The sequence below is a fragment of the Leuresthes tenuis genome, unplaced genomic scaffold, assembly GCF_036924035.1.
Source record: "Leuresthes tenuis unplaced genomic scaffold, fLeuTen1.0.hap1 SCAF_14, whole genome shotgun sequence".
NCBI lineage: Eukaryota > Metazoa > Chordata > Actinopteri > Atheriniformes > Atherinopsidae > Leuresthes > Leuresthes tenuis.
The window spans coordinates 483,507-624,525 of NW_027325368.1; the positions used below are offsets into that span (position 1 = coordinate 483,507).

At 48.1% G+C, this 141,019-nt stretch overlaps 9 protein-coding genes, 1 long non-coding RNA gene and 1 other non-coding gene across 14 annotated transcripts in view; 10 read left to right on the forward strand and 1 right to left on the reverse strand.

Moving 5' to 3' along the window:
• LOC140268291 (uncharacterized) overlaps nt 1-2,360 on the forward strand; it is a 224,728-nt gene extending 222,368 nt beyond the window's left edge. The window contains exons 1-4 of one of the 2 annotated variants that reach the window (XR_011907525.1): nt 404-777; nt 1,698-1,745; nt 1,961-2,010; nt 2,241-2,360. This is a non-coding gene — a long non-coding RNA (uncharacterized lncRNA). The other variant, XR_011907526.1, reaches the window with a different exon arrangement.
• LOC140269560 (small nucleolar RNA SNORD89) lies at nt 2,060-2,171 on the forward strand. Its single transcript, XR_011907656.1, has one exon. It is a non-coding gene; the product is annotated as a small nucleolar RNA SNORD89 (small nucleolar RNA).
• Nucleotides 2,361-5,175: 2,815 nt separating the features above from the next.
• On the forward strand, nt 5,176-9,017 carry LOC140268611 (uncharacterized). The gene is made up of 3 exons (XM_072363544.1): nt 5,176-5,293; nt 6,984-7,122; nt 7,665-9,017. The coding sequence occupies exons 1-3, from the start codon at nt 5,270-5,272 to the stop codon at nt 8,996-8,998; spliced, it is 1,497 nt and encodes a 498-aa protein (XP_072219645.1). The 5' UTR covers nt 5,176-5,269; the 3' UTR covers nt 8,999-9,017.
• A 2,707-nt stretch (nt 9,018-11,724) lies between these two features.
• ttc19 (tetratricopeptide repeat domain 19) lies at nt 11,725-19,631 on the forward strand. The gene is made up of 11 exons (XM_072364205.1): nt 11,725-11,832; nt 12,314-12,465; nt 12,552-12,643; nt 14,975-15,085; nt 15,165-15,203; nt 15,434-15,490; nt 15,562-15,623; nt 15,703-15,797; nt 15,874-16,037; nt 19,088-19,250; nt 19,320-19,631. The coding sequence occupies exons 1-11, from the start codon at nt 11,759-11,761 to the stop codon at nt 19,469-19,471; spliced, it is 1,161 nt and encodes a 386-aa protein (XP_072220306.1). The 5' UTR covers nt 11,725-11,758; the 3' UTR covers nt 19,472-19,631.
• A 5,291-nt stretch (nt 19,632-24,922) lies between these two features.
• Nucleotides 24,923-61,053, forward strand: slc4a2a (solute carrier family 4 member 2a). Of its 2 annotated transcripts, XM_072363658.1 has the most exons (22): nt 24,923-24,946; nt 28,275-28,372; nt 29,679-29,823; nt 30,501-30,699; nt 30,802-30,896; nt 36,267-36,406; nt 37,366-37,546; nt 38,314-38,449; nt 50,463-50,604; nt 50,743-50,839; nt 51,996-52,180; nt 52,254-52,473; nt 52,920-53,123; nt 53,193-53,341; nt 53,441-53,635; nt 53,815-54,024; nt 54,901-54,990; nt 55,081-55,247; nt 56,290-56,543; nt 56,622-56,791; nt 57,115-57,288; nt 60,739-61,053. In XM_072363658.1, exons 2-22 carry the CDS (start codon nt 28,295-28,297, stop codon nt 60,817-60,819), a joined length of 3,312 nt encoding a protein of 1,103 aa, XP_072219759.1. In that variant the 5' UTR covers nt 24,923-24,946; nt 28,275-28,294; the 3' UTR covers nt 60,820-61,053. The 2 variants fall into 2 exon arrangements, with proteins under 2 accessions (XP_072219759.1, XP_072219760.1); XM_072363659.1 differs by lacking the exons at nt 24,923-24,946; nt 28,275-28,372; nt 29,679-29,823; ... (1 more) ...; nt 30,802-30,896; nt 36,267-36,406 and adding an exon at nt 36,729-37,026 and having other exon boundaries at nt 60,739-61,051.
• Nucleotides 61,054-66,010: 4,957 nt separating this feature from the next.
• On the forward strand, nt 66,011-67,657 carry dnajc5b (DnaJ (Hsp40) homolog, subfamily C, member 5 beta). Of its 2 annotated transcripts, none has more exons than XM_072364075.1 (4): nt 66,011-66,129; nt 66,831-67,044; nt 67,123-67,297; nt 67,447-67,657. In XM_072364075.1, exons 1-4 carry the CDS (start codon nt 66,023-66,025, stop codon nt 67,539-67,541), a joined length of 591 nt encoding a protein of 196 aa, XP_072220176.1. In that variant the 5' UTR covers nt 66,011-66,022; the 3' UTR covers nt 67,542-67,657. The 2 variants fall into 2 exon arrangements, with proteins under 2 accessions (XP_072220176.1, XP_072220177.1); XM_072364076.1 differs by having other exon boundaries at nt 67,450-67,656.
• A 637-nt stretch (nt 67,658-68,294) lies between these two features.
• Nucleotides 68,295-79,953, forward strand: LOC140269051 (E3 ubiquitin-protein ligase TRIM63-like). Its single transcript, XM_072364078.1, has 9 exons — nt 68,295-68,514; nt 69,166-69,338; nt 74,260-74,434; nt 74,533-74,628; nt 78,082-78,315; nt 78,822-78,844; nt 78,970-79,094; nt 79,303-79,562; nt 79,657-79,953. The coding sequence occupies exons 1-9, from the start codon at nt 68,395-68,397 to the stop codon at nt 79,732-79,734; spliced, it is 1,284 nt and encodes a 427-aa protein (XP_072220179.1). The 5' UTR covers nt 68,295-68,394; the 3' UTR covers nt 79,735-79,953.
• Nucleotides 79,954-82,474: 2,521 nt separating this feature from the next.
• Nucleotides 82,475-82,858, reverse strand: LOC140269050 (corticoliberin-1-like). Its single transcript, XM_072364077.1, has one exon. The coding sequence runs from the start codon at nt 82,856-82,858 to the stop codon at nt 82,475-82,477; it is 384 nt and encodes a 127-aa protein (XP_072220178.1).
• A 5,364-nt stretch (nt 82,859-88,222) lies between these two features.
• adhfe1 (alcohol dehydrogenase iron containing 1) lies at nt 88,223-101,126 on the forward strand. Its single transcript, XM_072364085.1, has 14 exons — nt 88,223-88,330; nt 88,828-88,865; nt 88,968-89,017; nt 94,357-94,410; nt 94,650-94,804; nt 95,103-95,299; nt 95,375-95,452; nt 96,240-96,345; nt 96,479-96,631; nt 97,148-97,246; nt 97,349-97,427; nt 97,618-97,714; nt 100,517-100,674; nt 100,748-101,126. Exons 1-14 carry the CDS (start codon nt 88,278-88,280, stop codon nt 100,829-100,831), a joined length of 1,401 nt encoding a protein of 466 aa, XP_072220186.1. The 5' UTR covers nt 88,223-88,277; the 3' UTR covers nt 100,832-101,126.
• Nucleotides 101,127-103,415: 2,289 nt separating this feature from the next.
• On the forward strand, nt 103,416-119,157 carry LOC140269081 (uncharacterized). The gene is made up of 5 exons (XM_072364102.1): nt 103,416-103,482; nt 112,441-112,478; nt 113,618-113,785; nt 114,738-114,832; nt 118,492-119,157. The coding sequence occupies exons 1-5, from the start codon at nt 103,416-103,418 to the stop codon at nt 118,712-118,714; spliced, it is 591 nt and encodes a 196-aa protein (XP_072220203.1). The 3' UTR covers nt 118,715-119,157.
• Nucleotides 119,158-140,074: 20,917 nt separating this feature from the next.
• Nucleotides 140,075-141,019, forward strand: part of wdr33 (WD repeat domain 33) — a 23,697-nt gene continuing 22,752 nt past the window's right edge. The window contains 1 exon segment of the mRNA XM_072364618.1: nt 140,075-140,262. The gene's annotated coding sequence lies outside the window, so the exon portion shown is untranslated.

Here is a 141,019-nt window from a genome sequence, read left to right on the forward strand (position 1 = left end):
AACCACTGGAAGAAAGTTATTAGAAGAAACAAAGAAACAGTAATATCATCACTCAGGTGTGGATTTACAGGACTAAATGGTTCATAGTTCAGAACAAACGTGTTACAGGCAGATGGGACTGTGGTGGAATAGAAAAATACTTTATTCATCCAAATTCTAATTTGTCAAGTAGCTCAAAAAAAACTTTCAGAAGAACATGTCGTGACTAGAAGAAACGCGAGAGTATGTTGTATTACAACATCTTTAAGTATGAGGGAGAATGAAAATAGATTATTCCAAATCTAGCAAAGACAACAGTTAATTTGGATTTAACTGACACTCCATACCGGTTGGTGGCAGTATGGCGCCATTTTGTTTTCTGCCAACCGCCAATTCAATAAAAAAAAAAAAAGCGACGCGATGATTGGTCGGCAGGTTTGCAGGATGGTGGCTGCCTGTTGTTTCCGGACGGAATCGAATAAAGGTGCCGTTTTCGGAATGAAACGTTCTCTTTGGTGGAAGTATGCTGCCGGTAGGATGCCGGTGGATTCATGTCAGCGGGTGGCGGATTGTCTCTACCTGACGTTGCTTGTCTGCTTACCGGAGACGCTGCATGCAACCGCCGCTGCATGCTAACATGCTAGCTGATGCTACACCCGGGAACCGCCGCACCCCTGAACGCACGGCCGGCCGTGATGGCGGTTTGGGGGGAACACCAGGCTCCGAGCCACGAGCTCAGGTAGTCTGAGGTCTAAATCGATACTGGGACTTTGGATCAGACACAGAAAGTGGTTCCTGGTAAGTTCCACACATGGAAAATGCGGAAACATTCAAAGTAAAGGGATGATGAGGCCTCGCTGTGTTGGACTTTAATGTCTGTAATGCTTTAACAGCTTATTTTGCACAGATTACCTTTTTTTAATGCTGAAAAGATCAAGGAGGCTGCTTGCTAAAGAAAGGTCGACCCGGGGGTCCAGAGAAGTTCTGCTCTGGTTCTTTACTCGGTTTTAATGGCGGCTGGCATGTTGCATCTGCCGCCATCTACTGGACTAGATTTCTTTTTCTAGTTCTTCTTTTCTATATTCTTTTAATTATTCCAGTAGTTACAGGAATCCTTTTGTTGTTCTCCTCCCTTTAGCAGATTACATTCTGTTATTCCTGCCCTCTTCATGCTTTCCCTCCCATATCTGGGCCCCCCCCACAGCCACACCGCCCAGTTGGAGTTCCCCTTATCTTAAGTGTATTGTTCAGTTTGTAATGGGCTGTTCTTATCCTGCTCATAATGACCTGTTCTGTTCTAATCTTTAATACTTAAGAGTGATGGAAATGAATCTCTTCATAGAACTACCCCCCCCCATCCATTCTACAGCATGTAATATTTCACATAACTCCACTGCTTTATGCTTGAATGATCTGTTCTTCTGGTTCTGTTATAAACAGGAACCACCGCTGCTGTTGCTCCTGTTGTCTGTTCTTTGGACCCATCTGTATATAAACACATATTCTCCATGTTCTTCCTCCATAGATTCCTGCTCTGGATCTGCTGTTTCATTTCTTTCCTTGATGCTCCACATGTTTAAGTCGACATTTGTTTCCATTTTGGTTTTGCTGTCCCAGAACTGTTGGGCTGACTTCCATATGTTGTATTTTTAGTTCTGCTAAACCCTCACTGACCCGGTTTTATCCTTCTTTACTCAGTCCTTTGACCTCTGTTTCAGACCTCCTGCCTGGCTCCGCCCCCTCCGCTGGCTCCGCCCCCTTCTCAGGTAGGTCCAGTTCAGCCTAAGTTGGCAGGTTTCACCTGTGCTCTGCTTGGAGATGATGTCACAAAAGGCCGACTGAAGCCCCGCCCCCAGCAGTCTGTTCGCAGCGGTGGGGCCGTGACATAAACGGACCGAAGCGTGTTCTGATCCGGCGGCTCGCAGGTGGACCGACCCTCTGAGGGTTTCACCCTTAACCCGTGATGTCATTCTGTCCCCAGGTGGACGCCTGCTGACCTGTGACCTCAGCTAAGGCCCCCTGCCAGCACAGGTGAGTGTGTGATGTCACAGTGTGGGCAGGGCCAGCAGCTGCAGAGCATGCTGGGAGATGATGTGAACAAAAGGCCGAATTGTAGCGCCGCCGCCCAGCAGTGTGTTCTCAGAGCGCGGCGTGCTGACAAAAACGGACCGAAGCGTTCATCTGATCCCAGAGCAGCGGCTGCAGCAGCCAATCAGAGCAGGGCTGCAGCCATCTGACGGTTCTGTTTGGTTCCTCTGCAGGACGCAGCCATCGGAACATCTGGGTCCAGCTGTCTGGGTATTTCTGAGGGAAGATGGCGGCTTCGGACCAGTGAACCAGCGTGATGAGCGGCGCTCAAAGGTGTCGGATGAAATGAAATAAAGGAGTTCAACAAAGAATTGTTGTTTTTATCTTTTCTAAAGTAAAACTTTGATGTGTAACAGCTGAGCTGGGACCGGTTCTGATGTTCTGTGCAGGTCAAACAGCAGCTGGTGCTGACCCCAGCCTTCCTTTAACCTCTGACCCCAGCCTTCCTTTAACCTCTGACCCTCAGCAGCTGATCCCAGCCTTCCTTTAACCTCTGACCCCAGCCTTCCTTTAACCTCTGACCCTCAGCAGCTGACCCCAGCCTTCCTTTAACCTCTGACCCTCAGCAGCTGATCCCAGCCTTCCTTTAACCTCTGACCCTCAGCAGCTGACCCCAGCCTTCCTTTAACCTCTGACCCTCAGCAGCTGATCCCAGCCTTCCTTTAACCTCTGACCCTCAGCAGCTGACCCCAGCCTTCCTTTAACCTCTGACCCCAGCCTTCCTTTAACCTCTGACCCCAGCCTTCCTTTAACCTCTGACCCTCAGCAGCTGATCCCAGCCTTCCTTTAACCTCTGACCCTCAGCAGCTGATCCCAGCCTTCCTTTAACCTCTGACCCTCAGCAGCTGATCCCTTCTTCCTGTTTCCATGACGCTGATCACAGATCAGTCCATCATCAGCTGTGGAACAGACGCCGTCTTTATGTGGAAGTGACACATCGGGGGTGTTGTAGGTTTATAACAGAACCGTTCAGCGCTCAGCTTTATGGACCGTGGCGTGCGTTTCTGCAGCTTTATGGACCGTGGCGTGCGTTTCTGCAGCTTTATGGACCGTGGCGTGCGTTTCTGCAGCTTTATGGACCGTGGCGTGCGTTTCTGCAGCTTTATGGACCGTGGCGTGCGTTTCTGCAGCTTTATGGACCGTGGCGTGCGTTTCTGCAGCTTTGTGGACCGTGGCGTGCGTTTCTGCAGCTTCGTGGACCGTGGCGTGCGTTTCTGCAGCTTCGTGGACCGTGGCGTGCGTTTCTGCAGCTTTATGGACCGTGGCGTGCGTTTCTGCAGCTTTATGGACCGTGGCGTGCGTTTCTGCAGCTTTATGGACCGTGGCGTGCGTTTCTGCAGCTTTATGGACCGTGGCGTGCGTTTCTGCAGCTTTATGGACCGTGGCGTGCGTTTCTGCAGCTTTATGGACCGTGGCGTGCGTTTCTGCAGCTTTGTGGACCGTGGCGTGCGTTTCTGCAGCTTTGTGGACCGTGGCGTGCGTTTCTGCAGCTTCGTGGACCGTGGCGTGCGTTTCTGCATCTTTATGGACCGTGGCGTGCGTTTCTGCAGCTTTATGGACCGTGGCGTGCGTTTCTGCATCTTTATGGACCGTGGCGTGCGTTTCTGCATCTTTATGGACCGTGGCGTGCGTTTCTGCAGCTTCGTGGACCGTGGCGTGCGTTTCTGCATCTTTATGGACCGTGGCGTGCGTTTCTGCAGCTTCGTGGACCGTGGCGTGCGTTTCTGCAGCTTTGTGGACCGTGGCGTGCGTTTCTGCAGCTTTGTGGACCGTGGCGTGCGTTTCTGCAGCTTTATGGACCGTGGCGTGCGTTTCTGCAGCTTTATGGACCGTGGCGTGCGTTTCTGCAGCTTTGTGGACCGTGGCGTGCGTTTCTGCCACCGTTCAGCGCTCGGCTTCCTGTCGCTCTGACAGGAGAAACCTGGTTGTTCTAAATGTTCTGGACCTTTAGATGATCCCAGACAGTGCAGCAGCCGTCAGATTCTCTCTGCTCTCTCCTCACAATCCTCTGCATCCAGTCTTCTTCTTCTGGAAGCTCTCGGAGCTCTTTGGACGTCACCGTGGTAACAAAGCTCCCAGAATCCTCCCTGGTCCTGATCATTTGGACCAGATGTTGTGGAACTGATTATTGGTTCTTTCTGTGATCAATGTGGGGCGTCTAACCCGACTCTGTCCTCCATCACTGTTTTATAACCAGCTTTAGTTTCGGTTCTGATCAGCCGCTGGATGTTCATCAGAACAAAAAGTAACCACGGTAACAGCTTTTGGTTAAAAGTGCCGTTCAAAAGTTTGGGCTCACCCAGATAAAGTTGTTTTCTATGAAAACTCACTTTTATTTACCAAATGAGTTCATTGATAAGATTAGAAATAATTAGTTTTATTTGAAATATTACTTTTGTTCTCCAAACTTTGCTTTCTTCAAAGAACGCTCCATCTGCTGACCTTTGACCTTTAGCTGTTTCAGGAACCTCAGACTGAGCGATGGCTGCTCAGCGCAGATGTTTCATTAAAACCAGGCGTTAACTAGGCTTAGAGTATCTGATTCATGTTCTCTTCATAAAAAAACGGCTTTTCTTTGGAAAATAAGGACATTTCCAAGTGACCCCAGACTTTTGAACGTAGTGCATGTTCACAGAAATGTGTTTTAGGGGCTCAGACTTGTCTCCAGAACCAGAAGAGGTTCAGAGGGACGGCTGTTCTGAGCTCACAAGTTAAACAGATAAATGTATATTATAGGGTCATCCTGCCGGGCCAGCAGCCCCACATGTACTGTGGTTTAAAGGTGGAGCGGTCCAATCAGAGGGTCCACAGCTCCTCAGGTGAGTTCTGAGGCCCATGATGTGCTGCAAATGTGGTTCTGTGCAGTTAAAGGTTGAGTTTTAATGGCTTTAAGGTCACAGGGTCATGGCTTTAGCCTCTAGGTTTGATCTGGACCTCCATGAAGATTTAAAAGTAGTTTTAAAGTTTAAAAACTCAGAGTCAACATTCTTCAAAAATAAAACCACAGAAGTTACAAGTTCTGAACCGTTTTATTGAGACTTTCTGGTCGGTTCTGGTCACTGAGCTCTCGTACCGGCCGGACCTGGGGCGACAGGTTGAACTTTTACCCGGAAGTGTAAAGCAGCAGCACAACTGGCTCCGTTTGCGGTGCCGGACTCTGTCGGACGGCTTTACCGGCAGAACCAGCGGCAGAACCGGAGAGATGCAGACCCACACCACTTCACCGGTAAACGCACCGATCGAACCGAGCCGCTCCCACCTGGACACGGCCAGAGCTGTTAGCGGGATTAAGCTAACCCAGTTAGCCTCTTCTGCCAAACTCCATTCAGAAAAAGCCACATTTTACAGGAATGGTCGTTTCCGTCCTGTGGTCCGAAGACGCTCAGCCGAACTGGAGCAGTCCGTTAGAGGCTCGGTTAGTTTGGATCGGAGTGAGGCAGAACTTTAGTAGAAGTAGAGCTGGTATAGAGTGAGCCGAACCCAAACCCGCTGCTGTCTTGTGGGAGAGGCTGAGCACAGACACTAAAACGGCCGGATTAGGAATGGAGTTTGGATCAGTTCTAATCATTCTCAGGATTATTTATTACTGGGTTTATTGATCCTAATGAGCAGGTAAAACTAGACCAATAACATCTGTGGGACTCAGAAAATCACCTGATTGATTGATTTCAGTATTGATGGATCATTGATAGCTTCCTCCATGATCTACCTGCTGGTTCATGTGGAGTTCTGATCCAAACAGGCCCGGGTCCTGACACTGGGAGCAGTCCCTGTCGTTCTGCTCTAATCAATAAGCAGAACGACATGAACACCAGACAGGATCCGGACCCAAATCACTTTTTTCTCTCCTTTATTGAAGAATTTCAATGAAACAAACAGCACTGTCGTGGTTCTGATCCAGAGTCTGAGCTGTGGATCACCACAGCTGGGAATGGGACTTGTTCATTTTGCAGTTCCACTTATCCATGCGGTTATTATCGGTTCTCAGCCAGTTATTGAACACTTGGCTTCGGTTGCAGTAACTCTGCAACAGACACCCCCAAAAAACTTTGGAGCACCTCAGCCTCGACGCCATGTTTGAGCCAAAATGTCAAGCGGGGGCTGGGGGCCACTTGGGTGAAGCCTATAAACGGATCCTGAGGCTTACTTAATGATTCCATCGAACTGCTGGGGGCCACTGGCTTCCCATCGCGGTTGGGGGGTAACCCTGAGTCAGTGGGGCGTTGGGGGGGGTGACCCTGAGTCAGTGGGGCGTTGGGGGGGGGTAACCCTGAGTCAGTGGGGCGTTGGGGTGATATGCTGGTGGGGCGTTGGGGGGGTGATATGCTGGTGGGGCGTTGGGGGGGTGATATGCTGGTGGGGCGTTGGGGGGGTGATATGCTGGTGGGGCGTTGGGGGGGTGATATGCTGGTGGGGCGTTGGGAGGGTGATATGTTGGGGGGGTGATATGCTGGTGGGGCGTTGGGGGGGTGATATGCTGGTGGGGCGTTGGGGGGGTGATATGTTGGGGGGTGATATGCTGGTGGGGCGTTGGGGGGGTGATGTGCTGGTGGGGCGTTGGGGGGGTGATGTGCTGGTGGGGCGTTGGGGGGGTGATGTGCTGGTGGGGCGTTGGGGGGGTGATATGCTGGTGGGGCGTTGGGGGGGTGATATGCTGGTGGGGCGTTGGGGGGGTGATATGTTGGGGGGGTGATATGCTGGTGGGGCGTTGGGGGGGGGGGGGGTGATATGCTGGTGGGGCGTTGGGGGGGTGATATGCTGGTGGGGCGTTGGGGGGGTGATATGTTGGGGGGGTGATATGCTGGTGGGGCGTTGGGGGGGGGTGATATGCTGGTGGGGCGTTGGGGGGGGGTGATATGCTGGTGGGGAGTCACCATGAACCATCCCGACCTGATGAGGGAAACGTGTCGTTTCAGGATGCAGCCGACAGCGTTCGGATCAAAGCTGAGCCAGACGAGGACGTGGAGATCCGGTCCTACCCGGTTCTGAGGAAGTTGTCGGTTGAACTGACGGACTGCAGGGCGTGGCTGGAGGGGCGGGACTTCCTGTGTCTGGGTAAGCTTGATCCAAATGGCCCGGTCCAAACGTGTGTTCAGAACCTTCCTGACTGAGTGAGATGAGCTGCATGAGAGCAGCAGCCAGGATCAGAGCTGCCTGAATCCTCAGGAGAGGAGGTCCGACGACCCGCATCACAGCTTTCCTCCATCTGACTCCTGGTGGTTTCCAGGAGGTCATTTTTTGGACTACTGGACCAGAGGAGGAGGAGTATATATTGAGCAGAGTTGTACTGCAGATGTTTTCGCGCTCTGGGTCTCATTTGAAACCCAAACGTGTGCTTTACACACTAACTGCAGGTTCTGATGTGTTTTGCTGCTCCAGATGTTGCTTTACTCTGAACATCAGGTCTCCTCATGAACATAGCAGATTTATTTGGCTGTTTGGTTTATCAGTTTTATAACCTGCAGGTTTCTGTCTCATGCATCCTTCTAATCTGTGTGAATCAGAACCGAACAGAACCCTGCAACTCCCAGTAAAGGTTCTGGCTGTTTCTGTTGAATCACCTGTGTCCTCTAATGGGATTTAATGCTTCTCTGCAGACCTCCACCCTCATCTCTGCGGGCCGCCACCGCAGCACTCCACCAACAGCGGCAGGAAGATGGTGTACTGTCCAGAATGCGACAGGGGCTTCTACAAGAGGTCTCACCTGGAGGCCCACCTGCGGACCCACCGAGGACAGAGACCCAATGAGTGCTGGCAGTGCGGGAAGACCTACCCGACCCTGATGAGCCTGGTGGTCCACCAGCAGATTCACGACCGCAATGAGCCGTACCGCTGCTCCTACTGCGACAGAACCTTCGCTCTGAAGCGGGACTGGAAGACGCACCACCGCACGCACTCTGGGACCAAACCCTTTAAGTGCTGGTTCTGTGGAGACGGCTTCAGCGGCCAGGACCAGCTCAACGAGCACCTGGAGGCGCACAAGGGGGAGAAGTGCTACCGCTGCACGGTCTGCAACAAGATGTTTGTGTCCTACCAGGGCTTCAACTTCCACCGCAAGTCGCATAAGAACCCCAAACTGCTGCCGTGCCCCAGGTGCAGCAAGACCTTCAGCAACCCCCAGAGTCTGAAGCTGCACCAGGTGACCCACTCCAGCAGGAAGCCGCACACCTGCCCCACCTGCGGGAAAGGCTTCAAGCTGCTGAGCGGCCTGCGCTGCCACCAGCGCACCCACGAGGACCTGAAGGCGTACCACTGCAGCGAGTGCGGCAAGTGCTTCTCCAGCCTGCAGGGCCTGAAGCTGCACGACCGCACCCACACCGGCCTCAAGCCCTACAGGTGCGCTGAGTGCGGCAAGAGGTTCACGCAGTCGCCCCACCTCAAGGCGCACATGGTGACCCACACCGGGGAGCGGCCCTTCCTCTGCACCACCTGTGGGAAGAGGTTCACGCAGTCGTCCCACCTGCGGTCCCACATCACGCTGTTCCACGTGGGCGAGAAGCCGTTCAGCTGCGACGACTGCGGCAAGAGCTTCACCATCGCCCACTACCTGAAGATGCACCGGCTCAGCCACACCAAGGAGAAGCACTACCAGTGCTCCTACTGCCAGAAGACCTTCTCCTATCACAACTCGTGGAGGGCGCACGAGAGGATCCACACCGGCGAGCGGCCCTTCAGCTGCCAGGACTGTGGCCAGAGCTTCATCACGTCCGGCTCGCTGCTGAGCCACCAGAGAGCCAAACACACCGGGGAGAAGAGCCACTACTGCATCACCTGCGGCGAGTTCTTCTTCACCAGCTCCCTGCTGCGCATCCACCAGCTGGACCACACCGGGGAGCGGCCGCACGCCTGCAGCTGCGGCAAGACCTTCAAGACCAAAGGAGTGCTGCGCCACCACCTCAAGAGGTTCACAGAGCACCTGCCTGCCCAGTGAGGGGGCGGGGCCACATAGACAGGGGCGGGGCCACAGAGACAGGGGTGGGGCCACAGAGACAGGGGTGGGGCCACAGAAACAGGTGAATCCAGCAACAGGAAGGAGGTTCCTGTCATCAGCAGATGACTCCCAGAGGAACAAAACCCCGAGCCTGTGCTCAAAGTCATTCCCACCATGTTCTGTGCTTGCAGTTGGAGCTTTTTAAAGGGCTCATCTCTTCTTCTGTGGTGGTTTTATGAGCGGCACCTGCTGATGGTTCAGGTAAAACATGACGTGGTGATGGAAGCAGAAGCTGCCTGTTTTTTTTTTTCAGTGATGGTTTGTTTCTGAATTCTGCTGCTTCCAGTGTCGGGACGTTTTACTCCCGGAGCAAAGTCTGCGTGTTCTGTATGGAACGTGCTCCCGTGCACGCCGTGGAACAACTTGAAGAAGCAACACCACGACGCAAAAAGCTGCTGCTGTCATGTTGCCTTGGTTACGGCTGGAGTCACCCAATCGCAGCCTGATTCACTGATGGTCTCTCCAAACGGCTTTTATCACAGCATCCAAACGGCTTTTAGCGCAGCATCCAAACGGCTTTTATCGCAGCATCCAAACGGCTTTCAGCGCAGCGTCCAAACGGCTTTTATCACAGCATCCAAACGGCTTTTAGCGCAGCATCCAAACGGCTTTCAGCGCAGCGTCCAAACGGCTTTTATCACAGCATCCAAACGGCTTTTATCACAGCATCCAAACGGCTTTTAGCGCAGCATCCAAACGGCTTTTAGCGCAGCGTCCAAACGGCTTTTAGCGCAGCATCCAAACGGCTTTCAGCGCAGCGTCCAAACGGCTTTTATCACAGCATCCAAACGGCTTTTAGCGCAGCATCCAAACGGCTTTCAGCGCAGCGTCCAAACGGCTTTTATCACAGCATCCAAACGGCTTTTAGCGCAGCATCCAAACGGCTTTTAGCGCAGCATCCAAACGGCTTTTAGCGCAGCATCCAAACGGCTTTTATCACAGCATCCAAACGGCTTTCAGCGCAGCATCCAAACGGCTTTTAGCGCAGCATCCAAACGGCTTTCAGCGCAGCGTCCAAACGGCTTTTATCACAGCATCCAAACGGCTTTCAGCGCAGCGTCCAAACGGCTTTTATCACAGCATCCAAACGGCTTTTAGCGCAGCGTCCAAACGGCTTTTATCACAGCGTCCAATCGGCTTTTAGCGCAGCATCCAATCGGCTTTTAGCGCAGCGTCCAAACGGCTTTTAGCGCAGCGTCCAAACGGCTTTCAGCGCAGCATCCAAACGGCTTTTAGCGCAGCATCCAAACGGCTTTTAGCGCAGCGTCCAATCGGCTTTTAGCGCAGCGTCCAAACGGCTTTTAGCGCAGCGTCCAAACGGCTTTCAGCGCAGCGTCCAAACGGCTTTTAGCGCAGCATCCAAACGGCTTTCAACGCAGCATCCAAACGGCTTTTAGCGCAGCATCCAAACGGCTTTTAGCGCAGCATCCAAACGGCTTTTAGCGCAGCATCCAAACGGCTTTTAGCGCAGCATCCAAACGGCTTTTAGCGCAGCATCCAAACGGCTTTTAGCGCAGCATCCAAACGGCTTTTAGCGCAGCATCCAAACGGCTTTTAGCGCAGCATCCAAACGGCTTTTAGCGCAGCATCCAAACGGCTTTTAGCGCAGCATCCAAACGGCTTTTAGCGCAGCATCCAAACGGCTTTTAGCGCAGCATCCAAACGGCTTTTAGCGCAGCATCCAAACGGCTTTTAGCGCAGCATCCAAACGGCTTTTAGCGCAGCATCCAAACGGCTTTTAGCGCAGCATCCAATCGGCTTTCAGCGCAGCATCCAATCGGCTTTTAGCGCAGCATCTGCCTCTGTTGTCATGTTGAAATGACTGGAAACGGCTCTTCTCTGAGGCTGGGTGCTCGTGGTCGCCTTCAGAGACGCCGGCTGTAAGATTCTGACTTTAACCTCACAGAGAACGCCTCTGCTGCTCCTAAGGAACTCCCACTTTAAAACTCATCCAGTTCAGAGTGTTCCTCCGAGTGGTTTCACTTGTTTTTGAAGTGCTGACTCAGCTGACCTGCGGCAGCTCAGACTGAACCTCCTGCTGATGTCGCCTGTTTCACACCTGGAACATCAGATTAAAGACTTGTAGTGTGACCGTGGCTGAACGGGGTCACATGACCAGCCCAGTACCGGCTGTTTAGAGATGGAAAATGTTTTTTAAATGTCAAACCAATCACCACTCAGTCTGAGCTTTATTTGGGAGTCCAGCCCTGAATCAGAACCTGGACCTGGACTGTAGTCTGAAAGATCTTTTAGAAACTTGTTAATGCTGCTGTTGTACAATTAAAAATGGAATCCTGTGCTTATTTCTGGTTGTTTCTGTGTCTCTGTGACAGCTGAGCCTGGATCAGTTCTTCAGCTCAGTTGGTCTTAAACTCTCTCTTTACTTCTGCGATCATCAGGTTTGATTTCTTCGTTCCTCTCAGGACATTCAGCATGTTTTAGTGAATGAACACAGTCTGAAAAATAAAGTTAAAACTAAAACTCAGTTACATTTAAAAGCATCAAGTCAAATAGATCTTTATTTTCACAGCGTGTGGTTTGTAATATTAACTCAGAATTTACACAGATGAGGGAAACTCAATATATCCAAACAGATGGCTGAAATCTAAATTAGAAAATAAAATTAGAAAATTACGCTGTTTTATTGTGAAGGGGTGATATCCCGCAGCACGACTTCCGGTCGTTGTGTAAACATTAAAGATGGCGGCGTCCTGTGCGTCTCGCGCCGTGCTCAGGCGGACTCTGAGCAGTTTCAGATGGTCTGGAGGACACAGGTCAGTTACCCCTCGCACCAGCCTCCGTTCAGAAATCGTCTGATTTTACTCCGCGTTACCCGGCTGTGGTTTGTGTTTATCAGCTGTTTACTGACGCTACACTGCACCAAACTCCATTCAGAAAACTGAGGCTTTTGACGTCCTTTACACCGAATTCTTACGTTTTCACGCAAATCAGGGTAGAAAGCACACCTGTACAGGGTTTTATTGTATCGTTCTGCTGCTGAGATAAAAGAATATTTCATGATCCCGTCAGTGATCAGTAACTGATCATCATGAAACGGAAACACTCTGAAAGTGTAACATTCAATGTGATTTGGTTGGTAACGCTGATATTTAGGACACGGATCTCTAATTTATGGCGTTTACCTGCTGACATCACCAGCAGCAGTCACGTGACTGACCATGCTGAGTCGATTTAATGCAGCAAGAGGAGTTGATCCTGAAAAGGGCAGAAGTGAAGGTTATGTCACCTCCTCAGGTACCATTACACCACGGGTCAGCGTGTCCCTGTGACATCAGAGGCAGGAGACCGCTGGGCATGCTGGGTAACTGCCAACAGACATGATGCCTCAAGCAGAGGCTTTCAGAGCGAAGGAAGAGGAGGAAAACCACTCCTGTGGGCAGCTGTCGGTAAGTCAGTCCCACCAAACTCCATTCAGAAATCAGTGGATTTAACAGCCACGTGCCTGTACACCTGTGTGCTCGTGTGCCTGCAGCCTTCTCCCTGTTCGGCAGCTCTGAGGAAGACAAGCGAGATGAAGCTCAGAAGAAGGAGGATGAGATGGTCCTGCTGCTGAAAAAGGCCAAGGTACCAAAACCCAGACTAAGCCAGAACCAGTGATACAAGCCCCTGTGGAAAGAGCTGCAGCAGTAAAATGGTGTGGTGGCACTGATGTTCATTTCTGGTTCAGTACTGGTTCAGTGCAGGTTTAGTACTGGTTTAGGCCTCTTTCAGCTCTGGTTCAGCTCTGGTTTAGTGCTGGTTTAGGCCTCTTTCAGCTCTGGTTCAGTACTGGTTCAGTACTGGTTTAGTGCTGGTTTAGGCCTCTCTTTCAGCTCTGGTTTAGTGCAGGTTTAGGCCTCTTTCAGCTCTGGTTTAGGCCTCTTTCAGCTCTGGTTCAGCTCTGGTTTAGGCCTCTTTCAGCTCTGGTTTAGTGCAGGTTTAGGCCTCTTTCAGCTCTGGTTCAGTACTGGTTTAGTGCTGGTTTAGGCCTCTTTCAGCTCTGGTTTAGTGCAGGTTTAGGCCTCTTTCAGCTCTGGTTCAGCTCTGGTTTAGGCCTCTTTCAGCTCTGGTTCAGTACTGGTTCAGTACTGGTTCAGTACTGGTTTAGTGCTGGTTTAGGCCTCTTTCAGCTCTGGTTCAGCTCTGGTTTAGTGCAGGTTTAGTGCAGGTTTAGGCCTTTTTCAGCTCTGGTTTAGTGCAGGTTTAGGCCTCTTTCAGCTCTGGTTCAGCTCTGGTTTAGGCCTCTTTCAGCTCTGGTTCAGTACTGGTTTAGTGCTGGTTTAGGCCTCTTTCAGCTCTGGTTCAGTGCAGGTTTAGGCCTCTTTCAGCTCTGGTTCAGTACTGGTTTAGTGCTGGTTTAGGCCTCTTTCAGCTCTGGTTTAGTGCTGGTTTAGGCCTCTTTCAGCTCTGGTTCAGTGCAGGTTTAGGCCTCTTTCAGCTCTGGTTTAGTGCTGGTTTAGGCCTCTCTTTCAGCTCTGGTTCAGCTCTGGTTTAGTGCAGGTTTAGGCCTCTTTCAGCTCTGGTTTAGTGCAGGTTTAGGCCTCTTTCAGCTCTGGTTTAGTGCTGGTTTAGTGCAGGTTTAGGCCTCTTTCAGCTCTGGTTCAGTACTGGTTTAGTGCAGGTTTAGTGCTGGTTTAGGCCTCTTTCAGCTCTGGTTCAGTACTGGTTCAGTACTGGTTTAGTGCTGGTTTAGGCCTCTTTCAGCTCTGGTTCAGCTCTGGTTTAGTGCAGGTTTAGTGCAGGTTTAGGCCTTTTTCAGCTCTGGTTTAGTGCAGGTTTAGGCCTCTTTCAGCTCTGGTTCAGTACTGGTTTAGTGCAGGTTTAGGCCTCTCTTTCAGCTCTGGTTCAGCTCTGGTTTAGTGCTGGTTTAGGCCTCTTTCAGCTCTGGTTCAGCTCTGGTTTAGTGCAGGTTTAGGCCTCTTTCAGCTCTGGTTTAGTGCAGGTTTAGGCCTCTTTCAGCTCTGGTTCAGTACTGGTTTAGTGCAGGTTTAGGCCTCTTTCAGCTCTGGTTTAGTGCAGGTTTAGGCCTCTTTCAGCTCTGGTTTAGTGCAGGTTTAGGCCTCTTTCAGCTCTGGTTTAGTGCTGGTTTAGGCCTCTCTTTCAGCTCTGGTTCAGCTCTGGTTTAGTGCTGGTTTAGGCCTCTTTCAGCTCTGGTTTAGTGCAGGTTTAGGCCTCTTTCAGCTCTGGTTTAGTGCAGGTTTAGGCCTCTTTCAGCTCTGGTTTAGTGCTGGTTTAGGCCTCTTTCAGCTCTGGTTCAGCTCTGGTTTAGTGCAGGTTTAGGCCTCTTTCAGCTCTGGTTTAGTGCAGGTTTAGGCCTCTTTCAGCTCTGGTTCAGTACTGGTTTAGTGCTGGTTTAGGCCTCTCTTTCAGCTCTGGTTCAGCTCTGGTTTAGTGCTGGTTTAGGCCTCTCTTTCAGCTCTGGTTCAGCTCTGGTTTAGTGCAGGTTTAGGCCTCTTTCAGCTCTGGTTTAGTGCAGGTTTAGGCCTCTTTCAGCTCTGGTTTAGTGCTGGTTTAGGCCTCTCTTTCAGCTCTGGTTCAGCTCTGGTTTAGTGCTGGTTTAGGCCTCTTTCAGCTCTGGTTTAGTGCAGGTTTAGGCCTCTTTCAGCTCTGGTTTAGTGCAGGTTTAGGCCTCTTTCAGCTCTGGTTTAGTGCTGGTTTAGGCCTCTTTCAGCTCTGGTTCAGCTCTGGTTTAGTGCAGGTTTAGGCCTCTTTCAGCTCTGGTTTAGTGCAGGTTTAGGCCTCTTTCAGCTCTGGTTCAGTACTGGTTTAGTGCAGGTTTAGGCCTCTTTCAGCTCTGGTTCAGTACTGGTTTAGTGCAGGTTTAGGCCTCTCTTTCAGCTCTGGTTCAGCTCTGGTTTAATCATGGTGTAGTTTTGTGTCTTAGCTAACTGGTACTGACAGCTGTGTTTGTTATAGCTCAGCATGTATCGCGGGCAGCTGCAGGCGGCCTCATCCTTCCTCCATCAGGCAGTCGCTCTCGCTCATCAGACCCACAACAACCAAGCCATCATCTACACCTACAGTCAGGTAAACGCTCACTAAAGCTCTTGAACACCAACAATAAAGCTTTTCCTCCCCGCTTATTTCTCATCCTCTTCCTCTTCAGATGGCGAACCTGGCCTACGTTCGGGGGCAGCTGGACAGTGTGAGTATTGTCCAATCACAGCTCAGATGTAACAATGTAAACAGTGAGATGACAATTTCATTTAAGGTTTTGCTTTTTTTATTGTTAATAATCAAAGTTTTCACCCATCAGTTTGTGACTTTGCTGCTGCCTTTCTTCTTCTGTGGTTTCCGTTCAGACGGCTCATGTTGCATATGTTTGTCTGGTCTCTGCTATCAGCTGATATCACCCTCTGTTCCTCTTCCTCTCAGGCAGAGAAACTCTTCAAAGCAGCCATGAGCTTCATGTTAGCAGGAGGAACCCCACAGGTAAGCTTTAGCCCACCTGGATATAAACAAATAAACCCTGCAGCATCACCTGTCTTCTTGTTTGTTTCAAGGACGACAATGCTGTCATCGAGATGTCTCTGAAACTGGCCACCATCTATGTTGAGCAGAACAAGTAAGAGGCAGGGCTAACTGATGAACTTACAGGAAGGCCCGGGGTCACTGAGTTCACTCTGTTTGTTTGTTTGTTTGAGGGTGGAGCTTGCAGAGCATGGTTACAAGTTCTGTACAGAGTCTCTGGAGGCAAAGCTAGAGAAACACAAGGAGCTGCAAGAAGAGGAGAAGACAGGTGAGACAGACAGGTGAGATTCACAGAAGCAGGTGGTTTAAATGCTGTTCATAACTTGTTTTGTTGTCTTTGTCAGAGGATCAGGAGTCTCTGAGGAAAGAGACCCGCCTCCTGCTCGGGCTCTGTTTGGACTCACGAGCTCGATATCGAGCATCAACGCAACACCTGAACCTGGCTGGACAGGATTACCAGAGTGCCCTGAACATTTGCCGCCAGGAACAGGGAGAGACACACCCACAGGTAAAGAAAACACCCACAGGTACAGGCACACCCACAGGTACAGGCACACCCACAGGTACAGGCACACCCACAGGTACAGGCACACCCACAGGTACAGGCACACCCGCAGGTACAGGCACACCCACAGGTACAGGCACACCCACAGGTACAGACACACCCACAGGTACAGGCACACCCACAGGTATAGACACACCCACAGGTACAGGCACACCCACAGGTACAGACACACCCACAGGTACAGGCACACCCACAGGTACAGACACACCCACAGGTACAGACACACCCACAGGTACAGGCACACCCACAGGTACAGGCACACCCGCAGGTACAGGCACACCCGCAGGTACAGACACACCCGCAGGTACAGACACACCCACAGGTACAGACACACCCACAGGTACAGGCACACCCACAGGTACAGGCACACCCACAGGTACAGGCACACCCACAGGTACAGACACACCCACAGGTACAGGCACACCCACAGGTACAGGCACACCCACAGGTACAGGCACACCCACAGGTACAGGCACACCCACAGGTACAGGCACACCCACAGGTACAGACACACCCACAGGTACAGACACACCCACAGGTACAGACACACCCACAGGTACAGACACACCCACAGGTACAGGCACACCCACAGGTACAGGCACACCCACAGGTACAGACACACCCACAGGTACAGGCACACCCACAGGTACAGGCACACCCACAGGTACAGACACACCCACAGGTACAGGCACACCCACAGGTACAGGCACACCCACAGGTACAGGCACACCCACAGGTACAGACACACCCACAGGTACAGACACACCCACAGGTACAGGCACACCCACAGGTACAGGCACACCCACAGGTAAAGAAAACGCATCCGCAGGTACAGACAGGTACAGACACACCCACAGGTACAGGCACACCCACAAGTACAGACACACCCGCAGGTACAGGCACACCCGCAGGTACAGACACACCCACAGGTAAAGAAAACGCATCCGCAGGTACAGACACACCCACAGGTACAGGCACACCCACAAGTACAGACACACCCACAGGTACAGACACACCCACAGGTACAGACACACCCACAGGTACAGGCACACCCACAGGTACAGACACACCCGCAGGTACAGGCACACCCACAGGTACAGGCACACCCACAGGTACAGGCACACCCACAGGTACAGGCACACCCACAGGTACAGACACACCCACAGGTACAGACACACCCACAGGTACAGACACACCCACAGGTACAGGCACACCCACAGGTACAGACACACCCACAGGTACAGACACACCCGCAGGTACAGGCACACCCGCAGGTACAGGCACACCCACAGGTACAGGCACACCCACAGGTACAGGCACACCCACAGGTACAGGCACACCCACAGGTACAGACACACCCACAGGTACAGACACACCCACAGGTACAGGCACACCCGCAGGTACAGGCACACCCGCAGGTACAGGCACACCCACAGGTACAGGCACACCCACAGGTACAGACACACCCACAGGTACAGGCACACCCACAGGTACAGGCACACCCACAGGTACAGGCACACCCACAGGTACAGGCACACCCACAGGTACAGACACACCCGCAGGTACAGGCACACCCACAGGTACAGACACACCCACAGGTACAGGCACACCCACAGGTACAGACACACCCACAGGTACAGGCACACCCACAGGTACAGGCACACCCACAGGTACAGACACACCCGCAGGTACAGGCACACCCACAGGTACAGACACACCCACAGGTACAGGCACACCCACAGGTACAGGCACACCCACAGGTACAGGCACACCCACAGGTACAGACGGGTACGGACACACCCACAGGTACAGGCACACCCACAGGTACAGGCACACCCACAGGTACAGGCACACCCACAGGTACAGGCACACCCACAGGTACAGGCACACCCACAGGTACAGACGGGTACGGACACACCCACGGGTACAGACGGGTACGGACACACCCAGAAGTATTTGATCCACATGTAAATAAAATAAGTATTTGATCACCTACCAACCAGCAAGAATTCTGGATCTCCCAGACATGTTCGTTGGTCTTTAAGAAGCCTTTCTATCCTCCACTCATTACCTGTATTAATTGCACCTGTTTGAACTTGTTACCTGTATAAAAGACACCTGTCCAAACACGCAATCAATCAGACTCCATGGGCAAGACCAAAGAGCTGTCTAAGGACACCAGGGACAAAATTGTAGACCTGCCCAAGGCTTGGATGGGCTACAGAACAATGGGCAAGCAGCTTGGTGAGAAGGCAATAACTGTTGAAGCAATTATTAGAAAATGGCAGAAACTCAAGATGATTGTAAATCTCCCTCGGACTGGGGCGCCATGCAAGAGCTCACCTGGTGGAGTATCAATGATCAGAAAGGTGAGGAATGAATCCCACACGGCGCCCAAGGTCTCCCTGCTCAAGCACCTGTCCAGGCCCGTCTTACGTTTGCCTGTGACCATCTGGATGAGCCAGAGGGGGCATGGATGAAGGTCATGGGGTCAGATGAAACCAAAACAGAACTTTCTGGTATAAAAAAAGGATGAGTACAATCTCAAGAACACCATCCCAACCGTGAAGCATGGGGGTGGAAACATCATACTTTGGGGGTGCTTTTCTGCAAAGGGCAGCTAAGGAGTGGCTCCGTAAGAAGCATTTCAAGGTCCTGGGGTGGCTTAGCCAGTCTCCAGACCTGAACCCAATAGAAAATCTTTGGAGAGAACTGAAACTCTGTTTTGCCCGGCGACAGAAAAGATACGTATGGAGAAGTGTGTCCAAACCTGGTCCGACCAAAGCTTTCTCTACCAAATATTAACTTTTATTTTTCTATTGTATCAAATACTTATTTTATGCAAGAAAATGCAAACTAATTATTTAATAATCATGTGATTTATTTAGTAGATTCTGTCTCTCACAGTTGAATTGAACTGGGGAAACGGTGTTTGCCTACAGGTGCACAGGTTTTAAATCTCTCTCTAAAAGGTTTTTTGTATCTCCTGCCAGTCTCTGGTTCTGATGAGTGACCTGGCCACCATCTTGGACCTGCAGGGTCGCCATGACGACGCCCTGGAACTGGTCCAGCAGGCGGTGGACCTGAGCCGCTCCGTGGGGCACCCAGACCAACACGTGCTGCTGGGAAACATGGCGGGCATCCTTCTGCACACAGGTGAGCACAGGTGGAAGCTCTGAGAGTCCCACCGGTCCTCAGGTGGTCTGATCTGATCTGTCTCCACAGGCCGGCTGGACGACTCGGTCAGGTTCTACAAGGAGGCTCTGGGTCTGGCTCAGCAGGCCGGGGACCAGGGATCTGTGGAGAGAATCCAGGAAGGCCTGAAGGAGGTGAAGAAGAGGAGGAGCCAGGAGACGAAGGAGGAGACTGCGCAGTGACTTTGACGGTGGTCCAGATGTGTCCACATCTCCAGAATCTTGTTGTGACTCCCAGTGTGTTAATAAGTTCCCCATGAAGGTCCCGGTGGGATCCCAAAGATTCAGAATACTGTACCTTTCTGCACTCTGTGGTGGTACCAAAATACAGCCGGCATGTGAACCCGAACCTGTGTCCTGTGTTTTTGTTTGAACCGCTTCAGGTGCCCGTGGGTGCAGGTGCCCGTGGGTGCAGGGGCCCGTGGGTGCAGGTGCCCGTGGGTGCAGGTGCCCGTGGGTGCAGGTGCCCGTGGGTGCAGGTGCCCGTGGGTGCAGGTGTGCAGGTGCCCGTGGGTGCAGGTGCCCGTGGGTTCAGGTGCCCGTGGGTGCAGGTGCCCGTGGGTGCAGGTGCCCGTGGGTGCAGGTGCCCGTGGGTGCAGGTGCCCGTGGGTGCAGGTGTGCAGGTGCCCGTGGGTGCAGGTGCCCGTGGGTGCAGGTGCCCGTGGGTTCAGGTGCCCGTGGGTTCAGGTGCCCGTGGGTTCAGGTGCCCGTGGGTTCAGGTGCCCGTGGGTTCAGGTGCCCAGGTGCCCGTGGGTGCAGGTGCCCGTGGGTTCAGGTGCCCGTGGGTGCAGGTGCCCGTGGGTTCAGGTGCCCGTGGGTGCAGGTGCCCGTGGGTTCAGGTGCCCGTGGGTGCAGGTGCCCGTGGGTGCAGGTGTGCACGAGGTCATATCGATGCAACGTGTGCGCTGTTCCGTGCAGGTTGTACTTCCCGTGTGACAACAGCTGCCTGCGTATGAAGCAGCGTCCGACTGTCACAGGTTGTGTGGTCCACATCACCTCATATCACACCAGAGTTTTTGGTCATTTCCGCGCACGGGGAGCGCGCATGAATGTAGTCACTACGCGCCGCCTGATTACAGCGTGCAGCAGTCATAACGCCATCATAAATCAATGAGGAAACCACACGTTAAAGCAGGTTCAGGGGATGGTTGGAAAGGATTCTGACGGCAGGTTCCCACGGGAACTTCCTGCTGTTTACTGAAGATTTCAGAGGGAAAGCAGCCGAAAGACTACAAACAGCAATTAACACTCTGATGTGCTCACAGCGTGGGAACAACACCTGCAGGAGGTGCAGGGAACAGGACCTGCAGGAGGTGCAGGGAACAGGACCTGCAGGAGGTGCAGGAGGTGCAGGGAACAAGACCTGCAGGAGGTGCAGGGAACAGGACCTGCAGGAGGTGCAGGGAACAAGACCTGCAGGAGGTGCAGGGAACAGGACCTGCAGGAGGTGCAGGGAACAGGACCTGCAGGAGGTGCAGGGAACAGGACCTGCAGGAGGTGCAGGGAACAAGACCTGCCTGCCTTCAACAGGAGGAGAGGAGAGGAGGCAGGAGAGGAGAGGAGAGAAGGAGGCAGGAGAGGAGAGAAGGAAGCAGCAGAGGAGAGGAGGAGGCAGGAGAGGAGAGAAGGAGAGGAGAGGAGAGAAGGAGGCAGGAGAGGAGAGGAGGAAGGAGAGGAGAGAAGGAGGCAGGAGAGGAGAGGAGGAAGGAGAGGAGAGAAGGAGGCAGGAGAGGAGAGAGGAGAGAAGGAGACAGGAGAGGAGAGAAGGAGGCAGGAGAGGAGAGAAGGAGAGGACAGAAGGAGACAGGAGAGGAGAGAAGGAGAGGAGAGGAGAGAAGGAGGCAGGAGAGGAGAGGAGGAAGGAGAGGAGAGAAGGAGGCAGGAGAGGAGAGAAGGAGGCAGGAGAGGAGAGAGGAGAGAAGGAGGCAGGAGAGGAGAGAAGGAGAGGACAGAAGGAGACAGGAGAGGGGAGGAGAGGAGGCAGGAGGCAGGAGAGAAGGAGACAGGAGAGGAGAGAAGGAGGCAGGAGAGGAGAGGAGGCAGGAGAGGAGAGAAGGAGGCAGGAGAGGAGAGAGGAGAGAAGGAGACAGGAGAGGAGAGAAGGAGGCAGGAGAGGAGAGAAGGAGAGGAGAGAAGGAGACAGGAGAGGAGAGAAGGAGAGGAGAGGAGAGGAGGAAGGAGAGGAGAGAAGGAGGCAGGAGAGGAGAGAGGAGAGAAGGAGGCAGGAGAGGAGAGAAGGAGAGGACAGAAGGAGACAGGAGAGAGGAGGCAGGAGAGGAGAGAAGGAGACAGGAGAGGAGAGAAGGAGGCAGGAGAGGAGAGGAGGCAGGAGAGGAGAGAAGGAGGCAGGAGAGGAGAGGAGGAGGCAGGAGAGGAGGAGGTAGTTCTGTGATGATGGCATGAGAACAAGATGCTGATTAAATGAACATCAACACACACCTGTGGGACACACACACCTGTGTGGGACACACACCTGTGTACAGACACACACACCTGTGTGGGACACACACCTGTGTACAGACACACACCTGTGTGGGACACACACACCTGTGTGGGACACACACCTGTGTACAGACACACACACCTGTGTGGGACACACACACCTGTGTACAGACACACACCTGATGGGGACACACACCTGGGACACACACACCTGGGACACACACACCTGTGGGACACACACACACCTGTGGGAAACAGGTAATTACTGTTGTCAGTTCAGAGCAGGGAAACAGCTTCGCTGCAATAAAAGCAGCTGCAGGCAGCAGGTTCTGTTTCTGCTGGACCGCTACGACTCAGCACACTAACCAGGTAAGAACATACACACCTGTCCGAAGGAGGGGTTCTGGGAGGTTCTGGAAGGTTCTGGAAGGTTCTGGAAGGTTCTGCTCGCTCATCAGCGATGGTTCTGACCCACACTGATTGGTGCTGCTCCAATCTGCAGCTCAGGTGAGGATGATCCAGATGGAGGTTCTGGTTCTGGTTCTGGTTCTGGTTCTGGTTCTGGTTCAGGTTCTGGTTCTGGTTCAGGTTCTGGACACACGCAGAGGTCCCGTTCCTCTGTGGTTGCTCTGGTGTGTGAGAGCTTTGGGTTTTGGGTCAGTTAGTCGGGAGCAGAAAGTCTTCATTACTCCAAACAGCAGAGGTTCTGGTTCTGAACCGTGTGGGACGCCACAGAACCTATCTGTGCAACAGGAAGCAGGCTTGTGCTCGTGCATGTGCTCGTGCACGTGCTCGTGCACGCTCAGGACGGGGGATTTTTCTGTAGCTAGGCTACTTTTTCTAACTGCCTCTGTGTGAACCGGACTCACTTGGAACTGACTGAGTTAGACTGAAGTACTGTTGGTTTTAATTTGGTGCAACATAAATAAAACTGAGTAAAAACCGGAGCTCAGCCTGTTCCACCGGTTAGATCAGCGCCACCTTCAGGTCACTGCAGGTCACTGCAGGCCTGTTCCCTCTGATCAGCGCCACCTTCAGGTCACTGCAGGTCACTGCAGGCCTGTTCCCTCTGAACAGCGCCACCTTCAGGTCTCTGCAGGCCTGTTCCCTCTGAACAGCGCCACCTTCAGGTCACTGCAGGCCTGTTCCCTCTGATCAGCGCCACATGATCAGGATGGCAGGTGGCGGTTACCTGACTGTGTGACATCATTGGTGATGTCACTGGAACCAGACGGTGGTCTGTCTGCAGCTGTGTGTGCAGCCAGGGGGCGGGGTCTGTTCTTGACTGACAGTTTGGTTTCCATGACGACCCTCAGCTGATCAGGTTGCAGTAGAGAGTTGGACCTTTCCTCGTTCACTCTGTCTCTGTCTGCCTCCCATTCTCCTCTCTGCTTTCAGCCCCCAGCCTCTGCCTCCCCCTGTCTCCCCCCTCCTCCCCCCTCTGCCTCCCCCCCCTCCCTCACCCTTCTGCCTCCCCCTGTCTCCCCCCTCCTCCCCCTGTCTCCCCCTCCTCCCCCTGTCCCCCCCCCTCTGCCTCCCCCTGCCTCCCATCTGTCTCCCCCTCCTCCCCCCTGTCTCCCCCTCCCCCTCCCCCCCTCCTCCCCCCTCCCTCCCCCCTCCACCCCGTCTGTCTCCCTCTGCCTCCCCCTCCTCCCCCCTCCCCCCCCCCTCCCCCTCCCCCCCTCCTCCCCCCTCCCTCCCCCCTCCTCCCCCTCCCCCCCTGCCTCCCCCCTCCTCCCCCTCCCTCACCCGCTCTGTCCCTGGCGGCTTCAGCCTTTGCATTATAATTCCTCCTTTGAGCTGCGAGGACGCTGAGGGAAGCTCCAACTCCTTCCTGTTTCTCACAGTGACTGAAACTGAACCAGCTCCCATGGAGCTGCCGTGGTCGGTTCTGTAGAACTGTTTGGAGCAAACAGAACCTGATGCTATCGGTGGAACCTGCCGTGGTCGGTTCTGTAGAACAGTTTGGAGCAAACAGAACCTGATGCTATCGGTGGAACCTGCCGTGGTCGGTTCTGTAGAACAGTTTGGAGCAAACAGAACCTGATGCTATCGGTGGAACCTGCCGTGGTCGGTTCTGTAGAACTGTTTGGAGCAAACAGAACCTGATGCTATCGGTGGAACCTGCCGTGGTCGGTTCTGTAGAACTGTTTGGAGCAAACAGAACCTGATGCTATCGGTGGAACCTGCCGTGGTCGGTTCTGTAGAACTGTTTGGAGCAAACAGAACCTGATGCTATCGGTGGAACCTGCCGTGGTCGGTTCTGTAGAACTGTTTGGAGCAAACAGAACCTGATGCTATCGGTGGAACCTGCCGTGGTCGGTTCTGTAGAACTGTTTGGAGCAAACAGAACCTGATGCTAACGGTGGAACCTGCCGTGGTCGGTTCTGTAGAACAGTTTGGAGCAAACAGAACCTGATGCTATCGGTGGAACCTGCCGTGGTCGGTTCTGTAGAACTGTTTGGAGCAAACAGAACCTGATGCTAACGGTGGAACCTGCCGTGGTCGGTTCTGTAGAACAGTTTGGAGCAAACAGAACCTGATGCTAACGGTGGAACCTGCCGTGGTCGGTTCTGTAGAACAGTTTGGAGCAAACAGAACCTGATGCTATCGGTGGAACCTGCCGTGGTCGGTTCTGTAGAACAGTTTGGAGCAAACAGAACCTGATGCTATCGGTGGAACCTGCCGTGGTCGGTTCTGTAGAACAGTTTGGAGCAAACAGAACCTGATGCTATCGGTGGAACCTGCCGTGGTCGGTTCTGTAGAACTGTTTGGAGCAAACAGAACCTGATGCTAACGGTGGAACCTGCCGTGGTCGGTTCTGTAGAACAGTTTGGAGCAAACAGAACCTGATGCTATCGGTGGAACCTGCCGTGGTCGGTTCTGTAGAACAGTTTGGAGCAAACAGAACCTGATGCTAACGGTGGAACCTGCCGTGGTCGGTTCTGTAGAACAGTTTGGAGCAAACAGAACCTGATGCTATCGGTGGAACCTGCCGTGGTCGGTTCTGTAGAACAGTTTGGAGCAAACAGAACCTGATGCTATCGGTGGAACCTGCCGTGGTCGGTTCTGTAGAACAGTTTGGAGCAAACAGAACCTGATGCTAACGGTGGAACCTGCCGTGTCATCATCGTGACCTCAGGATCCTTCCTGAACTCTTCCTCACGGGACGGACAGGATGATGATGGAGGTCACCTGACTCTGAACACGTCTCAGGTGTGTGGTCACAGATCTCACTCACACTTCCTGTGTTACAACATCTACGAGAAACAGGTGTAAAGATACCTGCACCTGTCTGTCTGAACACCTGTCTGTCTGAACACCTGTCAGACTGAACACCTGTCAGTCTGAACACCTGTCAGTCTGAACACCTGTCTGTCTGAACACCTGTCAGTCTGAACACCTGTCAGACTGAACACCTGTCTGTCTGAACACCTGTCTGTCTGAACACCTGTCAGTCTGAACACCTGTTGGACTGAACACCTGTTTGTCTGAACACCTGTCAGTCTGAACACCTGTCTGTCTGAACACCTGTCTGTCTGAACACCTGTCAGACTGAACACCTGTCAGACTGAACACCTGTCAGTCTGAACACCTGTCTGTCTGAACACCTGTCAGTCTGAACACCTGTCAGACTGAACACCTGTCTGTCTGAACACCTGTCTGTCTGAACACCTGTCAGTCTGAACACCTGTCAGACTGAACACCTGTCTGTCTGAACACCTGTCAGTCTGTCTGAACACCTGTCTTTCTGAACACCTGTCAGTCTGTCTGAACACCTGTCTGTCTGAACACCTGTCAGTCTGAACACCTGTCTGTCTGAACACCTGTCAGTCTGAACACCTGTCAGACTGAACACCTGTCTGTCTGAACACCTGTCTGTCTGAACACCTGTCAGTCTGAACACCTGTCAGACTGAACACCTGTCTGTCTGAACACCTGTCAGACTGAACACCTGTCTGTCTGAACACCTGTCTGTCTGAACACCTGTCAGTCTGAACACCTGTCTGTCTGAACACCTGTCAGTCTGTCTGAACACCTGTCTGTCAGTCTGAACACCTGTCTTTCTGAACACCTGTCAGTCTGTCTGAACACCTGTCAGTCTGTCTGAACACCTGTCAGACTGAACACCTGTCTGTCTGAACACCTGTCTTTCTGAACACCTGTCAGACTGAACACCTGTCTGTCTGAACACCTGTCTGTCAGTCTGAACACCTGTCTTTCTGAACACCTGTCAGTCTGTCTGAACACCTGTCTGTCTGAACACCTGTCAGTCTGAACACCTGTCAGACTGAACACCTGTCTGTCTGAACACCTGTCAGTCTGTCTGAACACCTGTCTGTCTGAACACCTGTCAGACTGAACACCTGTCTGTCTGAACACCTGTCTGTCTGAACACCTGTCTGTCTGAACACCTGTCAGACTGAACACCTGTCAGTCTGAACACCTGTCTGTCTGAACACCTGTCAGTCTGTCTGAACACCTGTCAGTCTGAACACCTGTCAGACTGAACACCTGTCTGTCTGAACACCTGTCAGTCTGAACACCTGTCTGTCTGAACACCTGTCAGTCTGAACACCTGTCAGTCTGAACACCTGTCAGACTGAACACCTGTCTGTCTGAACACCTGTCAGTCTGAACACCTGTCTGTCTGAACACCTGTCAGTCTGTCTGAACACCTGTCTGTCAGTCTGAACACCTGTCTTTCTGAACACCTGTCAGTCTGAACACCTGTCAGACTGAACACCTGTCTGTCTGAACACCTGTCAGACTGAACACCTGTCTGTCTGAACACCTGTCTGTCTGAACACCTGTCTGTCTGAACACCTGTCAGACTGAACACCTGTCAGTCTGAACACCTGTCTGTCTGAACACCTGTCAGTCTGAACACCTGTCAGTCTGTCTGAACACCTGTCTGTCTGAACACCTGTCAGACTGAACACCTGTCTGTCTGAACACCTGTCTGTCTGAACACCTGTCAGTCTGAACACCTGTCTGTCTGAACACCTGTCAGTCTGAACACCTGTCTGTCTGAACACCTGTCTGTCTGAACACCTGTCAGTCTGTCTGAACACCTGTCAGTCTGAACACCTGTCTGTCTGAACACCTGTCTGTCTGAACACCTGTCAGACTGAACACCTGTCTGTCTGAACACCTGTCTGTCTGAACACCTGTCTGTCTGAACACCTGTCAGTCTGAACACCTGTCTGTCTGAACACCTGTCAGTCTGAACACCTGTCTGTCTGAACACCTGTCAGTCTGAACACCTGTCTGTCTGAACACCTGTCTGTCTGAACACCTGTCAGTCTGTCTGAACACCTGTCAGTCTGAACACCTGTCTTTCTGAACACCTGTCAGTCTGAACACCTGTCAGTCTGAACACCTGTCTGTCTGAACACCTGTCTGTCTGAACACCTGTCAGACTGAACACCTGTCAGTCTGAACACCTGTCTGTCTGAACACCTGTCAGTCTGAACACCTGTCAGTCTGTCTGAACACCTGTCTGTCTGAACACCTGTCACACTGAACACCTGTCTGTCTGAACACCTGTCAGACTGAACACCTGTCTGTCTGAACACCTGTCTGTCTGAACACCTGTCTGTCTGAACACCTGTCAGACTGAACACCTGTCAGACTGAACACCTGTCTGTCTGAACACCTGTCAGTCTGTCTGAACACCTGTCTGTCTGAACACCTGTCTGTCTGAACACCTGTCAGACTGAACACCTGTCTGTCTGAACACCTGTCAGTCTCTCTGAACACCTGTCTTTCTGAACACCTGTCTGTCTGAACACCTGTCAGTCTCTCTGAACACCTGTCTGTCTGAACACCTGTCAGTCTGAACACCTGTCAGACTGAACACCTGTCTGTCTGAACACCTGTCAGTCTGTCTGAACACCTGTCAGTCTGTCTGAACACCTGTCAGTCTGAACACCTGTCAGACTGAACACCTGTCAGACTGAACACCTGTCTGTCTGAACACCTGTCTGTCTGTCTGAACACCTGTCTGTCTGTCTGAACACCTGTCTTTCTGAACACCTGTCTGTCTGAACACCTGTCTGTCTGAACACCTGTCAGTCTGTCTGAACACCTGTCTGTCAGTCTGAACACCTGTCTGTCAGTCTGAACACCTGTCTGTCTGAACACCTGTCAGACTGAACACCTGTCTGTCTGAACACCTGTCAGTCTGAACACCTGTCAGTCTGTCTGAACACCTGTCTGTCAGTCTGAACACCTGTCTGTCAGTCTGAACACCTGTCTGTCTGAACACCTGTCAGACTGAACACCTGTCTGTCTGAACACCTGTCTGTCTGAACACCTGTCTGTCTGAACACCTGTCAGACTGAACACCTGTCTGTCAGTCTGAACACCTGTCTGTCTGAACACCTGTCTGTCTGAACATCTTCTCTGTTTCTGGATCTTTGGCCTTCTCTCAGCCTTTGACAGCTTCTGTTAAAAGTGATAATTCACGTGAGATGTTTTTCTCCACAGTTTTGGGAGGATCTCTCTCAGCTTCTTGACCTCCTGCATTTCTTCCCCTCAGGTTCGACTGTTTGAACACCTATGACCTCTGACCCTGCAGGAGCCATGGACCTTCACCAGAACTCAGCGGGTCCAGGCGACGCCCTCCTTCAGCCTGCAGTGAGTATCAGACCACAGGACTGCTGCAGCAGTGGCTGTTTCTGCTCTCTCATTGGCTGCCGTCCACTGCAGAAGTGTGAGTGCCGTCATCTGATGGAAGATGGTCACATCAGAGCTGAGATAAGGTGACTTTGTGGTCCCTGTGGCTCAGAAAGAGCTCAGCTGCAGTGTGTGACACTGACTCTGCACTGTTCAGGTCTGTTAGGAGCAGAAAGCTCCTTTAATCTGAATCATCTGGACATTTCTCAGCCTGGCAGGACGGAAACTGACCTCCACACTGAGATACCTGCTATTTGAAACATGTCCGCTCAGACAGGTTTGTGTTCAGGTGTCGCAGGTAAGAAGCTGATAAAATGATCATTCCTTAATCTGCTGAGTGCACAGGAAGTCACTCTGTTTCTATGAAAGGCTGCAAAGTTACAGACTTATTAAAGTGGAACACAGCAGGGTGAAATACGGCCCCAAATCCAATCCAAGCGGAGAGCAAAGTGAATATAGCCGACAATAAATAATCCTGCTGTTATTTACATTTTTTAGAATTGCAGTTGAATGAATCTACTGTGTATTTTATAGTGTTCATGGCGGGTTAAAGAGAGGAGGGTGGAGGCCCTGAGGTGATCTGAGGAAGGTCACAGTCACACGGTTTGGATGCATGAGTTGAACATGTAGAGGACAAACGGTGAGCCTGCATGCAGCTTAACACAAAAGATTACTCTTCACTTCAACCTGAACGTTCTGTGGAAAATCTAAACCTTAAAAGATACAAAACTGCAGATTCAGTGAGTAAAAGTCCAGCTTCCTGTGAGCTGTTAAAGCCCTGAAAGATGTTTCTGCTGTGAAGTCTGTCTGAGCCTCAGGGCTCCACAGGACTGAGTTCATCACCTGTCTCCTTGTCTTTTCTGGGGAAACATTTTATTCAGTTCATAAACACGATGAATCTCAACTGAAAGTCATGGAGCAGCTGTGGGAGGAGTATCTGAATCTGCGCCTTCAGTCACCGGTCAGATAAGACCTAGAAACTTCTGTGACCATCTTCCCTCAGAGGACGGTGCTTTAGAAGGTGCAACATCTCTTATATCAGAGCAGAAACAGGCATGGGGTTCTGTTCAGTGATTCCTGTGATGAAGCCTTCATAATGAGGAGCTGATGTCACCCAGAGGGGCGGAGCCTCCACAGAGAGGCGGGGCCTCCGCAGAGGGGCGGAGCCTCCATAGAGGGGCGGAGCCTCCGCAGAGGGGCGGAGCCTCCACAGAGGGGCGGAGCCTCCTGCACCTGTCATGACTCCTCTCCTTCCTGTGCTCCTCAGGCTCCTCCTCCTCCACGCTGCCATAGTGAAGAAGATGAGGACCTGAACAAGGCCTTTGATATTCAGTGTTTTCAGCAGATCCTTCGTCCTGTGGCCTACAGCCCGCCAGGGAAACATCGGGTCTACGATGAGCAGGACATTGAAGGTACCACACCAAAACATCACTGGTTCCTGGGGAAGTTTGAGGTTCTCTGTCCTTTGAAGTTCCAGATCTCTCTGGGATTTTATAGAGATCTCAGCCAAAAAGTCCTGTAAAGGTTCTCAAAGCCTTTTGTTGTCTTGTGGATGTTTCACAAAACCTTTGGAAGGTTTCTTCCATTTCCTCCTGACACATTCGAGGAGTTTCAGGTTCAGGAGGTCCCAGCTCGGGCATTTTGAGATTTCTACGTGGTGATTCGAAGGTTCTATGAGATGTTCAGGTTAAAAGTGTCTTTGATTGGGTTCAGCTATCTTTGGAAGCTGATCCAGAAGCTTCCAACAGTTTTTATTACAGTTCAGTTTGATTTAAAGAAGGATTCTTTAGGCTGTTTAGTTTTTCCACAATCTCCGTCCATCTGAGGTATTGAGAAGACTCGTTAAAGTGGAAAAGATCTGCTTTGTGATGAAGATGCAGAGTTAAACAATGAGGACTCCTCAGAGGAGCTGCAGTCTGAACATCACCCGACTGCTTCTTGTGGACAGGAAAGGAGGTTCTGGTGTTGTTCTGGTGATGTTAGAAAATGTATCAGTGTGTGTAAAGCACACTGGTCTGCTTTAATATTCTGGTCATTGTCTCCTGTGGTTGAATTCATTAAACTCCTACATTTTGATCTCTTGCTGCAGATCATCGCCACTCTTCTGTCCATGTCCACCATCCTCTTTCCAAACTGCCTGCCGAAAGTAAGCGAAAGAAGACCAATGAGGGGAGGAAGGACAGCAGGCGTGGCTCCACCCCAAGCTCTGGGACCACCATAGAAGAAGACCAGGAGGAGGCCTACAGCCAGACTGATGGTGAAGAAGGCCACATGGTCATAGCCACTCAGTGAGTAACACACTTCTGGTCTGGACCTTTAAATTTACACCAAAAACACGTTTTTCTGTAACTTCCTGTATGTCCTACATCCTCCTTTTCATCCAAACACAGCGGCGCCTCACCTGGTCACCGTGGGACAGGTGTTCCTGCTGATGATGCTGATGAAGCCGAAACACTGACGTCTGTTGATCTGGATGGCATCAAGAGTGAGTACAACATGCCACTTACACAGGAATTCTGCTCAAATGTACAGTATTTACGCTGTACTTTACTGCGCTTTACTGCACTTCATTGCACTTTACTGTACTTTTGTCACTTTACTTTACTGCACTTTACCACATATTACAACAATTTATCGTACTTTACTGCAATTTACCACATATTACCACGATTTCTCATACTTTACTCCACTTGTAACTGTAAGTGGTATGTTGTACTCACTCACAACATACCACTTACAGTTTCACATATATTCTGCTCAAAGGTACAGCATTTATGCTGTACTTTACTGCACTTCACCACAATTTATCTTACTTCCCTACACTTTACTACATATAACTACAATTTATCATACTTTATCGTACTTTACAACTATTTACCCCACTTTACCACATATTACTACAATTGATCACACTTTACTGTATTTTACTGCACTTTACGAAATATTACAACAATTTATCGTACTTTACTGCAATTTACTGCAGTTTACCAGAATTTATCGTACTTTACTGCAATTTACCACAAATTACGACAATTTATCGTACTTTACTGCAATTTACTCCACTTTACCATAAATTACCACAATTTATTGTACTCTACTGCAATTTACAGCAATTTGCTGCACTTTACCACACATTACGACAGACATATAAAGAAAAGATGCTGCCTCGACCACTGCTGCCTATTGGCGCTGTCGAGCCGTGGGGCCGCCATGTTGGACCGGTGACCCGCTCCACTCAGTGTATCTGTCTGCCGGAGCAGTGAAGTGTCAGCGCATTTCATCAATCAGAACTCGCTGAATACAAAACTGATTTTCACGGGTTTTGTCTGCAAACATCATACATGTTGGCATGATACCGGACTCATGATTCGGCATATTTTAATATTGATAGTAGACTTAACAGTGATAGAATATTCTGGTATGTCATATGTTATGTATGATACTTTGACAGCAGTATCTGCATTATTTCTACAATAACATTCTTGTGTCAGTTGTAATCTAAGCCTGTGTTAATGTGACTCATACGGTCTCAGGTGGCCTAATAGCCGAGTGAACATTGGCTATAAACATAGCCTAGCTTAATGTTTGCTGGCTGCAGTTTTGGTGGCGGATATAAATACAGTACAATAATATTCTATCAACAAAATACAACCAATAATAATGTTGACTCTTAATTGTGAAAAGTAATCCCCCGACCCCTGTTCGCAATCATCCGCCACTTTGCACAGGAATACAGTGCTCTGGCATCTTAAATACTCTGCTGTCTACGAGTATGATGACCGGTCCAAGATGGCGGCCGTATTTCTCGTGCTCCAGCAGCCAATGCGGCGTCTAGTCTTTATAATGTCTATGCAAATTACAACAATTTATCGTACTCTACTGTGTTTTACTGCACTTTACTGCACTTTACAGCAGTTTACTGCACTTTACTGCAGTTTACTGCACTTTACTGTACTTTACTGTAGTTTACTGCACTTTACTGTACTTTACTGTAGTTTACTGCACTTTACTGTAGTTTACTGCACTTTACTGTACTTTACTGTACTTTACTGCACTTTACTGCAGTTTACTGCACTTTACTGCACTTTACTGTAGTTTACTGCACTTTACTGCACTTTACTGTAGTTTACTGCACTTTACTGTACTTTACTGTAGTTTACTGCACTTTACTGCACTTTACTGCAGTTTACTGCACTTTACTGCACTTTACTGTACTTTACTGTAGTTTACTGTACTTTACTGCACTTTACTGCACTTTACTGCACTTTACTGCACTTTACTGTAGTTTACTGCACTTTACTGTACTTTACTGTAGTTTACTGCACTTTACTGCACTTTACTGTACTTTACTGTAGTTTACTGTAGTTTACTGCACTTTACTACACTTTACTACACTTTACTGCACTTTACTGCACTTTACTGTAGTTTACTGCACTTTACTACACTTTACTGCACTTTACTGCACTTTACTGCACTTTACTGCACTTTACTGTAGTTTACTGCACTTTACTACACTTTACTGCACTTTACTGCACTTTACTACACTTTACTACACTTTACTGCACTTTACTGCACTTTACTGTAGTTTACTGCACTTTACTACACTTTACTGCACTTTACTGCACTTTACTGCACTTTACTGTAGTTTACTGCACTTTACTACACTTTACTGCACTTTACTGCACTTTACTGCACTTTACTGCACTTTGCTGTACTTTACTGTAGTTTACTGCACTTTACTACACTTTACTGCACTTTACTGCACTTTACTGTAGTTTACTGTACTTTACTGTACTTTACTGCACTTTACTACACTTTACTGTAGTTTACTGTACTTTACTGCACTTTACTGTAGTTTACTGCACTTTGCTGTACTTTACTGTACTTTACTGCACTTTACTGCACTTTACTGCACTTTGCTGTACTTTACTGTAGTTTACTGTACTTTACTGCACTTTACTGCACTTTACTGCACTTTACTGCACTTTGCTGTACTATAAATGTCCCTCTGCAGATGTAACCAGATGATCATACCAACATTAGATGAGTTAAACTCTCCGTTTAGCTTTGATAATTCACTGTAAGAACATAAAAGCCATGATTCTGACCTCACTGAGTCCCATCATCAGGCCCAGAACAAAAACCCAGCTGAAGAGGAACTTGTCATCGGTCTCCTCCGGTATGCACTGGGGTCACGCCGGCTCCTGAAGGGATGTTTTCAGACATGAAAGACTTTTCTGTCCACGTTGATCATGTGACGTGAAGCTGCTGCCGACCCCCGCAGCTGGCCCACGGTCTCTATGTATTGTTGCTCTGACCGTGTGGTTCTGGTCCCGGTGGCCCTGTCAGATCATCATGAAGTCGCCCTCTGCCGTGGTTGTGATCAAACAGTTCCACAGCTGGTTGTTTGACAGGCTGACAGCTGATCTGAGTGAGTACGCTGCTGCTTCTGCTCTCACTTCCTGTTTAGTCTGCAGCTCAGACTGACCTGAGCTCACCTGGAGGCACGACGGTTTAGGAGCTGAAACTCTCCTCGAGCGAAGAGCTTTGAATCATTTTCTCTACAGCGTTCAGATGAGAGCTCCTCTGATTAAAAGCGCTGCATCATTGTTTAGAGACGGTAAAGTTTGTTCTGCCTCTGATGGAAACACAGACGCTGCTTCAGAGATGATTTGCAGCAGATTCTGGGTCAGAATCGAGCTGAACCCAGACGAACGGGTCACTCAGAGCTTTGTCCCTGACATGAAACCCGTCAGACTGAGTGTTTATGTGCAAATAAAGACCAAACATTTGAATTCAGATCGAACAGTTAACTGGGTTCGGATTAAAAGGCCCAGAGGAGGGTTTTATCCTTTCCAGGGTACACAGCTGCTTTAATCCTGCAGACAACACATGAAACTCCTGCTTTTCTTCCAGTAAAAGTTATTCACCTGCTCTGACAAAAGCGAATGATTGACAGAAAAATTCTGGATGACTGCAAACCTCCAGCTGGTGTTCCTCTACAGAAGCATCATACTGGAGGTCCAGACCTCCATCATCATGTGATCTGAAGCAAAAACACAGCCGTTATGTTGAAGTTTCCATTCTTCTACCTGTGTTTGAGCAGAAATACAACAAACCTGCCATGCCTGGTGTCGGTCAGCTGATGTGATCGGCTGATTATTTCCCAGAAAATAAGAACTGATGTGAAAATATTTCAGAAAATCCCTTTTTCTGCTGAAACCTGAGAATCAGCCTGTAAGACACACCTGTGTGAGTTAAGCTGATTGGATGGCTCTTAATGGATCCTGAGTAATGTTCAGTGGAGCCTGAGATCCAGTTAGAAAGTTCCCACCGTGGGGGGGGCACCGCGGGGACCCGATGTCCTATGGGGTCAGGACACGGTCCCGTTGAATCGGCCTGTTTCCTGAACAGCATCAGAACCACACTGAGGAAATAGACTCAGAAAGTGGATTTCTTTTTGTTTTCGGTAAAACTGAATCTTTGTCTCTAAACAGCTGAAGTCTTTGGTTTGCTGTCAGATTTAGTTTGTAGAGTTCATGCAGGGAGAGGACAGTTTAAACATTTTACAGCACGAAATCAAACCTCTGGGACAGGATGTGGAACAAAACAGATTCTTACATTAACTTTGACTTTTGAACTCATATTCCATCTTCTGTGTCCTCAGCTTCATTTATTTTGTTAATAAACAGCCAAATTGCTGCAAAATACGTGGGAAAAGTTTCAGTGCGAGTAGAAACGTGGTGTTCCTGCAGCATCCCATAAAGTCAGTGAACCTTTTCCCACTTTGTGTCCTTCTGCCAACACTTAAAGCCGCTCTGACTCTGAGGAAACCAGGTGATGCAGAGTTCCAGCTGTTATTTTGTCCCATTCTTCCTTAAACAGGTCTGAATACCAATAATGACCAAATTACACCAAATAATGATCAAAATATACCAAATAATGACCAAATTACACCAAATAATGACCAAATTACACCAAATAATGACCAAATTATACCAAATAATGACCGAATTACACTAAATAATGACCAAATTATACCAAATAATGATCAAAATATACCAAATAATGACCAAATTATACCAAATAATGACCAAGCACTTTGTGTCCTTCTGCCAACACTTAAAGCCGTTCTGACTCTGAGGAAACCAGGTGATGCAGAGTTCCAGCTGTTATTTTGTCCCATTCCTCCTTAAACAGGTCTTAAGGTGTGCAGCAGTGCGGGGGGGTGGTTGTTTCTCTGCTGGGGACAGGTCAGGACTGCAGGCAGCCAGTCCAGCACCCGTACCTCTTCTTCCTCAGCCAGAATAATTCATCCTGGCTCATCAGTCAAAGCATCTACAGCCACATGTGTTCCTCCAAATCATTTAAAACTTCTTTTAGATCATTTATTAGATCAGCTTTTCTCATTCAGCGAGTTTTCCATGTGGCAGAGAGACTGAATGACTGGTGTAGAGATGGGGTGTCTGGGAGTAAATCCTGGGAACAGACACTCATATCATGCTTTGTTGAAGGATGTATATCTGAGGGAAGCTGCAGCGGAGCTCTGAACCGTTTGGGAGGATAAGGTAAAGCATGCAGAGAACAACAGAGAGAGCTTTAAAATGGGTGTTATAGCCCCTGTGTCTGGTGTTTTAATCTGATTATAACCCACTGCAGACATGACTGTGTTGCATAAAATAATCTTTCATCACTGAGTATAATCTTAAGGATTCAGATTCAGTGAATATCATACGGTGGTCAGTGGTCGTTTTGTCCCGTTCAAACCGACCGACTCACTGACATGTTTGGAACCTTTCAGGGTTGCATGTGTCGTGAGTTCAGAGTAACTCTGTCTCTGACTCCGCCCATTAAGGTCACCGACTGGATGACGTTCCAGCTGTTCGGCGTCACCTGGTGAGGCGAAGCTCCAGAGGCCCGATCGTGCACCTGAGCAAAGACCAGATCAGTGGACCCACAAAGCAGCACCTGCGAGCAGACCGCACGCCTCATGAGGTCAGAGGGCGGAGCCTAGCATGCCTCAGTTTAGACCGGACTCAAACCCAAACATCTGCTCTGTGTGCATCACCTCCTCCTCTGAGTTTTACTCCTCAGCTGCAGCCTCGGTGCATCTTTCACACTGCTGCCTTCATCTCTTTCATTTCCACTAACACGTGCACAGTTTGTGCTCCTGACCTCCTCACAGCGTCTCTGACAGTTAGAGAAACCACTGAGCGCCATGAAAAGCTGCTGAATGCCTCCTGGGTTAAAGATGACTGAAACAGCAGGTTTTCAGTGCAGGTTCTGGAGATGGTTTCCTCCTCCGGTCTTTGTGTTGAAACTGACAGGATTTAAGGGAATGTTGGAGGCTTTGTTCAGTGGAAATGAGGGTTGATTAGAGTAAGGTGCTTCGGTGGGAACAGGATCACATGATGAGATTCTCAACAACAAAACCAGTGGAATGTCCAAAGTGAGGCTGACGGGGGGGCGAAAGCCGAGCCGGAGTCTGAGCGGGTTAATCCAGGTGGTGTTGTGAACAGGTGGAGCAGGTAAAGTCTGGGCTCAGCCTCCTCTCGGCTCACTTTGTTTCGGTCGCCAGGATGGTGAGTTTGGACCTGAAGACTCAACAGAACAAGGTACCCCTGGCCTGCTTTCTCTGTTTCCGGATTGGTCCTGATTTCTGACATCATTAACCTGAAATAAACCTGCATGACTCGGACTTTTTAACTCGGTTATGGCTGAACCTGCTTTATGAGCTGTGTGTAAACTGCTTATTGAACTAGTTAAGTTTAACCCGATTAGTTCTGCTTTGCCTTTATTCCCATGATTTGAGGTTTTTCCTTCAGCTCGACCCGCTGAAACTAGACTTTTACGTTTGAAGCAGCTGAAGAACAGCGGGTGGTTCTGGTCCCCCGCTGCGGCCGCAGGTCTGAACTCTGGAGCGCGGTGTCACATTTTGTGGGTGTGTGTGTCAGGTGTTCGTGGAGCTGAACGAGCTGGTGATCGACCGGAACCAGGAGCTGCAGTGGAGGGAGACGGCTCGATGGATCAAGTTTGAGGAGGAGGTGGATGAGGAGACGGAGCGCTGGGGGAGGCCTCACATCGCCTCCTTGTCCTTCCGATCCCTGCTGGAACTCCGGAAAACCATCTCCCACGGTGAGGAGGCTCGCTTCTCCCGATTCTCTTTAAGTCGGGTAAAAACCTTTAGAATGAAAGCCGCTCTGAATAAACCACTGAGGGAGGATGAGAAGAAGAACTGAGACTGTTTTTACTCTATAGATGACATCACAACACCTGGCACAGCTGTCCTGACCCAGCAGAAGTTAAAATAAGTTCTTCTGTTTGTGTTTGGATGATCTACTTCCTGTTTAACTTCTTCAAGCTCTCTTAACCTGGTGAAATGGCGTTGAATGAAGGTTCAAACAGTTGATTTGTGTGACTTTTCTGAACATGCAGCCACAGCTGATGATCAGGGGGAGTCTGTCCTGTAAAAGGCTTCGGGCTCAGCTCATTTATACACAGAACAACTGTTCATAGCATTTCTTTAACTGGTTTTCTTCCTTCAAACTGAGATATTTCATAACACAGCAGAGAAAATCCATCCAATAGTTCCTGTCTGACGTCCTTCTTCATTCTGATCATCAGTCTGACTTCTCTGTGACATTCAGTCCAGTTGGTTTCTTTGCTCACAGCTGTGGATAAAAAACAGTTTAATTCGCTCTAACGCCTGCATCAGGCCGTCCATCCGTTTATTAAAGTTGATCCAGAAGTCCAAGTGATGATGTCATCACATCTTTAACTTTAGAATTGGGTCCCGGTGCCCTGTGTCCCATGCAGAGGCTGTATGTTTGAGTCCCGTCTGTGGCGCCCCCCCCATCCGCTTTATGGACTATGATGATGATGTCATGTTGCCATGGTTTCAGGCGCCGTCCTCTTGGATCTGAAGCAGAAGACTCTGCCAGGTATCGCCCAGCAGGTGGTGGAGCAGATGGTGATCTCTGATCAGATCAGAGCTGAAGATCGAGCCAACGTGCTGAGAGCTCTGCTGCTGCGACACAGGTTCACATGCACACCTGTCCATCACGCCATCCACACATCAGTGCACGTGTTTATCTGATCAGTTGATGTTTTAACATCCGGTTCTAGAAGGTTCAGAGAGACAAACTAGACTGATTGCATTTAAAAATCAAGGGTGGGAATTAAAGTCATGTGACTTTTCTGAATGTTTTCTGTACATGTTGTCATGGAAACATTCAAGGCAATCAGACGCCAACATAGAAATCACACAAATGAGAAGAGTTTTAATCCCTCTTTGTTGTAGTCATGAACAGTTTCTGGTGGTGGTTTCACATCTGTTGGTACTCATCCATCCATCCATCATCCATCCATCCATCATCCATCCATCCATCCATCCATCCATCCATCCATCCATCCATTAATCCATTAATCCATCCATCCATTAATCCATCTATTAATCCATCCATTAATCCATCCATTAATCCATCCATCATCCATCCATCCATCCATCATCCATCATCCATCATCCATCCATCCATCCATCATCCATCCATCATCCATCCATCATTCATCCATCATTCATCCATCATCCACCATCCATCCATCCATCCATCCATCCATCCATCCATCCATTAATCCATTAATCCATCTATTAATCCATCCATTAATCCATCCATTAATCCATCATCCATTAATCCATCCATCATCCATCCATCATCCATCCATCCATCCATCATCCATCATCCATCATCCATCCATCCATCCATCCATCCATCCATCATCCATCCATCATTCATCCATCATTCATCCATCATCCACCATCCATCCATCCATCCATCCATCCATCCATCCATCCATTAATCCATTAATCCATCCATCCATTAATCCATCTATTAATCCATCCATTAATCCATCCATTAATCCATCATCCATTAATCCATCCATCATCCATCCATCATCCATCCATCCATCCATCATCCATCATCCATCATCCATCCATCCATCCATCATCCATCCATCATTCATCCATCATTCATCCATCATCCATCATCCATCCATCATCCATCCATCATCCATCCATCATCCATCATCCATCATCCATCCATCCATCCATCCATCATCCATCCATCATCCATCATCCATCATCCATCCATCATCCATCCATCATCCATCCATCATCCATCCATCATTCATCCATCATTCATCCATCATCCATCATCCATCCATCATCCATCCATCCATCCATCCATCCATCATCCATCATCCATCATCCATCCATCATCCATCCATCATCCATCATCCATCATCCATCCATCATCCATCCATCATCCATCCATCATCCATCCATTAATCCATTAATCCATCCATCCATTAATCCATCTATTAATCCATCCATTAATCCATCCATCCATCCATCCATTAATCCATTAATCCATCCATCATCCATCCATTACTCCATCCATTAATCCATCATCCATTAATCCATCCATCATCCATCCATCATCCATCCATCTATCCATCCATCCATCCATCCATCCATCCATCATCCATCATCCATCATCCATCCATCATCCATCCATCATCCATCCATCCATCCATCATCCATCATCCATCATCCATCCATCATCCATCCATCATCCATCATCCATCATCCATCCATCATCCATCCATCCATCCATCCATCCATCCATCCATCCATCCATCCATCCATCCATCCATCCATCCATCCATCCATCCATCCATTAATCCATTAATCCATCCATCCATTAATCCATCTATTAATCCATCCATTAATCCATCCATTAATCCATCCATCCATCCATCCATTAATCCATTAATCCATCCATTAATCCATCCATCCATTAATCCATCCATCATCCATCCATCATCCATCCATCTATCCATCCATCCATCCATCCATCCATCCATCATCCATCATCCATCATCCATCCATCATCCATCCATCATCCATCCATCCATCCATCATCCATCATCCATCATCCATCCATCATCCATCCATCATCCATCCATCATCCATCCATCATCCATCCATCCATCCATCCATCCATCCATCCATCCATCCATCCATCCATCCATCCATCCATCCATCCATCCATCCATTAATCCATTAATCCATCCATCCATTAATCCATCTATTAATCCATCCATTAATCCATCCATCATCCATCCATCATCCATCCATTAATCCATCCATCATCCATCCATTAATCCATCCATTAATCCATCCATTAATCCATCCATCATCCATCCATCATCCATCCATCTATCCATCCATCCATCCATCCATCCATCCATCCATCCATCCATCCATCCATCCATTAATCCATTAATCCATCCATCCATTAATCCATCTATTAATCCATCCATTAATCCATCCATTAATCCATCCATCCATCCATCCATTAATCCATTAATCCATCCATCATCCATCCATTAATCCATCCATTAATCCATCCATTAATCCATCCATCATCCATCCATCATCCATCCATCTATCCATCCATCCATCCATCCATCCATCCATCCATCCATCCATCCATCCATCCATCCATTAATCCATTAATCCATCCATCCATTAATCCATCTATTAATCCATCCATTAATCCATCCATTAATCCATCCATCCATCCATCCATCCATCCATTAATCCATCTATTAATCCATCCATTAATCCATCCATTAATCCATCCATCCATCCATCCATCCATTAATCCATCCATCATCCATCCATCATCCATCCATCTATCCATCCATCCATCCATCCATCCATCCATCCATCCATCCATCCATCCATCCATCCATTAATCCATTAATCCATCCATCCATTAATCCATCTATTAATCCATCCATTAATCCATCCATTAATCCATCCATCCATCCATCCATTAATCCATTAATCCATCCATTAATCCATCCATCATCCATCCATTAATCCATCCATCATCCATCCATTAATCCATCCATTAATCCATCCATTAATCCATCATCCATTAATCCATCCATCATCCATCCATCATCCATCCATCCATCCATCCATCCATCCATTAATCCATTAATCCATCTATTAATCCATCCATTAATCCATCCATTCATTAATCCATTAATCCATTAATCCATCCATCATCCATCCATTAATCCATTAATCCATCCATCATCCATCCATCATCCATCCATCCATCCATCCATCTATCTATTAATCCATCCATTAATCCATCCATTCATTAATCCATTAATCCATTAATCCATCCATCATCCATCCATTAATCCATTAATCCATCCATCATCCATCCATCATCCATCCATCCATCCATCCATCCATCCATCCATCCATCCATCCATCCATCCATCCATTAATCCATTAATCCATCCATCCATTAATCCATCTATTAATCCATCCATTAATCCATCCATCCATCCATCCATTAATCCATTAATCCATCCATTAATCCATCCATTAATCCATCCATCATCCATCCATTAATCCATCCATCATCCATCCATTAATCCATCCATTAATCCATCCATTAATCCATCATCCATTAATCCATCCATCATCCATCTATCCATCCATCCATCCATCCATCCATCATCCATCATCCATCCATCATCCATCCATCATCCATCATCCATCCATCATCCATCCATCATCCATCCATCCATCCATCCATCATCCATCATCCATCATCCATCATCCATCATCCATCCATCATCCATCCATCATTCATCCATCATCCATCATCCATCCATCCATCATCCATCCATCATCCATCCATCATCCATCATCCATCCATCATCCATCCATCATCCATCATCCATCATCCATCCATCCATCCATCCATCATCCATCCATCATCCATCCATCATTCATCCATCATCCATCATCCATCCATCCATCATCCATCCATCATCCATCCATCATCCATCATCCATCCATCATCCATCCATCATCCATCATCCATCATCCATCCATCCATCCATCCATCATCCATCATCCATCATCCATCATCCATCCATCCATCATCCATCATCCATCCATCATCCATCCATCATCCATCATCCATCATCCATCCATCCATCCATCCATCATCCATCATCCATCATCCATCCATCCATCCATCATTCATCCATCATCCATCATCCATCATCCATCCATCATCCATCCATCATCCATCCATCATCCATCATCCATCATCCATCATCCATCATCCATCCATCATCCATCCATCATCCATCATCCATCATCCATCCATCATCCATCCATCATCCATCATCCATCCATCATCCATCCATCATCCATCATCCATCCATCCATCCATCCATCATCCATCATCCATCATCCATCCATCCATCCATCCATCATCCATCCATCATCCATCCATTAATCCATTAATCCATCCATCCATTAATCCATCTATTAATCCATCCATTAATCCATCCATCCATCCATCCATTAATCCATTAATCCATCCATTAATCCATCCATTAATCCATCCATCATCCATCCATTAATCCATCCATCATCCATCCATTAATCCATCCATTAATCCATCATCCATCATCCATCCATCTATCCATCCATCCATCCATCCATCCATCCATCCATTAATCCATTAATCCATCCATCCATTAATCCATCTATTAATCCATCCATTAATCCATCCATCCATCCATCCATCATCCATCATCCATCATCCATCCATCCATCCATCATCCATCCATCATCCATCCATCCATCCATCCATCCATCCATCCATCCATCCATCCATTAATCCATTAATCCATCCATCCATTAATCCATCTATTAATCCATCCATTAATCCATCCATTAATCCATCCATCCATCCATCCATCCATTAATCCATTAATCCATCCATTAATCCATCCATCATCCATCCATTAATCCATCCATCATCCATCCATTAATCCATCCATTAATCCATCCATTAATCCATCCATCATCCATCCATCATCCATCCATCTATCCATCCATCCATCCATCCATTAATCCATTAATCCATCTATTAATCCATCCATTAATCCATCCATTCATTAATCCATTAATCCATTAATCCATCCATCATCCATCCATTAATCCATTAATCCATCCATCATCCATCCATCATCCATCCATCCATCCATCCATCCATCTATCTATTAATCCATCCATTAATCCATCCATTCATTAATCCATTAATCCATCCATCATCCATCCATTAATCCATTAATCCATCCATCATCCATCCATCATCCATCCATCCATCCATCCATCCATCCATCCATCTATCCATTAATCCATCCATCATCCAACCATCCATCATCCATCCATCATCCATCCATCATCCATCCATCATCCATCCATCCATCCATCATCCATCCATTAATCCATCCATTAATCCATCATCCATCCATTAATCCACCATCCATCCATCCATCCATCCATCCATCCATCCATCCATCCATTAATCCATTAATCCACCATCCATCCATCCATCCATCCATCCATTATCCATCCATCATCCATCCATCATCCATCCATTAATCCATCCATTAATCCATCATCCATCCATCATCCATCCATCCATCCATCCATCTATCCATTAATCCATCCATCATCCAACCATCCATCATCCATCCATCATCCATCCATCATCCATCCATCATCCATCCATCCATCCAATAATCCATCCATTAATCCATCCATTAATCCATCAATCCATCCATCCATCCATCATCCATCCATCATCCATCCATCCATCCATCATCCATCCATTAATCCATCCATTAATCCATCCATTAATCCATCATCCATCCATTAATCCACCATCCATCCATCATCCATCCATCCATCCATCATCCATCCATCCATCATCCATCCATCCATCCATCCATCCATCCATCCATCCATCCATTAATCCATTAATCCATCCATCCATTAATCCATCTATTAATCCATCCATTAATCCATCCATTAATCCATCCATCATCCATCCATCCATCCATCATCCATCATCCATCATCCATCCATCCATCCATCATCCATCCATCATCCATCCATCATTCATCCATCATTCATCCATCATCCACCATCCATCCATCCATCCATCCATCCATCCATCCATCCATCCATTAATCCATTAATCCATCCATCCATTAATCCATCTATTAATCCATCCATTAATCCATCCATTAATCCATCATCCATTAATCCATCCATCATCCATCCATCATCCATCCATCCATCCATCATCCATCATCCATCATCCATCCATCCATCCATCATCCATCCATCATTCATCCATCATTCATCCATCATCCATCATCCATCCATCATCCATCCATCATCCATCCATCATCCATCCATCATCCATCATCCATCCATCCATCCATCCATCATCCATCCATCATCCATCATCCATCATCCATCCATCATCCATCCATCATCCATCCATCATCCATCCATCATTCATCCATCATTCATCCATCATCCATCATCCATCCATCATCCATCCATCCATCCATCCATCATCCATCATCCATCATCCATCCATCATCCATCCATCATCCATCATCCATCATCCATCCATCATCCATCCATCATCCATCCATCATCCATCCATTAATCCATTAATCCATCCATCCATTAATCCATCTATTAATCCATCCATTAATCCATCCATCCATCCATCCATTAATCCATTAATCCATCCATCATCCATCCATTACTCCATCCATTAATCCATCATCCATTAATCCATCCATCATCCATCCATCATCCATCCATCTATCCATCCATCCATCCATCCATCCATCCATCATCCATCATCCATCATCCATCCATCATCCATCCATCATCCATCCATCCATCCATCATCCATCATCCATCATCCATCCATCATCCATCCATCATCCATCATCCATCATCCATCCATCATCCATCCATCCATCCATCCATCCATCCATCCATCCATCCATTAATCCATTAATCCATCCATCCATTAATCCATCTATTAATCCATCCATTAATCCATCCATTAATCCATCCATCCATCCATCCATTAATCCATTAATCCATCCATTAATCCATCCATCCATTAATCCATCCATCATCCATCCATCATCCATCCATCTATCCATCCATCCATCCATCCATCCATCCATCCATTAATCCATTAATCCATCCATCCATTAATCCATCTATTAATCCATCCATTAATCCATCCATCATCCATCCATCATCCATCCATTAATCCATCCATCCATCCATCCATCCATTAATCCATCCATCATCCATCCATCATCCATCCATCTATCCATCCATCCATCCATCCATCCATCCATCCATCCATCCATCCATCCATTAATCCATTAATCCATCCATCCATTAATCCATCTATTAATCCATCCATTAATCCATCCATTAATCCATCCATCCATCCATCCATTAATCCATTAATCCATCCATTAATCCATCCATCATCCATCCATTAATCCATCCATCATCCATCCATTAATCCATCCATTAATCCATCCATTAATCCATCATCCATTAATCCATCCATCATCCATCCATCATCCATCCATCCATCCATCCATCCATCCATTAATCCATTAATCCATCTATTAATCCATCCATTAATCCATCCATTCATTAATCCATTAATCCATTAATCCATCCATCATCCATCCATTAATCCATTAATCCATCCATCATCCATCCATCATCCATCCATCCATCCATCCATCCATCTATCTATTAATCCATCCATTAATCCATCCATTCATTAATCCATTAATCCATTAATCCATCCATCATCCATCCATTAATCCATTAATCCATCCATCATCCATCCATCCATCCATCCATCCATCCATCCATCCATCCATCCATCCATCCATCCATTAATCCATTAATCCATCCATCCATTAATCCATCTATTAATCCATCCATTAATCCATCCATCCATCCATCCATTAATCCATTAATCCATCCATTAATCCATCCATTAATCCATCCATCATCCATCCATTAATCCATCCATCATCCATCCATTAATCCATCCATTAATCCATCCATTAATCCATCATCCATTAATCCATCCATCATCCATCTATCCATCCATCCATCCATCCATCCATCATCCATCATCCATCCATCATCCATCCATCATCCATCATCCATCCATCATCCATCCATCATCCATCCATCCATCCATCCATCATCCATCATCCATCATCCATCATCCATCATCCATCCATCATCCATCCATCATTCATCCATCATCCATCATCCATCCATCCATCATCCATCCATCATCCATCCATCATCCATCATCCATCCATCATCCATCCATCATCCATCATCCATCATCCATCCATCCATCCATCCATCATCCATCCATCATCCATCCATCATTCATCCATCATCCATCATCCATCCATCCATCATCCATCCATCATCCATCCATCATCCATCATCCATCCATCATCCATCCATCATCCATCATCCATCATCCATCCATCCATCCATCCATCATCCATCATCCATCATCCATCATCCATCCATCCATCATCCATCATCCATCCATCATCCATCCATCATCCATCATCCATCATCCATCCATCCATCCATCCATCATCCATCATCCATCATCCATCCATCCATCCATCATTCATCCATCATCCATCATCCATCATCCATCCATCATCCATCCATCATCCATCATCCATCATCCATCATCCATCCATCATCCATCCATCATCCATCATCCATCATCCATCCATCATCCATCCATCATCCATCATCCATCCATCATCCATCCATCATCCATCATCCATCCATCCATCCATCCATCATCCATCATCCATCATCCATCCATCCATCCATCCATCATCCATCCATCATCCATCCATTAATCCATTAATCCATCCATCCATTAATCCATCTATTAATCCATCCATTAATCCATCCATCCATCCATCCATTAATCCATTAATCCATCCATTAATCCATCCATTAATCCATCCATCATCCATCCATTAATCCATCCATCATCCATCCATTAATCCATCCATTAATCCATCATCCATCATCCATCCATCTATCCATCCATCCATCCATCCATCCATCCATCCATTAATCCATTAATCCATCCATCCATTAATCCATCTATTAATCCATCCATTAATCCATCCATCCATCCATCCATCATCCATCATCCATCCATCCATCCATCATCCATCCATCATCCATCCATCCATCCATCCATCCATCCATCCATCCATCCATCCATCCATCCATCCATCCATCCATCCATCCATTAATCCATTAATCCATCCATCCATTAATCCATCTATTAATCCATCCATTAATCCATCCATTAATCCATCCATCCATCCATCCATCCATTAATCCATTAATCCATCCATTAATCCATCCATCATCCATCCATTAATCCATCCATCATCCATCCATTAATCCATCCATTAATCCATCCATTAATCCATCCATCATCCATCCATCATCCATCCATCTATCCATCCATCCATCCATCCATTAATCCATTAATCCATCTATTAATCCATCCATTAATCCATCCATTCATTAATCCATTAATCCATTAATCCATCCATCATCCATCCATTAATCCATTAATCCATCCATCATCCATCCATCATCCATCCATCCATCCATCCATCCATCTATCTATTAATCCATCCATTAATCCATCCATTCATTAATCCATTAATCCATCCATCATCCATCCATTAATCCATTAATCCATCCATCATCCATCCATCATCCATCCATCCATCCATCCATCCATCTATCCATTAATCCATCCATCATCCAACCATCCATCATCCATCCATCATCCATCCATCATCCATCCATCATCCATCCATCCATCCATCATCCATCCATTAATCCATCCATTAATCCATCATCCATCCATTAATCCACCATCCATCCATCCATCCATCCATCCATCCATCCATCCATCCATTAATCCATTAATCCACCATCCATCCATCCATCCATCCATCCATTATCCATCCATCATCCATCCATCATCCATCCATTAATCCATCCATTAATCCATCATCCATCCATCATCCATCCATCCATCCATCCATCTATCCATTAATCCATCCATCATCCAACCATCCATCATCCATCCATCATCCATCCATCATCCATCCATCATCCATCCATCCATCCAATAATCCATCCATTAATCCATCCATTAATCCATCAATCCATCCATCCATCCATCATCCATCCATCATCCATCCATCCATCCATCATCCATCCATTAATCCATCCATTAATCCATCCATTAATCCATCATCCATCCATTAATCCACCATCCATCCATCATCCATCCATCCATCCATCATCCATCCATTAATCCATCCATTAATCCATCATCCATCCATTAATCCACCATCCATCCATCCATCCATCCATCCATCCATCCATCCATCATCCATCCATTAATCCATTAATCCATCCATCCATCCATCCATCCATCCATTATCCATCCATCATCCATCCATCATCCATCCATTAATCCATCCATTAATCCATCATCCATCCATCATCCATCCATCCATCTATCCATTAATCCATCCATCATCCAACCATCCATCATCCATCCATCATCCATCCATCATCCATCCATCATCCATCCATCCATCCATCCATCCAATAATCCATCCATTAATCCATCCATTAATCCATCCATCATCCATCCATTAATCCATTAATCCATCCATCATCCATCCATCATCCATCCATCCATCCATCCATCCATCTATCCATTAATCCATCCATCATCCAACCATCCATCATCCATCCATCATCCATCCATCATCCATCCATCATCCATCCATCCATCCATCATCCATCCATTAATCCATCCATTAATCCATCCATTAATCCATCATCCATCCATTAATCCACCATCCATCCATCCATCCATCCATCCATCCATCCATCCATCCATCATCCATCCATTAATCCATTAATCCACCATCCATCCATCCATCCATCCATCCATTATCCATCCATCATCCATCCATCATCCATCCATTAATCCATCCATTAATCCATCCATTAATCCATCATCCATCCATCATCCATCCATCCATCCATCCATCTATCCATTAATCCATCCATCATCCAACCATCCATCATCCATCCATCATCCATCCATCATCCATCCATCCATCCAATAATCCATCCATTAATCCATCCATTAATCCATCATCCATCCATTAATCCACCATCCATCCATCCATCCATCCATCCATCCATCCATCCATCATCCATCCATTAATCCATCCATCCATTATCCATCCATCATCCATCCATCATCCATCCATTAATCCATCCATTAATCCATCCATTAATCCATCATCCATCCATCATCCATCCATCCATCCATCCATCTATCCATTAATCCATCCATCATCCAACCATCCATCATCCATCCATCATCCATCCATCATCCATCCATCCATCCAATAATCCAGCCATTAATCCATCCATTAATCCATCCATTAATCCATCATCCATCCATTAATCCACCATCCATCCATCATCCATCCATCCATCATCCATCCATCCATCATCCATCCATTAATCCATCATCCATCCATCATCCATCCATCCATCATCCATCCATCATCCATCCATCATCCATCCATCCATCCATCCATTAATCCATTAATCCATTAATCCAACCATTAATCCATTAATCCATCCATCCATCATCCATCCATCCATCCATTAATCCATCCATTAATCCATCCATCATCCATCCATTAATCCATTAATCCATCCATCCATCATCCATCCATTAATCCATCCATTAATCCATCATCCATCCATCCATCCATCCATCATCCATCCATCATCCATCCATCCATCCATCCATCCATCCATCCATCATCCATCATCCATCCATCATCCATCAGGAAGGTTGAATTGCTGTCTATGCCGTCTCCTTCTTCTTCTTCTTCTTCTCTGCAGTCATCCCAGTGATGAGAAAGATCACAGCTTGTTCAGCAGGAACATCCCTGCAGCCAACATGGCCTCCCTGGCTGACAATGGCCTTTCAGAGTTCTCCATGAATCCATCCAACCACAGAGAGACTGATGGGGAGAAGATCAAGGTAAGATGGAGAAGACAGTTGTATGTTTGTTACAGACCAGGTGAGCAACAGTGGCTCCACTTCAGGTTAAGCTGTCTTTTGCTGGACTGAGGGATGAGCTTGCTGGGTTCTCTTGACTGGACTTTGATCTTTTTCTAGAAGGAAGTCCCGCCCCTTTGCAACTCCAGATCCAAACATGAGGTGAAGCTGATGGAAAAGATCCCAGAGCGAGCTGAGGCCACCGTTGTGCTTGTAGGTACGCATCAGACCAGAGCAAACCGTCCACACATCAACCGTGAGAGGAAGATGTTTTCAAAAAAGCCCCAGTTTCTATTTTCCACTGAACATGAGAGAGGGAAGAGAAAAAAAACAGATCAGAAGATGCCTTTAAACTGCTTGGTCTGCTTGGTACAGTTTTAAAGGTACCTAGGAGGAGGGATGTGTTTATTTATGGATATGCATGTTTATCATGGCTGCCTCGTGTATCTTGTGTCATTTATACCCAAATTCCTTAAAATTAGAGCTACAAATTCGCAAACTGCAACATGTAGATGACTGGGAGGGGCAGGCGATTTTTTTCTGGATGTAGGTCCATGGCAGTGGTAAAAATTATGTTTTGAAAATAGACTTGGTGAGAAAGTCTTTATCTCTGTCGCTTCACAGTGAAAAGTATGGTTGTGAAACTGCTGGAAAGTCCATGCAAGGAAAAGAATATTGGCTAAATGGAGCGGGGATGGTGCCAGTAGCAGGTAACGGGTGGTAGTACAGACGGAGTATGTGATCAGTTACGCTCACATGAGATAGCATCTGGTAGATGGTTCCCCCATCATGGAACCACCAGTGAGAACAGTCTAGACAGAGACTGCCTTGTTTGTAGGGATGTCAGAACCAAACGAGGTTCCTGGGAGGGACTCGGAGGTCCAGAAGAAGTTTAAACAGCTGCTGCAGACTCAGAGGTTTCTCTGAAGGCAGCATAAGGAACTGGATCTGATTTTGATTCAGTGACAGATGCAACAGAGACTGATTGGGAGGATGATCAATAGTTCAGTCTCAGAGAGGTTTAATTGATCACCGTGAGGATATCTCAAAGACATGAGCTGAGATTCATGCTGATACTGTTGGAATGAAGGTAAACTGGGTATCATCTGCGTAGCAGTGCATTAAGAAGCCGTGAGAAGCAGGGACTGGACCCAAGGAGTTGGTGGATGTGACAAACACAAACTGTCCTCTTACTGAGCCTCTGTTTCCCCCACAAAACTATTGTCCAGAAAACTCTAAGTATTCATCACCTGCACTGAGGAAAATAAGATGTATAATGAAGATTGTGAACCTGTAATAGCGTTAGGTTGCTGCATTGCACTGATCCACACATACAGCAGGTGGTTCAGTGCGTTTCTCTGCTGTGGCTGCAGGCAGCGTGGGTTTCCTGGACCAACCCTCCATGGCGTTTGTGCGGCTGCAGGAGGCGGTCCTACTCGAGTCAGTGTTGGAGGTTCCTGTCCCTGTTAAGTTCCTCTTCCTCCTGCTGGGCCCACCAACCGCCAACATAGATTACCACCAGATTGGACGCTCCATCTCGACACTCATGTCAGACAAGGTGAGTCCCTGCAGAGCAATGCTGGCTGCATATGACCACCAGGTGACACCTTTATAATTCTGTGTTCCCTCAGCATTTCCACGAGGTGGCGTACCAAGCAGACGACCGCCAGGACCTGCTGACAGCAATCAACCATTTCCTGGACTGCAGCGTCGTCCTGCCCCCCTCTGAGGTTGGGGGTGATGAGCTGCTCCACTCGGTCGCTCGCTTCCAAAGAGAAATTCTCAGAAAAAGGGAGGAGGAGCAGAGCAGCAAGCTGCAGGAGAAACAGGGCAGCGTCCAGCAGGCCGAAGGTCAGTCCTGCCTCAGCTAACCTTTTTCTACAGTCATTAGGGAATTCTTATCTTCATTAGAATAAATTGTGGTAAGTAAGTCTGAGCTGGAGCTTGAGTTCCTTTCTGCCCCCCCTCAGTCGCTTGGTTTCCCGCCTCTGTTGCTGAACGCCTCTTCTGTAAACCTTAGACTTTCAGAGTGACCCAACAGTCTTTGACACGAAACAATGACGTCAGAATCAGCCATGAAGAAGGTGTATTTGGCAGGAGCTGACTGTCACTGGCATAATCCATCCATCCATTTTCTATACCGTCGGTCGGGGGGGCTGGAGCCTATCCCAGCAGTCACCGGGCGGGGTTCACCCTGGACAGGTCGCCGGTCCATCACAGGGCCACTGGCATAGTATTTAATGTTCAGAAATGTTTTGACCTTGAAGGTGTTACAAAGCGACCTTTATCTCTCCCAGACTCTCTTGCTCCCTCCAAAGCGGGCGACGAGCCTCTGAGGCGTTCAGGCCGCCTGTTCGGAGGTCTGATAAAGGACGTGACACGGCGCTACCCGCAGTATCTCAGCGACATCCGGGACGCTCTGAACCCTCAGTGCATGGCTGCAATCGTCTTCATCTACTTTGCTGCGCTGTCTCCTGCCATCACCTTCGGTGGACTGCTCGGTAAGTCAGGACTTCAGAACACGGCCCCTGACCTTTGGAGGTGCTGGAGCTGTTTCTCTTGTGATGCAGGTGAGAAAACGGAGGGTCTAATCGGTGTGTCAGAGCTGATAGTCGCCACGGCGATGCAAGGCATAGTGTTCAGCGTGCTGGGAGCTCAACCTCTGCTGGTGATCGGCTTCTCTGGACCGCTGCTGGTGTTTGAAGAGGCCTTCTACACTGTGAGCTTCACTGGCCTCCACCTCTCAGTCCCCCACACAGCATGTTACTGTTGTACTCCAGAGTGTTCACCCTGTTCTCTGAAATGTGTTCCTCTTCAGTTCTGCAAAGACAACGGGATCGAGTACTTGACGGGCCGTGTGTGGATCGGTTTCTGGCTGGTGCTCATCGTTGTCCTCACCGTGGCCTTTGAGGGAAGCATCCTGGTTCGCTTTGTTTCGCGTTTCACTCAGGAGATCTTCTCCTTCCTCATCTCGCTCATCTTCATCTATGAGACCTTTGCCAAACTGATCAAGGTGAGACCTGTGAGTCTGATGGGACTAAATCAGATGTCAAGGTGAAACTTTCCTTTGATGGACTGAACAATAAAATGTGATGAGGATTGTTCGGACATGAAATTCTTGACAGGCTTTCACATCTGCTGCCCACTGATCATCATAGAAAAATGTTCTTCTTCTTTGTTGGTCTCTCCCAGATCTTTAAGGAGCATCCACTCCAAAATTGTTACCATGGAAACAACACAGTTTCTCCATCTTTCTGCAACTACACCGTTCCTGCCAGTAGACCTGGGAAGGTTGTTGGAGAGCCGAACACAGCACTGCTGTCATTAGTCCTCATGGCAGGAACGTATTTCATCGCTTTCTACCTGCGCAAGTTCAAGAACAGCTCCTTCTTCCCAGGAAGGGTCAGTACCTAAATGTTCAGGTACTCCAGGTGCATGCAATCCTGGAGAGAAAAGGTACACAGAGAGGAGCACTGATGAGCCAAAAGATAGAGACGACAGTTTTCTGTTCAGTGTTCAGTGTGTTCATGTTATGGTTCAAGGCTCTGAACCACTTTTATATGGACCAGATGGTTTTGTCTGGATAAGTGAATCAGTGATGAGAACCTTTTCACAGGAATTGGAATTGGGCTAATTTTGAATTTAATCTATTGGATTTGATTGGATTATGATTACAATGAATTGAACTCGAATTGGCTTGAGTTGGACTATATTATTTAAGTGCCTTGAGATGACATTCGTTGAAATTTGGCGCTATATAAATAAAACTGAATTCAATTGAATTTGTGTATACCAAATACAGTGTAGACAGATGCGAGGTTCATGCAATCTGCGTTAAAACATTGTGTTTGTTGGTTATTTGTTGTTACTGTGAAGTTGTTAGCATCTGAATATGTTGCATCAAAGGACATAAAATGATAAAGTCCTCGTGTGAATGCCCATCAGGTAGCCAGTTAACAGCTATTTTACAGCCATGCCAGTTTTCAGCGGTTGTGTCGGATGTAACTGATGTTGGGAGGACTGTTCAATTTTGTGTTATCTGACTTCAGGGAAGAATGCTTTCCTATTCCAAAAAGGACATGACTGGGTAAAACTTATCCTTCCAAAAAAGTGTCCTTGATGTTGAGAAGCACCCAGTGTCCACCTTCATACTCTGTTTTTACAGTGCAGAAACTTAGCTGAAGACCTGTTTACAGTGTTCATCTGGACCAGACACTCTGGGTCAGCAAACACTTCCTTACATGCCGTTCATGTGTCGGCTGTGTTTTTGTGTTTCAGCTCCGCAGGATCATTGGAGACTTTGGGGTTCCCATTGCAATCCTAATCATGGTTCTGGTGGACTACAGCGTGGAGGACACCTACACACAGGTCAGGGTGGAGCACCTTTTCATAAAGAACCCTATGTGGTGCATACTGACATGGACCCGGCAGGTGAACCATTCTCCTCTCGGCTCACAGAAGCTGAACGTACCGAGTGGATTCTCCGTGTCCAGTCCAGAAAAGCGAGGTTGGCTGATTTCTCCTCTGGGCTCAGATGGGCAGTTTCCAGTTTGGATGATGGGTGCCAGTATCCTGCCGGCCATCCTCGTCTTCATCCTTATCTTCATGGAGTCCCAGATCACAGCGTAAAGCCCTTTACTCTTAATCTGAAACTAGTTGGCTTTATTTGAGACTTATCTGTCTTCTGTTACAACTTGTTGATACTAAACTTCAGACTTGTTTGATTTACTTTTAGACTCCTGAGTCTAAAAGGTCCTTTTAGATCCTGAGTCTAGATCTGGACTCTGGGTGTTGACTAGTTTATGGAGCCATACAGCTGAATATCATCAGTAAAAAGATGGTATGAAACCTCACTGAACTGGTGAATTATCTGACCTAATGGAAGAACATATGACAAAAACAAAATAGGTCCCAGAACGGAGCCCTGAGGGACTCAGACATGATTTTACATACGAAGAAAACCACTTTAGGACAGATCCAGACATTCCAATGAGATCCCTCAGTCTATTCAACAGATATTATGATTAACTGTGTCAAAAGCTGAGGATATGAGAGGTCGGACGGGACTGTGTATTTTACAGAATGCATTCTAAATGTATTTTACGGAACCCAGAGTGGAAATTGGGAGTTTAGATATTGGCCTAAAATTTTTGTTTTAATTTTGTATCCAAACTTGGGGTTTTTGGCTTTGGTTCCACAACAGCATATTTAAAAGAGCTTGGAAATACACCAGCCTGGAGTGACGCATTACAAAGATTTACAATCCAGGAAACCAACGGAGTCAAAGTCTTTGATAAAGAGTGTGGTGTGATGGCTCGAGGAAAGCTTTATGTGTATTGGGTCCAGACTCTGAGTCCTGACTCTGGGTCCTGACTCTGGGTCCTGACTCTGGGTCCTGACTCTGGGTCCTGACTCTGAGTCCTGACTCTGGGTCCTGACTCTGAGTCCTGACTCTGGGTCCTGACTCTGGGTCCTGACTCTGGGTCCTGACTCTGGGTCCTGACTCTGAGTCCTGACTCTGGGTCCTGACTCTGGGTCCTGACTCTGGGTCCTGACTCTGGGTCCTGACTCTGGGTATTGATTCAGTTTTGACTCTGGGTCAAATGTCATGTTATCTTTTTAACTTCCAGTGTTGTCTGTTCGTCCCTTTCCTTGTCTGTCCTGTAGGCTGATTGTCAGTAAGAAGGAGAGGATGCTGGTGAAGGGAACCGGTTTCCACTTGGATCTCTTAATCATTGTGGTGCTGGGTGGGGTCTCAGCCCTGTTTGGTTTGCCCTGGTTATCAGCTGCCACAGTTCGGTCAGTCACCCACACCAACGCCCTGACTGTCATGAGCAAAGCTGTCGCCCCCGGAGACAAGCCTCGCATCCAGGAGGTCAAAGAGCAGAGGGTGACGGGCTTCTTGGTGGCTGTCTTAGTGGGTACGAGCACTGATAGGTGCCTTCATCACCTGTACTGCTGCTTCTTCTTGCCTATTGACCAGGTCTCTGCTCCGTCAGGTCTGTCCATTGTTATCGGAGAAGTTCTGCGTCAAATCCCTCTGGCAGTGCTGTTTGGGATCTTTCTCTACATGGGTGTGATGTCCCTGAATGGGATCCAGCTCACAGAGCGCCTCATCTTGCTCCTGATGCCCCCAAAGTACCATCCGGACCACAATTATGTCCGCAAGGTAAGCCTTGAGGGCAACAACCAGAGTCTGGTAACAACCGTTAGCCTCATGCTCGACTTGTTGGGATCAGACCTGCAGCTATACTTTGATGTAAGCACCACTGACTTCTGGACTCAGTATTTTCTGGTTTTAAGTCTACCTGGAACTAGCCTGCTCCCACTCTTGAAGGACTTAAATTGTACCGTTGAGTAATGACAGGACTTGAACTACTTGGACTCAGTGCCAGATAAACACTGAAGGAACCACAGAAATGATCACTCGCAGCTGATTTACATGCCCATCCCTGTCTTATACGTCTCACCTGTGTCTCTGTTGTCCCACAGGTGCGAACATTAAGGATGCACCTGTTCACTCTCATCGAACTGACATGTCTGTCTCTGCTGTGGGTCGTCATGGCGACCGCAGCTGCGCTGGCATTCCCCTTCATGTTGCTGCTAACCATCCCCGTGAGGATGCTGCTGCTGCCCCGCCTCTTCAGCCGCAGAGAGCTGCAGAGTGTGAGTCCCGCCTTCACAGTGATGTCATCCTGACATCATCATGATGCAGGAAGACGCAGAACACGCCTTTTTCAGCACACCGCATTGTTAAAAGGAACATTTCCTTCTTGTCCACCAGCGAACCAGATTTCTGAAGTACAAGAGTTTTAGTGTCTGAGTTTTGGCAGTAAACAACATAAACAATCGAAGCGGAGACACGCCCTGTTTGTCATGACGATGCACCGCCCACACCTGAAGAAGCAATGAATGTTGGTTGGAAATCGCATCTTTCACGGGTGCCAGTGAAGCTGAACACCAAAGAATGCAAGGACTTTACTTTATTATCAGCAGTAATTGATGTGGGCGTGATTAGAGTCTTATGGTTTGTTAACTCCACAGATGCCTTCAGGCTGCATGGATGATTCGGACTTTAGTTGTAAGAGGGACCCTCACTGCTGAACTTTTCCTTTTAAAGAGGAAGAATCTGAGGAGGTCCTACTTAGATGATACCTCCCTGCAGCTGTTCCATCAGAAACCAGAGACTCTAAGTTTAAGATGATGGAGGATTCTTATGCTGTTATAAGTTCTGGAGAAAGGACACTGACTGTGTTTGTGGCTCAGTTTAATCACAGATTGATGGATGTCACTTTTAGGCAAATTGGAGAAGCAGATAAAAGTAAAAGAACCAAACAGCCCTGAAGGTCTTCTTATCTACATCCAGTTTTTGTTTTCTGTTATTTTTTTATCCTTTTAAAATTAGCTTAATAATAGTCTCAGAGGTCAGCCGGTCGTGGTCTCAGAGGTCAGCCGGTCGTGGTCTCAGAGGTCAGCCGGTCGTGGTCTCAGAGGTCAGCCGGTCGTGGTCTCAGAGGTCAGCCGGTCGTGGTCTCAGAGGTCAGCCGGTCGTAGTCTCAGAGGTCAGCCGGTCGTGGTCTCAGGGGTCAGCCGGTCGTGGTCTCAGAGGTCAGCCGTTCGTAGTCTCAGAGGTCAGCCGGTCGTGGTCTCAGAGGTCAGCCGGTCGTGGTCTCAGAGGTCAGCCGGTCGTGGTCGCAGAGGTCAGCCGGTCGTAGTCTCAGAGGTCAGCCGGTCGTGCTCTCAGAGGTCAGCCGGTCGTGGTCTCAGAGGTCAGCCGGTCGTGGTCTCAGAGGTCAGCCGGTCGTAGTCTCAGAGGTCAGCCGGTCGTAGTCTCAGGGGTCAGCCGGTCGTGGTCTCAGAGGTCAGCCGGTCGTGGTCGCAGAGGTCAGCCGGTCGTAGTCTCAGGGGTCAGCCGGTCGTGGTCTCAGAGGTCAGCCGGTCGTGGTCTCAGAGGTCAGCCGGTCGTAGTCTCAGAGGTCAGCCGGTCGTGGTCTCAGGGGTCAGCCGGTCGTGGTCTCAGAGGTCAGCCGGTCGTGCTCTCAGAGGTCAGCCGGTCGTGGTCGCAGAGGTCAGCCGGTCGTAGTCTCAGGGGTCAGCCGGTCGTGGTCTCAGAGGTCAGCCGGTCGTAGTCTCAGAGGTCAGCCGGTCGTGGTCTCAGAGGTCAGCCGGTCGTGGTCTCAGAGGTCAGCCGGTCGTGGTCGCAGAGGTCAGCCGGTCGTGGTCTCAGAGGTCAGCCGGTCGTGGTCTCAGAGGTCAGCCGGTCGTGGTCTCAGAGGTCAGCCGGTCGTGGTCTCAGAGGTCAGCCGGTCGTAGTCTCAGAGGTCAGCCGGTCGTGGTCTCAGGGGTCAGCCGGTCGTGGTCTCAGAGGTCAGCCGTTCGTAGTCTCAGAGGTCAGCCGGTCGTGGTCTCAGAGGTCAGCCGGTCGTGGTCTCAGAGGTCAGCCGGTCGTGGTCGCAGAGGTCAGCCGGTCGTAGTCTCAGAGGTCAGCCGGTCGTGCTCTCAGAGGTCAGCCGGTCGTGGTCTCAGAGGTCAGCCGGTCGTGGTCTCAGAGGTCAGCCGGTCGTAGTCTCAGAGGTCAGCCGGTCGTAGTCTCAGGGGTCAGCCGGTCGTGGTCTCAGAGGTCAGCCGGTCGTGGTCGCAGAGGTCAGCCGGTCGTAGTCTCAGGGGTCAGCCGGTCGTGGTCTCAGAGGTCAGCCGGTCGTGGTCTCAGAGGTCAGCCGGTCGTAGTCTCAGAGGTCAGCCGGTCGTGGTCTCAGGGGTCAGCCGGTCGTGGTCTCAGAGGTCAGCCGGTCGTGCTCTCAGAGGTCAGCCGGTCGTGGTCGCAGAGGTCAGCCGGTCGTAGTCTCAGGGGTCAGCCGGTCGTGGTCTCAGAGGTCAGCCGGTCGTAGTCTCAGAGGTCAGCCGGTCGTGGTCTCAGGGGTCAGCCGGTCGTGGTCGCAGAGGTCAGCCGGTCGTAGTCTCAGAGGTCAGCCGGTCGTGGTCTCAGAGGTCAGCCGGTCGTGGTCGCAGAGGTCAGCCGGTCGTGGTCTCAGGGGTCAGCCGGTCGTGATCTCAGAGGTCAGCCGGTCGTGGTCTCAGAGGTCAGCCGGTCGTGGTCTCAGAGGTCAGCCGGTCGTGGTCGCAGAGGTCAGCCGGTCGTGGTCTCAGGGGTCAGCCGGTCGTGGTCTCAGAGGTCAGCCGGTCGTGGTCGCAGAGGTCAGCCGGTCGTGGTCTCAGGGGTCAGCCGGTCGTGGTCTCAGAGGTCAGCCGGTCGTGGTCGCAGAGGTCAGCCGGTCGTGGTCTCAGGGGTCAGCCGGTCGTGGTCTCAGAGGTCAGCCGGTCGTGGTCTCAGGGGTCAGCCGGTCGTGGTCTCAGAGGTCAGCCGGTCGTGGTCGCAGAGGTCAGCCGGTCGTGGTCTCAGGGGTCAGCCGGTCGTGATCTCAGAGGTCAGCCGGTCGTGGTCTCAGAGGTCAGCCGGTCGTGGTCGCAGAGGTCAGCCGGTCGTGGTCTCAGAGGTCAGCCGGTCGTGGTCTCAGAGGTCAGCCGGTCGTGGTCGCAGAGGTCAGCCGGTCGTGGTCTCAGAGGTCAGCCGGTCGTGGTCGCAGAGGTCAGCCGGTCGTGGTCTCAGAGGTCAGCCGGTCGTGGTCTCAGAGGTCAGCCGGTCGTGGTCTCAGAGGTCAGCCGGTCGTAGTCTCAGAGGTCAGCCGGTCGTGCTCTCAGAGGTCAGCCGGTCGTGGTCTCAGAGGTCAGCCGGTCGTGGTCGCAGAGGTCAGCCGGTCGTGGTCGCAGAGGTCAGCCGGTCGTGGTCTCAGAGGTCAGCCGGTCGTAGTCTCAGAGGTCAGCCGGTCGTGGTCGCAGAGGTCAGCCGGTCGTGGTCGCAGAGGTCAGCCGGTCGTGGTCGCAGAGGTCAGCCGGGCGCCTTACTGCACATGCTCAGTGGCGTTTCTGCAGGTAGAGTTCATAACATCACACAACAAAACTAAGTTTGGAAGCTTCACAATCTGGTTTTATGGTGGAAGTCTGAGCGGAATTATTTTCTATTTCTGTTGTCAAACTCTAGGTGACCCCATGGTCACATGAGCAGCACCTGTATCAGCTCTGTTAGATGGTACTGACCTCTGCCTTCTGGTCCTGCAGCTGGATGCTGATGATGCGGAGCCCCATTTGGAGGAGAAGGAGGTCCAGGATGAGTACTCCCAGCTGCAGATGCCTGTGTGACACGTGTGCTGCAGCGGAGCTGGACTGTCAGGGCCTCTGAAAGCCTGATTACAGATCTGAGTTAGACTTTTCTGTCCTCTGTGTCACTCTGGAGCAGCTGAAAGCTGTCTTTGAAAAGATCAAACTAACTGAAAGCGTCTCCTCTGCTGCTGCCATGTGTCTCAGTAAAGCAAATATTCCCCTCAGACTCATGCTTGTCACTTATTTCTTCATCAAAGTCTCATCCTACATCGTATTCAAACTCTTTCAAACATTTAGGGTGCAAAGCACCGCCCTTTTGCTGAGATCAGCAACTTTAGATAACTGATATAGATAGTTACTCTATTGATCCCAGAGGGAAACAGGTTAGCAGTTAGCTGTAAGCTAGCAGCAGATGCTAGCAAACAATGCTTTCTCATCAGCAGTAATGGACCAAGCCGGAGATGTGCACAGCGTAACTCGTAGTAATGCATGTGTTCCGTTAATTACTGCGTTTAAACCTTTTGGATTTATTAACCTCATTAAACAGTTGTACCTGGAGACCTCCATCTTTATCAGAAACATGCCGATAATGTAGCGTTAACACACCGAGAGTGAGGAGAGGACCGGTGTTGTGTTGGAAACACACCTTAAACACAGCTGCAGGTTGTCTGAGTTACAGAACGGAACCGTTCAGCTAGAAAGCTTCAGCTAACAAAGTAATGTGGGAACAATAATGTTCATCTTTCAGAAAGGAACAGCAGTAACTCCTTAGAAGTTGGTGTACGTCATCTTCATTAGCTAAGCTGTTAGCGTTAGCTGCTGCTAAAGGAAGAAATAAATCAGTAAATAAACCATGAGGAGTTATTTCTCAGATACTTAGCACCATAACACCAGGCCAGAGATACCTGCTGAGAGAGAGAAACACAAGTTAATGACAACAATGATGTCATCTGTACATGGAGGGAGGAGAGGTGCATCATGGGAGCTCCCCCAGCAGGCTGGGCCTATAGCAGCAGAACTATGGGATGTTTCAGGCTCACCTGAGCCATCCCTAACTATAAGCTTTATCAGAAAGGAAAGTTTCAGCCTGATCTTAAAGGTAGAGAGGGTGTCTGCTTCCTGAAGCCAAACTGGCAGCTGGTTCCACAGAGAGGGGCCTGATAACTGAAGGCTCTGCCTCCCATTCTGCTTTTAGGGGCCTGATAACTGAAGGCTCTGCCTCCCATTCTGCTTTTAGGGGCCTGATAACTGAAGGCTCTGCCTCCCGTTCTGCTTTTAGGGGCCTGATAACTGAAGGCTCTGCCTCCCGTTCTGCTTTTAGGGGCCTGATAACTGAAGGCTCTGCCTCCCGTTCTGCTTTTAGGGGCCTGATAACTGAAGGCTCTGCCTCCCATTCTGCTTTTAGGGGCCTGATAACTGAAGGCTCTGCCTCCCGTTCTGCTTTTAGGGGCCTGATAACTGAAGGCTCTGCCTCCCGTTCTGCTTTTAGGGGCCTGATAACTGAAGGCTCTGCCTCCCATTCTGCTTTTAGGGGCCTGATAACTGAAGGCTCTGCCTCCCATTCTGCTTTTAGGGGCCTGATAACTGAAGGCTCTGCCTCCCATTCTGCTTTTAGGGGCCTGATAACTGAAGGCTCTGCCTCCCATTCTGCTTTTAGGGGCCTGATAACTGAAGGCTCTGCCTCCCATTCTGCTTTTAGGGGCCTGATAACTGAAGGCTCTGCCTCCCATTCTGCTTTTAGGGGCCTGATAACTGAAGGCTCTGCCTCCCATTCTGCTTTTAGAAACTCTGGGAACCACAAGGAAACCTGCAGCCTGAGAGCAAAGTGCTCTGTTGGGGAAATATCCAACTGTGAGATCTTTAAGATGTGATGGAGCTCGGTCATTAAGAGCTTTATATGTGAGGAGAAGAATCTTAAATTCTATTCTGAATTTAACAGGGAGCCAATGAAGAGAAGCTAAAACTGGAGAAACATGATCTCTGCTGTTAGATCTCATCAGAACTCTGGCTGCAGGGTTTTGGATCAGCTGGAGGCTTTTCAGAGAATCTGTGGGACAGAACAATAATAAGGAATTACAGTAGTTCAGTCCTGAAGGAACAGATGCATGGAGCAGTTTCTTTGCATCACCCTGAGACAGGATGGTCCTGATTTTAATGATATTACGAAGGTGAAAGAAGGCAGAAACCAGTTTTATATGTGGGTCAGAGGACAGATTCTGGTCAAAAATAACTCCAAGGTTCCTCACTGTAGGACTAGAAGCCAAGGAAATACCATCTAGAGTAACTATATAACTAGACAATTTCTCCCTGAAGCACTCAGGTCCAAAGAGAACAACTTCAGTTTGTCTGAGTTTAGAAGCAGAAAGTTCTGAGTCATCCAGGTCTTTATGTCTTTAAGACAGGCTTGTAGTCTGACCAACCTGTTGGTTTCATCTGGTTTCATAGATAAGTACAGCTGAGTATCATCAGCATAGCAATGGACTTTATGCCATGCTGTCTGATAATGTTACCTAATGGAAGCATGTATAAAGTAAAAAGAATTGGTCCAAGCACAAAACCCTGAGGAACTCCATGACTTACTCTGGTGTGTGAGGAAGATTCTTCATTTACAAGAACAAACTGGAATCTATCCAGTTTGGATGGATGATCCTCTGAAACAAATTAAAGTTTTGAAAATAAAAACCTTTTCAGCTCTTGTGTATAATTATGTCTTCAGTCTGTTTACAGATTTCTTGTTTGTTTATGCAGTGGCAGACGCTTTTATCCAAAGCGACTGACACTGGTAGGTAAGGGGGTCTGCCCTGAGGACCTCTACTGGAGGTGAATTCAGGTCACCCACATGGAAGGTGGCAATCATACCACTACACTATCCACGTTTCTTACCTGTTAAAACTATCAATCGGAGTAATCGATGATGCAACTTCGAAATAAATGATACTGACTCAAAGAACAACAGAGAAACACATCTGCCAGCCACATCTGTTTGTCTACCTGTACATTTAATCCTGTGTGACGTTGGTCCACCCATCTATCTATCTATCTACCTATGTTCTGACTCACCTGGTTACTATGGTAACCCCCCCCCCCTTCCCAAGCATCTGGTGAAACTTGAACTCATGGTCACATGAGCCGAGTGGCTGCTGAATGATTGATGGAGGCTGTCAGAGATCCTCTGAGTGGAACACAAACACCTGACACACCTGACACACCTGAGCAGACAGACACGGTGTGGACCCTACGTTCCTAGACGCTGCGAGGCTTCAGCAGGTAACGGCTCACACTCAGTCTCAATTTTTCTTACAGATGGACAAATTCTGCGACCACCTGTGTGATATCATCACGTACAGCCAGGTTTCTCCGTTACACCTTTTTCGGGGCCCCTCAGGTTAGGGGCCAACCATGTTGGTCCAGAAAGCTCTTCTCAAACATGGCAGCTGTGTGGTCAAGATGATGGTTCTGGTTCTGTGGAGGGTCTAAGACCTGCTTTGTTGTTATTGGAAGCACGAGGCTGCAGACATTATAATGCATCACCTCATATAGACACCTGTGTGCTACCTGTGTGCTACCTGCCTGCTACCTGTGTGCTACCTGTCTGCTACCTGTGTGCTACCTGTGTGCTACCTGTGTGCTACCTGTGTGCTACCTGTTTGCTACCTGTGTGCTACCTGTGTGCTACCTGTTTGCTACCTGTGTGCTACCTGTGTGCTACCTGTCTGCTACCATTCTGCTACCTGTCTGCTACCTGTGTGCTACCTGTCTGCTACCTGTGTGCTACCATTCTGCTACCTGTGTGCTACCTGTGAGCTACCTGTGTGCTACCATTCTGCTACCTGTCTGCTACCTGTGTGCTACCATTCTGCTACCTGTGTGCTACCTGTCTGCTACCTGTGTGCTACCATTCTGCTACCTGTGTGCTACCATTCTGCTACCTGTGTGCTACCTGTCTGCTACCTGTGTGCTACCTGTCTGCTGCCTGTGTGCTACCTGTGTGCTACCTGTTTGCTACCTGTGTGCTACCTGCCTCCTACCATTCTGCTACCTGTGTGCTACCTGTGTGCTACCATTCTGCTACCTGTCTGCTGCCTGTGTGCTACCTGTGTGCTGCCTGTGTGCTACCTGCCTGCTACCATTCTGCTACCTGTGTGCTACCTGCCTGCTACCATTCTGCTACCTGCCTGCTACCATTCTGCTACCTGTGTGCTACCATTCTGCTACCTGTGTGCTACCTGTGTTCTACCTGTCTGCTACCTGTGTGCTACCTGTGTGCTACCTGTGTGCTACCTGTGTGCTACCTGTGTGCTACCTGTTTGCTACCTGTGTGCTACCTGTGTGCTACCTGTTTGCTACCTGTGTGCTACCTGTGTGCTACCTGTCTGCTACCATTCTGCTACCTGTCTGCTACCTGTGTGCTACCTGTCTGCTACCTGTGTGCTACCATTCTGCTACCTGTGTGCTACCTGTGAGCTACCTGTGTGCTACCATTCTGCTACCTGTCTGCTACCTGTGTGCTACCATTCTGCTACCTGTGTGCTACCTGTCTGCTACCTGTGTGCTACCATTCTGCTACCTGTGTGCTACCATTCTGCTACCTGTGTGCTACCTGTCTGCTACCTGTGTGCTACCTGTCTGCTGCCTGTGTGCTACCTGTGTGCTACCTGTTTGCTACCTGTGTGCTACCTGCCTCCTACCATTCTGCTACCTGTGTGCTACCTGTGTGCTACCATTCTGCTACCTGTCTGCTGCCTGTGTGCTACCTGTTTGCTACCTGTGTGCTACCTGCCTCCTACCATTCTGCTACCTGTGTGCTACCTGTGTGCTACCATTCTGCTACCTGTCTGCTGCCTGTGTGCTACCTGTCTGCTGCCTGTGTGCTACCTGCCTGCTACCATTCTGCTACCTGTGTGCTACCTGCCTGCTACCATTCTGCTACCTGCCTGCTACCATTCTGCTACCTGTGTGCTACCATTCTGCTACCTGTGTGCTACCTGTGTGCTACCTGTGTTCTACCTGTCTGCTACCTGTGTGCTACCTGTGTGCTACCTGTCTGCTACCTGTGTGCTACCTGTCTGCTACGATGGAAGGATGGATGAATTTAACTTTCAGCTCTTCTGTACCTTTATGTTTTATGTCTTCATACTTGTTACTCATTACCTATTCAAAGTATTGCGTCAACAGAACACACTTCCCAGCCATGATGATGTCACACCTGTGTATGTCCACCTGTACAGTTGTTGGTGTCAGGATGTCTGAAGGGAAGCAGAGAACCTTGTCCACCTCTGGAGAGTCTCTGTATCAGATCCTGGGGTTGGAGAAAGGCTGCAGCCATGACGACATCAAGAAATCCTACAGGTGAGCTGAAGTGTCCGCCCACTCACCTGCCTCCAGACTCAAAGGTCTGGAAGTTTGGCTCAGAGTCACGACCGACCAATCAGAAGATGAATGAAATGTCTTTAATTAACCTCCTGGAGAAAAAAGTCTGATTTCCAGGTGCCAGCCTTCATGAGAGGGTAAAATCAAACTGGACTTCTGTCCTTTAACAGAGGCCATAAACTACTTTACAGATATCAGAATATCTCACAGCACAGATTCCAGGAAATATGTAGAGAAAAAGCAGCAGGATCACAGCTACACCTGAGTAAACTGAAGCCAGTGAAACAGTGAAAAGTGGGCTGAGATGTTCCACCAGCTTCCATTGGGAGGAATCTGTCAGAGATGCTGCTTCTATTTCTAATCAGACTAAATATCTGGAGTTCTATCATTAAGCTTTTTAAAAACAAACATATTTTACTTTCGTGTTCCTCCACTTCACACGCCTTCCTGATGGTTATTAGACTGCTGAGGTCTCATTGGTGAATGCTCAGAGGTAACAGAACATGTTCAGGTCTACCTGTTACACGTTTTTATATGTGTCACATGACAGGAAACTGCGGCCTCGGGACACGTTCCGTCTCACAGGCTCAGTCCTGGACGACTTATTCTGCATTTACATGTAAAACCAGCTGTTCGGCAGTCAGAGATGCTCAGTGACCAACGCTTGTGTCTGGCGGCAGGAAGCTGGCGCTGCGGTTCCACCCGGACAAGAACCCGGACAACCCAGACGCTGCGGAGAAGTTCAAGGAGCTGAACAGTGCTCACGCCGTCCTGTCCGACCTCACCAAGAGGAACATCTACGACTCATACGGCTCTCTGGGACTCTACGTGGCCCAGCAGTTCGGAGAGGACAACGTCAACACCTACTTCATGCTGTCCACCTGGTGGGCCAAGGTGGGGGCGGGGCTTACTCTGTACCTGTCTGTGGAGGCGTGTGATTTGGCGGGAGGTGACGGCGTGTTTCTGTTCCAGGGTCTGTTTCTGCTCTGTGGGATCCTGACTGGATGCTACTGCGGCTGCTGCCTCTGCTGCTGCTGCAACTGCTGCTGCGGCAAGCTGAAGCCCACGCCCACCGGCGAGGGGGCGGAGCCAGACTACGTCTCCCCAGATGACCTGGAGGAGGAGATTCGCAACAGTCCGGACAACGGTGACAGAACAATGTCTTCTGTCTCCTACTTTGGAACTGTTCAGTTTACAGACTCTGCTGAAATGTGGCGAGCTGCTGCGGCTCGTTGCGTTGGCGACTCGCTCCTCTGATGGAACTCAGCTTACGCCGTCTGTTGTTTTGTTTGTCAGCAGATATCGACGCTCCGATCGTCCAGCAGCCGACGAACGCCAGCGAGAAGACGCAGCTGATCGTAGACGGACACCGCAGGTATGGAGACACCTGAGGCTGCGACAGGAAACGCATCACAGACGTCCTGAAGCAACGCTTCTGCTCCACAAACCAAGAAAAGTTTCCCTCTGACTTCTTAAAGCAGCAGTTTGACATTTATGAAATCCTGAGATTGTAATCTGACACTGAATCAGGGTTAAAACTCACAGGAAGTGGAGGTCACATGGTGCATAACGCCCGTCTCCTCTCCCTGTGAACAGAATTTAAACCTGAATCAGACACTCTGAGGACTTCTTTAAATGTCAAACTGGTTGGATGTAAGCCCCGCCTCTAAATTTGGCTGTGAGTGTTGCAGTGGAGGCGGAGCTTAAAACATATTTTAACTTATTTTGTTCACACTGAAACCTTCACAAGCAGAAGTCTGATTCAAGGTCATGTTGTAAATAAGGTTTGGCTTGATTTCCTGTGTGAGGATACTGTGGTCGTGTGACGTCACCTGAAGTTTTCCTGTTAATAAATCTCGTGGGATTCCAGCGTGTCGGCTTCCTTGTTTTGGTGTGAGATGCGTTTGAGTCTCTATCTGACCAGCAGGGGGAGCTGCAGCTGCTTACTGTGCCTTTCACAGACTCGGGCTGTTCCTCAGCCCTCCCCCTCCTCGCCCCTCTCTCATGTGTCCCGCTGACCTTTGACATATAAGGGCATGTTGGCACGGCAACGGCTGACGTCCCCAGTCTAAAAACAGACCGAGGGCTCAGAGAACTGCACTCAGGCCTGCCGCACTCTGCTGCTTCACTTTGTTTGACTTATTCTCTGGGATACCTTCCTGTTCCTTACCTGTCTACAACTGCCCTCACCCCCTCACCCGTCCTCCCCCGTCCCCACCGGATGACAACATCCCCTCTGCCGCCATGGAGAGTTTGGAGAAGCAGCTCGTTTGTCCCATCTGTCTGGAGATGTTCACCAAGCCGGTGGTCATCCTGCCATGTCAACACAACCTGTGCCGCAAGTGTGCCAACGACATATTCCAGGTGAGACGCACTAACACCTGAGGCCACACCCACTGCTGTGACGACACCAGCTGTCCTCTCAGTGGTGTGTTCAAGGACACTCCAAAATCTGAATCCTGCCACAGTTTTCAGGGTAAATTGCATCAAACATCTGAATTCTTCAGGCGAAAACATCTCATTCAGCACAATTAGTTCTTTAAACAGTTTTTAAAATGTTGTCAGGGTTTACAGGTTTAATTTAACCGGGTTCATTTAAAGGGTTAGGCTTTAATATGTCAGACCTGTTGATATGTGTTATGAAAAGGTCAAAGGTCAGTGTAAAGACAGAGTCATTGTGTCTGCACTTAAACTCCTCATGTGTTACCTCTGAGTTTCATTGACACACAAGTCATGAAAGTGTCCTTAAATGCACCACCTGACCTTCAACAGACATTTAAACAGGAAAGATTCAGATAAATTAAACTATGAAATGATCCCCGAACCAACAGCCACTGACTAAAGAAGCTCCACCCACTAAGCGTCTTCATCGCACTGTTGACATCAGACTCAAAGTATTCATTAACTTACACACATAAATACTGTCGATGCTTTAATCAGTTTTGTCTGAGAAATGATCGGAGACTTTCAGCCCTGATATAAAGCTCTACCTGTGTGTTGCCCCGCCCCCTTCAGGCGTCTAACCCCTACCTGTCCACACGGAGTGGCTCTACATTGACGTCCGGGGGACGTTTCCGCTGCCCGTCCTGCCGACACGAGGTGGTTCTGGACCGACACGGAGTCTACGGGCTGCAGAGGAACCTGCTGGTGGAGAACATCATCGACATGTACAAGCAGGAAAACACCAGGTGCAAAGTCCCAGCTCTAACCTTAGCTGCACACACACACCTGTGAGAACACCTACACTGAACATAAAGGTGTTCACGTCCCTGTTAAAACGCCAGGTTTTATGATGTAAAGAATCAGGCCACAATAAGATCATTTCTACACTAATGTGACCTATAACATGTAGAAACCAAACAGTCTGTTTGGGGGAAAGATTACAAATGACAAACCTTCAATAAGCAGGTTGAATAAGGGACAGGGTGGGGGGGTGATCACAGCGTTCAGTCCTGTTGGGTCGGGCTCCGTCAGCGTGGCTCATCTTGATGCCCTTCCTGTCAGACTCAGGCCCTCCACAGATGTTCTGCTGGATTTGGGTCAGGTCCGTTCCAGAAGCTTCTCCAGCTGAAGCTGTTCTTCGGTTGGTTTGGACCTCAGTGTTATGTTGAAGCTGGAGGTTTTTAGCCCAAACCGATAGTATTTGGATCAGTTCATAGTTCCCTCCATCCTGACCAAAGCTGTAGCTCCAGCTGAGGAAACCCAGCCCATGATACTGCCACCACCGTGCCTCGCGGTGTATATTGTACTTTTGGTGGCGTGAAGTGTTGTCTTTGTTCAGCCTTGGTCCCATCACTCCAGAAGACATTTCCCCACATGCCTTTGGGGGACTTGATGTATATATTTACAGCTTGTAACCGGCTTTGATGTTTTTCATTGTCAGAAAATGAACGTGTTGTTGGCCTGGAAAGGTGCTTTAAACATTTCTCAGGCTGTTTGAAAATAAAAAGCAAACGAGCCATGAAGATGTTGGTGAGAGCAGCACAATGACTGAGTGTTGCCATGACGCCACGACTCCAGATGAGAAGCTTGGACTGTCTGCGGACCTCCAACCCAACAGAAATGCTGTGATAAAGCTTCTGCTGACGTGATCCAGCTGCTGATTACAGACGGGAACAGACCGATAAACACCTTCATCACGATGCCGAGCTGCTGGAGTTCGACACAATGATGCAGAATAGGTGGAAAATGATTCAACTCTGTTGTCTTCTCTTTTTCTTTCTTTCTTTTTGCAGTAGCAGTTTGGAGTTTAGTTCATTAATATATGACAAACTGATTTTCTATCCTGTGACTGTGTTACTGTTAAAATAGTAAATGTGTTGCCTGGTTCACTTAGTTTTTTACGGTGTAAAAACACAGCTCAGGCGCTCTCTTTGTCCCTCACGTTTTAATGTGTCCACATGTTTGGGTGGAAACTACGGCAGCCTTGAACTGGGCATCCTGTGAAATATGGCGCTGCTGGTCACTGTTAACCAGCTCAGAGCAGGAAGCTCGCGATCACAGGCTGCTTTGAACACATCAGCCGGGGTGGTGATCTGTTCGTGAGATTCACACTATTTTTAAACGTGAGACAGCAGCAGGATTATTTCAGGTCCCCACAGCTGATAAAGAGGTTTCAGCTCAGATGTTCAACATCAGCAAACAGAGGCTGTGGGGGAGGGTCATTTAAAGGGACAGGCTGAAGCTTTCTATCAGCACATTGCTTCTGCCTGATGAGGTATTGATCAGATTATGCATGAGCTCCTTCATCTTTCTCCTTCATCTGAAACCTGAGCCGGTCCATCTGTTCTCCATCAGTTTGCACGGATCCACAGTCACAACCAGAGCTGCTGTAACTCCCCTCAAGCTGAATCACGGAAACAAGGCCTTCTTTATTTCATGGACTGTATCTGTGTAGGAACTATATGAAGGACAGTAATGATGAGTTTCACAAACTGTTCTCACAGAGAACACACCTCACCTGTGACATGTTTCAGCAACACGGATCAGTGGGTTTACAGTGAGATTAACACAGAAAGCCTGTAAACATGCAGAAAGCCCACAGCTGCATGCCTCATGAACTCTGAGGGTTAAAGGAAACACATCTGGCAGAAACAGTCTCAGCTTGATGGATGTTACTTCAGCCTCTAACTTCACACGTCTTCTGAGGTTCTGGACGTGTCCCGCTGCCCTCTGTTGGTGCAACAAAAACTAACCACTGTTGGAGAACAGATTACTGGATCTCATCGTAGTGCGGGCTCAGTACTAGTCTGAGGTAGATACTGTGTACTCCACATCATTCTGAAGTAAAATACTCTTTTCATTGTTATAAAAGTAACGCACTGCATCTAAATAACTGACACGCATCATGAAAATATACTGCACCGCGTGGAAATTCTATACTATAATACAGCAGGATTTGGTCAAATAAAAGAAGAAGAGATCAGCTCAGAGCTGCCTGGTACAGGGTGGAACCGGTTTGATCCGGCCCGAGGATACATATGACCATTACCTCTGAGATGTTGGGCAGTTTTTAACTAGAAAATGAGTGAATAACAGCCTGCACAATAAATTCATTTTTGACTCTCTCCAGTGTCCATTTTTGGGACTCTGGCCCTGACCTGGATGTTTTTCACACTGTAACGCTGAGCAGCCCTTGTAAACATGTTTTTAAATTACAGTGACACCCATCCATCCATTTTTTATGCCCGCTAATTCCAATTCAGGGTCGCGGGGGGGCTAGAGTCTATACCAGCTGTCATTGGGCGAGAGGCAGGGTACACCTGGACAGGTCGCCTGTCCATCACGGATAACAATAACATGAATGAACAACACATGTTAAATTAGTCTTTCTTTTAACTAAAAATGCATAAAATGAACTTAAATAGCATAAATGCCCCTGAAGGCAGCAGCAGTCACACTGTTTGGGTTAGTTAAAGACAGATAAAGAGTCAGAGGGGTTAGGTAAAGATAGATAAAGAGTCAGAGGGGTTAGTTAAAGATAGATAAAGAGTCAGAGGGGTTAGTTAAAGATAGATAAAGAGTCAGAATTAGTTAAAGACAGATAAAGAGTCAGAGGGGTTAGTTAAAGATAGATAAAGAGTCAGAGGGGTTAGTTAAAGACAGATAAAGAGTCAGGGGGTTAGTTAAAGATAGATAAAGAGTCAGAATTAGTTAAAGATAGATAAAGAGTCAGAATTAGTTAAAGATAGATAAAGAGTCAGATGGGTTAGTTAAAGATAGATAAAGAGTCAGAATTAATTAAAGATAGATAACGAGTCAGAGGGGTTAGTTAAAGATAGATAAAGAGTCAGAATTAGTTAAAGACAGATAAAGAGTCAGAATTAGTTAAAGATAGATAAAGAGTCAGAATTAGTTAAAGATAGATAAAGAGTCAGAATTAGTTAAAGACAGATAAAGAGTCAGAGGGGTTAGTTAAAGACAGATAAAGAGTCAGAATTAGTTAAAGATAGATAAAGAGTCAGAATTAGTTAAAGATAGATAAAGAGTCAGAATTAGTTAGAGATAAATAAAGAGTCAGAATTAGTTAAAGACAGATAAAGAGTCAGAATTAGTTAAAGATAGATAAAGAGTCAGAATTAGTTAAAGATAGATAAAGAGTCAGAAGGGTTAGTTAAAGATAGATAAAGAGTCAGAATTAGTTAAAGATAGATAAAGAGTCAGAGGGGTTAGTTAAAGATAGATAAAGAGTCAGAATTAGTTAAAGATAGATAAAGAGTCAGAGGGGTTAGTTAAAGATAGATAAAGAGTCAGAGGGGTTAGTTAAAGACAGATAAAGAGTCAGAGAAGTTAGTTAAAGACAGATAAAGAGTCAGAGGGGTTAGTTAAAGACAGATAAAGAGTCAGAGGGGTTAGTTAAAGATAGATAAAGAGTCAGAATTAGTTAAAGATAGATAAAGAGTCAGAGGGGTTAGTTAAAGACAGATAAAGAGTCAGAGGGGTTAGTTAAAGATAGATAAAGAGTCAGAGGGGTTAGTTAAAGACAGATAAAGAGTCAGAGGGGTTAGTTAAAGATAGATAAAGAGTCAGAATTAGTTAAAGACAGATAAAGAGTCAGAGGGGTTAGTTAAAGATAGATAAAGAGTCAGAGGGGTTAGTTAAAGATAGATAAAGAGTCAGAATTAGTTAAAGACAGATAAAGAGTCAGAGGGGTTAGTTAAAGACAGATAAAGAGTCAGAGGGGTTAGTTAAAGATAAATAAAGAGTCAGAGGGGTTAGTTAAAGATAGATAAAGAGTCAGAGGGGTTAGTTAAAGATAGATAAAGAGTCAGAATTAGTTAAAGATAGATAAAGAGTCAGGGGGTTAGTTAAAGATAGATAAAGAGTCAGAATTAGTTAAAGATAGATAAAGAGTCAGAATTAGTTAAAGATAAATAAAGAGTCAGAATTAGTTAAAGACAGATAAAGAGTCAGAATTAGTTAAAGATAGATAAAGAGTCAGAATTAGTTAAAGATAGATAAAGAGTCAGAAGGGTTAGTTAAAGATAGATAAAGAGTCAGAATTAGTTAAAGATAGATAAAGAGTCAGAGGGGTTAGTTAAAGATAGATAAAGAGTCAGAGAGGTTAGTTAAAGACAGATAAAGAGTCAGAGAAGTTAGTTAAAGACAGATAAAGAGTCAGAGGGGTTAGTTAAAGACAGATAAAGAGTCAGAGGGGTTAGTTAAAGACAGATAAAGAGTCAGAGGGGTTAGTTAAAGATAGATAAAGAGTCAGAGGGGTTAGTTAAAGATAGATAAAGAGTCAGAGGGGTTAGTTAAAGATAGATAAAGAGTCAGAATTAGTTAAAGACAGATAAAGAGTCAGAGGGGTTAGTTAAAGACAGATAAAGAGTCAGAGGGGTTAGTTAAAGACAGATAAAGAGTCAGAGGGGTTAGTTAAAGATAGATAAAGAGTCAGAGGGGTTAGTTAAAGATAGATAAAGATAACCGGAGGATAACCTGGACATGTTCAACCTGTTCAGGGCCTTTGGTATGAGTCAGCAGGTAACAACAGGTTAGAGAGTCATCAGTAAGTCTGACTTCCATGTGGCTTGACCTTCATCACTGGTTGTACTTGTGGTTATTGAGGAACTGAAGTCTGTTTGTAAACCCATCCCATGTATCCGTCAGTAAGCCGGTTCTGGAGGTGAAGCTGGAGCAGCCGATGTGTGAAGAGCACGAAGGTGAGAAGATCAACATCTACTGTGTCACCTGCAGCGCTCCCACCTGTTCCCTCTGTAAGGTGTTCGGAGCCCATAAAGACTGTGAGGTGGCGCCGCTCAATGACGTCTTCAGCCAGCAGAAGGTCGGCTCAACAGACGCAGCGCTCACATCAGAATGTCTGTTTCTCAGCATTAAAACCCCAGAAAGGTCCTCTCCCTAACAAACCAAACCTGTGTGCAGGCGGAGCTGACTGACTGCATCTCCATGATGGTCGGAAACAACGAGAGGATCCAGGCCATCATCCGTCAGCTGGAAGAAACCTGCAGAGCCGTCAATGTGAGTTCTGCTCTGTCAAATGACAAGAAGCAGACAGGAAGTAAATGTTCTGGGGGTCTGTTAGGGAGTTTGTTAGGGGTCTGTAGGGGTCTGTAGGGGGTTTGTTGGGGGTCTGTAGGGGGTCTGTCGGGGGTCTGTTGGGGGTTTGTTGGGGGTCTGTCGGGGGTCTGTTGGGGGTCTGTCGGGGGTCTGTCGGGGGTCTGTAGGGGGTCTGTTAGGGGTCTGTTGGGGGTCTGTTAGGGGTCTGTTGGGGGTCTGTTAGGGGTCTGTTGGGGGGGTTTGTAGGAGGTCTGTTAGGGGTCTGTTGGGGGTCTGTCGGGGGTCTGTCGGGGGTCTGTAGGGGGTCTGTTAGGGGTCTGTTAGGGGTCTGAAGGGGGTTTGTTGGGGGTCTGTTGGGGGTCTGTAGGGGGACTGTAGGGGGTCTGTCGGGGGTCTGTTAGGGGTCTGTCGGGGGTCTGTTAGGGGTCTGTCGGGGGTCTGTAGGGGGTCTGTTGGGGGGTCTGTCGGGGGTCTGTTGGGGGGGTTTGTAGGAGGTCTGTTAGGGGTCTGTTGGGGGTCTGTTGGGGGTCTGTTAGGGGTCTGTTGGGGGTCTGTCGGGGGTCTGTCGGGGGTCTGTAGGGGTCTGTCGGGGGTCTGTTAGGGGTCTGTTGGGGGTCTGTCGGGGGTCTGTTGGGGGGGTTTGTAGGAGGTCTGTTAGGGGTCTGTTGGGGGTCTGTTGGGGGTCTGTTAGGGGTCTGTTGGGGGTCTGTCGGGGGTCTGTCGGGGGTCTGTAGGGGTCTGTCGGGGGTCTGTTAGGGGTCTGCCGGGGGTCTGTTGGGGGGTCTGTCGGGGGTCTGTTGGGGGGGTTTGTAGGAGGTCTGTTAGGGGTCTGTTGGGGGTCTGTTGGGGGTCTGTTAGGGGTCTGTTGGGGGTCTGTCGGGGGTCTGTCGGGGGTCTGTAGGGGTCTGTCGGGGGTCTGTTAGGGGTCTGTTGGGGGTCTGTCGGGGGTCTGTAGGGGTCTGTTGGGGGTCTGTTAGGGGTCTGTTAGGGGTCTGAAGGGGTCTGTTGGGGGTCTGTCGGGGGTCTGTCAGGGGGGTTTGTAGGGGGTCTGTTAGGGGTCTGATGGGGGATCTGTTGGGGGGTCTGTTGGGGGTTTGTAGGGGTCTGTTGGGGGTCTGTCGGGGGTCTGTCGGGGGGTCTGTCGGGGGTCTGTTGGGGGGTCTGTCGGGGGTCTGTTGGGGGGTCTCTCGGGGGTCTGTAGGGGGGTCTGTCGGGGATCTGTCGGGGGTCTGTCGGGGGTCTGTCGGGGATCTGTTGGGGGGGTTTGTAGGAGGTCTGTTAGGGGTCTGTTGGGGGTCTGTTGGGGGTCTGTTGGGGGTCTGTCGGGGGTCTGTCGGGGGTCTGTCGGGGGTCTGTAGGGGTCTGTCGGGGGTCTGTTAGGGGTCTGTTGGGGGTCTGTCGGGGGTCTGTTGGGGGGGTTTGTAGGAGGTCTGTTAGGGGTCTGTTGGGGGTCTGTTGGGGGTCTGTTAGGGGTCTGTTGGGGGTCTGTCGGGGGTCTGTCGGGGGTCTGTAGGGGTCTGTCGGGGGTCTGTTAGGGGTCTGCCGGGGGTCTGTTGGGGGGTCTGTCGGGGGTCTGTTGGGGGGGTTTGTAGGAGGTCTGTTAGGGGTCTGTTGGGGGTCTGTTGGGGGTCTGTTAGGGGTCTGTTGGGGGTCTGTCGGGGGTCTGTCGGGGGTCTGTAGGGGTCTGTCGGGGGTCTGTTAGGGGTCTGTTGGGGGTCTGTCGGGGGTCTGTAGGGGTCTGTTGGGGGTCTGTTAGGGGTCTGTTAGGGGTCTGAAGGGGTCTGTTGGGGGTCTGTCGGGGGTCTGTCAGGGGGGTTTGTAGGGGGTCTGTTAGGGGTCTGATGGGGGATCTGTTGGGGGGTCTGTTGGGGGTTTGTAGGGGTCTGTTGGGGGTCTGTCGGGGGTCTGTCGGGGGGTCTGTCGGGGGTCTGTTGGGGGGTCTGTCGGGGGTCTGTTGGGGGGTCTGTCGGGGGTCTGTAGGGGGGTCTGTCGGGGATCTGTCGGGGGTCTGTCGGGGGTCTGTCGGGGATCTGTTGGGGGGGTTTGTAGGAGGTCTGTTAGGGGTCTGTTGGGGGTCTGTTGGGGGTCTGTTAGGGGTCTGTTGGGGGTCTGTCGGGGGTCTGTCGGGGGTCTGTAGGGGGTCTGTCGGGGGTCTGTTGGGGGTCTGTAGGGGGTCTGTCGGGGGTCTGTTGGGGGTCTGTAGGGGGTCTGTTGGGGGTCTGTCGGGGTCTGTCGGGGGTCTGTTGGCGGTCTGTCGGGGGTCTGTCGGGGGTCTGTAGGGGGTCTGTTAGGGGTCTGTTGGGGGTCTGTTAGGGGTCTGAAGGGGTCTGTTGGGGGTCTGTCGGGGGGGTTTGTAGGGGGTCTGTTAGGGGTCTGTTGGGGGTCTGTTGGGGTGTCTGTCGGTGGTCTGATGGGGGGTCTGTTGGGGGGTCTGTTGGGGGTTTGTAGGGGTCTGTTGGGGGTCTGTTGGGGGTCTGTCGGGGGTCTGTTGGGGGGTATGTCGGGGATCTGTTGGGGGGTATGTCGGGGATCTGTCGGGGGTCTGTAGGGGGGTCTGTTGGGGGTCTGTCGGGGATCTGTTGGGGGGTCTGTCGTGGGTCTGTTGGGGGGTCTGTCGGGGATCTGTCGGGGGTCTGTAGGGGGGTCTGCCGGGGGTCTGTTGGGGATATGTTGGGGGGTCTGTCGGGGGTCTGTTGGGGGGTCTGTCGGGGGTCTGTTGGGGGGTCTGTAGGGGGGTCTGTCGGGGGTCTGTAGGGGAGTCTGTCGGGGATCTGTCGGGGCTCTGTCGGGGGTCTGTCGGGGATCTGTTGGGGGGTCTGTCGGGGGTCTGTTGGGGGGTCTGTTGGGGGGTCTGTCGGGGGTCTGTCGGGTATCTGTCGGGTGTCTGTTGGGGGGTCTGTTGGGGATCTTTCGGGGGTCTGTTGGGGGGTCTGTAGGGGGGTCTGTCGGGGATCTGTCGGGGGTCTTTTGGGGGGTCTGTCGGGGGTCTGTTGGGGGCGTCTGTCGGGGGTCTGTCGGGGGTCTGTAGGGGGGTCTGTTAGGGGTCTGTTAGGGGTCTGTAGGAGGTCTGTCGGGGATCTGTCGGGGGTCTGTTGGGGGTCTGTAGGGGGGTCTGTCGGGGGGGTCTGTCGGGGGGGTCTGTTAGGGGTCTGTAGGAGGTCTGTCGGGGGTCTGTTTGGGGTCTGTCGGGGGTCTGTAGGGGGGTCTGTCGGGGGTCTGTCGGGGGTCTGTTGGGGGGTCTGTCGGGGGTCTGTCAGGGGTCTGTTGGGGGTCTGTGGGGGGTCTGTAGGGGGGTCTGTCGGGGGTCTGTTGGGGATCTGTGGGGGGTCTGTAGGGGGGTCTGTAGGGGGGTCTGTTGGCTCGGGGCCCTTCCTGTGTGGCGGGGAAGCCTCTCACAGCTGAGTGTGTCTGTAGGAGAACGGCCGCCGGCAGAAGTCAAAGGTGTGCGAGACGTTTGATCACCTGTTCGCGGTGCTGGAGGAGAAGAAGGGTGAGATGATGGTGAGGATCAATGCTGAACAGGAGGAGAAACTCCAGTACATCCGCAGTCTGAGCAGGAAGCACAGTGAGCACCTCGACGCCACCGCCAAGCTCCTGGAGACCGCCATCCAGACCATGGATGAGTCAGAGATGGCCGTGTTCCTGCAGGTGACCCTGAACGCAGCACTGACACCTTATTTAGTCGCTGTTTACAGTTAGAGACGTACTTCCTCTGTTTCAGACTGTAATCTGATGAGATTGTTACACTCTGGAAGCTTTTTTGATGTATTTTATCCAACTGGAACCATGAGGCAGTGACCGAGGATGGTTCCAGATGTGTTTCAGGGGTTAGTTTGATACCCTGCTGGTAACATCAGAACCGCACATTAAAAAGAAGACCAGTTTCTACTGGTCAGTAACCCTGTATTCCTCTCAGTGTTAAAGGAGAAAGATAAACAAACACTTTTTAAAACAACAGGCTGGGATCTGTCAGGTGATCAGCCATCATTCAATATAATAATTGCTAACATGTTCACTGAGAGCTGCTTTGAGTGAATGAAAAGGAGGTTAGTGTGTGTGGGAGCACCCAGCTAAGATTAACGGGCTAACATGTTAGCTCGCTGCTGCTTCTTCAGTATATACTGAATAAAGTTTTCTTTCTACTTCCTCCACAGACAGCCAAACCTCTGCTGCAGAAGTGAGTTGAATTTCTGTCTAGATCGTTATTTTCTTTTCTTATTTTCTTTTATTGTTGTCCGTCACTGTTGTCTGTTGTTGTGTGTCTTTGTTGCTCTGAACCTCAGCATTTTGCCTTCCACTCAGACTCGTGCAGGGCACCGACACGTCTCACCTGGATAAAGTCCAACATGGCTACGAGAACATGGAGCACTTCAAGGCCAACTTTGAGTGTCAGAGGAGAGCGCTGACGGACATCGACTTCATAAAACGTAACCAATCACAGATCAGAGTCTTTCACCACGCCCAGCTTCAGAGGCTTATTAGCACGAGTAGTCCATGTATTGGTCTGTTAGCTCAGTGTGGAACGGACTTTCAGCCTGTTTTATGGTGTTGTTTAAGGGTTAAGTGTGACAGCATCAAGCTGTTAGCATGAAGCTAATTGCACTGAGCTTCTGTCACTGCATTTCTCGGCTGAAGCAGATGAGGAGGAGGATGAAGAAGAGGCGGAGATCAGGGGGTTCCCAGCAGAAACTCGTGCTGAGTCACAGCCTCATGTTGCACCTGTACCAGCGACCAATCAGCAGGCTCCACTGTCACCTGTCCTCTCAGCCACACCCCCACAGAGACCGCCAGAAACCCCAGCCACCCCGACTCCACAGACAAAGAGCCCCGTCCTCTCATCATCCAGCCACGCCCCATCCCCTATGCCACTGCCCACCAACAGCTCCACCCCTCAGGTATGAAACTGCACGTTGCATTCAGGTGCTGCAGGATATCTGAATGCCCTCAGTATTGTGGGTGTATGACTTCATGATGTTTCTTCTTCTCCAGTCAGATCAGCAGAGCGAGTCGGAGGACAAAGATGGACCCAAACACGTCTTCTCCTTCAGCTGGCTCAACCAGAAATAGGACCAGTGGAACCGGTCCAGCTCCAGGACCGTAACCAGTCTGGCCCGGTCCCGGCAGAACCTTCTGTGTCTGAAAACCAGACAAAATGTCCTGCAGATGTTTGTTCAGATTAACGTGAATCATTTTTAATAAATAATCTCAGTAGTAGATTCCTCTGATGTGACTCATTCAGACGTATGAAGGAAGTTTTTAACAGTTTTAAAGATCTCAGACATTGTTTTCTGTTCAGGTGTCAAATAAATGGTTGTTTTATTCTTTCTCATTTATTTACTGAGTCTGCTTCAACACTTTCACCAGAACATCATGAAATAATGCAAATATTCAAAGATCAAATGGAGATCAAAAACAACCAGAGGACGTGACAAATACACCTCCCACCAACAGGTGAGCCACAGGTGAGCCACAGGTGAGCCACAGCTGAGCCACAGGTGTGAGCCACAGGTGAGCCACAGGTGAGCCACAGCTGAGCCACAGGTGAGCCACAGCTGAGCCACAGCTGAGCCACAGCTGAGCCACAGGTGAGCCACAGCTGAGCCACAGCTGAGCCACAGGTGAGCCACAGCTGAGCCACAGCTGAGCCACAGCTGAGCCACAGGTGAGCCACAGCTGTGGCTCAGCTGTGGCTCACCTGTGGCTCACATCCTGCATTCTTGGCTGGTGGCTTTGCGGCTTTTGCTTTGCGGTAAGACGTATTGCATCACTTCCTGTTGCTTTCTGTATTTCTCCCTATAATTTACTGTGATATTCTTGCTCCTCTTGAACTTCTAATAATCACCTTATTTCTCCCTATAATTTACACATCTTGCACAGTTAACTCTATCCCATACTTGTTATATTCTAACGCTCACTCTTACAGATCTTTAGTCTTTATTTTTCACTTTTTAGCGGTGTGTCTGGTTCTCTAGCTTAGCATGGCTACCAGTTCTCTTCCTCCATCTCCTGCTTTAACCTGCTCTGTGTGTCAGATGTTTAGTTACTCCTCTGCCTCCTTTAGTGGTAATGGTACATGGAACAAATGTAGTCTTTTTGTAGTTTTGGAGGCGAGGTTATCTGAATTGGAAGCTCGGCTCTGCACTGTTGAAAACCACCCGATAGCGAGCTAGGCCCCTTTAGCCAGTGCGGAGCCACCTAGCGTAGCTAGCTCTGTTAGCCTAGCTAGCTCTGTTAGCCTAGCTAGCTCTGTTAGCCTAGCTAGCTCTGTTAGTCGTCCCCGAGCAGATCCCGAGCAGCCGGGACTTAAGAGTGGCTGGGTGACTGTCAGGAAGAGGAGTCCTAGTCCTAAAGTCAAGCCCGTGGTTCACCATCAACCTGTCCACGTTTCAAATAGATTTTCCCCACTCAGCGACACACCCGCTGAGGACAAAACCCTGGTAACTGGCAGCTCTATAGTCAGAAACGTGGCATGACTGTCTGCTCCCAAATACTTCAATAAACACAAGAGGAGACAATCCAGAAAACCTAAAAAACATTAACATGAAGAATTTAACTGAACAAAAACATCAAACTATTAAATGTGGTTTGCTGAATATTAGATCTCTCCTTTCGAAGTCTCTGTTAGTGAATGATTTGATCTGTGATCATCATATTGATATATTTTGTCTTACAGAAACCTGGCTGCAGCAGGAGGATCATGTTAGCATTAATGAATCAACTCCCTCTGACTATTTAAATGTTCATGTTCCTAGAACCACAGGCAGAGGAGGAGGAGTGGCAGCTATCTTCAGATCAGGGTTACTAATCAGTCCGAGACCCAAGATTAGTTTTAGCTCTTTTGAATCTCTGATTCTCAGTTTTTCCCAAAGTGGAAATCACAAAAACCTCTTGTGTTTGTTGTTGTGTATCGTCCACCTGGCCCTTATTCTGAGTTTCTCTCTGAATTCTCCTCTTGTGTTTGTTAACTTTTGAATTTTAACCTTTTAACAGGATTCTGTTGGTTTCTGTTAGATTCTGTCTTTAGTTTTCTGCCTTTTGTTCTGTTTAAATCCAACCTTTGTTCACCTTCTGCCTGTCTTCACCTCCTCATCAGGTAGCTTCCTGTCACGTGTCAGTATTCCTGTCATGTGTCAGTATTTCTGTCACGTGTCAGTATTCCTGTCATGTGTCAGTATTCCTGTCATGTGTCAGTATTCCTGTCATGTGTCAGTATTTCTGTCACGTGTCAGTATTCCTGTCATGTGTCAGTATTCCTGTCACGTGTCAGTATTCCTGTCATGTGTCAGTATTTCTGTCACGTGTCAGTATTCCTGTCATGTGTCAGTATTCCTGTCACGTGTCAGTATTCCCGTCACGTGTCAGTATTCCTGTCATGTGTCAGTATTTCTGTCACGTGTCAGTATTCCTGTCATGTGTCAGTATTTCTGTCACGTGTCAGTATTCCTGTCATGTGTCAGTATTCCTGTCACGTGTCAGTATTCCCGTCATGTGTCAGTATTCCTGTCACGTGTCAGTATTCCTGTCATGTGTCAGTATTCCTGTCATGTGTCAGTATTCCTGTCATGTGTCAGTATTCCTGTCATGTGTCAGTATTCCTGTCATGTGTCAGTATTCCTGTCATGTGTCAGTATTCCTGTCATGTGTCAGTATCCCTGTCATGTGTCAGTATTCCTGTCATGTGTCAGTATTTCTGTACTTGGATGTTTGCAGGAAGACAGAAACATGTTTTATTCCAGTTTTTATTGTTTTTTTTCAGGAGTGAATAAAAGGCGCCGCAGCAGGCGTCACATGGCAGCAAATGTCTTCCTCATTTTCCGAAGGAGTCCATCATCCTGCGGTTGCTGTCGGCCTGCTGGGCGAGCCGCTCGGCCCGGGCCATCTCCAGAACCTCCCTGAGCAGGTGGAAGGTCAGGTCCAGAGAGAGAGGAGGCTCCTCAGACCTCTTCCCCCTCTCCCCACCCTGCTCCTGCTGCTCCTGCAGGAGGAACTGTGTGAGCTGCAGCAGAGCCCTGTGCACTGCTGAGGAAGAGAGGAGTTCTGGAGCAGCACCTCCTCCACCAAGCTGGAGGGAAAGCTCCTCCCCCAGGTGGAGGAGCAGGTGGCGGCTCGAGGGAGCGTTAGCAGGTCGTCCTTCAGCAGAAAGAGAGAAAAGGAAACCGAGGAGAACCACGAGCCACTGCTTCAGCTTCATCTCACAGCCAGAGTCTGAGGAGGAGCAGGAGGAGGAGGAGGAGGAGGAGGAGGAGGAGGAGGAGGAGCAGGAGGAGGAGGAGGAGGAGCAGGAGGAGGAGGAGGAGGAGCAGGAGGAGGAGGAGGAGGAGGAGGAGGAGGAGGAGCAGGAGGAGGAGGAGGAGGAGGAGGAGGAGCAGGAGCAGGAGCAGGAGCAGGAGGAGGAGGAGGAGGAGGAGGAGGAGAAGAAGAAAGTAACATTTATAGTCGTGATTTTAAACTCTGTTGACATTCAGAACTCAGACAGTTGCAGTGAATTCAGAACCGGTCCAGTTACCCAAACCTGGATATTTAACACAGGGCAGCTGATCAAGCACTTTGATTTGCTAATAGAGCCCTCTGATTGGCTGACCGAACTCTGACTGGTTGATGGAGCCCTCTGATTGGCTGACCAAACTCTGACTGGTTGATAGAGCCCTCTGATTGGCTGACCAAACTCTGACTGGTTGATAGAGCCCTCTGATTGGCTGACCGAACTCTGACTGGTTGATGGAGCCGTCTGATTGGCTGACCAAACTCTGACTGGTTGATAGAGCCCTCTGATTGGCTGACCAAGCTCTGACTGGTTGATGGAGCCCTCTGATTGGCTGACCAAGCTCTGACTGGTTGATGGAGCCCTCTGATTGGCTGACCAAGCTCTGACTGGTTGATGGAGCCCTCTGATTGGGTTTCCTGCTCTTACAATCAGTTTCTGTCAGCTGTAGAAACTGTCAGATCTGAACTGCTGCAGCCGAAAATGGTGAAGAAACAGGAGGAGGAAGATCTGAACCGCTGATAGAGATCTGTTGCTGAACACAGCGTAGAACAGCAGAATGTTCTGGTGCTGATTCGCTCCAAAGTGCACACAGCAAACCCTGAAGGTAACGTCTAAAGCCAGAACCTTTCTCTGCTGTTCTTCTTCTGACTGGGATCTGGTTTCTGCCTGATTGAGGCTCCAGAACTGAGCTTCTCTGTTGGTTCTGGTTCTGCTGGCAGAACGCAGCCCTCCCTCCGGAGCTCATCCTGTTCTGTTATTCTGATGTTTAACCTCTGTTTCAGCCCTGATCGCCCACATTTCCCCCCCCATTACGTCCTGGAGACATGAGTACTGACACGGTTACCATGGAAACAGACGAAACCAGTCGGACAAACATCTGGACAGCTGTGAGGTTCCTACCTGCTCCTGTGTGAAGCGTCTCTGCGTCTCCTCAGGTGAGCTGAAGCGGTCCAGCCGCTCGCCGCTTTATACCTCAGAGAGTGGTCCGGGGGGGGGGGGGCTCTGTAGGGTCATCAGCGGAGGGGGCGGGGCTCTGTAGGGTCATCAGCGGAGGGGGGCGGGGGGGGGGGGGGGTGCCTCTGTAGGGTCATCAGCGGAGGGGGGGGGGGGGGAGCAGAGCGGTTTACAGTTCAACTTCTTTAAGTTTCAGACTCTCTCCTCCTGTGGTGATGATGATGATGAAGGTGGTGATGAAGGTGATGATGAAGGTGATGATGAAGGTGAAGGTGATGATGATGATGAAGGTGATGATGATGATGATGAAGGTGGTGAAGGTGGTGATGATGATGATGATGATGATGATGATGATGAAGGTGAAGGTGATGAAGATGATGATGATGTGACCTTTCTGTGAGGCGCCGCTCTGACCTTCATCTGCAGCAGCGAGCTGCAGCCATGTGACAGTCGGGCCGGCTCCACAGAACAGGAGGAGACAGGAAGCTCGCCATCCTCTGAGGCTGCAGAGCCGGACCCCTGCTGCTCCTGTACCGACCCATCCAGGTCAGGGAGGAGCCCACAGCTACTGAGTCAGAACCCAGCGGTCCAACAGGAGTCTGAAGGAGGCAGCTTCTGGAAGGTTTTCTGATTTAAAGTCTCAGATCTGTTCGATCTGAAGGAGACAGAAACTGAAGAACTCATACAGGAAGGTCCAAACCGAGACCTGAGCAGAACATCTCTGCGCTGCTTTAACGGCCATCAGATGCTGATCCGACACGTTGTTCCTGGGGTGGGTTTGGACTGGGATGAAGACACTTTCAGCTGTTACTGTTTCCAGTTCTCAGGGGGAACAGAACCACAGAGACGGGTCGGAGTCATGACTGTGCGCTCAGCAGCTGGCTGGAGTAAACTCAGCGCCGCCTGATGTCATCGGTGATGTCATCGGTGATGTCATCGGTGATGTCACACTGAATCATGTGATCAAAGCCCAAAGCCACCCAAAATGATCAAACTGGTTCTGATTACAGGCAGGAGGCTCGCTGATGGTTCCACTGCGGATCCAAACCCAGAACTGAATGGTTTCCCTCTTCCTCAGGTCCGGTTCTGATGGGTCCTGAACCTCCTTCAGCCCGGTTCTGGTGGGCCTCATTCTGATGGTTCCACTGCAGATCCAAACCCAGAACTGAATGGTTTCCCTCTTCCTCAGGTCCGGTTCTGATGGGTCCTGAACCTCCTTCAGCCGGGTTCTGGTGGGCCTCATTCTGATGGTTCCACTGCAGATCCAAACCCAGAACTGAATGGTTTCCCTCTTCCTCAGGTCCGGTTCTGATGGGTCCTGAACCTCCTTCAGCCCGGTTCTGGTGGGCCTCATTCTGATGGTTCCACTGCGGATCCAAACCCAGAACTGAATGGTTTCCCTCTTCCTCAGGTCCGGTTCTGATGGGTCCTGAACCTCCTTCAGCCCGGTTCTGGTGGGCCTCATTCTGATGGTTCCACTGCAGATCCAAACCCAGAACTGAATGGTTTCCCTCTTCCTCAGGTCCGGTTCTGATGGGTCCTGAACCTCCTTCAGCCCGGTTCTGGTGGGCCTCATTCTGATGGTTCCACTGCGGATCCAAACCCAGAACTGAATGGTTTCCCTCTTCCTCAGGTCCGGTTCTGATGGGTCCTGAACCTCCTTCAGCCCGGTTCTGGTGGGCCTCATTCTGATGGTTCCACTGCAGATCCAAACCCAGAACTGAATGGTTTCCCTCTTCCTCAGGTCCGGTTCTGATGGGTCCTGAACCTCCTTCAGCCCGGTTCTGGTGGGTCTCATTCTGATGGTTCCACTGCGGATCCAAACCCAGAACTGAATGGTTTCCCTCTTCCTCAGGTCCGGTTCTGATGGGTCCTGAACCTCCTTCAGCCCGGTTCTGGTGGGCCTCATTCTGATGGTTCCACTGCAGATCCAAACCCAGAACTGAATGGTTTCCCTCTTCCTCAGGTCCGGTTCTGATGGGTCCTGAACCTCCTTCAGCCCGGTTCTGGTGGGCCTCATTCTGATGGTTCCACTGCAGATCCAAACCCAGAACTGAATGGTTTCCCTCTTCCTCAGGTCCGGTTCTGATGGGTCCTGAACCTCCTTCAGCCCGGTTCTGGTGGGTCTCATTCTGATGGTTCCACTGCGGATCCAAACCCAGAACTGAATGGTTTCCCTCTTCCTCAGGTCCGGTTCTGATGGGTCCTGAACCTCCTTCAGCCCGGTTCTGGTGGCCAGATGGGTCGGTTCAGATGACCTGCAGTGGCAGATATGATTAAGTGAATCGGTAACAGATGGACGGGTCTAATTCCTGCGGTGATGAGGCTCCCAGAGCATGCTGGGAGATGGGTTAGGATCAGGCTAATTGCTGCATCTGTTTCATATCTTCCTGTCAGAAGGTTTTACCTCTAATTAAAAAGTGGTAATTATCCACGAACCAATCATGGAGGAGCTCAGTCAGAACCAGTCCAACTGGTTTTAAAGGTCCGATGGAAAAACAAAGCGGTCGGAGTCCTGCTTTGTTTAAAGGTCGATGTTCACTGCAGATCAGCGTCTGTCACCTCTGACCTTTCAGAAAAACACAAAGTTCAGCCTCCGTTTTCTCACATATTCATGAAGAATCTTCATTGAATCTTTGTTCCACCTGAGCTCACAGATCTGGGTTCTGACCCAAAGAAGGAGGTCCTGGAAACAAGCGGCTGATGAGTTCCTTCAGAGGGGGGCGGGGCTCAGCCTGAGAGAAAGGGGGAGGAGCTCCGACATCAGGGGGAGGAGCTCCAACATCAGGGGGAGGAGCTCCGACATCAGGGGGAGGAGCTCCAACATCAGGGGGAGGAGCTCCACCCTCCTCTGGTCAGGATGCCTCCTGGGAGGAGGCCCCGGGTCAGAACCAGAACCCACTGGAGGGCTTATTTGTCCCATCAGGCCTGGGAACGCCTCGGGACCCCCAGGAGGAGCTGGACCTGCTGGTTCTGTGACCCGGGATAAGATGAAGGAGGAGAATCTGTAGTCATAGAAAGTCTATTAGCTGCCAGGTGTTGTGGTTTTATTGATCCGAATCACTCAGCCTGATCAATCTGAAACAGACCTCCAGCCTCTTAAGGAAAGTCTCATCTTTGGCTGTGAATATTCTCATCTGTGAGTCCTCATCAACCCCATTAACCGGTGACTTCATCATCATCATCTTCATCACACTCATCAACCCCATTAACCGGTGACTTCATCATCATCTTCACACTCTGCAGCGTCATTCCGAGTCCAAGAAGAAGGAAACTCCTGGTGTTTCCCTGTCTGTGTTCCTGTAACACCGAGAAGCAGCAGTGTTCAGAGGGGATCCTTCACTCCTGAGGCTCCTGAGGCTCCTGCAGCTCCTGAGGCTCCTTCACTCCTGAGGCTCCTGAGGCTCCTGAGGATCCTGAGGATCCTGAGGCTCCTTCACTCCTTCACTCCTGAGGCTCCTGAGGCTCCTGAGGATCCTGAGGATCCTGAGGCTCCTGAGGCTCCTGAGGCTCCTTCACTCCTGAGGCTCCTGAGGCTCCTGCAGCTCAGGTCCAGCTCTCTGGGGGGTCAGAGGTCACAGCTGAGGCCAGAGAAGCACAGCCTTCCTCTGCGGTTAAGCCCTAGAATCAGAGGATTGTGCACATGATATTAAAAGATGAACCAAACTCACTGCTGGGGTCATTCCCCAAACGTCGGGGGGGCCCCTCTGCTGCCTTTAGACCAACAGAACTCAAGAAAAGGCTTTTAGATCAATGTGGACGTCACATTATGCAGAAATATGGAGGTGAACGGTGCAAAAATGTTATTTATTTTCAGAATAATAAGTCATGAAAGGGTTAATAATGCCAATAACAACAATCATTAAAATAACTGATTTATCATTTAACTTTTTAATTATTCATTTATTTCAGACGTTTTTAGGTGATTTCCTTTCATAGAACCTCGTGTTTGACCGACAGCACCGCAGTTCCTCCCGGTCAGGCTCACACATTGTGATCAATACTCTGATCAGTCTGATCAGTCCCCAGAAGAAAAACATTTCAAACGCTGCTGCCCGCTGGACTGTCACGTGACTTCCGCATTCCTTTCTTCGGGCGCCTGTGGGCGTGTCTTCTGCCTGCTCGCGTCGCTCTGGGTCCGCTCCGGGGGTCAAACAGAGGAACCTCCGTCATGGCTGGTCGGGATCGGGTCGTTTACCTGCTCAGGCAGCTCGAGCGCGCGGCGTAAGTTGGAGCCACGTTCACGAACAGCTCAGTTCAAACTGGAAACTGGGTCAACCCGCCGAACGGTGCCGAACTCCTGTCATTTCTAAAATGAATTTCAAAGTATTTGGGTCAGAGTTCGGCTTTATTCTGCAGGGAGGATAAATCCTCCATCGGTGCTGGTTCTGTGAGGATCCGGCACTCGCGTGACCCTCCGAGATAATTAATTTCTGCAAAAATGCGGTTTTTTTTACTCGCTCACCTGTTTTTCGGTGTTTGCGCAACGGAGCAAAGGTCTATTTTTCCAACAGGTCACAACAGAACCGTGGCCCAGATAAACAGAGACTAGAGTCCGGTCCGGTCCGCCTTCAGTTTGCATGTTAATGTGGATCAGCTGAAGGAGGACCGGACCGGACCGGACCGGGTCAGATGCAGACAGGAGGGAAGCTGTGTTGAACTCATTTAACTGCTGATAATAAAGTTTGCGTGTGTGTGTGTGCGCGTGCGTGTGATAACAGGTGCAGATGTCCCGCTCACTCCAACACCTTCCATCAAGGTAGGTTAACCAGCCCTGTGTGCTGTTCTCACCATGTTCTGACTGATGATGCCACTGATTGATCGGTGATCCATACAAATGTCAGATTTGGCTTCTCTGCAGGTGCTGCAGCTGCGAGTTGCACCGTCAGGAAGACCGACTACGCCTTCGAGGTAAGTGTCTGATGGAAGCAGAGGGAGGGTTCTACAGAGGGAGGGTTCTGCAGAGGGAGGGTTCTACAGAGAGAGGGTTCTACGGAGGGAGGGTTCTACAGAGGGAGGGTTCTACGGAGGGAGGGTTCTACAGAGGGAGGGTTCTACAGAGGGAGGGTTCTGCAGAGGGAGGGTTCTACAGAGGGAGGGTTCTACAGAGTGAGGGTTCTACAGAGGGAGGGTTCTAAAGAGGGAGGGTTCTACAGAGAGAGGGTTCTACAGAGGGAGGGTTCTACAGAGGGAGGGTTCTACAGAGGGAGGGTTCTGCAGAGGGAGGGTTCTACAGAGGGAGGGTTCTACAGAGTGAGGGTTCTACAGAGGGAGGGTTCTGCAGAGTGAGGGTTCTACAGAGAGAGGGTTCTACAGAGGGAGGGTTCTACAGAGGGAGGGTTCTACAGAGGGAGGGTTCTACAGAGGGAGGGTTCTGCAGAGGGAGGGTTCTACAGAGGGAGGGTTCTACAGAGGGAGGGTTCTACAGAGGGAGGGTTCTACAGAGTGAGGGTTCTACAGAGGGAGGGTTCTGCAGAGGGAGGGTTCTACAGAGGGAGGGTTCTACAGAGGGAGGGTTCTGCAGAGGGAGGGTTCTACAGAGGGAGGGTTCTACAGAGTGAGGGTTCTACAGAGGGAGGGTTCTAAAGAGGGAGGGTTCTACAGAGGGAGGGTTCTAATGAGGGAGGGTTCTCCAGATGGAGGGTTCTACAGAGGGAGGGTTCTCCAGAGTGAGGGTTCCACAGAGTGAGGGTTCTACAGAGGGAGGGTTCTCCAGAGGGAGGGTTCTAATGAGGGAGGGTTCTAATGAGGGAGGGTTCTCCAGATGGAGGGTTCTACAGAGGGAGGGTTCAACAGAGGGAGGGTTCTAATGAGGGAGGGTTCTAATGAGGGAGGGTTCTCCAGATGGAGGGTTCTCCAGAGGGAGGGTTCTCCAGAGGGAGGGTTCTCCAGAGGGAGGGTTCTACAGAGGGAGGGTTCTCCAGAGGGAGGGTTCTACAGAGGGAGGGTTCTCCAGAGGGAGGGTTCAACAGAGGGAGAGTTCTACAGAGTGAGGGTTCTACAGAGGGAGAGTTCTCCAGAGGGAGGGTTCTACAGAGGGAGGGTTCTCCAGAGGGAGGGTTCTACAGAGGGAGGGTTCAACAGAGGGAGGGTTCTAATGAGGGAGGGTTCTAATGAGGGAGGGTTCTCCAGATGGAGGGTTCTCCAGAGGGAGGGTTCTCCAGAGGGAGGGTTCTCCAGAGGGAGGGTTCTACAGAGGGAGGGTTCTCCAGAGGGAGGGTTCAACAGAGGGAGAGTTCTACAGAGTGAGGGTTCTACAGAGGGAGAGTTCTCCAGAGGGAGGGTTCTACAGAGGGAGGGTTCTCCAGAGGGAGGGTTCTACAGAGGGAGGGTTCAACAGAGGGAGGGTTCTACAGAGTGAGGGTTCTAATGAGGGAGGGTTCTAATGAGGGAGGGTTCTCCAGATGGAGGGTCCTACAGAGGGAGGGTTCTACAGAGTGAGGGTTCTAATGAGGGAGGGTTCTCCAGATGGAGGGTCCTACAGAGGGAGGGTTCTCCAGAGGGAGGGTTCTAATGAGGGAGGGTTCTAATGAGGGAGGGTTCTCCAGATGGAGGGTTCTCCAGATGGAGGGTTCTACAGAGGGAGGGTTCTACAGAGGGAGGGTTCTACAGAGGGAGGGTTTCGCAGAGGGAGGGTTCCGCAGAGGGGAGGGTTCTACACAGGGAGGGTTCTGCAGAGGGAGGGTTCTGCAGAGGGAGAGTTCTACAGAGGGAGGGTTCTACAGAGGGAGGGTTCTCCAGAGGGAGGGTTCTACAGAGGGAGGGTTCTCCAGAGGGAGGGTTCTAAAGAGTGAGGGTTCTACAGAGGGAGAGTTCTAAAGAGGGAGGGTTCTGCAGAGGGAGGGTTCTGCAGAGGGAGGGTTCTACAGAGGGAGGGTTCTACAGAGGGAGGGTTCTACAGAGGGAGGGTTCTGCAGAGGGAGGGTTCTACAGAGTGAGGGTTCTACAGAGGGAGGGTTCTCCAGAGGGAGGGTTCTAGAGAGGGAGGGTTCTACAGAAGGAGGGTTTTACAGAGGGAGGGTCTGATGGAAGCAGCTCCCCGAAGATCCACGTCAAATCTGAGGCATAATTCATCAGGATGACGGGAGGGTTCTCCAGAGGGAGGGTTCTCCAGAGGGAGGGTTCTACAGAGGGAGGGTTCTAATGAGGGAGGGTACTCCAGATGGAGGGTTCTACAGAGGGAGGGTTCTACAGAGTGAGGGTTCTACAGAGGGAGGGTTGTACAGAGGGAGGGTCTGATGGAAGCAGCTCCCCGAAGATCCACGTCAAATCTGAGGCATAATTCATCAGGATGACGGGAGGGTTCTCCAGAGGGAGGGTTCTCCAGAGGGAGGGTTCTACAGAGGGAGGGTTCTACAGAGTGAGGGTTCTCCAGAGGGAGGGTTCTACAGAGGGAGGGTTCTCCAGAGGGAGGGTTCTAATGAGGGAGGGTTCTCCAGAGGGAGGGTTCTACAGAGGGAGGGTTCTAAAGAGGGAGGGTTCCGCAGAGGGAGGGTTCCACAGAGGGAGGGTTCCACAGAGGGAGGGTTCCACAGAGGGAGGGTTCTACAGAGTGAGGGTTCTACAGAGGGAGGGTTCTACAGAGGGAGGGTTCTACAGAGTGAGGGTTCTACAGAGGGAGGGTTCTGCAGAGGGAGGGTTCTACAGAGTGAGGGTTCTACAGAGGGAGGGTTCTACAGAGGGAGGGTTCTACAGAGGGAGGGTTCTGCAGAGGGAGGGTTCTACAGAGTGAGGGTTCTACAGAGGGAGGGTTCTACAGAGTGAGGGTTCTACAGAGGGAGGGTTCTGCAGAGGGAGGGTTCTGCAGAGGGAGGGTTCTACAGAGGGAGGGTTCTGCAGAGGGAGGGTTCTGGAGAGGGAGGGTTCTGCAGAGGGAGGGTTCTAAAGAGTGAGGGTTCTGCAGAGGGAGGGTTCTAAAGAGTGAGGGTTCTACAGAGGGAGAGTTCTAAAGAGGGAGGGTTCTACAGAGGGAGGGTTCTACAGAGGGAGGGTTCTAATGAGGGAGGGTTCTACAGAGTGAGGGTTCTACAGAGGGAGGGTTCTACAGAGAGGGTTCTACAGAGGGAGGGTTCTACAGAGAGGGTTCTACAGAGGGAGGGTTCTACAGAGAGGGTTCTACAGAGGGAGGGTTCTACAGAGAGGGTTCTACAGATGGAGGGTTCTAATGAGGGAAGGTTCTACAGAGAGGGTTCTACAGAGGGAGGGTTCTACAGAGAGGGTTCTACAGAGAGGGTTCTACAGAGGGAGGGTTCTACAGAGGGAGGGTTCTACAGAGTGAGGGTTCTACAGAGGGAGGGTTCTACAGAGGGAGGGTTCTACAGAGGGAGGGTTCTACAGAGGGAGGGTTCTACAGAGTGAGGGTTCTACAGAGTGAGGGTTCTACAAAGGGAGGGTTCTCCAGAGGGAGGGTTCTGCAGAGGGAGGGTTCTAATGAGGGAAGGTTCTACAGAGGGAGGGTTCTAATGAGGGAGGGTTCTACAGAGGGAGGGTTCTAATGAGGGAGGGTTCTACAGTGTGAGGGTTCTACAGAGGGAGGGTTCTACAGAGAGGGTTCTACAGAGGGAGGGTTCTACAGAGAGGGTTCTACAGAGGGAGGGTTCTGCAGAGGGAGGGTTCTAATGAGGGAAGGTTCTACAGAGGGAGGGTTCTACAGAGGGAGGGTTCTACAGAGGGAGGGTTCCGCAGAGGGAGGGTTCTAATGAGGGAGGGTTCTACAGAGGGAGGGTTCTACAGAGAGGGTTCTACAGAGGGAGGGTTCTACAGAGAGGGTTCTACAGAGGGAGGGTTCCGCAGAGGGAGGGTTCTACAGAGTGAGGGTTCTACAGAGGGAGGGTTCTACAGAGTGAGGGTTCTAAAGAGGGAGGGTTCTGCAGAGGGAGGGTTCTAAAGAGGGAGGGTTCCGCAGAGGGAGGGTTCCACAGAGTGAGGGTTCCACAGAGGGAGGGTTCCACAGAGTGAGGGTTCTACAGAGGGAGGGTTCTACAGAGGGAGGGTTCTACAGAGTGAGGGTTCTACAGAGGGAGGGTTCTGCAGAGTGAGGGTTCTACAGAGTGAGGGTTCTACAGAGGGAGGGTTCTGCAGAGGGAGGGTTCTGCAGAGGGAGGGTTCTGCAGAGGGAGGGTTCTACAGAGGGAGGGTTCTACAGAGTGAGGGTTCTACAGAGTGAGGGTTCTACAGAGTGAGGGTTCTACAGAGAGAGGGTTCTACAGAGAGAGGGTTCTACAGAGGGAGGGTTCTACAGAGGGAGGGTTCTAAAGAGGGAGGGTTCTACAGAGTGAGGGTTCTACAGAGTGAGGGTTCTACAGAGAGAGGGTTCTACAGAGGGAGGGTTCTACAGAGGGAGGGTTCTACAGAGTGAGGGTTCTACAGAGTGAGGGTTCTACAGAGAGAGGGTTCTACAGAGGGAGGGTTCTACAGAGGGAGGGTTCTACAGAGTGAGGGTTCTACAGAGAGAGGGTTCTACAGAGGGAGGGTTCTAAAGAGGGAGGGTTCTACAGAGGGAGGGTTCTACAGAGAGAGGGTTCTACAGAGGGAGGGTTTTACAGAGGGAGGGTTTTACAGAGGGAGGGTTCTACAGAGTGAGGGTTCTACAGAGTGAGGGTTCTACAGAGTGAGGGTTCTACAGAGAGAGGGTTCTACAGAGGGAGGGTTCTACAGAGGGGGGGTTCTAAAGAGGGAGGGTTCTACAGAGGGAGGGTTCTACAGAGAGAGGGTTCTACAGAGGGAGGGTTCTAAAGAGGGAGGGTTCTACAGAGTGAGGGTTCTACAGAGTGAGGGTTCTATAGAGTGAGGGTTCTACAGAGAGAGGGTTCTACAGAGGGAGGGTTCTACAGAGGGAGGGTTCTACAGAGGGAGGGTTCTACAGAGAGAGGGTTCTACAGAGTGAGGGTTCTACAGAGTGAGGGTTCTACAGAGGGAGGGTTCTACAGAGGGAGGGTTCTACAGAGTGAGGGTTCTACAGAGTGAGGGTTCTACAGAGAGAGGGTTCTACAGAGGGAGGGTTCTAAAGAGGGAGGGTTCTCCAGAGTGAGGGTTCTACAGAGAGAGGGTTCTACAGAGGGAGGGTTCTACAGAGTGAGGGTTCTACAGAGAGAGGGTTCTACAGAGTGAGGGTTCTCCAGAGGGAGGGTTCAACAGAGGGAGGGTTCTACAGAGGGAGGGTTCTGCAGAGGGAGGGTTCTCATCTGTCTGTGGGTCAATGAGTCTCAGAAGGATCCCTGATCAGAACACGCCGTCTGCCTCTGTTTTAGATGGCGAGTTCCAACATCCGATACGGAGCTGGAGTCAGCAGAGAGATCGGCATGGTAACCACCCTCATTATACAGTTACCGATCATGTTGATTAATCAGCTGGGGGGGGGGGGGTTCAGTAGTAACTGCACAACCTGCTACAGAAGCAGCTGTTCCAGATGTTTCACTCACTGTCAGGAGCAGAAACTCTTGTTTCGTATCCAGATGACGGAGCACACGAGTCGTAAAGCTTGTTGAAGGTAAAACGTCTCCCTGATCCGGTTATTGATCCTGGTTCTACTGTTGTGGATCAGGACCTGCAGAACCTCGGTGCTAAGAACGTCTGTCTGATGACGGACAAGAACCTGTCCCGCCTCCCTCCCGTTAAGGTCGTCCTGGAGTCCCTTATCAAGAATGGCGTCCAGTACAAAGTCTACGACAACGTGCGGGTGGAGCCCACAGACTCCAGGTGAGGCGGATCACATGACCGCAGCGGTCCAATCAGAAGCAGGCTGTTGTACCTCCATCAGGACACCTGAGAGTGTGTCAGTGTGTGTTCTGTCCTTTGTGCCATACGGGGACTCGGTCATTATAGGGTTAGGGTTATTATTAACTAGATTTATCCACGAGTCCAAACTCGGTCCCATTCAATCCATTCAACAGTCTGATTCATACAAAACCAACTTTCTAAAAAGCCGACTGATTTCAGTGTTCAGAGGAAGATGAAGTCGGCTCCTCGTTAACTTCGGCGTCTCTATCTGTTGCAGCTTTAAAGACGCCATCTCATTTGCTAAAAACGACTCGTTCGACGTGTTTGTGGCGGTTGGCGGCGGCTCTGTGATCGACACCTGTAAAGCAGCTAATCTGTACGCCTGCCACCCCGACGCAGACTTCCTGGACTTCGTCAATGCTCCCATCGGCAAAGGGAAGCCGGTGACCGGAGCGCTGAAGCCGCTTATCGCAGGTATGTCTGCTCATCATTACGTTTGGCAGGTTGGTTTATGGATCCGTCTCATGGCTTTTGGGTTCTTGTGTCCAGTTCCTACAACTGCAGGCACCGGCAGTGAGACCACCGGAGTCTCCATCTTTGACTACGAGCCCCTGAAGGCCAAAACAGGTGAATGATCAGCTTCCTGCGGGTTCCTCTCATCAATAACCTGCCTCCCAGGTTCCTTTCTGAGGAGGAACCCGGGAGGCAGGTTATTGATCCTTTTATGTTCATGTTTCTGTATTTATCAGACGCTTTTATCCAAAGCCACTTACAAATTAAGATATAACAGCTTTATAAAAAGCTAACAATAAGCTACATAGCAGGAACCCAGGAGTCCGACTCTGTCAGAGGGGACAGAGTAGAGATAGGGTGCAGGCATAGAAGGAAGTGCAGAAAGATAAAGAGATAGAGGGGGGAGGGAAGTACAAGGTAAGTGCTGGGATAGGAGATGCTCTCTGAAGAGCTGGGTTTTCAGGAGCTTCTTGAAGATAGACAGGGACGCCCCTGTTCTGGTAGCGCTCGGTAGGTCATTCCACCATCGTGGGACGACACATGAACAGAATTTGGATTGTCTTAGGCGTGGTGTAGGAGCTGCTAGACGACAATCCTGGGACCAACGGAGGGACCCAGTTGGGACAGAAGCCTTTGCAAGAGCATTCAAGTAGATGGAGCCGTTCCATTAAGCTCTTTGTAGCTAACATCAGGGACTTGGATCTGATGCTAAGGGCAGCCAGAGGAGCTCAATGAACAGAGGGGGGGCGTGTTCTTTTCTGAGGAGGAACCCGTTCTGAACTCATTCAGACGTTCAGGTGGCGAAGTGTTGACAAACCTGAGAATTATTTTCTTGCAAAACGTTCTGCTTGTGTCTTTTTGCTGAGGCCGGACTGAGCTGTGATTGGTCCTCTGTGCTCAGGTATCGCCAGCAGAGCCATCAGACCCACGCTGGGCATCGTGGACCCGTTGCACACGCTGAGCATGCCCGAGCGGGTCGTGGCCAACAGCGGCTTCGACGTCCTCTGGTCTGTCCGTGTTCCATTTTTACACGAAACGGTGAACTCTGACCTTGATCTCAGGCTGTTGTGTCACCATAAGAAAGTGGGCGGGGTTTAACGGCAGCAGGTGATACGCTAACCGCTGTTTCGTGTCCATCAGCCACGCCCTGGAGTCGTACACCGCCCTGCCCTACAGCCAGAGGAGCCCCTGCCCCCCCAACCCCATCAACCGCCCCGCCTACCAGGGCAGCAACCCCATCAGCGACGTCTGGTCCCGCCACGCCCTCAACGTGGTCGCCAAGTACATGAAGAGGTAAAACACCCAGTTCTGTGGAAGCTGTTCCAGAACCAGCACTTCCACCAGGTTGGGTCAAGCAGAACCAGCCTGGTTTCTGACCCGAATGAAAACGAGTCTCAGCAGAGATTCTGAGAAACTTCCGATAAAGCAGCGATAAAAACGTTCATTATACTGAGAGTCAGGGAGGGATAATATATGAATAATTATGAGCTGCACTCTCATCAGCTGATTGATTTATTTATTGATTGACTGATTGATTGACTGACTGATTGATTGATTGACTGACTGACTGATTGACTGACTGATTGATTTATTGATTGACTGATTGATTGACTGATTGACTGATTGATTGATTGATTGATTGATTGACTGACTGATTGATTTATTGATTGACTGATTGATTGACTGATTGACTGATTGATTGATTGACTGACTGATTGATTGATTGACTGATTGACTGACTGACTGATTGATTGACTGACTGATTGATTGATTGACTGACTGATTGACTGACTGACTGATTGATCACAGAGCTGTGCGGGACCCAGAGGACCTGGAGGCCCGCTCCAGTATGCACCTGGCCAGTGTGTTCGCTGGGATCGGCTTCGGAAACGCTGGAGTTCACCTGTGGTGAGGAACGCTGCTTTCTGAGCAGTTTTTAGTGTCTTCAGTTGGTTCTGATCCAAAGTAACTGGAGTCCACTTTGATCTGAGCGTGTTTGTGTCGCTGCAGTCACGGGATGTCGTATCCGATTGCTGGAAACGTGAAGACTCACTCAGCTAACGGCTACAGCGTGGAGCACCCCCTGGTGGTGAGCGCCAATACGACACATGAAGCGCTGTCAGGGCTCTGCTCTGTGGGCGGAGCTACAGGGGGACCTGGGCAGGTGGAGCGGTTGCCTTGCTCCTCCCACCTCCACCTGTCCATAGATCCCCGCTCTGCTCTCCGATGTTTCCACTGTTGATGTTTTTAATTGGGATGAACTGTGTTTGTGTCCTCAGCCTCACGGACTCTCCGTCGTCCTCACGTCTCCGGCGGTCTTCAACTTCACGGCGCCAATGTGTCCAGAGCGCCACCTGGAGGCGGCCGAGATCCTCGGTAAAGGAATGCCTCACGCACATTGTGCCGCATTAAGAGTATCTGGGAACTCGCGTGTTTGAGCTTCAAATCTTCGATGACCTTATCGGTGATTACATGTTACAAAAGTCCGATGTTTTAGTGTAGAATCAGGCCAGTGTGTCATGTTTTACTGCAGTCCAGGTGTCAGTGTGATTAAATCGGATTAACCTCAGTTCATCTGTGCAGGCCAACGGAAAAGAGCTCATAATTCCTTAATTTACTGTAAAATACACTCTGTTGTCCAGGGACAATAAAGGACTGTGGTGCGTTCAGGGACAATAAAGGACTGTGGTGCGTTCAGGGACAATAACAGACTCTGTGGAGCGTTCAGGTACAATAACCACCTGTGGTGCGTTCAGGGACAATAAAGGACTGTGGTGCGTTTAGGGACAATAGCAGACTCTGTGGAGCGTTCGGGTACAATAACAGCCTATGTTGCGTTCATGTACAATAACAGCCTATGTTGCGTTTACGTACAATAACAGCCTGTGGTGCGTTCAGGGACAATAACAGCCTGTGGTGCATTCAGGTACAATAGCAGACTCTATGGAACGTTTAGGTACAATAACAGCCTATGTTGCGTTTAGGGACAATAACAGTGTCTGCGATGCGTTCATGTACAATAACAGACTCTGCGATGCGTTCAGGTACAATAACAGACTCTGCGGTGCGCTCAGGGACAATAATAGACTCTGCGGTGCGTTCAGGGACAATAACAGCCTGTGTTGCGTTCATGTACAGTAGCAGACTCTCTGGTGTGTTCAGGGACAATAACAGTGTCTGCGATGCGTTCAGGTACAGTAGCAGACTGTGGAGCGTTCAGGGACAATAGCAGACTCTGTGGTGCGTTCAGGTACAATAGCAGCCTATGTTCCGTTCAGGTACAATAACAGCCTGTGGTGCGTTCAGGGACAATAACAGCCTGTGTTGCGTTCATGTACAGTAGCAGACTCTCTGGTGTGTTCAGGAACAATAATAGACTGTGGTGCGTTCAGGGACAATAGCAGACTCTGTGGTGCGTTCAGGTACAATAGCAGCCTATGTTCCGTTCAGGTACAATAACAGCCTGTGGTGCGTTCAGGGACAATAACAGCCTGTGTTGCGTTCATGTACAGTAGCAGACTCTCTGGTGTGTTCAGGAACAATAATAGACTGTGGTGCGTTCAGGGACAATAGCAGACTCTGTGGTGCGTTCAGGTACAATAGCAGACTGTGGAGCGTTCAGGTACAATAGCAGACTCTGTGATGCGTTCAGGGATAATAGCAGACTCAGTGGAACGTTCAGGTACAATAACAGCCTGTGTTGCGTTCATGTACAGTAGCAGACTCTCTGGTGTGTTCAGGGACAAAACAGTGTCTGTGGTGCGTTCAGGCACAATAACAGCCTATGTGGTGCGTTCATGTACAGTAGCAGACTCTCTGGTGTGTTCAGGGACAATAACAGCCTGTGTTGCGTTCAGGTACAGTAGCAGACTCTCTGGTGTGTTCAGGGACAAAACAGTGTCTGTGGTGCGTTCAGGCACAATAACAGCCTATGTGGTGCGTTCATGTACAGTAGCAGACTCTCTGGTGTGTTCAGGGACAATAACAGCCTATGTTGCGTTCAGGGACAATAACAGCCTATGTGTTGCGTTCATGTACAGTAGCAGACTCTCTGGTGTGTTCAGGGACAAAACAGTGTCTGTGGTGCGTTCAGGCACAATAACAGCCTATGTGGTGCGTTCATGTACAGTAGCAGACTCTCTGGTGTGTTCAGGGACAATAACAGCCTATGTTGCGTTCAGGGACAATATCAGCCTGTGTTGCGTTCATGTACAGTAGCAGACTCTCTGGTGTGTTCAGGGACAAAACAGTGTCTGTGGTGCGTTCAGGCACAATAACAGCCTATGTGGTGCGTTCATGTACAGTAGCAGACTCTCTGGTGTGTTCAGGGACAATAACAGCCTATGTTGCGTTCAGGGACAATAACAGCCTGTGTTGCGTTCATGTACAGTAGCAGACTCTCTGGTGTGTTCAGGGACAAAACAGTGTCTGTGGTGCGTTCAGGCACAATAACAGCCTATGTGGTGCGTTCATGTACAGTAGCAGACTCTCTGGTGTGTTCAGGGACAATAACAGCCTATGTTGCGTTCAGGGACAATAACAGCCTGTGTTGCGTTCATGTACAGTAGCAGACTCTCTGGTGTGTTCAGGGACAAAACAGTGTCTGTGGTGCGTTCAGGCACAATAACAGCCTATGTGGTGCGTTCATGTACAGTAGCAGACTCTCTGGTGTGTTCAGGGACAAAACAGTGTCTGTGGTGCGTTCAGGCACAATAACAGCCTATGTGGTGCGTTCATGTACAGTAGCAGACTCTCTGGTGTGTTCAGGGACAATAACAGCCTATGTTGCGTTCAGGGACAATAACAGCCTGTGTTGCGTTCATGTACAGTAGCAGACTCTCTGGTGTGTTCAGGGACAAAACAGTGTCTGTGGTGCGTTCAGGCACAATAACAGCCTATGTGGTGCGTTCATGTACAGTAGCAGACTCTCTGGTGTGTTCAGGGACAATAACAGCCTGTGTTGCGTTCATGTACAGTAGCAGACTCTCTGGTGTGTTCGGGGACAATAACAGCCTGTGTTGTGTTCATGTACAGTAGCAGACTCTCTGGTGCGTTCATGTACAGTAGCAGACTCTGTGGTGCGTTCATGTACAGTAGCAGACTCTCTGGTGCGTTCATCTACAGTAGCAGACTCTGTGGTGCGTTCAGGGACAATAACAGTGTCTGCGATGCGTTCAGGCACAGACGTGCGGCAGGTGAAGCGCCAGGATGCGGGCGCTGTTCTGGCCGACTCGCTGCGTCAGTTCCTGTTCGATCTGCAGGTGGAGGACGGGTTGGCAGCGGTGGGCTACAGCAGGGACGACATCCCGGCGCTGGTGAAGGGAACCATCCCCCAGGTGAGTCGTGTGATCAGCTGTTTAATGGCCTTCTGCTCCGCCTTTGTCTCATTTCTTCTTCTTCTGTCTGCAGGAGCGCGTCACCAAGCTGTCTCCCAGAGAGCACACAGAGGAGGACCTGAGCCAGCTGTTCGAGGCCTCCATGAAGCTCTACTGAGGACCAGCTGAGCTGCTGTCTGTCTGCCAATCAATTACTGATCAGATGTGGTCGGGATCAATCGACGAAGATGATCAGATTTTCTGTGTTGTTGAAGCAGCTTTGATCCAGAGGCTGATGAATAATTGATAGTTTTTAATGCATGTTTTGATGAAGCATTAACTGTCATTAAAGTGACTGAATCTGAGATGAAAATATGATTTAATGTGAAACTGAAACCTGGATCTTATGTTGTTGACAAAAGCTGAAAATGCAGAAATAAACTAAATTATGACTGTTTCAGTCTCATAAATCTACACAAACACAGAGTTTTAATGTGAGTCCTGAAACAGCTTCAAGTGCAGAAGGTGAATCCCCGCATTTCCCTCAGTGTGGTTCATGTTTCTGTTTCTGTATTTATCAGACGCTTTTATCCAAAGAGACTTACAAATGAAGATATAACAGCTTTATAAAAAGCTAACAATAAGCTAACAAAAAGCTAACAATAAGCTCCATAGAAGGAACCCAGGAGTCCGACTCTGTCAGAGGTGACAGAGTAGAGATAGGGTGCAGGCAGAGAAGGAAGAGCAGAAAGATAAAGAGCAGAGATAGAGGGGGGAGGGAAGTACAAGGTAAGTGCTGGGATAGGAGATGCTCTAAACCAGTTAGGAAACCGGTTAGGAGACCGGTTAGGAGACCAGTAAGGAAACCAGTTAGGAGACCAGTAAGGAGACCAGTTAGGAGACCAGTTAGGAAACCGGTTAAGAGACCGGTTAGGAGACCAGTTAGGAAACCAGTTAGGAGACCGGTTAGGAAACCAGTTAGGAGACCAGTAAGGAAACCAGTTAGGAGACCAGTAAGGAGACCAGTTAGGAGACCAGTTAGGAGAGCGTTGCAGTAGTCAAGGTGGGAGATGACACATGGCACACACAGTGGATGTAGTTTGATGTGGTGCTGCGTTCAGGTGCATCCTGCGCACACACAGTGGATGTAGTTTGATGTGGTGCTGTGTTCAGGTGCATCCTGCGCACACACAGTGGCTGTAGCTTGATGTGGTGCTGTGTTCAGGTGCATCCTGCGCACACACATTGGCTGTAGTTTGATGTGGTGCTGCGTTCAGGTGCATCCTGCGCGCACACAGTGGATGTAGTTTGATGTGGTGCTGTGTTCAGGTGCATCCTGCGCACACACAGTGGATGTAGTTTGATGTGGTGCTGCGTTCAGGTGCTTCCTGCGCACACACAGTGGATGTAGCTTGATGTGGTGCTGTGTTCAGGTGCATCCTGCGCACACACATTGGCTGTAGTTTGATGTGGTGCTGCGTTCAGGTGCATCCTGCGCGCACACAGTGGATGTAGTTTGATGTGGTGCTGCGTTCAGGTGCATCCTGCGCACACACAGTGGCTGTAGCTTGATGTGGTGCTGTGTTCAGGTGCATCCTGCGCACACACAGTGGCTGTAGTTTGATGTGGTGCTGCGTTCAGGTGCATCCTGCGCGCACACAGTGGATGTAGTTTGATGTGGTGCTGCGTTCAGGTGCATCCTGCGCACACACAGTGGCTGTAGCTTGATGTGGTGCTGCGTTCAGGTGCATCCTGCGCACACACAGTGGCTGTAGCTTGATGTGGTGCTGCGTTCAGGTGCATCCTGCGCGCACACAGTGGATGTAGTTTGATGTGGTGCTGCGTTCAGGTGCATCCTGCGCGCACACAGTGGCTGTAGCTTGATGTGGTGCTGTGTTCAGGTGCATCCTGCGCACACAGTGGCTGTAGTTTGATGTGGTGCTGCGTTCAGGTGCATCCTGCGCGCACACAGTGGCTGTAGCTTGATGTGGTGCTGCGTTCAGGTGCATCCTGCGCACACACAGTGGCTGTAGCTTGATGTGGTGCTGCGTTCAGGTGCATCCTGCGCACACACAGTGGCTGTAGCTTGATGTGGTGCTGCGTTCAGGTGCATCCTGCGCACACACAGTGGCTGTAGCTTGATGTGGTGCTGCGTTCAGGTGCATCCTGCGCACACACAGTGGCTGTAGCTTGATGTGGTGCTGCGTTCAGGTGCATCCTGCGCGCACACAGTGGATGTAGTTTGATGTGGTGCTGCGTTCAGGTGCATCCTGCGCACACACAGTGGATGTAGTTTGATGTGGTGCTGCGTTCAGGTGCATCCTGCGCACACACAGACATCTCCAGGGTTTGGGGCTGTTGCCAGGTTCCTGATCTTCATCCCGGTCCTCAGAAACACAGGAATTCACTATGTGTTTCTGAGAAGACTTTAATCCAGTTTAATCTGATCCAGGAACAGTCGTTACATAAACCTGATCTGAGCGAACGCAGCGCACGCTCACCTGAGCTCACCTGAACTCACCTGTGGGACCGTCAGCTGGAAACGGAACCGATCCGCCGGGTCCTGCTGCCACAGCAGGGCTCTGCTGTGACTCATAAGAGCAACATCAGGCGCTCAGAGGCAGTGCTCTGACGTGCTGGCTGTGCACGTGCACGTGCTCGCTGTGCACGTGCACGTGCTCGCTGTGCACGTGCACGTGCGTGCGTGTGGGATTACTGGTGCAGGTATTTAAGCTCACAGCCTCAGCGTGTGAACACACAACATGCAGCAGATCTACAGACACAGAGACGAACAGCTGGAGGTTTACACCACCGTCTTCTCCCCAAAAGGTGAGTCTCACACACCTGGACCCTCAGCTTTCTGTCTCTGGATTTAAAAACGTGAAGCTGACGATCAGCAGCTGCTGAAAGGTGACATCTAAACGTCCGGCACCGAGGTCCAAACCGATCATCTGCTGTTTGACCGTCAGCCTGTTCAGTCGAGTTAAAACCTGTTTTAGCAGAAAGTCCTGATCCAGAGTCCTGATCCGGCCTCATTTCTTTAGAACTTCCCTGAAACCTTTAAAGTGTCCTGATCAATAGTTCTGCAGCTTTCTGAAACCTTTAAAGTGTCCTGATCAACAGTTCTGCAGCTTTCTGAAACCTTTAAAGTGTCCTGATCAACAGTTCTGCAGCTTTCTGGAACCTTTAAAGTGTCCTGATCAACAGTTCTGCAGCTTTCTGAAACCTTTAAAGTGTCCTGATCAATAGTTCTGCAGCTTTCTGAAACCTTTAAAGTGTCCTGATCAATAGTTCTGCAGCTTTCTGAAACCTTTAAAGTGTCCTGATCAACAGTTCTGCAGCTTTCTGGAACCTTTAAAGTGTCCTGATCAACAGTTCTGCAGCTTTCTGAAACCTTTAAAGTGTCCTGATCAATAGTTCTGCAGCTTTATGAAACCTTTAAAGTGTCCTGATCAATAGTTCTGCAGCTTTCTGAAACCTTTAAAGTGTCCTGATCAATAGTTCTGCAGCTTTCTGTAACCTTTAAAGTGTCCTGATCAATAGTTCTGCAGCTTTCTGTAACCTTTAAAGTGTCCTGATCAACAGTTCTGCAGCTTTCTGGAACCTTTAAAGTGTCCTGATCAACAGTTCTGCAGCTTTCTGAAACCTTTAAAGTGTCCTGATCAATAGTTCTGCAGCTTTCTGAAACCTTTAAAGTGTCCTGATCAACAGTTCTGCAGCTTTCTGAAACCTTTAAAGTGTCCTGATCAACAGTTCTGCAGCTTTCTGGAACCTTTAAAGTGTCCTGATCAACAGTTCTGCAGCTTTCTGAAACCTTTAAAGTGTCCTGATCAATAGTTCTGCAGCTTTCTGAAACCTTTAAAGTGTCCTGATCAATAGTTCTGCAGCTTTCTGAAACCTTTAAAGTGTCCTGATCAACATTTCTGCAGCTTTCTGTAACCTTTAAAGTGTCCTGATCAATAGTTCTGCAGCTTTATGAAACCTTTAAAGTGTCCTGATCAATAGTTCTGCAGCTTTCTGAAACCTTTAAAGTGTCCTGATCAATAGTTCTGCAGCTTTCTGTAACCTTTAAAGTGTCCTGATCAATAGTTCTGCAGCTTTCTGAAACCTTTAAAGTGTCCTGATCAATAGTTCTGCAGCTTTCTGTAACCTTTAAAGTGTCCTGATCAATAGTTCTGCAGCTTTCTGAAACCTTTAAAGTGTCCTGATCAATAGTTCTGCAGCTTTCTGTAACCTTTAAAGTGTCCTGATCAATAGTTCTGCAGCTTTCTGTAACCTTTAAAGTGTCCTGATCAACAGTTCTGCAGCTTTCTGTAACCTTTAAAGTGTCCTGATCAACAGTTCTGCAGCTTTCTGAGACCTTTAAAGTGTCCTGATCAATAGTTCTGCAGCTTTCTGAAACCTTTAAAGTGTCCTGATCAACAGTTCTGCAGCTTTCTGAAACCTTTAAAGTGTCCTGATCAATAGTTCTGCAGCTTTCTGTAACCTTTAAAGTGTCCTGATCAATAGTTCTGCAGCTTTCTGAAACCTTTAAAGTGTCCTGATCAATAGTTCTGCAGCTTTCTGTAACCTTTAAAGTGTCCTGATCAATAGTTCTGCAGCTTTCTGAAACCTTTAAAGTGTCCTGATCAATAGTTCTGCAGCTTTCTGTAACCTTTAAAGTGTCCTGATCAATAGTTCTGCAGCTTTCTGTAACCTTTAAAGTGTCCTGATCAACAGTTCTGCAGCTTTCTGAGACCTTTAAAGTGTCCTGATCAATAGTTCTGCAGCTTCCTGTAACCTTTAAAGTGTCCTGATCAACAGTTCTGCAGCTTTCTGTAACCTTTAAAGTGTCCTGATCAATAGTTCTGCAGCTTTCTGTAACCTTTAAAGTGTCCTGATCAACAGTTCTGCAGCTTTCTGTAACCTTTAAAGTGTCCTGATCAACAGTTCTGCAGCTTTCTGGAACCTTTAAAGTGTCCTGATCAACAGTTCTGCAGCTTTCTGGAACCTTTAAAGTGTCCTGATCAACAGTTCTGCAGCTTTCTGTAACCTTTAAAGTGTCCTGATCAATAGTTCTGCAGCTTTCTGAAACCTTTAAAGTGTCCTGATCAATAGTTCTGCAGCTTTCTGAAACCTTTAAAGTGTCCTGATCAACATTTCTGCAGCTTTCTGAAGCCTTTAAAGTGTCCTGATCAATAGTTCTGCAGCTTTATGAAACCTTTAAAGTGTCCTGATCAATAGTTCTGCAGCTTTCTGTAACCTTTAAACTGTCCTGATCAATAGTTCTGCAGCTTTCTGAAACCTTTAAAGTGTCCTGATCAACAGTTCTGCAGCTTTCTGAAACCTTTAAAGTGTCCTGATCAATAGTTCTGCAGCTTTCTGAAACCTTTAAAGTGTCCTGATCAATAGTTCTGCAGCTTTCTGTAACCTTTAAAGTGTCCTGATCAATAGTTCTGCAGCTTTCTGAAACCTTTAAAGTGTCCTGATCAATAGTTCTGCAGCTTTCTGTAACCTTTAAAGTGTCCTGATCAATAGTTCTGCAGCTTTCTGAAACCTTTAAAGTGTCCTGATCAACAGTTCTGCAGCTTTCTGAAACCTTTAAAGTGTCCTGATCAATAGTTCTGCAGCTTTCTGTAACCTTTAAAGTGTCCTGATCAATAGTTCTGCAGCTTTCTGAAACCTTTAAAGTGTCCTGATCAACAGTTCTGCAGCTTTCTGTAACCTTTAAAGTGTCCTGATCAATAGTTCTGCAGCTTTCTGAAACCTTTAAAGTGTCCTGATCAATAGTTCTGCAGCTTTCTGAAACCTTTAAAGTGTCCTGATCAATAGTTCTGCAGCTTTCTGTAACCTTTAAAGTGTCCTGATCAATAGTTCTGCAGCTTTCTGTAACCTTTAAAGTGTCCTGATCAATAGTTCTGCAGCTTTCTGAAACCTTTAAAGTGTCCTGATCAATAGTTCTGCAGCTTTCTGAAACCTTTAAAGTGTCCTGATCAATAGTTCTGCAGCTTTCTGTAACCTTTAAAGTGTCCTGATCAATAGTTCTGCAGCTTTCTGAAACCTTTAAAGTGTCCTGATCAATAGTTCTGCAGCTTTCTGAAACCTTTAAAGTGTCCTGATCAATAGTTCTGCAGCTTTCTGTAACCTTTAAAGTGTCCTGATCAATAGTTCTGCAGCTTTCTGTAACCTTTAAAGTGTCCTGATCAACAGTTCTGCAGCTTTCTGTAACCTTTAAAGTGTCCTGATCAATAGTTCTGCAGCTTTCTGTAACCTTTAAAGTGTCCTGATCAATAGTTCTGCAGCTTTCTGTAACCTTTAAAGTGTCCTGATCAATAGTTCTGCAGCTTTCTGAAACCTTTAAAGTGTCCTGATCAATAGTTCTGCAGCTTTCTGAAACCTTTAAAGTGTCCTGATCAACAGTTCTGCAGCTTTCTGAAACCTTTAAAGTGTCCTGATCAATAGTTCTACAGCTTTCTGTAACCTTTAAAGTGTCCTGATCAATAGTTCTGCAGCTTTCTGAAACCTTTAAAGTGTCCTGATCAATAGTTCTGCAGCTTTCTGAAACCTTTAAAGTGTCCTGATCAACAGTTCTGCAGCTTTCTGAAACCTTTAAAGTGTCCTGATCAACAGTTCTGCAGCTTTCTGAAACCTTTAAAGTGTCCTGATCAACAGTTCTGCAGCTTTCTGAAACCTTTAAAGTGTCCTGATCAATAGTTCTACAGCTTTCTGTAACCTTTAAAGTGTCCTGATCAATAGTTCTGCAGCTTTCTGAAACCTTTAAAGTGTCCTGATCAATAGTTCTGCAGCTTTCTGAAACCTTTAAAGTGTCCTGATCAACAGTTCTGCAGCTTTCTGAAACCTTTAAAGTGTCCTGATCAACAGTTCTGCAGCTTTCTGAAACCTTTAAAGTGTCCTGATCAATAGTTCTGCAGCTTTCTGAAACCTTTAAAGTGTCCTGATCAATAGTTCTACAGCTTTCTGTAACCTTTAAAGTGTCCTGATCAATAGTTCTGCAGCTTTCTGAAACCTTTAAAGTGTCCTGATCAATAGTTCTGCAGCTTTCTGAAACCTTTAAAGTGTCCTGATCAACAGTTCTGCAGCTTTCTGAAACCTTTAAAGTGTCCTGATCAATAGTTCTGCAGCTTTCTGAAACCTTTAAAGTGTCCTGATCAATAGTTCTGCAGCTTTCTGAAACCTTTAAAGTGTCCTGATCAACAGTTCTGCAGCTTTCTGTAACCTTTAAAGTGTCCTGATCAATAGTTCTGCAGCTTTCTGTAACCTTTAAAGTGTCCTGATCAACAGTTCTGCAGCTTTCTGAAACCTTTAAAGTGTCCTGATCAATAGTTCTACAGCTTTCTGAAACCTTTAAAGTGTCCTGATCAATAGTTCTGCAGCTTTCTGAAACCTTTAAAGTGTCCTGATCAACAGTTCTGCAGCTTTCTGTAACCTTTAAAGTGTCCTGATCAATAGTTCTGCAGCTTTCTGTAACCTTTAAAGTGTCCTGATCAACAGTTCTGCAGCTTTCTGAAACCTTTAAAGTGTCCTGATCAACAGTTCTGCAGCTTTCTGAAACCTTTAAAGTGTCCTGATCAACAGTTCTGCAGCTTTCTGTAACCTTTAAAGTGTCCTGATCAACAGTTCTGCAGCTTTCTGAAACCTTTAAAGTGTCCTGATCAATAGTTCTGCAGCTTTCTGAAACCTTTAAAGTGTCCTGATCAACAGTTCTGCAGCTTTCTGAAACCTTTAAAGTGTCCTGATCAACAGTTCTGCAGCTTTCTGAAACCTTTAAAGTGTCCTGATCAATAGTTCTGCAGCTTTCTGTAACCTTTAAAGTGTCCTGATCAACAGTTCTGCAGCTTTCTGAAACCTTTAAAGTGTCCTGATCAATAGTTCTACAGCTTTCTGAAACCTTTAAAGTGTCCTGATCAATAGTTCTGCAGCTTTCTGAAACCTTTAAAGTGTCCTGATCAACAGTTCTGCAGCTTTCTGTAACCTTTAAAGTGTCCTGATCAATAGTTCTGCAGCTTTCTGTAACCTTTAAAGTGTCCTGATCAACAGTTCTGCAGCTTTCTGAAACCTTTAAAGTGTCCTGATCAACAGTTCTGCAGCTTTCTGAAACCTTTAAAGTGTCCTGATCAACAGTTCTGCAGCTTTCTGTAACCTTTAAAGTGTCCTGATCAACAGTTCTGCAGCTTTCTGAAACCTTTAAAGTGTCCTGATCAACAGTTCTGCAGCTTTCTGAAACCTTTAAAGTGTCCTGATCAACAGTTCTGCAGCTTTCTGAAACCTTTAAAGTGTCCTGATCAATAGTTCTGCAGCTTTCTGAAACCTTTAAAGTGTCCTGATCAACAGTTCTGCAGCTTTCTGAAACCTTTAAAGTGTCCTGATCAACAGTTCTGCAGCTTTCTGAAACCTTTAAAGTGTCCTGATCAACAGTTCTGCAGCTTTCTGAAACCTTTAAAGTGTCCTGATCAACAGTTCTGCAGCTTTCTGAAACCTTTAAAGTGTCCTGATCAACAGTTCTGCAGCTTTCTGTAACCTTTAAAGTGTCCTGATCAACAGTTCTGCAGCTTTCTGAAACCTTTAAAGTGTCCTGATCAACAGTTCTGCAGCTTTCTGTAACCTTTAAAGTGTCCTGATCAACAGTTCTGCAGCTTTCTGTAACCTTTAAAGTGTCCTGATCAACAGTTCTGCAGCTTTCTGAAACCTTTAAAGTGTCCTGATCAACAGTTCTGCAGCTTTCTGTAACCTTTAAAGTGTCCTGATCAACAGTTCTGCAGCTTTCTGAAACCTTTAAAGTGTCCTGATCAACAGTTCTGCAGCTTTCTGAAACCTTTAAAGTGTCCTGATCAACAGTTCTGCAGCTTTCTGAAACCTTTAAAGTGTCCTGATCAACAGTTCTGCAGCTTTCTGTAACCTTTAAAGTGTCCTGATCAACAGTTCTGCAGCTTTCTGAAACCTTTAAAGTGTCCTGATCAACAGTTCTGCAGCTTTCTGAAGCTCTTTCACAGTTTTTCTTTGGACATTTTCTGCTTTTTCCCTCATCTTCAGTCCTTGTTCCTGAGCATTTTCAGTGTTTTTTCTTTGTTCAGTCACTGAACTCTGACCTTTGAACCCTTCAGGCAGAAAAAAGGCTCCTAACTCAAGGGATGAACCAGTGTTGTGTCGACACAGAACAGACAACTTAGCAAAGAAGCCATTTTAAACTGGATCTTTAGGCACTTTGTTACCAGCAGCCTGTCACAAAGACACATCATTTGTTCCCATTTCTTTAGCTGCATCTATGAAAAACAGCAAAGAAAACACAGTTTGACAGACAGAAAATAGGATTTCTGCAGCAACAAGGTGATTCCCAAAGAGCTATTAGCTGAAAACTTGGCATATCTCAGCATGGTGTGCAGTGTGTCCTTAAAACATTTGAGGAAACTGGACAAGTGGAGGACAAAAGAAGAAGTGTCAGGCCTAAATGAATCTGATCAGAACCGAAACTAAAGCTGGTTATAAAACAGTGATGGAGGACAGAGTCGGGTTAGACGCCCCACATTGATCACACAAAGAGCCAATAATCAGTTCCACAACATCTGGTCCAAATGATCAGGACCAGGGAGGATTCTGGGAGTTGTGTTACCACGGTGACGTCCAGCTCATCAGAACCAGTCCCATCACAGATCTTACAGCAGCCCCAGTTTCTGGAAGTTAGAGGATAAAGTTAAACAGACGGTGTTTGAGGAAAAACATCAGACTGGAGACAGAGACAGAAATGTCTCTGAGGTTATTTCAGTCAAAGGAGGAAATGGACCAGAAGGTGTTCTGAGATACACTTTCTTTGTTGACTTCTGTCTTAAAAGCTTCCATATTCAGTAAAACTCCTTCTTCCTGTTCCTGGGAGCATATATCAGGGCGTCTGAAGTGTAAAACTCCTTCTTCCTGCTCCTGGGAGCAGATATCAGGGCGTCTGGAGTCACCAGCAGCTGTAAAACTCCCCAAAAACACAACCCTGGGATTTATTTAGTTCCCTTTGTGTGAAAGTTCCTCATTTAACGAGCCGTTCTGATTTTTATTTCTAAAGTACGTCACTCCTTAAGTTGGCTCCGCCTCCTCTGCTAAGCCCCGCCCACTCACCCTGCTGGACGGATGAAGCCAGCTTCTGGTGGAAATGTTCTGCTGTCAGCTGCACTGAGGAGCATGCATCTTCCATCCAGCAGCAGCCTCAGAGGATATAAGAGCCCAGTGGATAAACTATATCTGAGGCTAATGTTCCAGCAGAGTTAGCTAAAGACTGTGAATGTGCAGCAAACACTTTTCATCCCACTGTTTTAACAACTTGGTCCAGTTCAATGCTGGACTGAAGGAACTGAGCCACAAAGAGGATCAGTTCCAACTCTCAGAGCCTGAACTTCAGAGCAGGGAAATGGAAGAATCTGAGAAATAACTCCTCATGGTTTATTTACTGATTTATTTCTTCCTTTAGCAGCAGCTAACGCTAACAGCTTAGCTAATGAAATAACTCCTCATGGTTTATTTACTGATTTATTTCTTCCTTTAGCAGCAGCTAACGCTAACAGCTTAGCTAATGAAATAACTCCTCATGGTTTATTTACTGATTTATTTCTTCCTTTAGCAGCAGTTAACGCTAACAGCTTAGCTAATGAAGATGACGTACACCAACTTCTAAGGAGTTTACTGCTGTTCCTTTCTGAAAGATGAACATTATTGTTCCCACATTACTTTGTTAGCTGAAGCTTTCTAGCTGAACGGTTCCGTTCTGTAACTCAGACAACCTGCAGCTGTGTTTAAGGTGTGTTTCCAACACAACACCGGTCCTCTCCTCACTCTCGGTGTGTTAGCGTTACATTATCGGCATGTTTCTGATAAAGATGGAGGTCTCCAGGTACAACTGTTTAATGAGGTTAATATATCCAAAATGTTTTAACGCAGTAATTAACGGTTCACATGCATTACTACGAGTTACGCTGTGCACATCTCCGGCTTGGTCCATCACTGTGGATGAGAAAGCATTGTTTGCTAGCATCTGCTGCTAACTTACAGCTAACTGCTAACTTACATCTAACTGCTAACTTACAGCTAACTGCTAACTCACAGCTAACTGCTAACTCACAGCTAACTGCTAACTTACAGCTAACTGCTAACTCACAGCTAACTGCTAACTCACAGCTAACTGCTAACCTGTTTCCCTCTGGGATCAGTAACTATCTGTAGCTATAGAGCTGGAGTGTTTCTGACTGCAGGAACAGCTTCATTCTGTCTGTGTTTCTGCATTAAATCACTCAGCAGGTGTGTTGATGACAGGTAAAGTATGGAAACACACCTGAACTCTCCACAGCAGCATGACGGCGTGTCCTCAGCCAGCGGACAGACAGACAGAAACTAACCCTTCACCAACGTCCTGTTGAAGCCTTTCTGAGCTCTTTGACTTCAAACTGATTTAATTCCATGGTTCTGGCAGAAAGTCGCTTTCCTCGCTTAAGTCTCCATCCCCTAAAAACAGACAGTTAACAGTTAACAATCAATAAGATTGATTATTAATAATAGTAATAATAATAAAATTGGCAGAATATCACTTTTGAAAATCTTTAACTGGAATAAAATGTAAACAGATTTGAAATTATGATAAATTTGTGTTAGAATTTCAATCAAGTATTTTACTCTTTGTTGGTTAAATTAAAACTTTAAACAAAGTTTAGTTCCTGCTCAGTTCACACAGATGTGTGTCTACACATCATCACACACACACCAATACCTGATCAGAGTATTGATTAATGCTTTTTAACCCCAACTTTTCAACAGTCTGCAGGACGAGGACGAGGCATGTGGAGGCAGAGAAGGTAAGATCTGACCACCACCACACACCTGGACACGCCTTCATTTCACCTGAGAACATGTCTCTGATCCTGTTTCAGGGTCCTTTAATCCCTGCAGAACCCTAACCCTGGACAAACAGATAACCTTTGACCCCTCCGTCCTGTCTGATTTTCCCAGCTGCAGCACTTTCAGTGAATACGTAGCATTTCAGCCTGGTTTTAGGCCCCTTCACAGCTCTGAATCTACTCTTTTAAGAGTTTTTCTATGATTTGATTTTAACTGTAGCTGCAGGAGACGCCTCCATCCTGGTGATTACTTTCTGTTTGTGCAGATGATGCACAGGTTCATGTTTGTCTGAATGATATTAAATGTGTGGATGAGCTAAAACTTCCTGGAGCTTAATGAAAGTAAGACTGAGGTTACAGAAATCCTGTTTTTCTCCACATGGATCCGTTTCCTTGTAATTTTCTCTCTTCTGTGAATAATCTTGGTATTTTTTAACAGAGCTTTTTGAAAAGTAGATTTCCTTAGTTTTCAGGTCCAGTTTATTCTCGCTAAGAGTTAAAGCCAAAGCAAAGGCTGAATCTTTCTGGTGTTTATTTCTTGTTGTCTTTGTTGTAGTTTTAATCTGTGAAGCGCTTTGGTTGGCTTTAAATGTGCTGTATGAATAAAGGTGAAACAAGTCACCTGAGAACATGTGTTCAGGTGAAGATTCCCCAAGTTTAAACATTCAGGAGCAGCTCAGACAAAGTATTTTACGTATGAAGTGTTTCTGACTCTGTGGTCGTCAGCCGGTCCTCATAAAGACATGAAGACAAGTGTGTGTGTGTGAGTTAATCAGCGTTACATCAGTGTGACCTCTGACCTCTGAGTATTTACAGCCCGCTGAGCCGAGCAGATTACACACTGATGGATGGTCAGCCAATCAGCAGCAGCCTCCTCTTTATTCACCTGTTGATTCCAGCTTCCTTCAGATTTACCTGGAACAGCCCTGACCCTTAGTCACGGTTCAGTCCAGCCCACCTGTGGGATTAATGAATGGAGTTAAACGCTCATCTTTTATCACAAATCCCTAAACACATTTAGTCTGTTTATCCCCTCAGAGGATTTCATCAGGTCCATATCTGAGTGTTGATGAGTAACTCTGGACTGGGACCGGCAGGTGGTGGTGGCGAGGGTCCAGAATCGGTCCCGCTGGCCGAAGGAGCTGGACCTGAACCGGGGGGACCTGATCCAGGTTCTGTTTAAGGAGGACGAGGCCTGGTGGTTCGGGCGGCTGACTAACGGGGACGAGGGCTACTTCCCGGCGGCGTGCGTGGAGCCGCTGCAGGTAACGCGCTCCTGCTGCAGTTTCACCTCCACGGGTCGGCTCCTGTGAAAGATTAAAGCTTTTAAGAAGCTCTTCAAGGAGCTGAATGGGAACGAGGGCTGTCTAACAAGTCCAAAGGATTAACGCCTTGTCCTCAGTTCTGCTGGATTCTCACGTAACAGCTGAGCAGATGTGATGGAAAGTAAAAGCTGAGCTGAGTTTTCAGCGGTGAAAGCCTTAAGCCTCACCTGCACCCCATCAGTCTCTAAAACGTCTCACTTTTAAGGACTTTTTAAGTTTCAGTTCCTTAAAGAGTGTAAAACCGTCCCGTGTCAGAGAAGAAAGGGAAACTCGTTACTTTAATCAGCTCATTTACATGTGGTGACATCACTGATGACATCAGCGCCTTGGACTCCACAACTTGTCGTGAACATTGGATTTTGAACACATTTCCAGTTTTATTTAGCTTCTGTCATACTTTTTTAGTTCATGTTCAGAACCATGAACAAACTTTAAATGGACTGAGGTTGGACAGCATGTCACCGCCACGCCACAGTGAACGCACGCCGATGGGCGGCGCCCGGCCTCCAGTCAGCCTTTACTCAGTCTCAGAGATTTAAACCTCTTTAAAGTGTAGATAAAAAACGCAGCTTGTGTTTGGTCTCAGTTTTCGTTTCAGTGGAATGTGTCACGTGTTCATCCGAGGCCTGAGTCTAACACCGGGTTAAAAGCCTTTAGAGATAAAATGTCTGCCCTCTCTTTGTCTTTATCTGGTGGTTACATGGGATGTCTCCAAGGCTAAAAAGTGATCTGAGGTGTAAAATCCACCATAACAGCAACCTCAGGTGATGAAGCTAATCATTCACTCAGTGAACAGATCGGACTGACCTGAGGGCTTTGTTTTCCTGAGTCTCCCTGATGGGAACAGAAATAAACTGACCTGCGGTGATGTAACTCTGCGTTCGCCTTGCAGGGCACAGAGTCCAACAGAGCCACGCCCACATTACTGAGGAGGGGGTCGGTGCCGGTCATGGTGCAGAAAGGAGGCGCCCCCTGTGGCTGCACCAGGTAACTACAACAAGTATTCACCCCCACGGTTTTATTTCTATTGTTCTATTACAATCTGTCATTAAAATCTAAATATTTTAGGACTTTAAGCGATAAAATATACTAAACTGCTGATGTTCAATTAAAAGAAAAAAATATTCAGGTATATATTCTTAAAAACTGAGAAGCAGTATGTAAAAATGTTTCATCCCCTTTGATCTGAAGCTCTAAATGTTGAGCTGCATGACTGTTCAGTTCAGTCCACCTGTGTGCAGTGCAAGTGTCACCTGATCTCAGCATGGATACACCTGCAGGTCACCTGATCTCAGCATGGATACACCTGCAGGTCACCTGATCTCAGCATGGATACACCTGCAGGTCACCTGATCTCAGCATGGATACACCTGCAGGTCACCTGATCTCAGCGTGGATACACCTGCAGGTCACCTGATCTCAGCGTGGATACACCTGCAGGTCACCTGATCTCAGCATGGATGCACCTGCAGGTCACCTGATCTCAGCATGGATACACCTGCAGGTCACCTGATCTCAGCATGGATACACCTGCAGGTCACCTGATCTCAGCATGGATACACCTGCAGGTCACCTGATCTCAGCATGGATACACCTGCAGGTCACCTGATCTCAGCATGGATGCACCTGCAGGTCACCTGATCTCAGCATGGATGCACCTGCAGGTCACCTGATCTCAGCATGGATACACCTGCAGGTCACCTGATCTCAGCATGGATACACCTGCAGGTCACCTGATCTCAGCATGGATACACCTGCAGGTCACCTGATCTCAGCATGGATACACCTGCAGGTCACCTGATCTCAGCATGGATACACCTGCAGGTCACCTGATCTCAGCATGGATGCACCTGCAGGTCACCTGATCTCAGCATGGATACACCTGCAGGTCACCTGATCTCAGCATGGATACACCTGCAGGTCACCTGATCTCAGCATGGATGCACCTGCAGGTCACCTGATCTCAGCATGGATGCACCTGCAGGTCACCTGATCTCAGCATGGATACACCTGCAGGTCACCTGATCTCAGCATGGATACACCTGCAGGTCACCTGATCTCAGCATGGATACACCTGCAGGTCACCTGATCTCAGCATGGATACACCTGCAGGTCACCTGATCTCAGCATGGATGCACCTGCAGGTCACCTGATCTCAGCATGGCTACACCTGCAGGTCACCTGATCTCAGCATGGATGCACCTGCAGGTCACCTGATCTCAGCATGGATACACCTGCAGGTCACCTGATCTCAGCATGGATGCACCTGCAGCCTGACCGAGCAGCACCAAGGCGAAAGAGCTCTGCAGACTTGGAGCTGGGTTATGATATCACATCTAATACTTAGAGAGCCACAGCCTGGAGGGCCACTTTACCATGTACTCCTCACAGATGAGCTTTATCTAAGAGTGACGAGAGCGTTGATTAAAAACGAAAGAAAGAAAAACAAAACATATAAAAGTACATTTACAGTTCAGCATAAGTCATCCTGAGAGTAAATCTGAAGCTCCCCCATAGAAGAAAACAGCCCAACAAAGAGGTGGTGGCAGCATCATGCTGTGGGAGGATGGATGGAGATAAATAAAGCTGTGAGTGGGACGGAGGTTCAGTGGGACGATGACCCTCAGCTTTCTGACATCTTTTCCTCTTTGGCTCCCCCTACAGTTGTAACACCACCGAAACCCTGTTCACACCAGAGATGGGGACTCGAGTCGAGTCGCACAAAAAGACTGGAGACTTGGCTTCAGACTTACCCTCAAAAGACTGGAGACTTGACTTCAGACTTACTCTCAAAAGACTGGAGACTTGACTTCAGACTTACCCTCAAAAGACTGGAGACTTGGCTTCAGACTTACCCTCAAAAGACTGGAGACTTGGCTTCAGACTTACCCTCAAAAGACTGGAGACTTGGCTTCAGACTTACCCTCAAAAGACTGGAGACTTGGCTTCAGACTTACCCTCAAAAGACTGGAGACTTGACTTCAGACTTGCCCTCAAAAGACTGGAGACTTGGCTTCAGACTTACCCTCAAAAGACTGGAGACTTGACTTCAGACTTACCCTCAAAAGACTGGAGACTTGGCTTCAGACTTACCCTCAAAAGACTGGAGACTTGGCTTCAGACTTACCCTCAAAAGACGGGAGACTTGGCTTGGACTCGAGTTCTGGGACTTGTAAACAATCTTCATTTCATGAAATTATTGTTTCTGATCTTTATTACATTCATTCTGATGGCAGGCTGAGCGCAACACAGCCTCACGCATGAGTACAGCCACTGCATCAAAACTACTGTAACCATGGCAACGTCAAGCTCATCTGGTTCTGTGGCACATGTTGTCACATTTGGTTATAAAGACAGCTGGCACCCAGACAGCAAAGAGTGTGGTATCAGGATAAGTGACTCCGTCCACCGCCATCAGGCACCTGAAAACGCTCACGGACGGGTCGGTCTGTGATGAGAAAGGGAAACTAATCAGACAGCGCTGTAAACTATCATGGCTTCACTGTTCACTACACAGGCTGCTGATTTATCTGGGAAGGACTTGAGTTAAGAAGCCGAGGTTAACAGTTACCAGATTAATTGCTGAGCCAAGTCTTCGTGGATTTAGCTTAACGGTAATCTAATTGCTGTTTTAAAATAGCCTACTTTTACAATTTCAGGGACACCTGATCGGCACTGTCAAAAAACTATTGTGCATGAGAAGTTCAGGCTCCACAGCCAGTTATTAATATGCCTGTTAATGTGTCCTGTGGTGCACAGCAAGCACACAGATTTCCAATTATATACTTCAAACAAGCTTTTGTGGCATTTCTCCACATTGGATTGAATAGCCCTCCACCTGCAGCGCATAATGAGATGACATATGTTGATAAAACAGCACATGCTTTCAGTCCATAACATACAGCAATGCAGTCTTACCTGCACCAAATGGTATATGTTCAATGATGGAATGATCATTTCGGTCATTTGGGACTTGACTTGGAAAAAATGACTTGTGAACATGTCTGGTGCGCACCTGAACCTATTGTCCTGTTCTCAAGGCTGACAAAGACATCTCCAGAGGCCACCAAAATATCAAGAGAAAGTGTAGAGTAACGTTAAAGTTCAGTCACTTTACAGTTAGGGACAGGGGTGACCCTGAGTGGGGGGGGGGCACACATCATCAACGCCACCTGATTACATCAGAAGCTAAACGTTCCCTTTTCCACCACATTCGGATCCACAGGAAGGTCCTGATGGAAACAAACTCAGCAGAACGGGTTCTAAGAACTGCGACTGGTTCCTCTTCAGAACAAAAAGTGACAGCTGATGTTCACAGAGACAGATTCATTTCTACTTCCTCCTCACAGACCAGCAGAAGCAGCGGCTCCCTTCATGTCAACTTCACTGACAGAACCCAGCAATTAAAACCGGGTCAGAACCAGAGAGCGGATCGGTTATTACCGAGTTGAAGGAGCGTTTTTTAAGCCGCAGTGTTGAGACGTTCAGACGAACAGAACCAGGCTTGGGGGCTCTCTGAAGTACTGACTTTGTGGGGGTTAAAGGTTAAAAACAGGTTTAGAAGTTTAGAACCTGTTTAGAACCTTTAGTTCAGATTATTTCAACATTACCAGATGATGTTCTGACTCGGCTCTGTGTCGTTGCAGTGGTCGCAGCTCTCCAAAGCTGCTCAGGCAAAACAGCATCCAGCGCCAGCTGGAGCCCAACGGGCCCTCAGCCAGCGCGGGGTCCAGACCCCCTGCGGCTCCTCGGCGCTCCCCCAGCCTCCTCCACCGGGTTCTGACCAAGTCCAGGAGAAAGAGCTGCCCCCAGCTGCCCCACCACCGCCTTGACACCTGCTCCGAGAACACCGGCTTCCAGCCAGACTAGCCCAGATCCTGCTGGTCCACATTGGGTTCTGGCACAAGTGCAGATTTTAGATTCTTGTTTTTTTTGTTTTCTCCTAATTCTGAAACGACCTTTGACCCTTCAAACCGCCCCAGAGACGTCACTGAGGGGAAATCTGGATCCACAGCAGATTATAGTCTGACCCACGGAGGTTCTGTCAAAGTCCAAGTCTCGGACAGCACAGCAAAATCAGACCAGGAAGGTTCTGCTCCAGTTCCTGTGATCCTGTCCCAGTCCTGGTTCTGGAGGACACGTTCCTGGGTCTGAGTCCACAAAGGCCCATCCAGGGCGGGCTCAGAGCGTCGGGGGTCCGAATTAACAAGTTCTACCTGCTGTCCACCGGGTCACGTCTTAAAACACTGAAGAACCGAGTTCCTGAGGACTCGTCCACATCATTCCAGGGTTCCAGATGATCCGGACTTTAAAAAGAGTACAAACATCTAAATATTCCTGTTGTGAAGTTTGTAATTTTATTCTCTGCAGCGCATAAAAAGCACCGAACCAACATCACGTGTTTTATTACGCTGGTTCCTCAGGAACCCACACCACAGAACTCCTCTGCTGCAGTTCTGGGAGCTCAGGTCCGGGGTTTACAGAACCGATATGTGTGGAAGGTGTAGTTTGGACATTTAGATTTTATTCTTGAACATCCAGACTCCATACGTTCAGGGCAGTATGTTCAGACTGAACTGGATCAGAACCAGACTCTGAGTCAGTCACCTCAGAATCATTATATAAAGAAGTTCTGCAAAACATCACCAGAGCTCCAGGTTTTCATCCAAATCTTTAATTTCACAATAAAAGCTTGTTCCACTGACAGATGAAACTTTCCTCAAGTTCCTGCAGATGTTTATGTGCAAAACAACAGAAATAACGTCCAGAGCAGGTGGAGATGCATTCAGTCATAAAACAGTTGTGATAAAAACAGTAAAATGATCGGTTCCGATCCAAAGTGAAACAGATATAAAGTGTCTGTGTGTTCAGTTTCCATGCCTAAAAATAAAGCGTGTTCCTGTCCTCAGACGGTCTCAGGAACAGCTGCAGAGGAAACACTGAGGTGCGTTCGGTTTATCCAGCAGCAACATTTACAGAAAGAAATCACACCAGTTACAGTCGGTCAGAGAGTAAAATGTGATAAAAATCAGCCAAACATTAAAAAGCTTAAAAACAGGACTGCTAAAGAAATCAATAAAACATCAGAGTGAACTGATGAGCTGCAGCAGCCCCGAGTCATCTGTCAGGGCAGGAAGTGCTGAGTCATGATGGGCGAGGCGACTCAGCAGACTGAGGGTGAAGGAGGAGAGGCGGCCAATCACAGGGAGGTTCACCTGCAACACATCATGAACACCAGTCAGCTTTCTAACAACTCTCATCACACCTGATCACACCTGGTTACACCTGATCACACCTGATCACACCTGGTTACACCTGATCACACCTGATCACACCTGTTACACCTGATCACACCTGATCACACCTGTTACACCTGATCACACCTGTTACACCTGATCACATCTGATCACACCTGTTACACCTGATCACACCTGTTACACCTTTTATACCTGATCACACCTGTTACACCTGTTACACCTGATCACACCTGATCACAGCTGTTACACCTGATCACACCTGATCACAGCTGTTACACCTGATCACACCTGTTACACCTGATCACACCTGTTACACCTGATCACACCTGATCACACCTGTTACACCTGATCACACCTGATCACACCTGTTACACCCGATCACACCCGATCACACCTGTTACACCTGATCACACCTGTTACACCTGATCACACCTGTTACACCTTTTATACCTGATCACACCTGATCACACCTGATCACACCTGTTACACCTGATCACACCTGTTACACCTGATCACACCTGATCACACCTGTTACACCTGATCACACCTGTTACACCTGATCACACCTGTTACACCTGATCACACCTGATCACACCTGTTACACCTGTTACACCTGATCACACCTGATCACACCTGATCACACCTGTTACACCTGATCACACCTGTTACACCTGATCACACCTGTTACACCTTTTATACCTGATCACACCTGATCACACCTGTTACACCTGATCACACCTGTTACACCTGATCACACCTGATCACACCTGTTACACCTGATCACACCTGTTACACCTTTTATACCTGATCACACCTGATCACACCTGTTACACCTGATCACACCTGTTACACCTGATCACACCTGATCACACCTGTTACACCTGATCACACCTGTTACACCTGATCACACCTGTTACACCTGATCACACCTGTTACACCTGATCACACCTGATCACACCTGTTACACCTGATCACACCTGTTACACCTGATCACACCTGATCACACCTGATCACACCTGTTACACCTGATCACAGCTGATCACACCTGTTACACCTGATCACACCTGATCACACCTGTTACACCTGATCACACCTGTTACACCTGATCACACCTGTTACACCTGATCACACCTGATCACACCTGTTACACCTGATCACACCTGTTACACCTGATCACACCTGTTACACCTGATCACACCTGTTACACCTGATCACACCTGATCACACCTGTTACACCTGATCACACCTGTTACACCTGATCACACCTGATCACACCTGTTACACCTGATCACACCTGATCACACCTGTTACACCTGATCACACCTGTTACACCTGATCACACCTGATCACACCTGTTACACCTGATCACACCTGTTACACCTGATCACACCCGATCACACCTGTTACACCTGATCACACCTGTTACACCTGATCACACCTGTTACACCTGATCACACCTGTTACACCTGATCACACCTGTTACACCTTTTATACCTGATCACACCTGTTACACCTGATCACACCTGTTACACCTGATCACACCTTTTATACCTGATCACACCTGATCACACCTGTTACACCTGATCACACCTGTTACACCTGATCACACCTGTTACACCTGATCACACCTGATCACACCTGTTACACCTGTTACACCTGATCACACCTGATCACACCTGTTACACCTGATCACACCTGTTACACCTGATCACACCTGTTACACCTTTTATACCTGATCACACCTGATCACACCTGTTACACCTGATCACACCTGTTACACCTGATCACACCTGATCACACCTGTTACACCTGATCACACCTGTTACACCTGATCACACCTGTTACACCTGATCACACCTGTTACACCTGATCACACCTGATCACACCTGTTACACCTGATCACACCTGTTACACCTGATCACACCTGATCACACCTGATCACACCTGTTACACCTGATCACAGCTGATCACACCTGTTACACCTGATCACACCTGATCACACCTGTTACACCTGATCACACCTGTTACACCTGATCACACCTGTTACACCTGATCACACCTGATCACACCTGTTACACCTGATCACACCTGTTACACCTGATCACACCTGTTACACCTGATCACACCTGTTACACCTGATCACACCTGATCACACCTGTTACACCTGATCACACCTGTTACACCTGATCACACCTGATCACACCTGTTACACCTGATCACACCTGATCACACCTGTTACACCTGATCACACCTGTTACACCTGATCACACCTGATCACACCTGTTACACCTGATCACACCTGTTACACCTGATCACACCCGATCACACCTGTTACACCTGATCACACCTGTTACACCTGATCACACCTGTTACACCTGATCACACCTGTTACACCTGATCACACCTGTTACACCTTTTATACCTGATCACACCTGTTACACCTTTTATACCTGATCACACCTGTTACACCTTTTATACCTGATCACACCTGTTACACCCGATCACACCTTTTATACCTGATCACACCTGTTACACCCGATCACACCTGTTACACCTGATCACACCTGATCACACCTTTTATACCTGATCACACCTGTTACACCTTTTATACCTGATCACACCTGTTACACCCGATCACACCTTTTATACCTGATCACACCTGTTACACCCGATCACACCTTTTATACCTGATCACACCTGTTACACCCGATCACACCTTTTATACCTGATCACACCTGTTACACCCGATCACACCTTTTATACCTGATCACACCTGTTACACCTGATCACACCTGATCACACCTTTTATACCCGATCACACCGGATCACACCTGATCACACCTGTTACACCTTTTATACCTGATCACACCTGTTACACCTGATCACACCTGATCACACCTTTTATACCCGATCACACCGGATCACACCTGATCACACCTGTTACACCTGTTACACCTGATCACAGCTGTTACACCTGATCACACCTGTTACACCTGATCACACCTGATCACAGCTGTTACACCTGATCACACCTGTTACATCCGATCACACCTGATGACACCATTTACACCTGATCACATCTGATACACCTGATCACACTTGTTACACCCGATCACACCTGATCACACCTTTTATACCTGATCACACCTGATCACACCTGATCACACCTGTTACACCTGATCACACCTGTTACACCTGATCACACCTGATCACACCCGATCACACCTGATCACACCTGATCACAGCTGTTACACCTGATCACACCTGATCACACCTGATCACACCCGATCACACCTGTTACATCCGATCACACCTGATCACACCTGATCACAGCTGTTACACCTGATCACACCTGTTACACCTGATCACATCTGATACACCTGATCACACCATTTACACCTGATCACACCTGTTACACCTGATCACACCTGATCACAGCTGTTACACCTGATCACACCTGATCACACCTGATCACACCTGTTACACCTGATCACACCTGATCACACCTGATCACATCTGATCACACCTGTTACACCTGATCACACCTGTTACACCTGATCACACCTGATCACACCTGTTACACCTGATCACACCTGATCACACCTGTTACACCCGATCACACCTGTTACACCTGATCACACCTGATCACACCCGATCACACCTGATCACACCTGTTACACCTGATCACACCTGATCACACCCGATCACACCTGATCACACCTGTTACACCTGATCACACCTGATCACACCCGATCACACCTGATCACACCTGTTACACCTGATCACACCTGTTACACCCGATCACACCTGATCACACCTGATCACACCTGTTACACCTGATCACACCTGTTACACCTGATCACACCCGATCACACCCGATCACACCTGATCACACCCGATCACACCCGATCACACCTGATCACACCTGTTACACCTGATCACACCTGATCACACCTGTTACACCTGATCACACCTGTTACACCTGTTACACCCGATCACACCTGTTACACCTGATCACACCTGTTACACCTGTTACACCTGATCACACCTGTTACACCTGATCACACCCGATCACACCTGATCACACCTGATCACACCTGTTACACCTGATCACACCTGTTACACCTGATCACACCTGATCACACCTGTTACACCTGATCACACCTGTTACACCTGATCACACCTGTTACACCTGATCACACCTGTTACACCTGATCACACCTGATCACAGCTGTTACACCTGGTCACACCTGTTACACCTGTTACACCTGTTACACCTGATCACACCTGTTACACCTGTATACATGTATACATACATAAATACAAACAAAATGTAATAAGACTAATCAATTGTTGTTTTTTTATGCAATAAACAAATTCCAGAACAGACTGATGAAATTCTTATTTCACTCAATGAGGCCTGAAGTTAAACAAACAAAGTGTTTTTGTAATAAACTTGTCTGCACATTTTCAGTCCATAGGAACCTTACTTATCTTAAACCTGTTCTTGGCCATGGAAATGCTGAACACCACATCAAACATTCATAACGAGTCCAAACTAAACCCACCTGTAGTATTTTCACAGGAATCATTTAATGAAACACTGGTCTGTCAGGTGACACCTGGTAATCGCTTGTTCATCTACCTGCGATGAACTCACCAGATAATGAGGGCAGGGCATCAGGAAGTCACTTGCAGGTTATCTTAGTCCGGTGGTGGAATCTTCTGGAACCAGAGTATTGGACCTTTAACTGGAGATTCATTGAAACTAAAATAATTTAACTGCCTGGTTACTTGCTTCTTCGTTATCCTTCCTATCATGTCGTCTTTGGCCCACTGCTGTCAGAAAACGTGTTTCATATCACCACCCACTCCACGGCTCATTGGGTCTGTCAGAACCAATGACCTCACACTCACTGGCTGCTGGACCAGGATCAGGGCTCCACGAAGAGTCGGGCCTGTTCTGTCAGACTCACCTGGTCGTCGGTCTTCCCAAACATCACCACCTGCAGCTCCCCGCTCAGCTGCAAATACAAACAGTCACTCAGAGCTCCCCGGCTGATACCAGGACTCAAGGTTTGCTGGTTCCGGTTTCTACCTCGAAGGGATTAGTCATGTAAGCAGGACACTTGGGTGAATCCAGGTGATTGGAAGGTTGCTGGCTCCACCAAACCTCCACCTGTCCAGCTAACGGGAAGCAGCCGAAGTCCTCAGAGCACAGGACAGAGCCGGACTCTCCCGGGCCCTCTGAGGTGGAACCAGACTGCTCCTGAATTAGCTGCTGGATTGAGCTGCACCTTCCTTGGTCCTGTGGGAATGAGCTGGACCCTTCCTGAACCTGCAGGGTAGAGCTCAGCAGACTCTCACCCTGGACCTGTGGGTCAAAGGGCAACAAGAACGTTACACACTCTGTTCTGAGAAGTTCTGTGAGCCTGTCGGCAGAATCTATCCTGCTGCTCAGAATGTTCTGTCTTGGGGGATTCCAGCGGGGACGTAAGTGCTGCGCGATGGCTTTGCTCCATCCTCTGCCGCTGGCAGCTGGCTTGCGAGCCGCCCATATTCGTTCCGGATTATCTCGGGATCTCGCGATAAACTGTGTGTATAAAGGACACAACAACAAACAGCTACTTTGCTTCTCCAACGTAGGAAAAGCTGCTCATCTGACCATCTATTTTCTAGTTTTCTGCGCAGCCGTTACGCAGACGTGATGCAGTTCTCTGTGGGAGGAGCTAAGGTTTAATTAAAACCTAACCCCGCCTTCACACTCATGGTTTTTAACCAACTGTGCCGTGGCATCCAGCTGAACTTCTATCCGCCGACCTTCTTCTCACAGGAGCAGGAACACCTGAGTCCACTCTGCCCGGCGTGGGTGCAGCACATTCATGTTGATAGAACAGCTGGCTTCAGGAAATCAGAGCTGTCATCATCTTCACCACATCTGGGGAGCCACTCACAAAGCAACGATTGTCAGACTGGATTGTGGCAGCTTTTGAGAGTAAGGGGTTACCATCCCCCCTCCTGGGCACTATTCCAAGGCATCTCTGTGGAAGACGTGTGGCTGCCAGCCGGGCAACACCTCTTACTTCCACCAGCCTCTACAGATCTGACGTGACTGTGTCTGTCTCACACAGACCTGAGTGCAGGTGAGGTAAGATTGTTTTGATAGACCTGAAATCACATTAAACTGTTGTTAAAGACGTGGATTTGAGAGTATTTTCTCTCCTTTTAGTCGTTTATTAGGCAGCATAAAAAAGCCAGAAGGATTCAGGTCAGCTAAATTAAATTATTTTTATTAATAAAGTGCCAAATTTCAACAAATGTCATCTCAGGGAACTTCAAAGACACAGTCCAATTCATACAGAGGGAGTAAAAAGAATGCTGCCCAGCTAAGGAAACCAACAGATTACACCGAAACTAGTCTCTGATCCACCTGCTCGGAGCTAACTGTTTAAGCAGTAAGTTAAAAGAGCAGATATGGGTGGTGCTTACAGGATGAAGTAAACCTTCATCATAGCGTTAGCCTTTAAAACTGTGAGACGTCAGCGTTTAAACTGGGTTCCTGCACAACTTTCTACATCTCACCAGACTCAAATTCCCAGATTTCTCAGCTGATTTTTAAATCCATACATGTTATATTCTGAATATGGATGCTAAATTCTCTGTAACATCTGCTACATTCTTGTCAGTGGGCAGCAGGGGGCATCTGAGTACATTTAAGAGTAAACACATAACGGATCATTACAATCGTTTCTCAGCCACCGTCAAACCTCAGGTTCAGGTCTCCACTACATAAAAATCAAGAAAAGTGAACAGTGAACTTAAACCAAGAGGAGACAGAACAGTGGCTGTGTTCATCTTCGTGTCTGCTTTAAGATGTTCAGATTTTCATCTCTAACTGGAAACCTGAATATGTTTCCACAGTCAGAAGTAAGAACAGGGGCGTCCCAGCTCTCAGAGAGCATCTCCTATCCGAGCCCGGACCCTGTACTCCCCTCTCTGCTCTGTCACCTCTGACAGCCTGACAGCTGGTTTCCTTGTACGCAGCTTATTGTTAGCTTTGATGTTAGCTGTAAGGTTAGCCTCATTTGTCAGCCGCTTTGCTGAATGCAACATAAACATAATGTTTCTTTATCTGGATCTGGACACACTAAAATCAGAATTATACTCTTTAAAAGTGTGTAGGAAGCTGCTGATGAGAACAGAGGAACAGGTGTCTGCTGCTCACTTGTCCTCACATGTAACCCCTGTTCACCTTCATCACTCATCCAAACAGAAACCCTGTGATGCTGCTGAGTGTGTCTGACCTCAGAGCTGCTGCCGGAGTGCTGGCTGTCTGGGTTGGCGCTCTTCTCCTCCCACATCAGGCTCACCTGGTCGTGACAGAAGCTTGTTGACAGCCTCCACACAACACAGCGATCAAACAGCAGTGAGCTCAACCACAGGCTGCTTCAGCTCTGTCTCACCTGGTTCTGCCGCTCGCTGATCCTCAGCGGCGTGGGCGTCTCCGGATCCGACCTCAGCAGCGCTCTGACCTTCTGTTGGAGTTCTGAGGGCGTCCTGAACACAGCAGCATTGTTGTCAGTCTGAGCCAGTCTAACAGCAGCGTTCACAGTACCAGTGGGAGGTGACGCACCTGCTGCTCAGGCTGCAGTGCATGCAGCTGCCGTCCTGCCTGCCGATGGAGGCGTGTTTTAGGGAGCACACGGGCGTGGAGGTGAGCGCCGGGTGCTGGAACTTCAGATCCTCCACTGCACACAGACTAAAGAGCTGCGACACACAAACACAGCAGATCAGCTGTGCGTCACATGCACACGTTTTAAAATGTCTGCGGCTGTCTTCACCTCAGATGGAGAGGTCACAGCTCCCACAACGCTGTTTCTGCTCCAGGAGGAGGAGGAGTCCAGGAAGGAGGCGCCTTCATCACTGGTGACCAGCTGCTCCTTCACACCTGTAACCTGCAGACGGCAGCAGCCTGTCACCTCCCTTAAACACCACCTGCTGCTGCAGGGCAACTGGGTGCTGTTTGGGTCAGAACATTGACCTCCAACAGCTCATGAGGACAACCCCCCTCCCATTTTCATATCTAAAGTACGTTATTTTGGCTCCTCCCCCTCTGCTAAGCCCCGCCCACTCACCTCCACCCTGCTGGACGGATGAAGCCAGCTTCTGGTGGAAATGTTCTGCTGTCAGCTGCACTGAGGAGCATGCATCTTCCATCCAGCAGCAGCCTCAGAGGATATAAGAGCCCAGTGGATAAACTATATCTGAGGCTAATGTTCCAGCAGAGTTAGCTAAAGACTGTGAATGTGCAGCAGCCACTTTTCATCCCACTGTTTTAACAACTTGGTCCAGTTCAACGCTGGACTGAAGGAACTGAGCCACAAAGAGGATCAGTTCCAGCTCTCAGAGCCTGAACTTCAGAGCAGGGAAATGGAAGCATCTGAGAAATAACTCCTCATGGTTTATTTACTGATTTATTTCCTCCTTTAGCAGCAGCTAACGCTAACAGCTGAGCTAATGAAATAACTCCTCATGGTTAATTTACTGATTTATTTCTTCCTTTAGCAGCAGCTAGCGCTAACAGCTTAGCTAATGAAATAACTCCTCATGGTTTATTTACTGATTTATTTCTTCCTTTAGCAGCAGCTAACGCTAACAGCTTAGCTAATGAAGATGACGTACACCAACTTCTAAGGAGTTCCTGCTGTTCCTTTCTGAAAGATGAACATTATTGTTCCCACATTACTTTGTTAGCTGAAGCTAACGCTAACAGCTTAGCTAATGAAATAACTCCTCATGGTTTATTTACTGATTTATTTCTTCCTTTAGCAGCAGCTAACGCTAACAGCTTAGCTAATGAAGATGACATACACCAACTTCTAAGGAGTTCCTGCTGTTCCTTTCTGAAAGATGAACATTATTGTTCCCACATTACTTTGTTAGCTGAAGCTAACGCTAACAGCTAATGCTAACAGCTTAGCTAATGAAGATGACGTACACCAACTTCTAAGGAGTTACTGCTGCTCCTTTCTGAAAGATGAACATTATTGTTCCCACATTACTTTGTTAGCTGAAGCTAACGCTAACAGCTTAGCTAATGAAATAACTCCTCATGGTTTATTTACTGATTTATTTCTTCCTTTAGCAGCAGCTAACGCTAACAGCTTAGCTAATGAAGATGACATACACCAACTTCTAAGGAGTTACTGCTGCTCCTTTCTGAAAGATGAACATTATTGTTCCCACATTACTTTGTTAGCTGAAGCTAACGCTAACAGCTTAGCTAATGAAATAACTCCTCATGGTTTATTTACTGATTTATTTCTTCCTTTAGCAGCAGCTAACGCTAACAGCTTAGCTAATGAAGATGACGTACACCAACTTCTAAGGAGTTCCTGCTGTTCCTTTCTGAAAGATGAACATTATTGTTCCCACATTACTTTGTTAGCTGAAGCTAACGCTAACAGCTAATGCTAACAGCTTAGCTAATGAAGATGACGTACACCAACTTCTAAGGAGTTACTGCTGCTCCTTTCTGAAAGATGAACATTATTGTTCCCACATTACTTTGTTAGCTGAAGCTAACGCTAACAGCTTAGCTAATGAAATAACTCCTCATGGTTTATTTACTGATTTATTTCTTCCTTTAGCAGCAGCTAACGCTAACAGCTTAGCTAATGAAGATGACATACACCAACTTCTAAGGAGTTACTGCTGCTCCTTTCTGAAAGATGAACATTATTGTTCCCACATTACTTTGTTAGCTGAAGCTAACGCTAACAGCTGAGCTAATGAAATAACTCCTCATGGTTAATTTACTGATTTATTTCTTCCTTTAGCAGCAGCTAGCGCTAACAGCTTAGCTAATGAAATAACTCCTCATGGTTTATTTACTGATTTATTTCTTCCTTTAGCAGCAGCTAACGCTAACAGCTTAGCTAATGAAGATGACATACACCAACTTCTAAGGAGTTACTGCTGCTCCTTTCTGAAAGATGAACATTATTGTTCCCACATTACTTTGTTAGCTGAAGCTAACGCTAACAGCTTAGTTAATTAAATAACTCCTCATGGTTTATTTACTGATTTATTTCTTCCTTTAGCAGCAGCTAACGCTAACAGCTTAGCTAATGAAGATGACGTACACCAACTTCTAAGGAGTTCCTGCTGTTCCTTTCTGAAAGATGAACATTATTGTTCCCACATTACTTTGTTAGCTGAAGCTAACGCTAACAGCTAATGCTAACAGCTTAGCTAATGAAGATGACGTACACCAACTTCTAAGGAGTTACTGCTGCTCCTTTCTGAAAGATGAACATTATTGTTCCCACATTACTTTGTTAGCTGAAGCTAACGCTAACAGCTTAGCTAATGAAATAACTCCTCATGGTTTATTTACTGATTTATTTCTTCCTTTAGCAGCAGCTAACGCTAACAGCTTAGCTAATGAAGATGACATACACCAACTTCTAAGGAGTTACTGCTGCTCCTTTCTGAAAGATGAACATTATTGTTCCCACATTACTTTGTTAGCTGAAGCTAACGCTAACAGCTGAGCTAATGAAATAACTCCTCATGGTTAATTTACTGATTTATTTCTTCCTTTAGCAGCAGCTAGCGCTAACAGCTTAGCTAATGAAATAACTCCTCATGGTTTATTTACTGATTTATTTCTTCCTTTAGCAGCAGCTAACGCTAACAGCTTAGCTAATGAAGATGACATACACCAACTTCTAAGGAGTTCCTGCTGCTCCTTTCTGAAAGATGAACATTATTGTTCCCACATTACTTTGTTAGCTGAAGCTTTCTAGCTGAACGGTTCCGTTCTGTAACTCAGACAACCTGCAGCTGTGTTTAAGGAGTGTTTCCAACACAACACCGGTCCTCTCCTCACTCTCGCTGTGTTAACGTTACATTATCGGCATGTTTCTGATAAAGATGGAGGTCTCCAGGTACAACTGTTTAATGAGGTTAATATATCCAAAAGGTTTAAACGCAGTAATTAACGGAACACATGCCTGTTGCACTTAAGCCTGTGAGCATGAAATGTTTCGAAAAGCTGATTGCAAACCACATCAAAGACACAATAATCCCAGACATCTTAACGGACTGTACAGTGCGGTTCGCTGGGTGAACAGCAGCAGAGGGGAGCTCTGCAGAGAGTGATCAACACAGCTCAGAGGATCACCGCTAGCTCTCTACCTTCACAGGACAATATTCCCAGCTCATGATTAGCTAGCAGGGCGACACACATTGTGAAGGACTCAGCCCACCCTGGTCATCTCTTCTTTAAGCTGCTGCCCTCGGGCCGGCGCCACAGATCGCATGAAGCCACAACAAATAGGCTCAGAGACAGTTTCTTCCCCAGAGCCATCAGCACTACTCTTCACCATAAAATACACTGACTTCCAATATTTTCTTCTTTTTCACAGTGTAACTCTTAGAGAACAAACGTATGATGTCATCTGATAATACCAACTTAGGTCAGGGCTGACTGTCTTTGAATGTTTATACTTAGAAGGTGACCAACATTTAGTTAATAAACAGACAATACATACAAAAGAATAAAAGAGAGACATTGATAAGATTCAGCATCAAACCAGGGTGTATTTTACTTTGCTTATTCAATGTTTCTCCAGCTCTGACAAAGTCAGATCTGTGTTGTCCTACATCCTGTAACCATTCCAGGTGTTATTCAATCTCTCAACCTCCAGTCTTATTGTCGCCATTAATTTCTCCATAACACGTTATGTTATTTATGCATTTGGCAGATGCTTTTATCCAAAGCGACTTACACTGGAAGGATAAGGGGGTCTTGCCTGAGGACCCCTACTGGAAGTAGTGCCTTTCATGCAGGAGATTTGAACCCGCATCACCCACATGAAAGGAGGTAATCTTACTACTACACTTTCCAGTCCCCTGAGCAAGACATCAATCCATTCTTCCACTTTAGGCACCAGCACACAGCGCCATCTCCTGGATGTTGCTTTTTTAGCAGCCAGAAGCAGTATTCTCAACATTTTGTGGTCCTCCCCTCTTTTGAAATTTAAGGGCTCAATATTCCTAAGATACATGATTTCAAATGGAGTCGGGATTTAAATTTTTTATCACCTCTTCAATTACTCTTGTTATTTATTGATCTATTGTTGGTCAGGGGGGGGTGGTGCTGACCAGGTGAGGTCCTGTGATGTCAGCTTACCTGGTTCCTGCTCAGATTGATGATGGACGGGTCGGTGTCCTCTCTGAACAGGCAGGAGGAGAGCGTTACAGAGAAGTGTTTAGGATGCAAGGTCGCGCCCTCTGAGGTGCAGCTCCACGTCTCACGGTTCTGTTGTAAAGATAAGACCGGCTTCAGATGAAGACGGAGCGGCAGGACACTGTCACACCTGTATTCATGTGAGCAGGAAGGAGGAGCCTGACAGACACAGCTCAACACTTCACATGCTGAAGGAAATAAAACTCACCGGCTCCATCAGCTCCACAGACGCTCCCAGCTTGCACATGCTCAGAGAGGAGCTGTAACCTGAGGAGGAGGCGGGGCCACAGGCAGAGCACTGATGGGCGGAGCTTCCATGGTGCCGACACAGGCTCTGATCGCAGGAGGTGAAGCTGGACTCGTCCTTGATGCTGGACAGACTGTCAGCCTGTGGGGGAACAGATCAGCTGTGTCACATCAAACTGCTGAGTCATGATGGACTGGTGCATGCTGGGTGGAGGAGGACCTTGACTGTGCTGGGGGGGCCGGGGGTTTGGGATGCAGGTCTGGAGGAGGCGTGGAGGTGAAGGACATGCAGGTATCCCTCCTTCTCCACCTTCCTCTTAAGGGTGGAGTTCCAGTGGTTTTTAATGGAGTTATCGGTCCTGAGAACAGACAGCCAGCGGCGTCACACACCTGTGAACCTGGGACACGCTCTGCGGCGCTCAGGCCAACATACCTGCCCGGCAGCAGCTTGGAGATGTCGGCCCAGCGGTTTCCCAGCAGCCGGTGGGCCTGGCACACGATGCGGTCCTCCTCCATTGTCCAGCTGCTCTTCTTCACCGTTGGGTTCAGGTGGTTGTGCCAGCGCTCGCGGCACTGCTTCCCGTTACGAGTGTGTAGGTGTTTGGCGATGAGCGACCAGCGCTTCATGCCATACTTCTGGACCAGCTCCATGACCTGTAGAAAAAGTCACATCACATGAGTGTCAGCGCTGAGCGGCAGGTGTCAGGTGCTCTCAGGTCAATACTCACCCGGCGGTCCTCCTCCTGAGTCCAGGGGCCTTTGACCAGCTCTGGGTTCCTGATCTGCTGCCAGCGGCGTTGACACTGCAGCTGCGACCTCTGACCCTGACACAGCAGAACATGTTCTGGTTGATCGGTTCTGGTTCTGAATCTGGTGTGGACTGACAGTACTCACTCTGAAGTGAAGAGCAACTGAAGACCAGCTGTTGGGTCCGAACTCCTTCACCAGGCGGTGCAGCTTCTCATCCTGCGGGGGGGGGGGACACCATCATCATCACCATCAGCACACAGGTGAGGGGCTGAAGCAGCCGACAATTACTGACAGTTACCTCCTCTTTTGTCCATCCAGGCTTCTGTAGAGACACTCTGGAGAATCGTCCTGAACAGCCAGATCGACCCTTTGAGCTAAAACTGATCAGAGATGTGTAAGACAGGTGTGTTACAGATGTGTTAGAGATGTGTTACAGGTGTGTTAGATATGTGTAACAGGTGTGTAATAGGTGTGTAAGACAGGTGTGTTACAGATGTGTAACAGATGTGTAATAGGTGTGTAAGACAGGTGTGTTACAGATGTGTAACAGATGTGTAACAGATGTGTAAGACAGGTGTGTTACAGGAGTGTTACAGGTGTGTTAGATATGTGTAACAGGTGTGTAATAGGTGTGTAAGACAGGTGTGTTACAGATGTGTAACAGATGTGTAATAGGTGTGTAAGACAGGTGTGTTACAGATGTGTAACAGATGTGTTACAGGAGTGTTACAGGTGTGTTAGATATGTGTAACAGGTGTGTAATAGGTGTGTAAGACAGGTGTGTTACAGATGTGTAACAGATGTGTAATAGGTGTGTAAGACAGGTGTGTTACAGATGTGTTACAGATGTGTTACAGATGTGTAAGACAGGTGTGTTACAGGAGTGTTACAGGTGTGTTAGATATGTGTAACAGGTGTGTAATAGGTGTGTAAGACAGGTGTGTTACAGATGTGTAACAGATGTGTAATAGGTGTGTAAGACAGGTGTGTTACAGATGTGTAACAGATGTGTTACAGGAGTGTTACAGGTGTGTAACAGATGTGTTACAGGTGTGTTACAGGTGTGTTACAGATGTGTAACAGATGTGTTACAGGAGTGTTACAGGTGTGTAACAGATGTGTTACAGGAGTGTTACAGGTGTGTAACAGATGTGTTACAGGAGTGTTACAGATGTGTAACAGATGTGTTACAGGTGTGTTACAGGTGTGTTACAGATGTGTAACAGATGTGTTAGAGATGTGTAACAGGTGTGTAATAGGTGTGTAAGACAGGTGTGTTACAGATGTGTTACAGGTGTGTAACAGATGTGTAATAGGTGTGTAACAGGTGTGTTACAGGTGTGTTACAGATGTGTAACAGATGTGTTACAGGAGTGTTACAGATGTGTAACAGATGTGTTACAGGTGTGTAACAGATGTGTTACAGGTGTGTAACAGATGTGTAATAGGTGTGTAAGACAGGTGTGTTACAGATGTGTGTAACAGGTGTGTTACAGATGTGTAACAGATGTGTAACAGATGTGTAACAGGTGTGTAATAGGTGTGTAAGACAGGTGTGTTACAGATGTGTTAGAGATGTGTTACAGGAGTGTTACAGATGTGTTACAGATGTGTTACAGATGTGTAAGACAGGTGTGTTACAGGAGTGTTACAGGTGTGTTAGATATGTGTAACAGGTGTGTAATAGGTGTGTAAGACAGGTGTGTTACAGATGTGTAACAGATGTGTAATAGGTGTGTAAGACAGGTGTGTTACAGATGTGTAACAGATGTGTTACAGGAGTGTTACAGGTGTGTAACAGATGTGTTACAGGTGTGTTACAGGTGTGTTACAGATGTGTAACAGATGTGTTACAGGAGTGTTACAGGTGTGTAACAGATGTGTTACAGGAGTGTTACAGGTGTGTAACAGATGTGTTACAGGAGTGTTACAGATGTGTAACAGATGTGTTACAGGTGTGTTACAGGTGTGTTACAGATGTGTAACAGATGTGTTAGAGATGTGTAACAGGTGTGTAATAGGTGTGTAAGACAGGTGTGTTACAGATGTGTTACAGGTGTGTAACAGATGTGTAATAGGTGTGTAACAGGTGTGTTACAGGTGTGTTACAGATGTGTAACAGATGTGTTACAGGAGTGTTACAGATGTGTAACAGATGTGTTACAGGTGTGTAACAGATGTGTTACAGGTGTGTAACAGATGTGTAATAGGTGTGTAAGACAGGTGTGTTACAGATGTGTGTAACAGGTGTGTTACAGATGTGTAACAGATGTGTAACAGATGTGTAACAGGTGTGTAATAGGTGTGTAAGACAGGTGTGTTACAGATGTGTGTAACAGGTGTGTAACAGATGTGTAACAGATGTGTAACAGATGTGTTACAGGTGTAAGACAGGTGTGTAATAGATGTGTTACAGGTGTAAGACAGGTGTGTAAGACAGGTGTGTAAGACAGGTGTGTAAGACAGGTGTGTTACAGATGTGTGTAACAGGTGTGTTACAGATGTGTTACAGATGTGTTACAGATGTGTTACAGGTGTAAGACAGGTGTGTAATAGATGTGTTACAGGTGTGTTAGAGATGTGTTACAGGTGTGTAACAGATGTGTTACAGATGTGTAACAGATGTGTAACAGATGTGTAATAGATGTGTTACAGATGTGTTAGAGATGTGTTACAGATGTGTTAGAGATGTGTAATAGATGTGTAACAGATGTGTTACAGGTGTGTAACAGATGAGTTACAGATGTGTATCAGCCCTGTCTCACCAGGCCCTGCGGCTCCTGCTGCTCATCTCTGCCGCAGATGAACTCAGACACACTGAACAGATGCTGCAGAAACACAACAAACAGTGACCGAAATCATCAAACTCATCAGTGATCAATCTGAGACCATCTGGTCATTGATCAGTCACTCACTGATCATTCTTCACAACTAAACTTTGAAGTGAAAAGTCTCATGCAGTTTCAGATCGGCCAAGTGAAAAGAAACGTGAAGCCTTCATTTATTTTTAGTTTGACCGACCATGATACTTTTACTGAGTCGGTCTACCAATCACAAACGGCTTCTGGACTTCTGGAGAGTAGGGTTCCTACAACAGCACTGCTGGAGGTGCTTCTGAGCATCGTCTCTCCTCCCTGGGCAGTTTCACAGCTGGGATCCTGTGGCCAGAAGTCGCCCTCTCAGGCAAGTAGACAATTCAGAGGTGATAATGACTGAACTGAAGAAGCCTTTCAGATGAGAGGTGAAACGTCTTCAAGATTCAAGAACAATACGTCCATATGCCCTTATTCAAGCTCTTATGATCAGGCTGTTGAGTAACCTGACAGTGTAGTGGTATGATTGGCACCTTAGGGGTCCGTAGACCCCCTTACCCTAACTGTAAGTCGCTTTGGATAAAAGTGTCTGCTAAATGAATAAACATAATTTGCTTTATAAAAGTTCAGTAAGCTGGGCCCAATCAGTTTACAAACCATTGAGATGATTTCATTGTCACGGCATCATCAACATACTCAGAGTCTGATGTTCTGCTAAAGATGGAGTTTCCCACCTGCCTCAGATTTATGGCACTTGTACTTTTTACTACATTAAAATCATACTTAGATAACACCTGTAGAAAAAGTGCCATGTGTTTTCGGTCACCTTTGCAGGAAAAACCTGTTAAACTCCTTAAAACAGCAGCTGAAGTTCGGTTCTTCTTCTTAGAACTGCTCACAGAACGACAGTTGGGCTAACACGGTTAGCTGCGGTTAGCTTGACAGCCGCGGCGCAGAGCCGTTAAACCGGCGCACGCGCCCGTCATATCGATACCTCAGCCAAAACCGATCGTAAGTTCTGACCCGGCCCATCACCGGCCGGGTTCAACACCTGTAGCAGCTGGTAATTTAGGGCTTAATCGACTTACCGGTGGAGTGGCCGTTGGAGTCAGACCAAGAGGGTCAGGTCTGCGCTCGAGCTCAGAACATTTGCGCTCTTCTCTGATTGGACAGACATCCAGATGACGTCATGGAACGCTCTTCGTAAGTAAGTTTGATCAACGAAAGGTCATGAATCTACATGAATGTTTGGACAGTTCCAACAGCTGATTTATCTTCAAATCTGTTTCATAAATGACAACAAGTAATTATCACTATTACTACTATTTATCAAATAATAATCAATTAGTTCATCTGTATATTATAAAATAAGTATTCATATGAGATATGGATATGGGAAGTTAGAGCAACTGGTCTGTCCACAGCAGAGTGACAATAATATGATCAGAAATACAGTTGTTTTATATGCAGGGAAAAAAGTAGTTTACGTTAAAGTGATCACTGTGAAAGTCATCAATAAAAATCTTTTAAATCCTCTTGGTCAGACATTCGTATAGCTATTTGTCATCAAAACACTGTAACACTACCCACCATCTTTCATTCCTTTATTTTTGCATTAAAACACACACAGCAAACACAAAGATTCAAACAGCCACATCAAACACACAGCTGAGTTCGGGGTTGAGCGTCTTATTAAGACAGAAAACATAAAGAAATAAATCAGCAACAAATAACATTCAAACAGAAGTAGAGTGAGAAATCATAAAAACTTTGGACAGGTGGCCAGTCCATCACAGGGCCACATAGAGACAAATGAGACAAACAACCACGCACGCTCACACTCACTCCTACGGACAATTCGGAGTCACCAATTAACCTAACATGCATGTTTTTGGACAGTGGGAGGAAGCTGGAGTACCCGGAGAGAACCCAGGCATACACGGGGAGAACATGCAGACTCCCGATTCAATTCAATTCAGTTTATTTATAAAGCGCCAAATTACAACAAATGTCGCCTCAAGGCACTTAAATAATATAGTTCAATTCAAGCCAATTGGAATTCAATTCATTGTAATCATAATCCAATGAAATCCAATGAATTAATATAGAGCCAGCAATTCCTCTCAAATAAGTGAAAAAACTGGCTCCTGGTGGCATGTTAAAGTTGAAAGGATCCATGGGATACATAACAAAGCACATAATCTTTTCAAAAGAAGAGCAAAAAGTAGAAAGAAGCGATTAAAAAGTTTAAAAAGACAGCTAAACAATTGAAGAGCTACTGGAGAGGCAGCTGTCTTCCACAGCGCTCAGGTGTGCTTTAACAGGGAGCCAATGAAGAGAAGCTAAAACTGGAGAAACATGATCTCTGCTGTTAGATCTCATCAGAACTCTGGCTGCAGGGTTTTGGATCAGCTGGAGGCTTTTCAGAGAATCTGTGGGACAGAACAATAATAAGGAATTACAGTAGTTCAGTCCTGAAGGAACAGATGCATGGAGCAGTTTCTCTGCATCACCCTGAGACAGGATGGTCCTGATTTTAATGATATTACGAAGGTGAAAGAAGGCAGAAACCTGTTTTATATGAGAGTCAGAGGACAGATCCTGGTCAGAAATAACTCCAAGGTTCCTCACTGTAGAACTAGAAGCCAAGGAAATACCATCTAGAGTAACTATATAACAGGACAGTTTCTCCCTGAAGCGCTCAGGTCCAAAGAGAACAACTTCAGTTTGTCTGAATTTAGAAGCAGACAGTTCTGAGTCATCCAGGTCTTTATGTCTTTAAGACAGGCTTGTAGTCTGACCAACCTATTGGTTTCATCTGGTTTCATAGATAAGTACAGCTGAGTATCATCAGCATAACAATGGAAATTTATGCCATGCTGTCTGATAATGTTACCTAATGGAAGCATGTATAAAGTAAAAAGAATTGGTCCAAGCACAGAACCCTGAGGAACTCCATGACTTACTCTGGTGTGTGAGGAAGATTCTTCATTTACAAGAACAAACTGGAATCTATCAGATAAATATGACTTAAACCAGCCTAATGCAGTTCCTTTAATCCCAATAACACATGATGAAGCTTTCCCTTTACTGTCTGTGCTAGAGTCAAACAGTTCTCTGCATATTTTTCAGATGACTTGGGCAGACAGAGACAGCAGACAGAGTAATAAAAGTAAAGCAAAGAGTAATGTAAGAGATTTAGACTTTATTGTCATGTAGATACACAAAATACATGAAATTTCTCCTCTGAAAGACCATCGACTACCCTGTGCACACATGCACAGAGTCACACACTCATGGAGATAGAGGCGATATAAACTGGAGCAGTTGGCAGCCATTCACAGCGCCCCGGGGAGCATGGCTATGGCAAGGAGGTGGACACCAGGACTTGCACCAACCCACCCGAAAAGCAGCTCCTCTGGCCCCCCCAGTGACCCCACTCCACACTACAACATAGCAAGGGCCTTTGTCCATCAACTGTGGGGAGGATTCTCCCACATTTGCCCTCAACCCACCCAAATATCAGAGCCAGGGGGGCGAGGGGAGGGGTCTTCCAACACCCCTATTGCCTGGGTACTGCCTGGGGTGGGAGAAGTATTATAACAAGAATAAATGAATAAGCAGCACCTGGCAATCAAGGAAAACTTTATATTCATAAAGGGGTATTGGATGGATGGATGGATGATATAAATACATGAAAGAAAATCTACAAAAATTAATTTGGAAATCAACTTTTCATGAGAAATGTAAAGAAAAGTAATCAAGAAAATAGATCTAAAACAGAAACCCCATATTTGAAAATAAATGATGAGCGATACCAAAACTTTTCTAAAGAGAACTCAGTTTCCCAGAATCCCCTGTATGGTGACGCCACGCTCTCCCGCCCGTTGTTTGGATTTCCCGGCATGCTTTTCAGCAGGGCCGAGAAGAAGAGGCGTCACGATGGAGTCCGCTGGTGGCTAAGAAGACAAATCTGCTTAAATTTAGAGTTGAATAAAGAGCCAAACTTTTATGTTTATTCACAGAGAGGCTTTACACAAGAGTCGCTTCAGTTCATGACAGCCAGATAAAGAACTCAGCTGCGGACATCTTTCGGTGAGTTTTCTGGTGGAATGAGCAGACCTCCGACACCGGGCCGCCATTTAACTGTGGTCACAAAATACTGAGAAACGTCCGCAAACAGTTCGACACACCTGACGCACCTGTGGCGGTTTGTTTAGTTTAACTCCCTCTTTAACAACCACTAACCGTTACGGTGTGTGCAAGAGGAGCTGTCGTATTGACACCTGCTAACAGCGAGCCTGCTAATCGGCTAGCAGCTGCAGCTAACTCGTTAGCAACAACGTTTGTATCATAACAACCAGAAATGTTCGACACGAGGGGTCCAGAAAGGGGAATGTTAGTTAGAGAAACCTGTTGGTGCTCAGCGGCTGCATGTAGCCGCCATGGAGCCTCGTGTTGCGGACAGCAGACCGACCTGCGGGTGCCCCAGGTGTTGATAAGGTTCCCCAGGTGTTGATACGGTTCCCCAGGTGTTGATACGGTTCCCCAGGTGTTGATAAGGTTCCCCAGGTGTTGATACGGTTCCCCAGGTGTTGATACGGTTCTCCAGGTGTTGATACGGTTCTCCAGATGTTGATAAGGTTCCCCAGGTGTTGATACGGTTCCCCAGGTGTTGATAAGGTTCTCCAGGTGTTGATAAGGTTCCCCAGGTGTTGATACGGTTCCCCAGGTGTTGATAAGGTTCTCCAGGTGTTGATAAGGTTCCCCAGGTGTTGATACGGCTCCCCAGGTGTTGATACGGTTCCCCAGGTGTTGATACGGTTCCCCAGGTGTTGATAAGGTTCCCCAG

Bases quoted from the DNA above. Each gene is read 5' to 3' on its own strand.
- LOC140269081 (XM_072364102.1), top strand. From the start codon at position 103,416: ATGCAGCAGATCTACAGACACAGAGACGAACAGCTGGAGGTTTACACC. The intron at 112,479-113,617 runs GTAAGATCTGAC...TGGGACCGGCAG, and splicing joins GGCATGTGGAGGCAGAGAAG to GTGGTGGTGGCGAGGGTCCA. The intron at 113,786-114,737 runs GTAACGCGCTCC...TTCGCCTTGCAG, and splicing joins CGTGCGTGGAGCCGCTGCAG to GGCACAGAGTCCAACAGAGC.
- ttc19 (XM_072364205.1), top strand. From the start codon at position 11,759: ATGGCGGCGTCCTGTGCGTCTCGCGCCGTGCTCAGGCGGACTCTGAGC. The intron at 15,086-15,164 runs GTAAACGCTCAC...CTTCCTCTTCAG, and splicing joins TCATCTACACCTACAGTCAG to ATGGCGAACCTGGCCTACGT. The intron at 16,038-19,087 runs GTAAAGAAAACA...ATCTCCTGCCAG, and splicing joins AGGGAGAGACACACCCACAG to TCTCTGGTTCTGATGAGTGA.
- LOC140269051 (XM_072364078.1), top strand. From the start codon at position 68,395: ATGGAGAGTTTGGAGAAGCAGCTCGTTTGTCCCATCTGTCTGGAGATG. The intron at 78,316-78,821 runs GTGACCCTGAAC...CTTCCTCCACAG, and splicing joins AGATGGCCGTGTTCCTGCAG to ACAGCCAAACCTCTGCTGCA. The intron at 79,563-79,656 runs GTATGAAACTGC...CTTCTTCTCCAG, and splicing joins CCAACAGCTCCACCCCTCAG to TCAGATCAGCAGAGCGAGTC.
- LOC140269050 (XM_072364077.1), bottom strand. From the start codon at position 82,858: ATGAAGCTGAAGCAGTGGCTCGTGGTTCTCCTCGGTTTCCTTTTCTCT.
- slc4a2a (XM_072363658.1), top strand. From the start codon at position 28,295: ATGACCTCTGACCCTGCAGGAGCCATGGACCTTCACCAGAACTCAGCG. The intron at 53,342-53,440 runs GTGAGCTTCACT...GTTCCTCTTCAG, and splicing joins TTGAAGAGGCCTTCTACACT to TTCTGCAAAGACAACGGGAT. The intron at 56,792-57,114 runs GTAAGCCTTGAG...GTTGTCCCACAG, and splicing joins ACCACAATTATGTCCGCAAG to GTGCGAACATTAAGGATGCA.
- LOC140268611 (XM_072363544.1), top strand. From the start codon at position 5,270: ATGCAGACCCACACCACTTCACCG. The intron at 5,294-6,983 runs GTAAACGCACCG...GTGTCGTTTCAG, and splicing joins AGACCCACACCACTTCACCG to GATGCAGCCGACAGCGTTCG. The intron at 7,123-7,664 runs GTAAGCTTGATC...GCTTCTCTGCAG, and splicing joins GCGGGACTTCCTGTGTCTGG to ACCTCCACCCTCATCTCTGC.
- adhfe1 (XM_072364085.1), top strand. From the start codon at position 88,278: ATGGCTGGTCGGGATCGGGTCGTTTACCTGCTCAGGCAGCTCGAGCGC. The intron at 89,018-94,356 runs GTAAGTGTCTGA...CCTCTGTTTTAG, and splicing joins AGACCGACTACGCCTTCGAG to ATGGCGAGTTCCAACATCCG. The intron at 96,346-96,478 runs GTCTGTCCGTGT...CGTGTCCATCAG, and splicing joins AGCGGCTTCGACGTCCTCTG to CCACGCCCTGGAGTCGTACA.
- dnajc5b (XM_072364075.1), top strand. From the start codon at position 66,023: ATGTCTGAAGGGAAGCAGAGAACCTTGTCCACCTCTGGAGAGTCTCTG. The intron at 66,130-66,830 runs GTGAGCTGAAGT...GTCTGGCGGCAG, and splicing joins GACATCAAGAAATCCTACAG to GAAGCTGGCGCTGCGGTTCC. The intron at 67,298-67,446 runs GTGACAGAACAA...TTTGTTTGTCAG, and splicing joins TCGCAACAGTCCGGACAACG to CAGATATCGACGCTCCGATC.